We start from the raw sequence: 144179 nt of genomic DNA, 5'->3' as shown, positions 1-144179 counted from the left end.
ATTTTTTTAAATCAACGTCCATTCACATCATGCGCTTGTTACGTACTAAGATAAGATGTGCGTGCACGTCTTTAGGTAATATAATTGTATATAATATAATTATAATTTGCGTAATTACATAAAATTGTGCGTTCTTTAATATGGAGGGGCCCATCTAACGATTTATATCGATGCATGCACCTCCAACTTTTCAATGTGCATTATAACCTACCTCCTCCAAATTGGAGGCAAAGGTCAAATCCACTGGGCTACTATGTCTCAATGAAATTACTGAGTAGTAAATTACCATCAGTTAAATTGCCGTGTGCGGTTCGTAAGTCTCTGCAGGATAGCGCCGGGTTGGCTCGTGTGCCCCAGGGTCTTCTTGCTGTGTCCAGCGCTGTGTGCGCCGCTAACACACTCGAAAACACTTCGCGAAGCCATTCGTCTGTTGTATCTTCATCTGTAATATGAACACGTGTGATGGGTGTGTAGTTGTAGTAACCGATTTAAAAAAAAAGGAGGACTTCTCAATTCGACGCGTATGTTTTTCTTTTTTTTACCCATCTTATGTGCTACCGATCACTTTGACGGCGGTGCTAACACATTAACTTAAGTCGTTTAAATTATAAAGTTTTAGGATTTTCAGACGGTTCTTTCCCGTGGTTCTTTCAAATACGGTGCTTACACGAGGCTTAACAGTTAACACCTGTTTTTGACAGTGCACAGCTTACTAATACTGTCAGTATGGAGTTTTTATTTCCAATAAATTTTCAGTACAAATTCTCGGCTCGGAATGGAAAAGTTGGTGGCTAAAGCCCCGTGCCTCGGAGAGCATATCAAGCCGTCGATCTTGGTCATTATTATTAACATCTGTAGTCGTCACAAAAACCAAACCTTTTTACACAAGCATTATGTAGGTTTTAGTCCAAAGGTATCCCATCTTCAATAAGGCAATAAGTCTGGCTCTGTGGTGAACCGTTCAAATAGGTTGATAATGATGATGAAGAATTGTGGCTAACCTTCTTCCTCTAAGTCATCACTTGTGGCAGTTTCCATAGAATCAGTGTTGACGCTACGGCGTTTTCTATGAGACATAAATAATTCCGCAGGTATTTGTGGCGCTGGTGCAGGTGGTCCAGGGGGGCCTGGTGAGCCAGGTGGACCGGGCAGACCAGGTCGACCTTCTGGCCCAGATGACCCCTTGGGCCCCACGGGCCCTTCTGGACCTGGTAGGCCAGCTGGACCAGTATCTCCCTTCGGTCCCGCGGGTCCAATTGGTCCCTAAAGACGATAAATAAAATAATGGTTATTTACTCAATACACTGTACTAAAAGGTGTACTATGAAAAAAAAAACCCATAAATTAGGACACTAAAAGAACAGCAGCAGAACACAAAAAAGATTTTTTTTTATTTTCTAACTGTTTTCGCTCATCGAATTTTCATGTAGTTGTCGTAGTTTAGTAAAGTTTTGGCAACATATTATTATTATTTGAAGTAAAAAAGGGGTTTTTTTACCTACTTACCTCATTCATCAGTTTAGACAAAGAACTTTACTTTATAAAACTCACGCGGGTTGGTACGCGGCTATAAATTAGTATCCAATAAAAATCACTAATTAAAGACTTAAGCTGTAGATTATTTCAGATGATATTGATAGTACAATTACCGTATCTCCCTTCGGCCCCGCAGGTCCGACAAGTCCCTGTGGTCCTTGTTTACCAGTTTCCCCTTGATCACCTTTCAAACCCATTGGACCTGTTTCTCCAATATGACCCTTTGGACCTTTGTTGCCTTTATCTCCCCTTACTCCTTGTAATCCTGGAAGTCCAACAATTCCAGGTTGACCAGGTGGTCCCATAATGCCGGGTTGTCCTACATCACCCTGTAAAAAAAGTTATAAATATCTAATATACCTTTCAACATACTATTTGTTTAAAAATAATTGCAATAAACAAGGTTTAAATCTTACAATAGGTCCTGGTAGTCCTCTTAAGCCCCTTTGTCCTTCAGGTCCAATCGGTCCTGGTGGTCCAACTGGACCAATGTCTCCCGACATCCCTTTTGGCCCTTTATCTCCTTTCTCGCCTGGGATACCAGGACTACCTTGGACTCCTGCTGGACCCTCTGTACCCTAGAAACATGTGATTAGAAATTTTACTATCGAATATCTGTATTTTTTTAATCAAAAAAAAGTAATTCTTTCTTTTTAATTGATATAAAAATAAATGCTGTGTGTTAGTCACACTAAAATTCAAAATAGCATAATTAATTTCAGCCCTTGACGGTCTAAGCAAAGGAAATTAAAATCTAAAGGGATTGTTGGAAAAATCGTATTTATGTTTATATCGTATATATATTTGCCAATTTGAAAAATATAGTGACTACGATCTACTGGATCAGATAGATCAGATTAAACATCATTTTCTAAAAGCTACTTACGGGACTGCCCGGAACTCCCGTTTCCCCTGGCTTGCCCGGAGGTCCCACGATTCCAGGCAGACCAGGTGGTCCAGTGCTCCCCTCGGGACCGTCAGACCCTGGTTCACCTTTTATTCCTTGGGGACCAGGTTCCCCTCGATCGCCGGGGATACCTGCTGGCCCTGGATCTCCTTTTGGACCTTCTGGGCCAGGAAGGCCTTTGGGACCTGATTCCCCTTGTAAACCTGGAGCGCCATCTTCACCCTTGGGTCCCATAGAGCCTCTTGGTCCCTTTATACAAAAAATTACAATATTTCTTAGAATTATTTATTTATAGAAAATATTTTATTGCATGCAATACAAGAAAATAAATATTAAAAACAGAATACATATTATGTACAAGGTAAAAGGCCTTTAAGCCTTATCACTAAACTGTTCCAGTGTAATAAATAGTAAAGTACGGGTAAGTGCATAAAAAATCATGTATTTAATTTTTTTATTGACTAAATTTCATATACAGTTTACAATTCTTGAAAGCTATTTTTATAAGACACGTGTATTACTCACTAATTTGCCATCAGGGCCTTGAGGTCCAGCGGGACCCGGTACACCTGAACTTCCTATTTCTCCCCGATCCCCTTCAAGGCCTCTAGGTCCTGGCTCACCTGCGTTTCCTTTTGCACCTCGTCTTCCAGGGGGGCCAGTAAGGCCAGGTGGTCCAAGTGGGCCTAAAAGACAATCATAATTTTAAACATCGTTTTATTAAATTAGAACATAATTTTTATAAATATATACGTTCAATTGAATATTTTTACCAATAGGTCCAACATCTCCTCTGTCGCCTTTCGGACCTTGGTCACCTTTAGAGCCGTCTTGTCCAATTTTACCCATAGGCCCAGCTGGACCGCGGACTCCATCTGTTCCAGGCGGGCCTATTGGACCTGGATCGCCTGGTGGACCTTTATCTCCAGGTAAACCCACTGACCCTGGCTCCCCTCTTAATCCTTGAATTCCCGGTGAACCTGTAGGTCCCTGAAAATGTCGGTAAGTTCACTTACAGATTATAAAATTGGACATAATTAAATAGACCTTTTAAATCTTTCTTTTCCATGATTAATATTATTAATCGTTTTGAGTATTGTAAAGTATTAACTTACGGATTCACCCATTGCGCCTTTAAAACCTTTTTCGCCAGGTGGCCCTGCCTCTCCTTTATCACCGTCTTCGCCTGGTAAGCCCACTGGACCTGGAGCTCCAACTAAACCCCTAGGTCCAAGTAAACCATCTCGGCCGACAGGACCTATTGGGCCTGGTTCTCCTACTTCTCCTTTTTGTCCACCGGGTCCTGGTGATCCTCTAGGTCCTTCTCGACCGACAGATCCTTGTAAGCCTTCACGACCTGCTTCACCTTGTTCTCCTTTATCACCTCTTACACCTGGTGGTCCGGGTGGGCCTATGTCACCTTTTGAGCCTGGTGTTCCCTATAAGTATAATTACCAAATTCTATTTAACTTTGATGTTATATCAAGGTTCTTGGCCTTCGTTATGTGTGTACCGTAGAGGTCCTTTTAATGTTATATAATACCTATCAGCAAAGTTAATACCTAAATATTCGCAAAATTTCAAACCATTTAAGCATATAAACATGACATTTAAACGATAGTTTATTTCCGGTACATGTAGTAAAAATATAACCGTAAATACATAAATACTAAAAATAAATAATAATATAATAGGTAACTAATTTCGGTAAAATGATGGCCATTAAATAAGTATTACTAACTACAGTAAAATTAAATTATTCCTTACTGGCATTCCTGGCATGCCAGACTCTCCATTAGGGCCAGGCAAACCTGGAGGACCAACAGGACCCGACTTTCCCTCTGGGCCGGGAGGTCCAGGTGGACCCTCTTTCCCCATTTCTCCTGGAGTTCCCATTTCTCCAGGCGTCCCTGGTATGCCAGATGGTCCTTGCAGTCCAGGTGGTCCTTGGTCACCATTTTGTCCTTGGGGACCAATATTTCCCGGTGGTCCAGGTAGACCAGGAGATCCGGTGTTACCCTGTAACATATAATGATGAAACTCGAGTAAAGTGATCAATGATTTTAACAATTAAGAACATTTAAAACAGTCTGTTAACGTAGCGTAAATATTAAAAACAACAGTTTTTATGATATTAAAAAAAAATATTATAAAATGCTACCGTGGGTCCTCTTTCGCCCGGTGATCCAGGCATTCCCGGTTTGCCATCTACTCCTGGGGCTCCCATAGGACCAGGAAATCCTCGCGGCCCTTCTAAACCTTGTGGACCTCTTTCACCTACAGATCCCGGTGGTCCTGGTTGACCTGTGTCACCTTTTGGTCCTGGTGGCCCATCCGATCCTCGGCGACCTCGGGGTCCCCGATATCCCTGAAGAATGCATAATGTGAATATAATAATTATTACTTTCATTTGATATATAGGAATTATGAAAGCAAATTAAATATAATATTGCGTATTATACACATAAAAACAATCCCAATTTTAATAAATACCCAAATTTAAAATATTCCCTATTTTGTGAAATTATGGAAAAATAAAGAAAAAAAAATACAAAAATAAACAAAAAATTAAAGAATTAAAACTTTAACTAAGAATTAGCATGCAAAGAAGGCTTTATTCTACTATTGGTATAAACAACCTCTATCAGGCAACCCTTGACTAAAGGATTTGCGAAGCAAGAGCGGGAAGAAATTATTGACTTAATAGCTTATTCAATTTAAGTTTCTCATTATGATTTAATAAAATATATGTTTTCTAATTACCCTTGGACCGCTTTCTCCTCGGTCTCCTGGACTACCAATCATTCCCTAAAAATGTAAAAAAATTAGTTTCTTCAAAATATTACGCTATATCTACATATTATCTGTGACTTACCGCTACTCCCTTAGTGCCTCTTCTCCCTCTTCTACCGGAGGCACCTTTATCGCCTTTTTCACCCTGTATACCAGGATAGCCTGATGGCCCTTGTGGCCCAGTAGCACCCTTTTCCCCTGTAGGGCCAATAGATCCTGTCTCACCTCTTGGTCCTTCCGTTCCCTATAAATAAAGTTGTTATTTTAAAACGAATGATTATAGTAACTCATCTTTCATGTATCCATGTCATACTTAATGTACCTTTTGTCCTTCAGGTCCTTCAATACCAGGGGGTCCAGATTCACCCGGTAAACCACGTTCTCCTTTAGTTCCTATATCTCCTTTCTCGCCTTCTATTCCTGTAATTCATAGATGATATGTATCTGTAGTAGCTTTTTTCTGCACACAGGATCAGCTTGGATGTCCAGCGTAGAAATACAGCCAGTATTCTTGCCACCAATCCACGTGGTCATGATTTGTCTAGTTATTAGGATAGCATAAGCTCCTTATTGTATTCTTTCTCAATAAAAAAGTAGTAGCTTGAACTACAAAAAATACTTTTAATTTATTTATTTTCTTAAAATGTTTTACCTCTTATTCCTTTGTCCCCTTTATCACCCGACAGACCCCTGGGACCATCATCGCCTTTTAAACCTCGTGGTCCAGGAAAGCCTAACATGCCCTGAAACAATATAATATACCTTATGTATGTTTTGCTATATTAAACTGATTTTGATTTCCTTTTGGATACTTTGACAAGAGAGGCAATAGTTCTAAAAACTTACCTGTGGACCCGGTATCCCAACATCACCAGGTGAACCTTGTTGTCCTGGTGTACCTGGCGTACCTGGTGAACCTTCGGGGCCTGGTAACCCTGATATACCTTGTTTTCCTTGGGGTCCCTGCAATACAAATACAATAAGGACAATATTACATTGCACTAGCAGTATACACTAATTTAAAAAAAATTAACTTACTTGTATGCCTGGGACACCAATAGGTCCTTGAGGACCAGGAGATCCAGCTGGCCCCATAGGCCCTGGTTGTCCCGGGGTTCCAGGTGGCCCTGGTTGTCCTGCAGCACCCTTAGTGCCTTGTGGACCCTCGTTTCCAGGTATACCTGGATATCCAATAAGGCCAGGAAACCCTCTGGGACCTGTGAAACCTCTGGGACCCTGTTGTGGAAATCATATTAATATTATGTAGTCATATTTATTTTAAGGAAGATTTAAAGCAAAAATATTTACTAATTCTCCTAATAGTCCTGGTGGGCCGGTCGGTCCATCGTCACCTGGAGGACCATCGAGACCAGGTGCTCCTGCTTCTCCTTGCTGACCCGGTGTTCCTCTTTCACCTTTATCTCCGGGCATTCCTGTCTGACCTGGATAGCCCTGTTCACCTTTAGGACCAAGTGAACCTGGAGATCCTCTTTCCCCATCTCTTCCGGCATGTCCACGACGTCCTATTCTTCCTGGTGGACCTTGATTACCTCTCGGTCCTGGTGGTCCCTGAAAAGAGATGCATTTTCAATCATCTAAACATATGTATTAAATCAGGATATACGTATCTATAATAATTGTTAAATAGTAAAATTTATAAAAATCTAAAAGTAATCATACTGGTTCTCCTTGATCTCCTTGTTCCCCTTTTAGTCCTTCAGATCCGACTTCTCCCTCAGGGCCGGGTGGTCCATTAAGACCCATAGGACCTTCTACGCCTCTCATTGCAGCCTAAAAAGTGAAACACATTCAATGATTGTTGAACACTGAGGCTTCTTTATTTCACCAATTATAATTCATACCATATGTTGTGTAAGTATTTGTCGAAGTGCTTCTGACTGTGCATCGGGCCCCTTTTCGTTTCCTGGTTGCTGCAACTGTAAAATGTAAGTTTATTTCGCAGCGTATTAGTGCATGTACAAAGCTCTATTCTCTATGTACATGCAAGTTATTAATCTTATTATTATTTAGCTTATTTGTATGTATTTTAAGTGCACAATTAATGTTGAAATAGCTTCTGTAAAAAAAATAACGAAATCTTACTAAAACTTCCGACATCCCTCTCTAAAATATATAAAATGTTCGTGTCGCGGTTACCGAAGTCCTCCGAATCGGTTGGACCGATTTTTATGAAATTTTGTGTGCATATCGAATAGGTTTGAGAATCGACCAACATTTATTGTTTATACCTAAAGGATAAGGGTGACCCACCCCTAAATTTCAAAAGGCAAAATGACGTTTGCCGGGACCATTAGTTAATATTATATAGTGCTAAAAACAGAAATAGGTTCGATTTTCAATTATGGAAGATTTATTACCCAATAATCCTTATAAAACAGCTACTATTAAGAGAATATATTTACATAACAAACAATACAGTATAAACTTACAGGTACTACAAATACATGTCCTGGGGGTCCAGGGAATCCTTGCTGACCCTCTGTACCGGTTTTACCCGGTTCACCTTTAGGTCCTCTCGGCCCTGGTAGACCTGGCGGTCCGGGGTAACCGCGAGGTCCAAAATATGTTCCGGAGCTGCTATAATCATAATCGGTGTCTGGATCGTAAACTATGGATGTATTACCCTGAAACACAAATAAAAAATCCAAGGTTAAAACTAATCATCCGTATTTTAATGACCCTTGAGAGGACCTTGAAAGGGGATATAGAGCTTAGACCTACCACGCTTCTCCAATGTAGGCTAGGCTTAGGGTGACAATGTTAAATTCATTAACGACCACTATTACATGTTAATCATAATTACCGGGACCAACGGCTTAACGTGCTATCCAAGACACGGCATACAGGGGAGTAACACCACTCACCTCCCGACTCAGGCTAAGAATTCAACTGAAAATTTCTTAGAAGAAAGAAAACTTAGTATCTCATTTAGCGCGACCCAGGATTTCCATAACGGCTAACTAGACAAATGAGGCAGTCGTTAGGCTTCTCATCTGCTGACTGGTTGGCGCGTCGTCTGACTGACTAATATACCTTATTAAATTTCCAATTATCTTGCAATTTATTTTACCTTTTTTTTTCTCGTAGGGGGGAAATCCTCATAGACACCCGGGTAGTGCCGGACTCTTACAGGCTAAAGCCCCTCTTACCTTCTAGATGCTGGTGTCCCTGCCATAAAGCCTACCAGCAGCGTCTCGAGTCTTATTTACCTCCCATTCTCTCTTTCATCCTTCTCCTTGATCTTCATTATATTATCCATTTATTTTACCTGGCCAATATCAGGAGGGTGTGTGAGCCAATCTGTTGAATCTTCTGTTGTTGTGATAGGTAGGTAAGGATAGTCTGTGGTAGAGAGAGTTGATACTTCAGTATCTTCCTCGATTTGTCGTTTTGCCTGCAATATTAAGTATAGTTTATCCAACTAACGTTAACATAGGTTTACATAGTGCTTCAAGGTCGTTGGTTGTGACTAATTTCAAACATCAGAAGTTCAAGGGAAATAAATGCCAAAAATAGACTCTTACTCACCGGCAGGCTAGATATCTCTAAATATTCAGGTGGTGTTACTTCGATACTAGGAGGGGTTGACAAAAATTCTTCAGTGTCTGTAAATCTGCCAAAGATACTGTTTTCATCTGCAATAAAAAAAGAAACCTTTTATAGAATTTATAACAATTAGCAGTGAATTTATACTTGAAATTGTCATTAAGGAGTAATCCAATTATAGAATTTGATAATGCGTCCTTTAGATTAAAAATACCAGGTTATGTAGTAATTAATTCTCACCATTATCTGTAGCAGCGTAAGGCGACGTAAATCCAAAAGACTCTGGCACCTGCCAATACGGTTTCGCAGTGGTCAAGTCTCTGCTAGATACGGCCCATAGTTTCTCAGATTGATTTCTCTCATCTGTAAATCTATTCCGTCCAATACCATAATCGTCTTCTTCATTAAACCTGTGTTCGTTGGCATCATCTATATCATAATCAGGCTCTGTTATCTCATTTCTTGTTATCGTAGATGAGTAGTCGTGTGATCCGAGTATACCACAGTCTGGAGCGATGGCTGAGCACATATCGTATGCAAGGTCCGGTTGATTAGCAAACTGGAGCAATTCTATATCGCCCTGTGATAAACAATTGTTTGAGTTCAATTCAAGCTCGTTAATGGCGAATGGTTTCGTCATGTCTAAGGAATTTAAATTAACGCCAATAATTTTGATACTATTTCACGAAGTCATTTACATTCTGTGAATCATTGATGTAGATAAATCACTCTATGCGCGAGACCTATGACAATGCTTAAATTGATAAATTCTTCCGACAGCTGCTTGATTTAATTCAATTATTTCCACAAATAAACGCTTCAAATCACGTTAGTTTGTTCTTGTTAACGTGATTTGAAATGTTTTATTTATGAATCTTGTTCTTAGGGCAGAAAGTAAACTGCAGATGCTTTTGTTTTATGCATTACACGAATGACGATTAGATTTATAATTTGTCATTTTCGACAATTTGTTGTATATGCCTACTTGGCGGTTCAGTGTTTTAGCTATTTCATAATACTTATCGATAGTATGGAATGATTTTGATAACGGCGTTATAATATTAAGAAATACCGATATTATTTAAAGAAATTAAATACACGTCTTAAACGGTGAAGGAAAAAACGAAAGTCAAAGTCAAAGAAAACATCGTGAGGAAACCTGCATAACTGAAAATTTTCTCAAGTCTCTACGTATGTGAAGTCTGCCAATCCGCATTGAGCCAGCGTGGAGGACTATTGGCCTAACCCCTCTCATTCTGAAAGGAGACTCGTGCTCAATAGTGAGCCGAAAATGTGTTGCTAATGATGGTATTATTAAATTTTTCTTTACCTCATAATACTGATCGGGAGTAACTTGAGTACCAACAACGAGAACTCCAGCGAGATTGAACGTGCTGCCAGGATGTCTTCTCAACAGCAATGTGCCTTGTATTTCACAGTCAACCAGCAGAGTTACTGAGTCACCTTTGATGCTAACCGCTACTCTGTGCCATCTGAATTTTAATGTGAGATTTTGTTTTTAGTGTGTATGGCATTGTCGTACATAGTCTTATAATTTAATAATTCTGTATTAAGTCCAGAGTTAAGGGATGATGACAGTTTTTTAAATTGTATATAAATTAAGAGTATGCTAATAGTAAAGCAATTTTGTAAAAGGAACAGGGTATCTGCGATCATTAATTTCGGAGCTACAGGGATTTAAAGGGTCAGATTTTCGGCGCTGCCGCGGATCCCTGAAAAACGCCCCATACAAAATGGCACGAACTAATGACGTCGTAGGCAATGTAATGATCGTTAGATTTGTATGTGCGTACAAACAAAATTACTAATATCTTTGTTATTTGTGCGTTTATGTTTATAGTTCATATATTAAAAAATGTCACATTTAATGTAAGGAAGCCAAAATTGTATGAATTTTCATCTAATTACAATAAAAGATTTTTCATGGATTTTGAAATTTTATAATATCATTTATTTTGCAAATATCCAGACATTCTTTGCTTTTTATATATAAATAAGTTAACATTGACCTACTACTAACTATTGACAACACCCTATTTACCCGAATCTCTCTACTATATAAAAATAAGTCGGGTTTTCCTTCCTGACGCAATAACTCCAGAACGCACGAACCGATTTCCACGGTTTTGCATTCGTTGGAAAGGTTTTGGGCTCCGTGAGGCTTATAGCAAAGAAAATTCAGGAAAAGGTAGGGGTAGGGTAGGGGGTAGGGTAGGGGTAGAGTTTGGTAGGGGTAGTTGAAAGTTTACATCGAGTTTCACGCGGACTAAGTCGCGGGCGTCCGTTAGTGTATCATAAAAATCAATATATTCAAATCTATACTAAAGCCATACTAGAGGAGTACTGTTTACTAACAAACAAATTAGAAATGAGGGTAGAAAACGCATGTCATTTCATAACTTTTTTAATTTAAATTATATATTGTTGTTTTCTAAAATATTATTCAAAATATAGTAAAAATATGTAATTGTTTTAAGCTTATTAATCATATTTATTTTCATTATTTAAGAACAAGTTAATTATAATTATTATTAGGTGTGAAATGACTAAAGATTTATACCCTTATTTCTAATTTATTTGTTGGTAAAGAGTACTCATCAAGAAAGGCTGTAGTATAGTCATCATCCCCATTCTTTTAATCGCGGCGGGGAATGTTCGCGTCTGTACGAATGCATACTCATTCCGCAGCTAACTTCACAAACATAAAGCTCCGTGGCGAGCATCGTACTCGTACTTGTTATGTACCTTTCATCAGCAATGTTGACTCTGAAGGTAAGAAGCTCATTGTCGGCGGGGTCGCCCCTCGTGTCCTCGTAGTACATTGACCCTATTTACCCGAATGTATCATAAAAATCAATATATTCAAACCTAGTCATCATCCCCATTCTTTTAATCGCGGCGGGGAATGTTCGCGTCTGTCCGAATGCATACTCATTCCGCAGCTAACTTCACAAACATAAAGATACGGCGAGCGAGCAGCGTACTCGTACTTGTTATGTACCTTTCATCAGCAATGTTGACTCTGAAGGTAAGAAGCTCATTGTCGGCGGGGTCGCCCCTCGTGTCCTCGTAGTACAGCTCGATCAGCTCCCCCACCACCAGTTGCAGCTGTTCGTCGCCAGCGTCCGAGTATAACACGAACACTGGGTTCTGGTCCGTACCTACGAACATTATTAGCATATATAAACATACTACAGGGTTAGGGCTTTATAAGTAGGACAGCGGCCTCCGTGGAGCAGTCGTGTCCTGGGTTCGATCCCCGGCTGGGCCGATTGACGTTTTCTTAATTGGTCCAGGTCTGGCTGGTGGGAGGTAAGATGACATGTAGAAACCGAAAGGGGTGTGGATTTTCATCCTACGCCTTACAAGTTAGCCCGTTTCCATCTTAGATTGCATCATCACTTACCATCAGATGAGATTGTAGTCAAGGGCTAACTTGTGAAGAATAAAATGAAAATAAATGTCTTATCACCCTAACCCCGCCAAACCGCAGCAGCGTGGTGAAATATATACTTCTTCTATATACTCTTGTCAGCGTGGTCCTTTAGAACAGCGGTTCCCAAAACGTGTTCTGCGGAACCCTAAGGTTCCGTGAAAGTCCCTAAGGGGTTCCGCGAAAATTCAAGATTTCCATATTGTAAATCGTTTCAATTGTGATAATATTAATTGACGTAATTTGTTATTCATTTTCAATTAACTTGTTTTAAATATTGGATTCCAATATTCGAATTTCGAATTTGGAATTCGGTAACCGCTGCTTTAGAACATTCTTTGGCACACGATTTTCACCCTTATCCCCTCACTGTTTGACTACTTCTTGTTAACTTACCCGTAAGTCGAACTACAGCCAGAATAGAGAAGTCTTCAGGGAACGTGTTGTAGAACATTCCAGCGGCGAGGCGATGTAGAGTAGCATTCTCATTGAGGGAATATGCCGAGTACTCTTCACTGGTGTCAGGTGCCTGGCACCGGCCCGGCACACGAGACACTCCATCTGGTAGGTCACCGCTTTGCAAGATGGACAATACGTCGAATATTTCAAGTTTATCTAAAATCAATGAAAAGATTAATTCGTTACCAACCCATATTCGTCTTGTCTAGGATAAAAGATTTTTAATAGATTTTGAAATTTTATAATCTATTTTTTGTAAATAGTTAGTAATTAATATTGACCTTATTTACCCGAATGTATCACAAAAATCAATATATTCAAACCTAGTTATCATCCCTATTATGAAAATTCTTTGGTATGCAGGTTTCCTCACGATGTTTTGCTTCACCTCTCTTCAATCTTTAGCCCACATGGGCCAAAGATTAGTTAAAAAAGGGTGCCGTGATAGGCCCAGTGGATATGACCTCTGCCTCCCGATTCCGGAGGGTGTGGGTTCGAATCCGACCCAGAGCATGCATCTCCAACTTTTCAGTTGTGTGCATATTAAGAAATTAAATATCACGTGTATCAAACGGTAAAGGAAAAACATCGTGAGGTAATCTGCACACCAGGAAATTCCCTTAATTCTCTGCGTGTGTGAAGTCTGCCATTGGGCCAGCGTGGTGGGCTATTATATACCCTGAATAACAAGATAGATACAGATTGAGGTAGATAATGAATGACGAAAACGAAGGCAATCTGTCTGAGTTTATTTAGGATACCTCACTTTTCCATACCGTTACAGCTTTAATTTTAAGTTTATTTTACGAATGAAGAAAAGAATAACTATTGACGATAAATAATAAACCTATACTAAAGCCATACCCGAGGAGTACTGTTAAATAACAAACAAATTAGTAATGAGGGTAGAAAACGGATAACTTTTTTATTTAAAATTATGTATTGTTTTTTTACAAAATATTATTCAAAATGTATTAACTATATCTAACTGCTATAAGCATAATAATCAAATTTATTTTAATTAATTTAGGAACAATTAAATTATAATTATTAATAGGTGTGTAATGACTAGCGATTTATAGCCTCATTTTTAATTTATTTGTTGGTAAACAGTATTCCTCGAGTATGGCTCTAGTATAAATAGGTACATTATTGTCGTAATTAAACAGAATTTACCTTTGAAAGATATGGAGTATCTCTAAAGCAAAACAAGTAGGCAGATATAAAAAGGAAAACGTCCTAATTCAATCAACAAAAAAACTCACTCACCTTCCCCTTTTCCTTTGCCGACCACGCAAAACAATATGAGTAGGAATCCTTTCATCTGAAGAGCCATCGCGGCCCGAATAAACATGCCACCGGGATAATATTTGCAATGGCGCCCATCCCGGTAGTAAAGGGTTGGGAGTTACGTATCTCGTGGTCTGCCTACCCCACGGATGGGTGCCGGCTTACTGAGAGAAATGCGTGGACACTTGCCTATATTGTCATTAATATGTGGATTGCGTTTGTGTTGAAACAATAAATTTCAATTGGCTGTACTGGGATCAATGTTCGCTGGTGTATTCTACTAGTTTTACCGATGGATCCGCTTGTATTTTGTCATTACTTTTTTATAGTTACGATTAGAACACCCCCTGCGGTTTCACCCTTGTAGTCGTCATTCATCACCCAGATTACGAGGATATAATATAGCCTATATAGCCCAGTGGATATGACGTCTGCCTCCGATTCCAGAGGGTGTGGGTTCGAATACGAATTTTCTCAATTCTCTGCGTGTGTGAAGTCTGCCAGTCCGCATTGGGACAGCGTGGTGGATTATTAAACCGGCAACCATACTCTTTAGACTGTCCTATGTACTAACTTTGGTTTTGGCTTAATATAGTTAACATCAAATTAATTACAACCACCTTTTTCGTTATCCGTAAAGCCCGCTGTTAACGAAAATCACAGTATCAATCACACTGTTTAGTGATTTTTCGAACCCACACCCTCCGGACTCGGAGGTTATCTATCACGGCTCAGAAGTATTAGTATAGATGAATAATTAGCCGACACCCCGCGATTTCGCCCGCATATAGTTTTGGTACCTACTCGTGAGGATACAGGAATAAAATATTGCCTATGAAGCTCACAATTAACGTGACCTCCTATTGTTAAAAGAATTTTCAAAATCGGTTCAGTAGATCCAGACATTATTTCCTACAAAGTCACAAACTTTACCTCTTTATAATATTTACATAGAGACAGATAATGTCATTATAATAATGAAACCGATTTCACTGACGTATTTCAGTTATTTTGATTTTAACACAAAATTAATAACCCGATTTTCATGAAAATGAAATGGGACCAATCTGGAAGTATATACTTTTTAATAAGAAAAGAATTTTCAAAATTGATTAATAAATGACGAAGTTAACAAACATTTAAAAAAAAATACTCGTCGAATTTAGTACCTCCTCCTTTTTTGAAATTGGTTAATAATCGAAAATTAATAGATTTTAACTTTATACATACGAAATAAGATTAATTTGTTACAAATACCATTTCTGAACGTTTTCTTGAAATCGCTTGTTTTAGGAAAAGGTTATTGACGCCTGAAATAACATCGGATCAAATCCATTTGGAAGTTTTACGAGACAGCGCTGTTGTTAAGAGAGCAGACGACTTGCTTTGTTGAATAGATTGATATTTAATTTGTTTCTTTACAAATTAATTTGCAAATTTTAAAGTTAAGAATTCATAATAAATAAGGTTTAATACAAATATCTACTTATCTTTCTTTTATCATTAATCTAATACTAATATACTAATACTAATATTTTAAACGGGTATAGTTTTTGAGGTTGTAGTACAAGTGACTACAATCTCACCTAATGGTAAGTGATGATGCATCTTAGATGGAAGCGGGCTGACTTGTTAGAAGGAGGATGAAAATCCACACTCCTTTCGGTTTATAGGTACACGACATCATACCGGAACGCTAAATCGCTTGGCGGTAGGTCTTTGCCGGTAGGGTGGTAACCGAAGCTTCCCACCAGCCAGACCAGCCATGCCAATTAAGGAAACCTGAATCGCCCCAGCCGGGGATCGAACCCAGGAACACTGTCTTGAAAATCCACCGCGCATACGACTGCGCCACGGACACTGGGTTTGCTCAAAACCCGGTAACGCCGCTAAGCCATTAAGGAGCCTACGACACCATTAAAAGGGAAATCTCAATCATAATTATATAGATAAATTATAGGCTAAAATAAGCATTCTTAGTTTTAATATGTGTAAAATGTTTAACGCATATTGAGCCGGTAATAAAACTGATGCAGAAATACTTCTCAAAATGGAATGACTCATAAAAATAAAGTTATTTCTTAATAGCGCTAAGATATGCGCGATTCGCGGCTTAATTTGCGTGCGCGGAATACGGGCGGCGTATTATGAGGGTAGCCGGGTTGACTTAGGACATTTTATTATAGCTTCCTTAGACTAATAACCATATAGACCCGGAACACCTAACAATTTTTCACCCCAAAAGTAAGCCACTTCTGTGCGTAAGAACTAAGCTCTACCCTCACCGACACGCAAACAAGCGTACGTACTTATCATAATATAGCGATGAGTCAAGAGCTCCCATTTCGGGGCACGTAAAACGGCTTACAAATCCTGCGATTACACGCTACTTATCTATGTGCTATAATTCTATGATAGGTAAATATATCTACCTAAATAAAAATTAAATCGCCGGCAATTATATATATTCTATCAACAGTGTTCGTAAATATCTCGCCGTGATATCCCAGTGGATATGACCTCTGAGGGTGTAGGTTCGAATACGGTCATGCACCTCCAACTTTCAGTTGTGTATATTTTAAGAAATTAAATATCATGTATCTCATACGGTTAAGGAAAAACATCATGAGGAAACCTGCATACCGGAGAATTTTCTTAATTCTCTGCGTATGTGAAGTTTGCCAATCCGCATTGGGCCACCAGACTATTCGGCCTAACCCCTCTCATTCTGAGAGGAGACTCGAGCTAAGCGGTTAGCAAAGGAGATCATTAATTTTGGGCCCTTTTTGAAAATGCCGGCCAACGAAAAAAAATAGCACGAATCGTTAGAACTAGTCATTTGGAGTAATAGTTAATATGGCATGAAAGTTGTAGGAGGGCTCTGAACCAAGTTATACAGGTTCGACGATTCGTTATTTTCATACATTTAATCAATTTTCAAAAGTGCCCGCCAAGAAAAAAAACTGGTACGTATCGTTAGAACTGTCCATTTGGAGCAATAGTTACTAGGGCTCAAATGTTGTAGGACTGCACTGAACCAAGTTATACAGGTTCGATGACTCGTCACTTCTATACCTTTTACTGAGTTTTGTAAGTGCCCGCAAACAAAATAAATCATACGTATCGTTATAACTAGCCATTTGCAGTAATAGTTACTATGGCATAAACATTGTAGTATAGCTTTGTGTCGATTTATACAGTTTCGATGATTCGTCCAATCCATTTATTTTATTGATTTTTAAAGTACCGTTTAACAAAAATATGGTACTTATGGTTAAAACTGTTCATTTGGAGTAATAGTTAGTATGGCACAAATGTTGCAAGATTGTTCTGAACCAAGTTATACAGGTTCGATGTCTCGTCACTTCAATGTATTTGATGGAGTTTTGTAAGTTACAAAGTAAACGCTATTTATCGTTATAACTAGCCATTTTCAGTAATAGTTACTATGGCATAAATATATTTTACTGATTTTTTAAACCGTTCACCTAAAATATGGTACCTAACGTTAAAACTAGTCATTAGGAGCAATAGTTAGTAACACGTTGCACACGCTTCAAAAAAAATTCTAGTACTGAAACAAGTTATATAACTTTCATTCATTGATTTCCAAAAAAGTTGGAAAACATAAAAGCAATAATATAAAGTATAGAAATAATGATTCTAAGCAATTGCACAAATTCAACATTATGGTGCAAATGTAACTAAAAATTGTGTTACTGTGCATTGAGAGAAATAAAAACGTTTTATTAAGTTCTTCAAGTAATGGTAATTTCGGTTTACAAGCTTGAATAACATAACAAATACACGCACAACGGCGAATCACATGGCCAAGTGCAGAAACGGTTCAGAAGGAAGAACATAACAAATAATGATGACACAGCCACCATGATGACATTTATTTCATATTATTAGTTAAGTATTCATCATTATTACCTATTTATTGTTCCCCATTACATTCAGATATCAACAAAATCATAAGTGACGAATCATCGAACGCAAATAACTTGGATCAGAGCAATCATACAATGTTTCTGTCATACCTACCAACTAAATGTATTACTTAAATCGATAAAATGCATAGAAATTAAGAATCATTGAACTTGTATAACATGGCTCAGAGCAGGCCTACAACAGTTGTTGTACTATACTAACTATTACTGCCCGTTCCTATTACAGCCAGTTCTAATGATACGTACCATTTTAATGGTTGGCACTTAAAAATCAAGAAAATGTATGGATATTACAAATAGTCACACCTGTATAACTTAGATCAGAGCATTTATACAACGTGTCTGCCATACTAACTGACAAAGTATGTCTAAATAATCAGTTAAAATGATACCTGTAAGAATTTTATTTGCAGGCACTTTTTAAAATTAATAAAATGTATGGAGATGACATGCCATTTAACCTGTATAACTTGGTTTAGAGCAACCCTACAACATTCGTGTTATACTAACTATTGCCACAAATGACCAGTTAAAACGATACGTATCATTAATATTGTCGGTGGGCACTTACAAAACTCAATAAAATGCATATAAGTGACGAGATATCGAACCTTTATAACTTGGTTTAGACCAAACCTACAGCATTCGTGACATACTAAATATTACCAAATGGGCAGTTCTGATGATAAGTGCAGTGATAAGTGCATATTTTTGTAAAACGGCACTTTGAAAATCAATAAAACATATGGATTTGACGAATCATCGAAACTGCATAACTGGACACAGAGCTATACTAAAATGTTTATGCCATAGTAACTATTGCTGCAAATGCTAGTTATGTATAACCTGTATAACTTGATTCAGAGCAATCTTACAACATTTGTGCCATACTAACTATTGTTCCAAATGGGCAGTTCTAACGATACGTATCAGTTTTTTTTCGTAGCGGACACTTTTGAAAATTGACAAAATGTATGGAAATAACGAATCGTCGAACCTGTATAACTTGGTTCAGAGCCACCTGACAACTTTTATGTCATATTAACTATTGCTCCAAATAGCTAATTCTAGCGAGTCGTGCCATTTTTTTTTGTTGGCCGGCACTTTCAAAAAGAGCCCAAAAATGTATAGAGCCTGAATGATCTCCTTTAATCTAAACCTTAACCCCAACTCTTACACCACAAAGTAAAATTGGTAACTAAAGAAGTTTTTCGAGATTTGTTGCTCGTCTATAGGCCTCCCCCTAACTTCTGATACAGGACCCCTACAAGGCACGCTACGCCACTACTTATAAGTTCGTCAACCCGAACTGAAGCACAACAAAATGAAATGAATGAAAATGAATGAAATCAAAATACACTTTATTGTACACCACAAAGAAACATTCAATACAGAAAAATAATGGAAAAAAAGAAAATGCACAATAGGCGGCCTTATCGCTAAAAAGCGATCTCTTCCAGGCAACCTAACGAAGAAACTAATAATAAAAATTATAAAGATATAGGCTAGGGTGTACAGAAGTAATATATAAAAGAAAATAATGCATAAAAAAGAAAATAGTTAAATATGTAACAAAATACTAAGAAATATCAACATATATAACATACAATACGATACATATGCCATATAATACATATTGTATATTTACAAAATGTTCTTATCCTTAGCATAGATACCTACTTACTTTCTGGAGTTTTCTCTCGGAGGAGTAGGTACAAGTATGTCAACATCATCAGCATAAATACTCGTAACTCCACCGCTGAGCACGCCTTATCTTTTATACGATTTTATAGGACGGAGATAACAGAACCGAACGCTTTCGTTTATTTTGACCTATATTCACAGATTTGCATCCTTACAAGAGAGAGTAGCTGGTACTTACATAATCTGAAATATATTTAGGTAGTTGATTTTAATCAGCGGACTAGATTCGATTTCTGGTTGATGCCAATAAATAACAAATGTATATGGGTTATGTTAGCAAACAATTTTCGGCTCACTGTAGAGCATGAGTTTCCTCTCAGAATGTGAGGGGAGCTAATAATCCACGACGGCTCAATGCGGATTGGCAGATTTCACATGCGTAGACAATTAAGAAAATTATCAGGTATTAAGTATTCCTCATGATACTTTTCCTTCAACGTTTGAGATACGTGATGTTTAATTTCTTAAAATGCACATGACTGAAAAGTTGGAGATGCATGTCCCGGACCCGATTCGAACCTACGCTCTCCGAATCGAAGGTAGAGGTCATATCCACTGGGCTAAAATCTAATGTATTTATATTATTTTAACAAAAAGGCGATTTAACAGGTATGAGAGTTCTGAAAATAAATTGTAATTTCGCCATGCTGTTACATTTCTAACACTGCAACCTGTGCACGTCAATCTTTGTTAACCTTTCAGTGTTAATTGGTAAGTTAACTAGTTATATAAGTTGTCGTTCTAGTTTTACTCATCAGAGGCGAAACAAGGCGTCGATGACGTGGGATGCGTGGAGTATTGTTTCTCAAACATTTTTGCAACATGGTCCGGTAATCTTTCTTTTCACTTCTTACAGAACCAAAAATTATAAACCTAAGCCGCGTTCATCGTGGTAAATCTAAGTAGGTACTATACCTACGATAACCTACAAGAAAGGAGGCCTGTTGGACTACCGTGCGATGCAACCAAATGACGTATATATCTCGTGAAGAAAAATAGACAAATGGGTTCAACTCGGCTGGGCCGTTTGAGATTTTCTCAATTAATCCAGGTCTGGCTAGTTGAAGGCCTCGGCCGTGGCTAGTTACTACCCTACCGGCAAAGACGTCCCGCCAAGCGATTTAGCGTTCCGTTGCAATGTCGTGTAGAAACCGAAAGAGGTGTGGATTTCCTCCTCCTCCGAACCGTTCGCCCGCTTTCATCTTAGATTTCATCATCACTTACCATCAGATGAGATTGTGGTCAAGGGCTAACTTGTATAGAATAAAAGAAAAAACATGTTAATTGCATGCACGCATCTATAATATGGCTGTAGTGGCTGTTAAAATAGTCTAGTAATGATGATGATAAATCACTAAGGTAAATATAGTGATAACTAAGTAAATTCGTGCACTCAAACATAAAGCTACTAAGAAGCACAAACGTTACACAAAGAAGCTCACAACACATATTTGTGACTAGCTGATACAGCGCAGTTTCACCCGCGTAGTTCCTGTTCCCGTAGAAATACGGGGATAATATATAGCCTATAGCCTTCCTCGTTAAATGGGCTATCTAACACTGAAAGAATTTTTCAAATCGGACCAGTAGTTCCTGAGATTAACGCGTTCAATCAAACAAACAAACTCTTCAGCTTTATAATATTAGTATAGATAATGTTTAACTATGCGTGACTTGGTTTTGATTTGATGTCAACCACGATAATTAATTATCCTGCCATCTGTTCCTGTGACGTAGTTTAGGGTGGGTTTACTGCTACACGGTGTTTTACCGTGCGTAGTGGAAGGGTTGAAGTGTGGGGAAACTATTATTAATGAATGAGGATGAAAGTGTCTCTAACCATTTAGCTTTATTTTATTTCTTAACCGACTTCAAAAAAGGAGGAAGTTCTCAATTTGAGTGTATGTTTTTTTGTATGTATGTTACCTGATTACTCGAAGACGCCTGGACCGATTTGATTAATTCTTTTTTGTTCGAAAGGGTATACTCCTGAGGTGGTCCCATTTTCATCGTGTCAGGATCTGAAGATGGGATCCTAACCTTTTGAGTGGTGAACAGTAGCTATCTTGTGATTGGGCTTGATTAATTTGTATTGATGAGGACATTTCACCTAGATATAGGTTGTGACTGTTATTGGGGGTTTTAACAAGACTACACAGAGTAAAAACCTTGGAGGAATTTTTCTTGCCTACATCTACTCGTAGTATGATTACACTAAAAATTTAAAAATAAAAAAATTCAACCGATTTCAAAACGTTTTTAATTCTAACATACTACGATGCTATTTTTCCCTTTTTAGTTTAGTCGGTGCGTTTTATGTTTTTGAAGTCGGTTGCATTTTATTTTTAAAATTTTAATTTTCCTCCTTGATGAAGGAGAGTTCTGACTTTTAAGCATTTTATGTGGGCATGTAGGTAGGTATCAGCGGCGGAGAGTACATACAGGCCGATATCCGCCGGGTTGCCTTTGTTCCATACATACATACATATTAATTTCATTGTAATTCTGGCTGTCCAGCGCAGAAGTGCAGCCAGTATTCTAGCCACCATTCTACGTGGGCATGATTTGTATAGTTCCTTATTGTATTAATTCTCAATAGAAAAAAATTGTAATGAATATATGAATGTATAATCTGTATGCAGGTTTGAGAAACTAGAGTTTGTATCAAGCGGTATGAATTTCCTTTTCTTCGGGACGGCTTACTTTCGTCAAATCTCCATTCTTCGCCACTGTATGGTACTATATGGTACGGTATGTCATATTCTTTAGTGCGCTCTGCGATACCGATTTCCACATGATAGGTAAATGTATATATTCTTCTGCAGTCGATGCAAAAGGCTGGGTCACTAACCAACACGCGGCAGTCTAATCAATCTATAATGGTATAGCGTCTACTTTATCTTTAAATCGAATCCAACAATTTAATCTTTTAATACTAAACGGAAAAAAAACCCTATAACCTGATCACAATGTCTACTGGATCTAATTACATCCACATTGGTATACTTATGGACTTAATTGGATCTATACTACAGCCTTTTGTGATGATTACTGTTTACCAACAAACAGTTTAAAAATGAGGGTATAAATCACTAGTCATTTCACACCTAATAATAATTATAATTAACTTGTTCTTAAATTAATAAAAATAAATTTGATTTTTAAGCTTAGAACAATTAGATATGGTTAATATATTTTATATAACATATTATAAACAAACCATACATAATTTAAAATAAATAAGTTATGAAATGACATGCGTTATCTACCTTCATTTTAATTTGTTTGTTGGTAAACAGTACTCATTACAAATAAAAATCTGCTATTTATAGTGTCAAAATTAAGTTGTATATATTATAATATTCATTGATTCCCTCCCAGCTTACACCAATCAATCTCTCAAAAGTCCAAACCGATCAAAAGTCTTCCTTACCACATGATATTGGCGAAGTAAATTGTACACAGTTGTTACAGCAGCAAGCCATAAAAAATAGAATTGAAGAAAGGCTGGAGTCTAGTATTATACTCTCTGCATGGTTGCACAGACTATAATATTACAAAACAGTGATTTAGATTGTTGGGTCGTCCATCAAAATAGTGGCAATTAACGATGCCGTTTATTCAAATGTAGCTGTATCACACGACTTGGCTAGTGTGTCAAGGCTGACCTACATTAGGCACGTATTTCAAATGGGTCGAAAATTAATGTACTTAGCAATCGAGTATCTATCAGAAGAGAAAATCAGGAAAGGTTTTTTTTATTAGCAGAAAAAGCTGAAACCGGTAAGTGGCTCAAGTATGCCTCTCTGACAGAGAGTTACATATTTGTACCTTTTGCCGTGGAGACCCTTGGGCCATGGAGTCGTAGTGCCAAAAAATGTTACCGAATAATTTCACCGCGGCTGTTGCGTCGACTGGTGACAGAAGGGCGGGCTCATTTTTTGCGCAAAGGATCAGCCTGGCGGTCCAGCGCGGAAATGCAGCCAGTATTCTTTCCACCATTCCACGTGGGCATGATTTGTATAGTTATTAGGATAAGATAGTTAGCTTAAGTTCCATATTGTATTCTTTCTCAAAAATAATAAAAAAAGGAAAGCTTTATATAAACTATTTATAAAACAAGATACCCACCCAGCTATAGATAGTTTTATTGTTAACTTTTTTATTCTTTTCAAGTTAGCTAACTATGGGCCTTATTAGAAGGCTCAAAGTCACTCAGCGGGCGATAGAGCAAGCTATGCTTGGAGTTTCTCTGCGTGATCGAATCAGAAATGAGGAGATCTGCAGACGAACTAAAATCACTGATATAGCTCAGCGAGTCGCGAAGCTGAAGTGGAAAAGTCCATGCAAGAGGCCAAGTCCAGCAGTGGACGTCCATCGGCTGATAATGATGATGATGGTAAGAGATGATGCAATCTAAGATAGAAGTGGGCTAACTTGTTAGGAGGATGGAAAAACCGGAAGGGGTCTTTCGGTTTCTACTCGACATCGTACCGGAACGCTAAATTGCTTGGCGCCTTACGGTACGTCTTTGTTGGTATGGTGGTAACTAGCCTCCCAAAACCAGACCTGGACCAATTAAGAAAACCTCAACCGTCCCAGCCCGGGATCGAACCCAGGACCTCCGTCTAGTAAATCCACCGCGCATACCATTGCGCCACGGAGGCCGTAAAACTCAAGGTACTTATGAAGGTATCTAAAAGGGTATAATAAAATAAGATCTATGAGTAGGTATGATCGTAAGTAGAGATTTATTCAGTTACTTTCTTCAATCTAATTTTCTCCGGGTGGGTGTCGCTTAAACATTTTTCTTTTAACAGCGTCTCGTAAAGTTTCGAAACCGTCGTATACTCCTCCAGTTTTAATTGATGTCTGTGGAAACAAAATTAAAGTCTTTAAACCTTTGACAAAATGATACATTTGTCTGGAAACGAATTGGGAGTCTTTTATTTTTTTGTAATCTCAAAATAGTTTTACATGGCAGCAGTTCTGGAAGAAAGCGTTTTTTAGAAACCTTTTTTTTATAAAATAAGAGAAGGTATTTTTGAACATGATCAAAATTCCCGTTTTCTATTTAGGCGGCTTAAGGTTTTAAGCTTTAAGTTATCCGGCACCACAGTAAGCTCCTCAATCTGCATCACCTACAACTTGGTCCTTGGTCTGGTCTTTTTGCGCGTTTTCAAGTTATCATGTTAAAATACATACTAGCTGCTGTTAGCTGTCTGTCCCTGTTACTGTAAACTATCCCTGTATTCCTACGGAAACGGGAACCATGTGGGTAAAACCGCGCGGCGACAGCTAGTTCCAGATATAAGGCGGTTATCTTAAATTGACCCAAATTGTAAATCGATCAACTTCGCGGTTTCTTCAAATTCCTTTACTAAAGTGTTTTTCAGATAGCATGAGTACAGTGACAGTTGCCTTATGACGTTCATAATACATACTATTATCGAGAAACGCAGCCAACTTTCAAGACCGAAACGAACTGTCTCCGTACCCTTGCTATCTGAAAAACACTTTATCTATACTAATATTATAAAGCTGAAGAGTTTGTTTGTTTGTTTGATTGAACGCGCTAATCTCAGGAACTACTGGTCCGATTTGAAAAATTCTTTTAGTGTTAGATAGTCCATTTATCGAGGAAAGCTATAGGCTATATATTATCCTGGTATTCCCACGGGAACGGGAACCACGCGGGTGAAACCGCGCGGCATCAGCTAGTGTAAGTATATTTTCAGACTAACCAAGTGTGTGCTATTCTTAATTTTGTCGGTTATGTACATACTTCCAAAATAATCTGTACATTTCAATAAAACCGAGCCCCATAAAAATCAAGTTAAAAATGTATGTCAATTCCATCACAGATAATAAAACTCAGCGGCGTTCTAAATTTACCACCTATTTTGCCAGCAAATAAATTCATACGAAGAAAGCCAAAATAATAAATCATCCAATAAAGCCATGACAGGCGCTTAATTGAAAAGTAGGTCTCATTGAACCGCTCTACGAGGATTTGACGACGCTGTAAAGTACTTACTCAAGTAATTCCCCGCGAATGCACTCGTATATGATAAAATCCTGTTTATTTCAGACTAGCAGACGCCGCGCGAAAAAATTTTTTAAATCGGTTCATTATTTCCAGAGCCTATACAAAACATACACACAAACAATGAAATCGTTCCTCTTTATAATATTAGTAAAGATTGCAGACTCGTATTTTCGTTCCCGTGGGAATACGGGGATAAAATATCATAAAGTCTATGTTTATCAGGAATAATGGAAAATTCTAATGGTGAAAGAGTTTTTTAAATCTGTCCTGGGGCCTTAGCCATGTGACTTGTCGATTCTCTTTCTAAACGCTAACGCTTTGAAAATATACAAAATGTGAAGGAATGGCAGATACGATCGACAACTTGATCACGTGATCTGTCAGTGAATGTCATTTCCATACATTTTTAAATTTTCGAAGCGTTAGCGTTTGTAGAAAGAGAATCGACATGGCTAAAGGCCCAGTAGTTTTAAATCAAAGCAAACAAACAATTAAATGTAGTTTATTTACTTTATTTACTATAGTATTTATAAAGTATAAATACTATTATAGCAGACTCCTCGCAGTTTCACCTGCACAGTTCCCGTTCTTGTGGGAATAGGGGGGTAAATATAGCCAATGACACTCACAAATAACGTGGCTTTTCATTAGTAAAAGAACTTTAAAAATCAAATGAGTAATTCCAGGGATTACAATCTCACATACTATACCCCAAATATTTTCTACAAATATCTTTATAAATTGTTTCAAGTAGCGGACGCCCCGACTTCGTCCGCATCAGATTTTAAAAAATCCCACGGGAATAATGCATTTTTCCGGGATGAAACCTATATGTTAATATATATATATATATAATATATTATATAGCCTATGTGTTAATCCAAAGTGAAATCTATTTACATTCCAAATTTCAGCCAAATCGCTTCAGTAGCCGCAGCGTAAAGGAGGCACAAACATACACACACACAAACTTTCGCCTTTATAATATTAGTGTGATTAGTGTGACTAGTATCTATTACGATAGGTAGGTATATCGTAGGTCACTCAAAGGGCGCTAGTTCTTATCATAATAACAAGTAATGAAGCTGGTCCCTTAAATTTCCCAAAGGAGGGACCTAAATTCTATTCCATCTACTTGCAAGTGTCTACCCGTGTATTACGAATTTGTCAATTCTACTGGGGCTTGCAATAATTTATTTCAAAATAGCTTTATTAACATGACAGTTGGTAATAAATCAAGATTATTTGAAAAATAAAAATATAGTATTGATGGATAAAATTTAATCCACTTGTCTTATGTATCAGCATTATAAGTTTATCTTTGCAAGTCCTCTCGTCAGGGGTTGCCTGGTAGAGATTGTTCATAGCATAAGGCCGCCTTTACATACTAAGTTTAATCCCTCACAAATCCCTCGCGAATCATGGATTTTTCCGGTATGAAAAGTAGCTTAAGTGTTAATCCAGAGTAAAATCTATTTTCGTTCCAAATTTCAGCCAAATCGGTTCAGTAGTTGCGGCGTTAAAGAGTAACAAACATCCTAACAAACATCCAAACAAAATTTCGCGTTTATAATATTAGTAGGATTTTTCTATTTTCGTGGGCAATAAATTATTTCTTCTTCTATTTTACAGGGCTAAGTCTTCCTCCTGATAGGAGCCCCTCTCCTATAAGGAGGAAGACCTAGCCCTGTAAAATGTATATGTATATGGGACTTCAACCCACCATGCTGCTTTAATGTGGATCGGCAATGACTACTGATTCTTTTACCAGATCAGATGTTAATGATAACGTTATCATTAACATCTATCAGATGTTAATGATATTACGTTTACTAAAAATAAAGTTCACAATTTCACAGCTCGACCTCTATCTTTTTATTATAAAACTAACTTCGTCCGTTTTATAAAATGCACTTGACTTTTAAAAACCCCTATTATGCAATCGCTTCATAACCAAAACCATCTTCTATGCTAAAAAACGTTTACTGAAAAGCAAAGTTCACTATTTCACAGCTCAATCTCTAGTCCTCTTTATTATAAAACTAACTTCGTTCGTTTTATAAAATGCACTCCACTTATAAAAAATCCTATTATGCAACCGTAACCAAAACCATCTTCTTCTATGCTATATTATAGGTAATAGGATAGCATAACTTTTTAATGGAATTAAAATAAGTCAAAGGGGGTCACCCATACGGACGAAGTCGCGGTCGTTTAATTTTATTACCTTGTAACTGCGTTGTATAACTGTGGTACCAGGCAAAGATCAGCCATGCTCAATTGATCTCCGACACAGTAACTTCCAGATGTTTTTTGTAGCAAGTCTTCAAGTGTTTGTAATCCTCTTCGGGTCCAATACTTAGTAAATACTGAGTATTGTTCTTCAATGCTGAAATGGGGTTTCAGTCCAATATTTTGTAGCGGCTGAATCCCTGATACTATCGTCTGAAAGTAAGAAATGATAAGTAATGCTAGTCTCTCCGATAAATTATAATAATTATTATTGATTATAATCAATCGATGCAAAAATCAAATATTCAATATTAGCTGACGCCGCGCGGTTTCATCCGCGTGGTTCCCGTTCCCGTAGGAATACGGGGATAATATAAATGGGCTCTCTAACTCTTTAGCTTTATAATATTGGTACAGATGATGGTCAAATTTCTAAACAATTTCATACTTCCGTGTATGTCCAAATAAGAACTCGGCTGAAAATAAGGAAGTATAGGTATACCTTGCATGTTATTAAGTAAGTATAGTATACAATGTTTAGGCACATCATCGTCAACCCATATTCAGCTCATTGTTGAGCACCAGTCTCCTCTCAGAATGAGGGATTAGGCCTTAGTCCACCACGCTGGCCAAATGCGGATTGGTAGACGCAGAGAATTAAGAAAATTCTCAGGTATGCAGGTTTCTTCACGATGTTTTTCCTTAACCGTTTGAGACGTGTGATATTTAATTTCTTTCAATGCAGTGAAAAGTTGGAGGTGCATGCCCGGATCAAATTCGAACCAATTTTCGAATCGAAGGCAGAGGTCATGTCCACTAGGCTATCGCGTCTCTTATCCTTAATATTGGGGGTATTTGTAAGTTTAGGGCAACCCAAAAATAACCAATACACCTACTCAGCCAGTACGTACTCGTAAGTTTAAGGTAATCCGTTCGTTAGGTGTGCATTTAGAAAATTTTGAGCGTAACCTAAGGTAGTGGGAAGGCTATAGAGTTGCAAAATAAAACTATTTACTACGTATTTCTGTTCCTCGAGCCACGAGCGTGGCCATTTTTTATTTTAAAGGTAGTAAAAGGAGTAGGAGAAGGAAGAGTCATAAAAATAATATAAATTATCTTTAAAATCTGCAATTATGTTCCCGACTGCTGAAAGCGGAAATAATATTCCTGTAATTTCTAATCTACATTACTAAATCTAATAAGTCCTCGCGATGCTTGAGTAAATCCTAATCCGATACATCATGGGTTCCCTTTGATGGGTTCCCCTACCAAAAAGTTGCCGTTCAAATATTTGATTAACAATTTGTCGTTGATTAAAAGAAAACTTACCTCACAAATTTCTCTCATGCGGGCCCTTAGGAGCGGAGTGTTCGGCAGGAGGCTGGGAGTTCGCCGTGTTTCCTCTAAGTACTGAAGAATAGCCATCGATTCTACTAGAGTTGTGTCATCTGTAAGATTCTTATCATTAGCATTAGCTTTCTTAAAACTTTTGCAGTACTGTCTCCTTTATTGAGAAGATGTAGGTTCCAAAACGTAGCTCCAATGCGAGTCAGAGGGCTTTGATTTTGGGCTTGCAACGATCACTAATAATGCTTAATAATGTTTAATGGTAATGATTTGGAGGCGGTGCCAAACCAGTAGCGTATTATTTAAAGCCGTTTCTGAAAGAACCACGGGAAAGAACCGTCTGAAAACCCTAAAACTTCGTGATTTAAACGACTTGACTTGTTAAGTTTTGTATAAGTTGCGTCACTGTGCTGGCATCGCCTTCAAAGAAGGTAGCACATACGATCTTATTTTTCACGTTCTAGTTTATTTTTGAGATTTTTAACAAAAAAGATTTTTCAAAATTGGTTAAGAAATGACGAATTTGTGAGGTAACAAACATAAAATAGAAGAACATACGCGTCGAATTGAGAACCTCTTCCTTTTTTGAAGTCGGTTAAAAACGCACATAATCGAAAAGTTGCTTCCTTGGACCGGATTCGAACCTACGCCCTTCGAATCGAAGTTACGATTTAGTATTATTAATATACATATAGTAATGCGGGTAATCGAGTAAGTAGGTCACCTATTGTTACAGACGGGCTCGTAAGTGGTGCGAAATAAAAATATTATGGACTCCAGTTAATTGGATAAGATAACTGCAAAAATTTTCCTACATTTCCAAACAGCCTGTACTTATATGTTTATTCATTTTAATCTGTGGTTAACGGTGTAGGTTGACAATTTAGTTTTTATGTAAGTAATTGATTTATGAATTGTAATCTTATCGTCTACTGTTTGTTACCGAAATTAGAACGTAACAAACATTTCACCATTCTATAGGTATATTAAATAAAATCGAAGTGTTTGTCTTTGATTTCAAAATAACTGTGTTTTCTCGAATGCTTACAGTTATTTACACTTACATAAACTAAATTTTTTGACAGTCTGTCTGTCAGTTTGTCCTCTCTAAACTCATGGGACTTTCCCTGGAAGATTTTTTTTTTTAAAAAGAATATTTGCCATATTTTTTATAATATGACCAATATTCCCATACCCCTCCAACTAGTCAGAAAAGACTGTGCTAGGAGTGGGTACGATAATAGACCAACGGAGTGAGGATTGAACCACCACTCCTCGGTGATGAGTCCGACCGCTCTTACCGTTGAGCTATTGAGGCTTGTAAGGATGAGGCTATTAAGAACCTTAGTTGCTTTTTATTTCATAAAAGTCATTGGTTCCTGCAGGATTAGTGACAAACTGAATTTCACGAATCGAAATCGCGGCTTGTATTGAATAAAACTCATAATTAATCAGCTACTTTCTATGTGTTAAGACTTGTCCCTCTTCGTTGTAGGTAATTTTTCCCGTACTCTGATGAATAAAGCGTAAACCGCACTTCAAACCGCACTTCACTTCAAACCGTACATCAATTTGCATCGGCTCAAAAGCTATTCGTTCGCCTATTCATCTATTGCACGAATGCCTACAGTATCACTAATGGAACTATACGTACGTACCGTTCTAATCCTATTCGATTTGTTAAGCTTTCACGCCTTAACTACTCAACCAATCATCATGCAGCTTCGCATGCACGTTAACAGGGTTAATTTTAAATTTTAAAATTAATAAACGCAAGCTTTTTGGAAAGTCTTATTATAGTGTTAATGAGTATATAAATGGTAAAAAAGCTTGGTGTTAAACTGCATTATACGACTGTGTGCTTAGTTTTAAATAAGTTTGTAAAATGGTGGTAAACAAAAAAAATAAACCTTGGCTGAATCTCTTCTTGGACCAAGGCGCTTTTGGAGCCCTCGCAACTTTATTTTAAGTTTTCGACTATTATTACCACCATTAGATTAAATTAAATTATGACATAATCTTGACCTTTCAAAAGTGCTTGTAAACTAAGCCTAATTGAAATAAATTAATTTTGAATTTTTTGAATAAGGACACAGTGTACGTTTTGTCTTGTGTTGTTAAATATAACACTTCGTATTAAACTGTTAATTATAACAATACTGGCAGTGCTGCGGGCTCAGTGCGCTAAATTGCTTGGCGGTACGTCTTTGCCTAGGGTGGTAGCTAGCCACCGACAAAGCCTTCCACCACCCAGACCTAGACCAATTAAGGAAACCTCAATCGGCCCAGCCGGGGATCGAACTCAGGACTCGTAAATCCACCGCGCATACGACTCCGGCACGGAGGCCGTCAAATAAAATCAAGAATATTTTTGTAATGGAAATAAAATTCACTGATGCAAATACCCCCAAAACTGGTAGTCATGATCGAAGTAGTTTAACAACAAATATAAATGAAATAAGGAAAGTTTAGCGACATAAAACCTTAAGAAACCACACCCTCAGATGCGATTGAACTTCGATTTGAATGATCAAAGATGTTGTTTTTTTTTTAAAGAAATGAATATGAAATATTATGATCTCGGGACACAAAAGACACCCACAACAAAGCTGGGAAATATATCAGCAAACAATAGACAACAAAAAGATGTATAAAACTCATTACACAGGGTCCATAGTAATTAAAAGTGACATGTTGTCGCTGTGTATAAATTAATTAAAATTCCAGCGTTTAGATTATGACGTGCATTTCTATTGTCGAAAAATCTAGACATTTTGGAAATTAAATTATACATATTAATAGTACAGTCAATTTTACAATTTTATGAGGTCAGCGACTTTCTCACATTTTAGTATCTTGTTACTTTGACGATTCTGTACTTAATTTGGTATTATACGGACTATCACTCTGTCTGTCATGTGTGATTTTTATATGACTTTTTCTTCTACTCATTTTTTTTTTATTCTTTACAAGTTAGCCCTTGACTATAATCACACCTGATGGTAAGTGATGATGCAGTCTAAGATGGAAGCGGGCTAACTTGTTAGGAGGAGGATGAAAATCCACACTCCTTTCGGTTTCTACACGGAACCGGACCGTACCGGAATGCTAAATCGCTTGGCCGTACGTAGGCCGGTAGGGTGGTAACTAGCCACGGCCGACGCCTCCCACCAGCCAGACCTGGACAAATTAAGAAAATCTCAATCTGCCCAGCCGGGGATCGAACCCAGGTCTTGTAAGTCCACCGCGCATACCACTGCGCCACGGAGGCCGTCAAAAATCTCGTATCACATAGCTAATCTTCTTTTCTTAACACTAAAATAGGGAGCACATGAGTGTGTCACCTGATGTCAAGTGATTTTCACCTTTCATGGTTATTTGCGTTGCCGGGCGCACTGATAATTAGTTGGTCTTTAAAGAATTAGTTTTAAATTCATACTAGCAGACGGTACTCAGAGATAGTGTCACATTGGTTCCAGTACTTTCAGTGCTTATTCAATGCAAAAAAACAATCAATTCTTTATAATATTAGTATAGACTAGTCGTCATTTTGTTAAGCTCATCGCATAATTAAATCATTAGGGATGATGACAGTTTTTTAAATTGTGTATAGGTTAAGAGTATGCTAATAGTAAAGCAATTTTGTAAAAGTAACAGGGTATCTGCGACCATTACTTTCGGAGCTACAGGTATTTAAAGGGTCAGATTTGCGGCGCGGATCCCTGAAAAACGCCCAATGATAAATACCATAACCATAGATAGATACCAAAATGGTACGAATTAATGACGTCGTAGGTACATAAGGATCGTTAGATTTGTAGGGAATATCTTCGTTATTTGTGCGTTTATGTATAAAGTTCATTTATTAAAAAATGTCACATTTAATGTAATGAAGCTAAAACTGTATGAATTTCCATCTAATTACGATAAAAGATTTTTAATAGATTTTGAAATTTTATAATCTTGTTTATTTTGAAAATAACCAGTTAGTCTTTGCTTTATATGAATAAATTAGTTAACATTGACCTTATTTACCCGAACGTGTCATAAAAATCAATCAAATCCCAAGTCATCATCCCCATTTTGATGTGAGATTCACGCGTCTATATTTATTTTTGAACGTCAAAAAGTTTACATGTGTTCCTAGAAACAAGTTTTTTACTCCGGTTTTCTTTACGAGAAAAAAGATGCTTTTACGGGAATGTATAAAATATTGCCTATATTCAGGCAAGATATTAACCAGTTTGGTGTAGATTTTCAGTTAAAATCATTGTACAATTTGTCAAGCTCGCGTTGGGCAACCACAAACAAATCAATAACAGTCTAAATAGAAACCAATTGACGCGTTTTCTATTAGATTCGAGAAGAGTCATTCGTTAAATTGTAAAGTTATTGACCGCACTGTTTGACTGCTGGAAACAATTCGTTGCCCAAATCAACTATGATATTTATTTGTATTGATCAAAGAGTCTGGGCCTGTTTAATGTAACTGCCTCGTTGGTCCGGTGGATCACGAGTCCTGGGTTCGAGTCCCACGTCGGGCTATGTTATACTTACTGAGCTTTTTCTGCTTTTAAGAAATATTCAGAAAAAATGTTCGCCCGGAGATAGAATGTTGGTCCGTTCGTGGTGATACACCAATGTCTTACGAATTCGGCGCTGAGCGCACACATGCAGAATTTTTTGTTTACTTACATTATATATTTATGTATATACAGTTTTTAGCCTTAGCCATAGCCACACTAGCTTAATTTTCTAACAGCTGAAAAGTCAGCTAAGGTCCGCAATCGTTCAAATATAAAGCGTTTTAAGTTTAGGCCAAACCATTTTTGAAAATTAAACATGAAACCGTACTGCAATATGGATAATTTTCGGGAAATCCAATTTTTACTGCAAGTTCAGCTTGCGACATCGTAAAAATTTTATACTTTCGCAATATAAAAATAAGATATAAAGATATTCACATAAATCCATGAGTGGTTCTAATATTGAACGAAATCACATTTGTTTTTATAGATTACTAGCCCGAGTCGCGGGCAACTGCTTATTTTATCTTCTCTTTTATTCCCTATGTCAATCTGTTCATGCTATTGTCCAAAAACTCTGTTTGGTTATAATTTACTAGCTGACGCCGCGCGGTTTCACCCGCGTGGTTCTTATTCCCGTAAGAATACGGGGATAATATATAGCCTGTAGCCTTCCTCGATAAATGGGCTATCTAACACTGAAAGAATTTTTCAAATTGGACCAGTAGTTCCTGAGATTAGCGCGTTAAAACAAACAAACAAACTCTTCAGCTTTATATCTAATATATAAAATTCTCGTGTCGCGGTGTTCGACATTGAACTCCTCCGAAACGGCTCGACCGATTTTGATGAAATTTTTTGTGCATATTTAGTAGGTCTGAGAATCGGCCAACATCTATTTTTCAAACCCCTAAATCCTAGGATAGGGTAGTGGTAGGGTAGGGGTATGGTATAGGGATAGGGTAGGGGTAGGGTAGCGGTAGGGTAGGGGTAGGGTAGGGGTAGGGTAGGGGTAGGGTAGGGTAGTGGTAGGGTAGGTTTATGGTATAGGGATAGGGTAGGGGTAGGGTAGTGGTAGGGTAGTTGTAGGGTAGGGTAGGGTAAGGGTAGAGTAGAGGTAGGGTAGGGGTAGGGTAGGGGTAGGGGTAGGAGTATGGTAGTGTAAGGTAGGGATAGGGAAGAAGTGCAAATAATTAAATTAATAAGTCAAAGCGAAGCTTGAGCGAGTCCGCTAGTATTAGTATAGATTAGTATAGATACGGGGCCTCCGAACTACAGGGGCCCCTTACGTGTAAAAGCAAAAATTAAGCGAGCGCCCAAAACTTAGAAACATCTTACATAGGTTAAGTCACTATCATATTTCTTTTAAGCGAGCATTTTGTTTCTTTTGTGAGAAATCTTTACCCTTAATTTGGGCCCACCAACTAATTTGATACAGGGTCCCTCCAAGGCACGTTACGCCACTGATTCATGACGACTTGTACATTTTCATCTAGCACTGTATTTTATGTACTGTACATTAAATACAGTGTTAGAATTAAAATTAATAAAAAATTATAATATGTGTACTCTTGACATTATAGACCCGTTAAAGCGCTATCATTTACAGACAACCCTCTCATTATTAAAAGCTTTTTTTCCAATTGTAATTTAATGCTGATAGTAGAGATAATTAATCCTCGCGACAAACATTTATTATCATTTAAGTTGTACATAATGAGGTTATATGTTGATAGTTAAAATGTTGAAAGAAAAAAATATTTTCTTCTTTTTTTTTTTTTTATTTTTTTTTTTTTTATTTTTATTCTTTACAAGTTAGCCCTTGACTACAATCTCACCTGATGCTAAGTGATGATGCAGTCTAAGATGGAAGCGGGCTAACTTGTTAGGAGAAGGATGAAAATCCACACCCCTTTCGGTTTCTACACGGCATGGTACCGGAACGCTAAATCGCTTGGCGGTACGTCTTTGCCGGTAGGGTGGTAACTAGCCACGCCACGGAGGCCGTCAAAAACGTTTTAGAGCGTTTAAATAAAAGCTTTTTTTTAAAAAGTTTTTTTACTTATAATTTACTTTTTTATATGTAGCCTCAAGACTGCGTAGAATTTTGTTGACAAAAAAAATCACTTAATTACTATTGTGGTAGTGGTAAAATTTTGTTGTCATCAATTTTGTGAATTGCTTTTCACGCGATTGGAACAGGCTTTGATTAATAGAAGTAGTTGACTCATATCAAATACTAGCTGACGCTGCGCGGTTTCACCCGCGTGGTTCCCGTTCCCGTAGGAATACGGGGATATCTAATATATAACATATAGCCTTCCTCTATAAATGGGATATCTAACACTGAAAGAATTTTTCAAATCGGAGCAGTAGTTTCTGAGATTAGCGCGTTCAATCAAACAAACAAACTCTTCAGCTTTATAATATTAGTATAGATAAATGTGTTAATTTTGATGTATGCTATGTAACGTAATGTCAATAAAAACTCAATACACAATTGGGATTGGAGTTTAATTTACAACAGCTACCTAATGAATTTTTATTAATAACGAAGCCCCCGCGGAAGTACCTGTTCCCGTAAGAATACGGGGATAAAATACAGCCAATGCTACTCGCGGATGGTCAAGCTTTACTTTGGTGAAATAATATTCTACAATGAAAAGGGCCATACACGGCCCAAGCCTATCCTAACCACGCGGCAATTTACATAAACTAAAAAAATCTTGATAATTCTCCTTTAATAATGAAATTATTACTTTATCAAAAAAAGTTTGCTACGACGTTTTATGACATTTTTATTTTGTCCACAACGATCTTAGCTTGTCCCAGCTAACACCGTTGACCATACAGCCCGAGTTTTAAGATTTTTTTTTGAAGAATTGAATTGGTTTGTTTGTTCATTTTCTAGTTTGTTAAGTTGTTGGTAATAGAAAAAAATAATACAGCTTCAAATGTTACTTTGCCGCTTTGCTACACCGGCGAACATTTTGCCCTAGAAAAGTGATAAAAAATTTATTTTTCTCCTAGAAACATCCTTTTATTAAGCCAATTATTCAACCAGATCCTTTTATATAGACATCATATTATCATCTCCATATACTTTTATACGGGGGTATACCTGGATTCCCCAGGGCGACGTTGTATGGGCTGGTGGGTATTCCACTTTACATTGTTTTTCTCGAGGACGAAGGCGCGGACGTTTGGGGTTTGATGTTAGCGTTACTAGCGATGTAGTAAAAAAATGGAATGAATAAAAAAACCGATTTAATCGATATCATTAATATTGAAGTAAAATTATTCTTTTTGTTTTAAATTTTGGAAAATTCAAAATAATACATAGTTAGGTTTTTATCTATTTATATCAACAACAATTAGTTATTACGATTAATGATTCCTAGGTCTTTGTAATAAGTATCAATAAAATCAGAATAAAAGTTCGTGCTTCGTAAAGAGACCCATCAAAAATCCGATTTTTTATAATAATTGAAGGAGGTACAAAAATAAATATACTCGTACACATAAATTTATCCAGGTTTACGATGTTTAATTAATTAATCATATTTTTGAATTGTAGTTTTGATAAACAATTGTTTCACAGATAAATACAATTCACCGTACCCTTCCTATCTGAAAAACATTATAGTTAACATATATATATTCCCTCCCAATCACAAGTAGGTATCAATTAGTTACCATTTATGAGTATTGATCTGGTATTAGAGCTAATTCGTAATGTTGAGTACCTCTTGAACGATTAATTTCCTCATGACGCGTGATCTAAATCATCTCAGGATCAAATTAGCTGACAATGCGGTGTAATTGGGTCGATTAGAGGCGATACCGTGAGGACGATTGCTGCTTGTGTTGTGATATCAATAGCTTTAGCAGACTGTGTACTGAGCACATTTCGGACATTGTTTAGATCAGTACTTAGCCCTCATTCGCACGAGAGTTTTTTTAACGGACGTTAAAAAAGCGTTCAAATATAGTATGAAACTTTAGTCTTTATTAACAACATCAAAACAAATGCGAAATGTGGTACTGGTATCCACGACAGGTTGTCATCAGTAGGCACCAGTGGCCTAATTTACTATTTTGGTCTTTATTATTATCAACTTATTGTAGTGGACAACAAGGTGTCATTTACATACTATATGATATGCACCGTAAGTACCGGATGACATTTGTAATTTGTATCATAGTATGTGGATGATATTTTGTCAATTGATTTGTTTTTAATTTTGATGGGTTGATTATAAAAACCATAATAGGAAATAGGCCAGCTGGTGACAATTGTTAATTTTATTCTCAATTTCGTATAATGTCAACTGATATACGTCTAAGGGAGTTACATATTTTGTCAGCCTGACAAGTATATGGAACTTCGAGACATTGAACCAATTTAGACTTTAATATAGTAAGCGTGATATTAATATCTGATTTATGATTGTATAGTTTATACTTCTGCACATTGATATAAAAAATAAAAACATAATTGCTAAACACAGAACAGGACGAATCGTAGCATATTTCGGGAAGAGAGAATCATCAGTTTTGACAGCATTTTACATATTCAGCATAAAAGTCATTCATTCGTTGGAATAAATCGAACTGTCAACACCTTTTCCCTTCGCTACGACATGCGACGAAAAGCCTGAATTTCCCAAAACTCGGTGCTTTTTGTTACGTGGAAAACCATGAATTCACTAAAAACCCTACATAGTACATACATATTTATTTGCTATTGAATTGCTTATTTTTTTGATTTGAATTGATTATTTTTAATTTATTTTGTTTGTTTAATAGTTATTTTGTAATTTAATATTTATTCTGGTACTTAGATACTATTTATGATTGTTCGGGAAACGAATTGGGGAAACTGTAATGTTTCTCTGGGCATATTTCATGTAAATGAATGAATGAATGAATGAATAAATAAATAAATATCTGAAAACAGTAGTTTGATCGCATCTGGTTAGAAAAAGGTTAATTTTATTAACAAAAAAAAAAGCCAAAAACTTAGATGCCAAAGAGCTTCCCTTAAGCCCTTCAAACTCTTCCTCAGTAATAGAGTTATTAAATTGTGGAATAAATAGCCTGAGGGTATGATAACCGCAAAATAACTGAATGCGTTTAAGAACCGGCTGGATAGATATATGAAGCAATAAGGGCTCCCTCACACGGGCCACCGACTACAACGACATAACGCCGCTACCGGCATATTTCCTGTAATTTACATACATTTTATATGGACTCGTCGCACATGGATGACGCCGTTGGCCGCCACACGCTACAATCGTCGCTGCTCGCTTCTCGTGGCCCGAACCGGCCACTAAACGCCGACACAAAACGCCGCAACACGCCTCTCGCGCGATTATGATACTGCATGTATGGACTAAAAAAGTAGCAGCCACCGACCACAAGTGGCTGTCGCTTCAGCTACTTTTGTGGCCCCTTTTTGCTTTTTGTAGCGGCGTTTGTGGCTGTCGCGTGTGGCCCGTGTGCGGCTACACTAAGAAGCACAATGATATAGGCAGAGTAAAGATATTTACTGTGATATAGGCGCAGCGAAAGCTGCTTGGCCTATAATTAAAATAATAATAATAAAAAAACTGAGAGATTTTTCTAATAAAGTAAAAGCTCATTATTCGCGGGGGATACGTTCTCTAAATGTGTCGCGAATACAGAAACTGTGAATATGGAATGGTATTTTATGTGGGATTCTATGGGAAACGTTCTTGAGTGACAAAATAAAAAACAAATATATAAAGAAAAAAACAATTAATTGAAGTTATTGATTAACTATTATCTTCAGTCTTAGACAATGGTTTGAAGAATTTTGAATTTTTTTCTAGCTTTACATTTTTAAAAGCTTCTTCTATTCAGGGTGATTTTAAGCAGTGGCATTCTTAAACCTTAATTTCGGCAATAGGTATTTGCAAGTTAAAGTTTTGCAGATTTTAAGTCAGTTTCGTCAGTCAGATCCGCGAATAACGAAATATTTAGCAGCGAATATAGGAATTGGGACGTAATTTTTTAATCCGCGAATAGTGAAAACGTGAATATAGGAAGCGTGAATGGAAGGAGCTTTTACTGTACCTGAAAACAGTGGTTTGATCACATCTGGTGTGAAATGAGAAAGATTATAAATGAAACGAAATTTTAACAAAAGATCTTTTCAGCGTTTACTGAAATCGGAAAGATATTGAAGGCGCCTTTATGAGGGTGTGAAGGAATACATTTGGTGTTCAAAGCATTCACGAATATCCATGTTGAAATATCATATGTAAAAATTTTGGGACGATATCGGAATTTCATTTCGGCTCTCTTCCCACATAATAATCACGTTTTTATCGCGAACAGATTTTTTGCAAGAAGGAAGTTATTATGTTCCTTCCCTTTGGGAATTACCTCGGGGACTTTATTGTGTGACAGTTTTGTGTGTATCGATATCTAAACATCCAGTAGGATGGTTAACCTTACTCTGTACTACAGTAAATACTTGTTCCAATACCCGCGGGTATACTTATTTTGAAATCAATTTACCCACGTAGTTTCAAATCTCGTGGTAATTTTTAGTCTATATGTTACTTGCCGAATGGTATTGGTGAAAGAATTTTTAAAATCAGCCCATTGGTTTTGGGACCTATACGCGTATTAAAAAAAAAAATTCAATACTATAACTTTATAAAATTAGTTTTGATAAGAGAATTCATCTTATCTCATCAGGGTATAAGTGAGCGTAATAGTTTAATTATTGTTAGTCGTTGTAAGGTTATTGATCTTCAGCTCTTTATGAGTATTCAAACCAGGTCAATAATATTCTGTTTTAATGTAATATGTTTTTAAAATTTCTCTCATGGTAGGTAAGTTGCATTGTCGGCGCGAGTGAGTCATTCGATCGGTCGGAGATAGTGTTAAATGTTCCGTGAATTAAGTGGAGGAGTTGGTGACTGCTCGGGCGGCCTAGCCTAGCTCATTCTTGTTGTGACGTTCGATCCATCCACACCTCCTGCTGGATAATCCTTCAAAGATTATTTTAGGATAGGCGGGAAGAATGAATTGAGTGGAGAAGGGCAGTGTTAACTAATTTTAAAAGACGTCTTTAACCCTACATCCTTCGGTCACAGCTCCGGGACTTCACTCAAGGTCATTCTCTGTTATTCGAGGATTTATTGGTAACATACTTGGTGGAAATTATTAGACCTGACAGATTTTCATTCAATATTAGTGTTTTGCCCTTTTATTCCGCTTTTGATGTCAACCTGTTTCCGACACATTCATACTCGTAAAACGGATCTACCCAGAGGGTTTTGTTCTAATTCAGAATAAACTTTGACGTTGAAAATCTGTTGTTTGTTGTTACGTAAACATCACCTGTTTATGCACTAGTAAAATATACTTTAAGGGAGACTTAGAGGAGGAGGAAAGTAGATTGGCGCGAAATTCCCTTGTGAGTGATCAGTGATGCAACATAAACGATGTCATTTTTCGAATGTGTTGACTATTGCCTTTTCTACTGTTTTTTTTAGAAAATTACTAGACTAGTTAACCCTATCTCGTTAGACGTATAAACTGGGTGGATTCGATAGGTCCAACTTGTAGGGAATTGGACTGACGGTATTTTAACCATGGCTAACGCGCTTAGCTATTGAGGATTTTAGTCTAGTTTTTTTTTAATTTTTAAAAGCACTAATGAATTTCAAGACTGAATTGTTTGTCAACAATTTCAACTTGACACACACACAAATTAATTGTTCCGTAATTTACTTGTACGCTTAACTATCTTTGTCTACTTCATAATTTGTTATTCATACTCTACTTTGCGTAGTAACTTCGTCAATGTAAACGGAAAAACTTTCCGTAGGTATAACTTGCAAGTTATTATGAAAATGGTGTTTGTGTTGTAGTTGCTCAACTTCGAAATATTATGTAAATATAAATTCAGACCTTTACGAATATATTGGATGGAGTTTCAGCTTAATACGTTCATATTCGTAGAATACATAATGTCATTACTTAGGTACGCTTCTGTGAAAAGGCCTAGAAACTTTCTTATACTAGTTCAAATTCAGAAAAGACGTATTAGAGTTCATAAAGCTTTGTTGATTACGAAGGATTTTCGCTGATTATCCTTTTCCATGTTTCCTTGTTCTTCATCCATAAATTCATTCTGCAGATTAATTATATTTCTTCTTCTTCTACGAGATCCGGCATAAGAAATATAATACCATCATCTGTTATTTATTTGAGATAAATGGTAAAAAATATTGACATTGCAAATAGGTTGCCTAATTGCGACCAGATAGTATTAAATGATTTTAGAAAGATGTTTTTAGAATTTATTAATCTCCTTCCCTCATTAGTTAATTTAAAAAATCCCACAGTACTTATTGAATTGAATTATTGAATATACCCAGAAGCATTGAAAAAAGTAAAGGTTGCCTGATTTCACACTCCAACTGTGGGGTTGCTGGGTATAAGTTCAGTAATCAGTTATATAATCGTCTATTAAGTTAAATGAAAGCTTATTCTATGCTTATTTTTCTAACTGTATTAGGTTTCTTTGATATAGTTCATGGTTTCCTAGATTTTTAATTTAACAAGGCAATTTAACAAGCAATTTAACTAGGCAACCTATTTGCAATGTCAATATTATCTATGATTTATTTATTATCACTAATAAATAATTAACAGATGAGGGTATATATTTCTATTGTCGGATCTTAGACCACTACTACTAGCCTTCATAATAGTGTCGCCATGTGAATTTTTACGCCCTTAATATAGACGTAAATCATGTACTTACTTATACATCAATGGTCTTAATAAAGTTATGCATTACAGGGTACCTACTTTAGGGCGTAAAAAGTAATAAGAAAACAAACTCACACCCGCATTTAAAACAATGCATTAATTCCCATTAATTATATTTCTTTACAATAGGATTTGGCGTCTCCGTGGTGCAGTGGTATGCGCGGTGGATTTACAAAACGGAGGTCATGGGTTCGATCCCCGGCTGGGCCGACTGAGATTTTCTTAATTGGTCCAGGTCCGGCTGGTGAGAGGCTTCGGCCGTGGCTAGTTACCACCCTCCCGGCAAAGACGTACCGCCAAGCGATTTAGCGTTCTTGTACAATGCCGTGTAGAAACCGAAAAGGGTTTGTACAAGTTAGCCCGCTTCCATCTTAGACCGCATCATCACTTACCATACGGTGAGATTGTAGTCAAGGGCTTGTAAAGAATGAAAAAAAAATCCGATAAATAATATTAAAAGAGTCTTACCGATAATCAAAGCTGGGACTTTTTGCGACGGGTTCAGTTTCCGGTACTCGTCAGTCATTTGCGTGCGCTGTTTGACGATATCAATCGATTTCTCTTCGAATGGGATTTGTTTGTAAGCCAGCGTCGCGCGAACGCGCCATGAACAAGATGAGAGCCAGAATCCATAGAGTATTGCTCGAGTTTCACCCTATAAGAATTGTCCATAATTACGTTGGGGTCCTATGGTGCTGGAATGGCGACCCCGGACTAGAAAGAGCATTGTTGGTCGACCCCCCACCAGGTGGACTGACGACATCAAGCGAGTCGCAGGAATTCGCTGGATGATGTTCCAACAAAAGTCCTATGTCCTGCAGTGGACGTCCATCGGCTGATATAATGATGATGGTGATGATGATGATGATGATGATGATAAAATGTGCAGTAAAGTAAAGATAGTAATTATTATTTTGGCTAACTTTTATACTTACGATATGTTTTGTTAATGACCATTTTGGTGTAGTTGGTAAGTAATTTACAATAGTTGGGTCCTGGGTTCGATTCCCAGCTTAGGTGAATTTTATTTTTTTCTAAATCATGTCGGGTTTGGTGGTAGGCTTCGGATGTGGCTATTTACTTACCATAAATAATAAGGTAACCAGAGTGGGAGTTTCCAATGTTTTCATTCATTTTGACGGCCGGCGGTGGATTTACAAGGTTCTGGGTTCGATCCCTGGTTGGGCCGATTGAGGTTTTCTTAATTGGACTGGCTGGTGGGAGGCTTCAGCCGTGGCTAGTTACCACCTTACCGGCAAAGACGTACCGCTAAACGATTTAGCGTTCCGGTACAATGTCGTATAAAACCGAAAGGAGTGTGGATTTTCATCCTCATCTTTACAAGTTCGCTTCCATCTTAGATATCATCATCACTTACCATCAAGTGAGATTGTGGTCAAGGGCTAACTTGTAAAGAATAATAAAATGAAAAATTGCCACCGTACTACGGTACCTATAAACCTTAAGACTTCTAAGACTAACTCTTGGACTATAAAAAAAAGAAAAAAATATATACGGTCGAATTGAGAAACCTCCTCCTTTTTTTGAAGTCGGTTAGTAAAATATCACTTTTAATGTGTCTCTTCTTATCAACCCATTGCGTGTAATGTACCTACTTGAGTACAAGTTCTCTATTGTAACTATATTTATAATGATAAAGTGTGAAATAAATATTTAAGTTAAGATTTATATGTAGATAATTTAAGTTTTATTACATTAGGTTGATATGTATAGGCATATTTATATAAAAAACATTCTGTTATAGTTCAAGATTCTGTGTTATCGTTAATTAATTATAACTAAGATTCAATGGAAGTGCATTAGAATTCAATAAATTATCATTGTTAGAATCATAAAGATAACTTACTGCTAAAGCTGCCATTATAAATAGGTATATGATAGCTTCTTTTTTTGTAAAAGTAATAACTAACAATAAAAAAGGTTATATGAAGTTGTTTAACCTTAATTCTCCTTACATCTGAGTGACAGATATTTATTTTGATACGGGTGCCGATGTCAACTGTCAACGTCAAGTCAAGATGACAGTTGATAATATAGATCGCTCTTAAGAGTAGATCGCTAAAGTAATGTTTACAGAATGTATACATAGATGGTGGTAGTATCTATTAAATTGAATTGGGATTATGAGATAAATCATGGGTTTAAAACTTTAAATTTGGTCAACGCCGTTTCTAAATACTCGTAGTATGAAATAAATAAATAATTAATTGTAATAATTAAGTAAGTAATTGCATTTATTTTCTAGATGGAATGACGTTGCGAGTTGAAGGACGCGCTTGAATGGATCAATGGACGTCGTGCGGAAACTAGCGGAATAATTTATGGAAGGTGAAGATTTAACGTAAAAAAAAATAAAAATATAGGTACTGGCGAACGTAGAACCTTCTCCTTCTTGAAGTCGGCTAAAAATGGGAGCTCCGTTAAAATATCACCGTTTGTAAGTTGTGAATACAATAACTGAATTTAAAGTTGGATATTTATCTCGCTCACCGTTCTGCCATGGTGTGACGCATAATTTGTATTAAGTCGATCAGACCTCATAAGCATCTATCATATATATAATCATATCATACTTACTCACGATCAAGAAGATGGTAATTCTTCGTCATCCGAAGGTTGCGATCATCTCGATCATAAACATTATAAAAATTATTCTTTTCATATACTAATGTTAACCTGAATCCAGGTATTCCAGATTCATCATCATCATTATCATCACCTGCTCCATCATAAATTAGTCTACTTACTTTAAATGGCCCGTATCAGTGCCAAGCCTCTCTCCTTATAAGAGAGGGGATTTGGAGCTCAGGCCCACCACTTCGATCCAATACAGATTAAGCATAATATTTGACTCTGTAACGATCACTGTGACAGTAATTTTACAAATAAGGGGGTGTAACACCCCTAATTTCTCAATCTCGAGTGATTCCAGAGAATGGGGTTAGGCCAATAGTCCACTAACTACGCTGGCTCAATGCGGATTGGCAGACTTCACACACGCAGAGAATTAAGCAAATTCTCTGGTACGCAGGTTTCCTCACGATGTTTTTCCTTCAACGTTTGAGACACGTGATATTTAATTTCTTAAGATGCACATAACTGAAAAGTTAGAGGTGCATGCTTGCATGCTCCGGACTCTCGAACCCACACTCTCCGGAATCGGAGGCAGAGGTGATATCCACACATTAATAATAATCACAAGAACCTCAATCATTCTTATGATCAATATTTTAAATTTTTGCTAGAATCATGTTAATACAACCCAGCGTTTGAAATGAAAATCATGTCATGATATACATGGCCTTTATTTACATGTATTACGATGATCTCTAAGTTTGTTATACATTTTTATGACTATAAATGGATATAACACAATTTCACTAATCTTTATTGATGATAGTAATACATAGGAATATGCTTCTTGTTAATTCTATTTATTACTTTTCTTCAGCTGGCATTTATTATTCGTTATTGGCTATATATTAATAACACATTCTATTAACATCTACTTTGTCATTTATTGCTATAATTATATTAAACAAAGTCATATGAGCAGATACACAAAAACCTACCATGGACTTAACAACAGGATTAGTCAAAAAAATACCATCTTGCTGAAAAACAATATCGTTGACAAATCAATTTTTTTTTCATTGTTTTATAAAGACGACTTATTGCTACTTCTAGAGATTAATATAAGCTACGTTATATTGCTCCTTTATTTATATTTTAATCATATACATAGTCAATCGATGCGTAATTAAGTTTTAATATAGTAATAATGTTAACGTAAAAAATTGTAAATAAATACTTAAAAATATTGGTCACATTATTGTACTATTCAGCTTCTTAACGATGCCTACTTAACGCTGTAAAATTATATTTATTAAAGAAAATATAGAATAGTTGAAATAGTATTTATTTGCAAAATTTTAATATTTTAGTGTTACTGTGAAAGTGAAAGTACCTTTATGATTTGGTTCAAGGAATATATTATTATAGAGCAAAAGCCTTTAAGCCTTTGGTCATTGGAGCAACTGCTTTGATTAGGTACTTTATATATTGTATTTTGTACATATAACCTATTCTCAAACACACCGCGGACATTACAATTTTCTTGTACAAACTTTTAACATTGGTGTAAAAAGCACCTCTCTTTCCTTCGCATTACAATGGCACGTGGCAATCCTTAACGTAACAGGCCTAGAGAAGAGCATAAAGAAACAACAATTTAAACATTAATTATAAAACGAAATTTTCTGCCAGTTAATTGAATTGAAAGCAAATGTAGCTGTAATGCAGCGGTCATTTGTGGCATTTCTTATTGAATACAATAGGTACTTTTGTATTTATGACTCGAAAGGTAAAACTTGAAGCGCAGAGAAAATTCCCTTTGAGCTTTGGGCTCCTGGATAATGTTCCTCATTCGTTGTACAAATAATCTTTCAGAAACACAAAAGAATGCAGGAAATACTGTCTTAGTCGTTATAGCTTGTAGTATAAATAAAACCTATCTTGATTTTTGACTTAGGAATATATGTTTTAACCCCATCGTAATGGCGATCCAGGTGGTCTCATCATGGTGCCTCTAGTCTCCGCAGTCAGGGTTCCACCACCATCTTCTGGGAGTCCATAGAGTGCGTAGAGGTGCCTTCTGTGATGGAGTTCATGACCTCTGTGTGAGAGACTTTGTAGTCGACTCCATAAGGAAAATATACGCTTTCTAACGGCTTTTTTGTCATTCGTAGGACTTTCTGAAATGGCATATTATAACAACCGATTAATTCGCATGTTACGATTTTTTTTTATATTTATACTATGCTACACACATAAATTCAAACACGGAGTAATCCTTGTATCATTACATCATGAATTGCAACTTCGTGTCAAGTCTTAAAATTTAAAGTTACAAATTTCAAATGGTGGCTTAAAGGCTAAATGCAAAAAAACTCAACCCTGTTCTAGTTTTCATGAATCTGCCACATTTATTCAGCCGAGTGTGTCTACTACAGCCATTCTTGATGTGTACTGTTTACCAACAAAGAAATTTGAAATGAATATAGAAACGCATGCCATTTCATAACTTATTTATTTTAAATTATATATGGTTTGCATACAAAATGTTATATAAAACATATTAACTGTAACTAATTGTTCTAAGCTTATTTATCAAATTTATTTTGATTAATTTAAGAACAAGTTAATCATAATTATTATAAGGTTTGAAATGACTAGTGATTTATACCCTCATTCTTAATTTGTTTGTTGGTAAACAGTACTCATCAAGAAAGTTTGCAGTATAAGTTATGTTATCATGATATTGATTTTACGAATTTAAATAATCAGTATGAAATTTTAGTTTATTACATACCCAAAAACGTAATATCCTGACTATGACCCTTTCTTTTTACTTTTATGAGAGGTTCAATATCATTCGCATTCAAAACATTCTCTTCTCTTGTATTATCAGTTTTTGAGTTAAGGGGTACCAAATCCGAATACGTAAACTTATTTGTATCAACATTTTTAATATCATCTTTTAAATATGCTAGTCGTATCTTTAGGATTAGTAAAGGTCCATCAAAAGTATCATCACCATAAGTTCCTATTTCATCGTCAGTAAATGGTGGAGTATTATCATCGATCCCTTTTAATCTCTCTAGATCTTTAGTGTCCAGTAAGATTTTATCAAACTCTTCATTAACGTTTCTATTGAGACGGTCTAGTTGTCTGGGATAGTTATGCCATTGCTCTTTTCGAAACCCCTCGTCATCGCTGTCTTCATTATCTATTTTTCCATTCAATATCTTTGCATCCTGATTGTTGTCATTGTCCAAATACTTCGATCTTGATATTTGTGGCTTTTTTGGCGTATTATCTTTAGGTGTTTCGATAAAAACCTTATAAAATATATTCGGATTTACATTAGTATATTTGTTATTAAAAGTATTGTCAGTATCTTGGTCGTCTAGTAATGGTTCAGTATCTAGTTTGTTTATGGACAATATTGGAAGAACGTTGCTTGAACATAAAGTGATCGTAGTTACGAATACTATTGGAAGCAAAGTCCTCAGCATCTGTAACAAAGAATACAATATTAGTATTTAAATCGTATTCAAGACATTCTCAATAAAATATAGGTAAATAATGCCCTAAACCGTGTATTGCCGTGGGTAAAGGATTGACGAGATTTATATGAAGAAACTATTCTCCACTTGGCTACGATTCTTGTCTATAAAGACATGATCTCTGCCTACCCCTACGGGAATGAGACTATAAGATTTTTGTATTATTGATGACTAGCGGACGTCTGCGACTTCGTTCGCGTGAAATTTACTTTTTCACAAATCCCTCGGAAACCATGGATTTTTCCTGGATTAAAAGTCTATGTGTCAATTCTATTTCCATCCTAAATTTCAGCCACAGTTACAACTGTGGCTGAAATTTATGTTAAAGTTTGCACGTTTGTTTGTTTTGTTCCTCTTTAGAGGAACAAAACAAACAAACGTGCAAACTTTAACAAATCTTTAGGAAACAAACATCCGTACAAACTTTCGCGTTTATAATATTAGTAGGATAGGTAATACATACATACATGCAATATACGTACTTATTAGTTATCTATCAGTAATACAAAAATCTTTGATTAGTTTTCTTAATAAACAGCTTTTCTTAATTAATCTTCTACTCCGTAAGCGAATAATTCAAATAAATGTAAGACAATAGATTTTAATATATAAATACCTATCAATTAAATGTGTTTTTTATAACGGCTCAGTAATATTAATCAAAATAGCAAAGTTTTCGACACGTTTGTCTAAATGAGATTCTTATTACAAAGTTTTAATACAGTTCAAAACAAAACAAAATTAGTTAAACTTCCTCAATAAATCTTTTAAATTCACCGATTTATCTCAATCCACAGTGAATGTATTCTCATCAAAACTAGAAGAATAAATTAATATATAAAAATATTGGAAAACACAAGCTTTCATAATAAATGCTTATCATCTAGATTACGTATTTTATTACTTCTATATCAGAAATTCTTTCCATTAAAATAGAAAAACCCGGCCAAGTGCGTAACGGGCAACGCGCAGTGTAGGGTTCCGTAGATTAAATTAACACTTTAAACCGTTATCTATTGCATAAACATACACGATAACAACACGCCACATCATGGAATAGACAATGAAAAATTAATCCTCACTTTGAACGTACGAGGGGAACTCCAAAATAAATCGTTTTTCAAATTTTCTTTTTACTATCTTAAAATCCAGACGTAATTACTTTACATAGCCATACATACATACTGACAACTTTATCTCTCTTTTTAATTAACAACGGAATTGGTATGCAATTTCGTTTACCAATTACGTTTTTTAAGTTGGTCAAGTATAACTCTTTAAATAGCGACTGGTTCTTAGCTGTTATAGTTTTCCTTGTAATTTATTTATATTTCCTACTCTCGTGAATTTTTTCACGTATCTATAAATAACCGTTTAGCCGGTAGAGGGTGTGGACACTTGACTCTAACAAAAATTAGCTCTTAAAAGCCTAATATTTTACAAACGAATCCCTAAATCGAAATATGTTGGTAAAAGACCCTTTACAACTTTCAAAGACCTATCAAACCATGCTCACACCCCACACTATGGAATTAACGAGGAAAAAAAAAATTCATCCCCACTTTACATTTAGGGAAGGTAGCCTAAAAAAATATTTTTTTCTAGATTTTAATCTACGACTTTGTTTAAATTTTTAATACACATACTCATGCCAATTTTCAGTATTCTTTAGTAGTTCTCGTAGTAATAGTATCTGCGCTAAGCCGCGGACAGACGGACGGACGGACAGACGGACATGGCGAAACTATAAGAGTTCCTTTTGGACTACGGAACCCTAAAACGGATGGAGTAACGGCTTATCAGATCTTTATTAAATAGCTAGGAACAATTTCGATCACGTCCTTAAACACTTCTACCAACCCCTTTTACGGGGGTTAAAAAATGAATGTTGTTAATTAAAAGAGAGCAAATTAAAGTAAATGGTCACCACAACTTGACTAAGAATTAGCTGCATAAACGGCTCGGTAGAGAGAATATTGATGACTTGAAACGGTCGTAATTAGAACCGACGTTTGTCACTCGGAACTAGAACAAAAATAGTCAGCAATAAACTGTCCATTATCCGTTTTGATCGATCGTCATTATTTTTTTACACAAATAGCTGACTCGGTGAACTTAGTAAGTACCTACCAAACAAATTAACCAAATTACCAAACACCTAGGGTTTTTACAGGTTTTTTTCCAAATTACAGCCAATTCCAGTAGTTCCAGTGAAAGAGTTCATACCATCATTACAATCAGTTCGTCTGCTCGGAAATGTAGTTTTTACAAATCCCTCGGGAACCATGGATGTTTCCGGGATGAAAAGTAGTCTATGTGTTAATCCAGGCTATATCTTTATACCAAATTTCGGCTAATTCGGTTCAGTAGTTGAGGCGTGAAAGAGTAACAAACATTCATATCATCAAAATCATCAGTTTTCGCAAATCTCGGGAAACCATCGATTTTTTCGGGATAAAAAGTAGCTTATGTGTTAATCCAGAGTAAAATCTATTTCCATTCCAAATTTCAGCGAAATCGCTACAGTAGTAGCGGCGTTATAGAGTAACAAACATCCTAACATACATCCAAACATCCATACAAACTTTCGCGTTTATAATATTAATAGGACTATGAGTAGGATTTCTCATTAGCCAGACTTTATGGAAAAGCTGTTTTTTTCATTAAGTTCGTCAATTCTACCCGCTGTCCCTTTATCATGAGGCAAAGTTGTAAGCATTTCACCAAGTTTATCAAATGAAAGGGACCGAATTATGCTTACATTCAGACCTTTTGACAAACATTTTCCATAGAAATATTTTTGTGTTACGGACAGGTCCCTAAATGGGTTCAAGAAGTCTTTACGCCTGTAAATGGGTCCCTAAAATTTTATAATACATGGCGACACCGTTTAAATGTTTTTATTCTTTTCACGGTGTAAATATTTTGCGTTACCGGCACGTAAACGCCATTTTGGAATGAGATACTCGTACTTAGGACATCGTTAACAGGTAACGTCTTTTACGCTTCTGAATATATTTCAAAAAGCTTTTACGAATCCAACTGTCCTATTACAAGTATATATTAAAAAAAAACATTATTTTGATGGCATCCGTGGTGTAGTGGATATATAAGACGGGGATCCTGAGTTCGATCTGCGGCTGAGCCGATTGAGGTTTTTCTGGTCCAGTTCTGGCTGGCAGGAGGCTTCGATCGTGGCTAGTTACTACCCTACCGGCAAAGACGGACTGCTAGAAAACTGAAAGGGGTGCGGATTGTCATCCTACTCCTAACAAGTTAGCCCGCTTCCATCTTTGATTGCATCATTACTTTCCATCAGGTGAGATTGTAGTCAAGGGCTAACTTGTAAAAAATAAATAAAAAAATATATGTTAATAATATTTTTTAGTTGACGTCCCTGAAATCCTAATTTATCCGTTGTAGTTCTTATCTAGGATCACATATCCAAATAAAACTGAATTTCGGGTCAAGCTATTGTAGGTTAAGCTGTAGAATATAATAGACCTATTACTTATAGGCTAAAGTTTTAGTTGACCTAAAAATGTATGCAAACTGTTTAATTATTATTTAGGTTAGGCCAGTGTATGGTTTCACTTTTGGTTGACCAAAAGTGAAACCAAAGGCTAAAGCAATGTCAAGCTACGAGCACTTCATAGATGCAAAAAAATTTTTGATGGCCTCCGTAGATCCCCGTGACGGAGACCTTGGATTCGATTCCCGGCTTGGCCGATTGAGGTTTTCTTAATTGGCCCAGGTCTAGCTGGTGGGAGGCTTTTGCCGTGGCTAGTTACCACCCTACCGGCAAAGACATAGCGCTAAACGATTTAGCGTTCCGATACGATGTCGTGTAGAAACCGAAAGGGGTGTGGGTTTTCATGCTTCATAGCAAGTTAGCCCGCTTCAATCTTCGATTGATTGAGATCATCACTTACCTACCATCAGGTGAGATTGTAGTATAGATTAAAAAAGCTCTGCTTATAGTGCAGGGCTATTCCATAACGATGTTATAAGTAACTCACAGGGGTGAGTTTCGAATATATCTCTATCTCTCTAACCCGATATCGCTGTCTATAGAAAAAGACAGAGGTGAATATGAAAATCGGGTATGTGAGTTAAGTATATAAAGCATCGCCACAAAATAGCCCTCTGAGGAAACATTACGGGGCCTATAACATGAGCACATTACAAACAATACAAGCATAATTCGAGCCAAGTGTCAAGATAATCTGCACGAACTGTATGTTGAAGATAGAATTTTTCCATTTTGTTCAAGTCGTTCGTACCGTGCATACCCTAGTTAAAACTTTATGCACGTCACCGGGCTAAAGCTTTTATTCCATACAGCTGCTGGAGCACTGAGCTGGTAGTAAACCTTAACAACTGTCACTGACTATTAAATGTGGCTGTAAAACCACCAAATTTGTTTTCACACTGGGACCGTCATAAATATCGATTATGGTTTTATTTTTTCCTGTTTGGGTCTAATTTTGAATACGTAATACATAATACTTTTTCGTATTATGTATTACGTATTCCTTTGCTAAAATATGACAGAAATATATCAAATCTGAAATTACATAATTATTGATAAAGTACGTCTAAAAGATCTCTCCAAAAAAATTCTACAATCAATGTATGATACAATCTTTTTAACAAACAATTGAACCGACTTCAAAATCACAAAAGTTTTATGATGTATGATCAGAAGGTAGCAGTTTGTGATCACTTTCAAGGCGGTGCCAAGCCAGTGACGTATTAATAATAGCCGTTTCTGAAAGAACCACGGGAGAGAACTGTCTTTGAATCATAAAACTTTATGAATTATTCGGCTTAAGTTAATGTATCACTGTGTTGGCAACGCATTCAAAGTGATAAAAATCGGTTGAGCCGTTTAAATCTATTAATCGATTAATTTAAACGATTTTTATCAAAAATGTCTAAGAACACTCGCACATAGGTCATCTTTCATACAAAAAAATATATACGTACGAATTGAGAAACCTCCTCGGTCAAAAAAAACTTAATTGAAATCGCTTCTTTCGATCAAGAGCTATGGTGCCATATTATGTACAGACAAACAGACGGACGGAGAGACGGACGGGGATGGACGGACAGACAGACAAACAGTAATACCTCTCTTTTTTGCCTCGGGGATTAAAAATTACGATAATTATGTCATTTTGTTGAAAAAAACAATGTTAGATGATTGCAAAAACGGAAATTCGATGAAAAACGATGTAGTGACTCATTTGAATGGTACACCGAGATGCATAATAACTCTGCAGGTCTCTTTTTTTTATTCTTGACAAGTTAGCCCTTGACTACAATCTCACCTCATGGTAAGTGATGATGCAGTCTAAGATGGAAGCGAGCTAACTTGTTAGGAGGAGTATGAAAATCCACACCCCTTTCAGTTTCTACACGGCATCGTACCGGAACGCTAAATTGCTTAGCGGCACGTCTTTGCCGGTAGGGTGGTAACTAGCCACGGCCGAAGCCTCCCACCAGCCAGACCTGGACAAATTAAGAAAATCTCAATCTGCCCAGCCGGGGATCGAACCCAGGACCTCCGTTTTGTTAATCCACCGCGCATACCACTGCGCCACGGAGGCCGTCTCTCGCCATCATCCCGTCTTATTCCTGACGGTTTGAATAGCATAGGAATGTTTATGGTGGCAAGAGCCCTCCCGATTTTTGTATACTTTGAGTGTAAATACAGATTGTTTATTTTACGCGATCGTCGTTCGCATCTAATTCGATGTCTCTGCAAATATTTGTGTTAACGCGAAATTACGACATCTTGTCGCTGCCAATGTACGAGTAAACAATTTACATGGCAGAACATCCGTTTTATGGATACATTTTGCTTAATTATTAAATTAATTACATTATGGGAGGCAGTGGGAGGGGATAGGCTAATCACATGATGATGATGATGATGATGAAATTTTTTTTTTAATTTTCCATCTTACCCTCCAAAAGTGACCTTCATATTCAAAAATACCATACTTTCAAAATTTTCCAGAAATGTTCAAGTAAACAGCTTATTTCTGTTTTTTTTCTCATAAATTTATAAAAAATAGTTTCGGAGAAAAAGGTCTAGTCAATTTTCATCTATATGTTTAAATAACTTATAAGGTATTTTTTTTTAAATTTAAAAAAAAAAATATTTTTAAAATCTTATCAAGACCTTTCATTTGATGAACACAATGAAGTTTGTAAAAGTTTTTTTTTCAACTTTCCATCTTACCCTCCCCATATTACAGACATTAAAATGTGCGCAAATTAACAGACAGACATTAAAATGTGCGCAAGTGAGATTAAAAGGGTTCCGTTTTTGTACTACGTTCGGAACCCTAAAAATGTCTTTTGTAGACAATTGTATGTATTTAAATAAAACCTAAAATGACTGGACTATATCTCTAGTATAAAATATCCTTGGTACGTGTAAATGTGCGGTTCATGCACGAATAGCCCGGAGATGTCTACCGTTACGCATTGCTTATCGAACCTGAATAACTCGCTTCCATTGGATTTGTATACGGCTGGTTGTCCTTTATAGATAGCAAATCACCCATATAGGGATCCAGAGATGTATATAGAACATATAATTTACGTATGTGTTCCTAAACAATATATCTGTATGCTTTAAAATATCCAGTAACATTACCAGTTCAACTTTGTAAAAGACAAAGGTTACTTACAATAAAAAGCGAAAAATAACATCGTTTTTGTGTATGTAAAAGGCGGTTTTAATCGAAATGCTTTGCAAGTTTTCAATTAATTAAAATATTCCGCCATCTTGGGTGGTCTGCCATATTGTATTTAGAATAACGTCATATAATATATCGTGCATTGTCATCCAATCTGAACGGGTATACAAAATTTCAGCTCAAACGGTTGAAGATATCTACTTCAAAATTGAGCTCAAAGAATCCACCATAACATCCTTCATATATTGCAAGTTAAATAAAAGCTTTTAAAAAGAGAATTAGAGATTTTCTTAATTTAGATTGTAACCGTATATTTCTTTAAGTTTTGTTTTGATTTATTTATGAGTTACGTAGGTATTTTCCGCTATTTAGTCATCATCATCATTTTATTCATTGTGCCCCAAAAATCACTTTACTGTCAAGATGTCCCTATTATACGAAATTCATCTTGCGACAATATTTGGAATCCATGAAATATAACTGAAAAGTCACAAAAATGTAGTATAGGTACACAGTTTCTTTGGATGATATAATTTTTTCAGTCTAAACCTCATCGCTAAACTGTAGGTAATTTGAAGAATGCACCCTGTAGCTTATAGGACTGCATGTCAACAGCCTGTAGACTGTTGACATGACAAAATTCAGTGTTATTACCGGATGTTATCAATATTTTGACAGCCGGATGCAGTCTGTGTCACGTGACGAACACGATGTCAATATACCAATTATTGAAGTAACGGGTATATAAATACAAGCCTCTCGTGACGTTGGGGCTCATTCTAGTATTACAGCGATAGCAATAGGGTACTAAGTAGATACAGTATTCAATTAAGTGAAAGTAATTAATTGACTGATCAAATTAGTGCTTAAGTAAATCACTAGTGTGTGTGTACATTACACACCCCAAGCACAGTAGATATATTACAAGCAGTATAATAACTCGGCCATATTTTTGAAATAAATACCTACAGCCGCGCGCTCCGTAAACATGTGATAGGGCTGCCTGCCTCCAGCATTTTAATTACATTTGCCAACTTCGTGTTTCCATTTAGTTATGTGATTGTAAATATACTTTTTTTTAAATAAACATTTTTTTTTTAAACAAATAAAATACTTTGTAAATTGTAGTAAAATAGGAAGTGATCAATAAAATGCGTGTTGTTTTTTGATTGGTAGATTTAAATAAGGCTGATACTAATCAATGATCTTGAAGGACCTTCATATATTTATTTTGGTGATGCCATCTATCTATTACCACCACACTAGGTGACCAAATAATAAAAAATCGGTCAAGTGCGTGTCGGGCCACGCGCAGTGTAGGGTTCCGTAGATTATGTTAGCACTTTAACCCCTTATGTAATGTACAAAAATACCGATAACGATACCCCCACACTATAGAATAGACGATAAAAATTGACCCTGACTTGGCATGTAGGGAAGGAACTACAAAAAACAAATTGAGATTGACCGGGTTCGCTAGTAGTTTAATAAAAAAATCTGGATAGGTATATTGATATCAGCTGGCTCTTTACTTTTTTTATTCAAATACATTAAAGTATGAGCAACACAATAATGTTGTTAAATTCAGACAACTTCTTTACGTAACTTCTTTATTATCTTAAAATACAGGTATACAAAACATACATGTCATAAGATTTAAATCTATGTATTACATAATAATCAAAGAAAACAACCTAAATGAAGAAGTTAATAAATAATTATTTAATAATATTATATTAACGTTTACGTCATTTACCTATTTACACAATTTTATCATTTAAGCATTTATTTATTAAATTATGCCTTTAGAATACAAAATATTAATCAAACTTTATAAAAATAATAACTTTTTTCCTAGTCGTCATAATTAAAAAATCCAATACACTGCGTTCGTCACCGCGGCACAGTCGCAACGGTCTTCACCCCACGATCACCCCACGTACGAGCTGCGTAGGTATAGCTCGCGTTTCGACCTTTAGTATGAAGTCCAACTACTGCTTGTAATATATCTACTGTGCCCCAAGCATCTCTCTAAAGAGTCTACTGGTTGTATTAAATTCCCATCTAAATCAATTTTACGTCAAATCCTTAACTTGACCCAAAATACGTATAAATTAAAGAAATAATCAATAAGTGTTCAACTGTTCAATATGGTTTCTAACACATACAGAGTACTTATCTACCTTAATATTATAAAGCTGAAGAGTTCGTTTGTTTGTTTGTTTGTTTGATTGAACGCGCTAATCTCAGGAACTACTGGTCCGATTTAAAAAAATCTTTCTGTGTTAGATAGCCTATTTATCGAGGAAGGCTATAGGCTATATATTATCCCTGTATTCCTACGGGAACGGGAACCACGCACGCACACACGCGGGTAATACCGCGCGGCGTCAGCTAGTTGTCTTATAAGTGCACAAGTAAGTAATTTATTTAGATTACATTTATTATTTAGATAATCTCTGGATCTACTAAACCGATTTTAAAATTTCTTTTACCACTTTAAGCCACGTTATTTGTGAGTGTCATAGGTTAAATTTTATTTCCGCGAGGACAGGAACTACCCGGGTAAAACCGCAAGGCGTCGGCTAATTTATTAGTAAAGAAAGGTCTTTTGAAACGAAAAATAACTTAGCTCTGACCTACTTATACAAATGGCTCGCTCCCATAACGCTATGTGCCGAATCACGTATGCTTTCGCTTTTCAGAATAAGGGTTAAAATTGTGTGGTCTATTTGGAGATTCCGGCTTTATGCTTCAATGGCTTTCCGCCTCCGCTTCGCTGCGACGCTAGTGGAGTGGAATGGGTCACAATTCAAGTTTCCCTCAAACAACTCTATGTGGGACACTGTAGTTTTAAGCTTCTTACTAATAATGCGAAGTGGGCTTGTTTGTAAGTAGTACAATTCGTAAGGATATTGGATTTTTATTCAACTGCAATAGTTGACACTTTATTTAAAAAAAAACGTATTTTTATGAGACGTGATTACATGAAAATTTTAGTTTTTAAAAATGTTTTTCACAATACGAGCCAAAACGCCTGTCGGCCATGATGATCTATATTTCAACTATTTCAAGACGGTGACGTCGATTCGGAATCGTACAGGCTCCGATCCAGGGGCATGCGTGGCATTAGTCCAGAGCAAATCCTACCGACAACGACGTACTGCCAAGCGATTTAGCGTTCCGGTACGATGCCGTGTAGAAACTGAAAGGAGTGTAGATTTTCATCCTCCTCCTAAGGGCTCCTCTTAAGGGCTAAGTTGTAAAGAATAAAAAAAAAGCAGCAAAAATTAAATGTGGCAAAATTTATTTAATTTGTCCAGTAGATTCGGAGAAAATTAATTGGACAGACAGACATTCAAAAGATCTTACAAAGGTTCCATTTTTATACGTACGGTACATAATTTCGGTTGGTGTAAGTCTGGAAAGGTCGGCAAAATTTATATCTTTGCCCGGAGTAGGAAAATTGCTGGATCAGGCCCTGGAATCGTACTGGGAATACAATCGTCGATCTCCTACAGCCTACAAATCCCTTCAGACGCAAGATCTCTCAAAACTGACGTACGTGTTCTATTAATTTGGGAGTTGAGACGCTCATATAGAGACGTTAATTTTATGCATAGAAAGGCTTGCGCATGTGTGGCGACATACAAAACCTCCTGAAGGGTATATATACTACTTATTCTGTACAAATTAGAAATGTAGATGCAAAATGTGTTGTACTAATTGTCTGGATATTCACCACAGAAATTGCCTCCATTCGCGGTGTCTTGCTGTTCTGTGGCAGAATAGAGAAGGAGAATGATGGAGATCGTTCAGTCCATCTACATCTTCTAGCTTTTGAAAACTGCCAGACTGACAGTTTTTGCGCCCGCCCAAGCCTCTGGGTGTCCCAGCGGTTTTTTTTTATTCTTTACAAGTTAGCCCTTGACTACAATCTCACCTGATGGTTAGTGATGATGCAGTCTAAGATGGAAGCGGGCTAACTTGTTAGGAGGAGGATGAAAATCTTTCGGTTTCTACACGGCATCGTACCGGAACGCTAAATCGCTTGGCGGTACGTCTTTGCCGGTAGGGTGGTAACTAGCCACGGCCGAAGCCTCCCACCAGCCAGACCCGGACAAATTAAGAAAATCTCAATCTGCCCAGCCGGGGATCGAACCCAGGACCTCCGTCTTGTATATCCACCGCGCCACGGCGGCCGTCAAAACCGGTACGACCGGCCGGTACCATTGAGGAACATTTTGTTTTTTTTACTTGAAGATACCTACGTTGTTGTGGCAGGGAAAACGGAAGCTGAAAGGGTATACTTATATACCATACCGTACCATAACTTCACAGTACAACTCAGTAAACTAATATGATTAAGAAGGTAAAAGCAAGCCGTGATGACCCAGTGGATATGGCCTTTGCCTTCAACTTTTGTGCATTTTAAGAAATTAAATATCACGTGTCTCAAACGGTGAAGGAAAAACGTTGTGAGGAAACTTGCATACCAAACATTTTTTTTAATTCTTACGTGTGTGAAGTCTGCTAATCCGCATTGAGTCAGTGTGATGGACTACCTTTTTGCGTAAGCTCTTTCATTCTGACTCGAGCTCAGCAGTGAGTCGAATATGGGTTGATAATGAAGCAAATATCTGTCACTGTCTCCGTCACTAAAATACTTTTAATTTATTTAAAGACTCGTTTATTCCCGTCACGTTCGGTGTGAATAGCTGAATCCGTGCCGTGTATTTACTTGCACAATCATCATTGATCCCTAACCATTTACTGGATGTAATCTCTTTACATCGAATCAGGATTAGCAGCCATAGACATATAATAAAATCGTTTTTAGCTACTTTATTTTTCTGTCTGTGGTTCAGATGTACTACGTAGAGTATTTACTAAAATATAATTATGTTTTTTTTTTGTTTATAAATTTAACAAAAATATTGTGTTTATTTACCGAAAGAGATGTAGCGGTAAAAGTGAAAGGGTCGAAATTCAGAATTTTAAAATTCTTATTTATTTATTAAAAATTCTGTTTGCAAAGCATATATACAAAAAACAAACCCAAAAAAATACAAAAAAAAAAGAGAAACTTATAACAACGAATAGCTTGCAAAGGTGGCTTTATCGCTAAAGCGACCTCTCCCATCTAACCTTACCTACCAGAGAAAATGCTAATTTTTTATTTATAAATTATTTTTATATGATTTTCGTAATGTTATCAAAATCGTAATAAAATGTATGTGCACTACAATTGATTGATTTATAGATAAATAAATACCATAAAAAACAACACTTGTAAAATGTAACAATTCTCGCAATCAGTTATTCTACCGCAAAAAGTTGTGAGATCCATGTAATACCAAGTCGATAACCTTATTCTGTCCGTAATTAAGGGATCTTCTGTTTCAAGTTATTACGTAATTAGATAATAACCTAATAACATCTTATAGTGACCATATCAATATTAAAAATCTTTTATATTTTAAATAAATAGATTGACTTGGCCATCGCATGAATACACAATGTACTCGTATGTTACAATTAATCAATGAATATATATTATATTGAATAACATTGCTTAGAGCGCTTGCCAAGTCGATCTATTAATTTGAAGTATAAAAGATTATTCTAATTTCATTCACAACGAAGATACAGGAGGTCGAAAATGGCTTGAATTGCTTCGAGAAAAGTATAGTACGGCTGTGCCCCTTTTTTTTGTTTTGCCAGATTTTAAATATAAACCAATACAAAACAAAGTCAAAAAATTAAGATATAAATTAATTGGCTATTGTACTGCGCTACGAAATATCCTCAAGTTCGTAGCATTATTAGGTTAAGCGACCACATACTCGTAGCAGGTAGTCTACGGCTGCTAGCACGTAGCTCTACTTGTAGTGTTAGTGTAGCAAAAATAATTCATAAGCTCAATAAAGTTCATCAAATTAACATCTTATACTTTAATCTGTAGTATTTATAAATAGTTTATAAATAGTTGTACACCATTCCAATTCGAGTTAGTGTATGTTCTAAATTTTGCGCCGTAACAAGTCAATAATAGCCAAGTCACATGTACTTAGGATCAGTAAAATGCAAATAATACCTAAGAGCTCTCACCTCGTCTATAGTTGTACTAATTTATCTGTATTTCCTATTACGGGGCGTTTTAACCACATAGTTAAACAGTACAGGGTCAAAATATGACTAACTGCATTTCAATGATATGGCATAGGGCCTTCTTGAACCCGTAATTTAAATTCATCTTAAACTTATATTTTACTAGCTAACGCCGCGCGGTTTCACCCGCGTGGTTCCCGTTCCCGTAGGAATACGGGGATAATATATAGCTTATAACCTTCCTCGATAAATGGGCTATCTAACACTGAAAGAATTTTTCAAATCAGACCAGTAGTTCCTGAGATTAGCGCGTTCAATCAAACAAACAAACAAACAAACAAACAAACAAACTCTTCAGCTTTATAATTATAATATTAGTATAGAAAACATGATGGTAAGTGATGATGCAGTCTAAGATGGAAGCGGACTAACTTATTAGTAGGAGGATGAAAATCCACACCCCTTTCGGTTTCTACACGACATCGTACCGGAACGCTAAATTGCTTGGCGGTACGTCTTTGTCGGTAGGGTGGTAACTAGCCACGGCCGAAGCCTCCCACCACAAATTAAGAAAATCTCAATCTGCCCAGCCGGAGATCGAACCCAGGACCTCCGTCTTGTAAATCTACGCGCATACCACTGCGCCACGGAGGCCGTAAAATGTTGGAAGACACGTTCCATAATAGTTAGGTACGTGGATCATCTTGGAACTTACTCGTATTAAAAGTTAGTGTGCAAGAATTCATAATAATAACATTGTGAAACTCGTGCCGCGTAGTGAATCTAAGTAATACGAGAAACTTGTTTCCTACAATAATATACAACTAATGACATAATTATTCCTATAGGATCTATGAATTCTCAAATACCGAAGAAAGCGTCAGAGGTACAATAAATTTGTACCTCGTCCAAGTAAGTCATTTTCCATAATATGCTAGGCGTTCACAAATATGCATCGTATGCTCAGACCAATTATAGAAGGACCTGTTTCACACTCATAGTCACGAACAAAATTTTCTGTCATTTTCTAAGGAAAGCGAGCTTAGATTTTGTATACATCTTATACTAAACTAGAAGTTTTTGTCCGTTTTTTTCACAATTCAAATACACAAAAAGGTGTTTTTACGGAGCTCTTTAACCGACGAACACGATTACAACTATTTAACATCGATACTATAGAGACAGTTTTTATAATCGCATTAGATCGTTGATCATACACTTTGACAGAAAAGTAACGTCTAGCGAGGCAGGTCCTATACAATAATTGGTCTGAGATTGTCGTACTCACACTCCTAATATTGTCTTGTTGGAGATGAATGGAAAAAATAAGTACTTTATTGCACACAATAAAAAAATACAATAATAATTTAAAACATTCAACATAAGTAGTTTACACTTAGGCGGCCTTATTACTATAAGTAATCTATACCAGGCAACCCCTGACGAGAGGACTTGCGAAGAAAGCATATCTTTCTTATATAAACAATATTTTTTTATAAATAATAATATCAGGTGAGTACGCAGTCATTGAACAAAAAATAAGTAAATAAATGGATAACTACATTGATGGCGATTAGTCAACTACATAACTAAATAATTGAGCACGTACAGAACTGCTATGAAAAGTTATTTCGCGCACAAAAGAATTAACAAGTTATTAGATTTAGTAACAGTTGTAATTAGCGAAATTTGTTCACTGCAAGTTTGTTCCACTTGCTAACTCAGGCACATTGTATTTGCGGGGTTGAGGACAAATTGTTTACACGTCGCTACAATTAGTCTCAGAAGCAGTGCCATTTGCACCGCTAATTGTTTTTAAACTCTAGTTTTAATAGGGTTAAATTATTCTTTCTTATTCGTATAAGCGGAATTTGTTCTTTGCAAGTTTGCTCCACTTGTCAACACTTCAGACACATTCTACCTATATGTGGGGAACTGGATAAATAATGTTTACACATCGTTACAATTAGTTTCAGAAGCAGTGCCATTTGCAACGCTATTTGTTTTTAAACTCTAATTTCAACAGGGTTAAGATATTCTTTTTTATTCTTAAAAGCGAATTTGTTTTTTTTTCAAGTTTGCTCCACTTGCCACCTCTACAGACACATTCTACCTATATGTGGGGTACTGGATCAATAATGTTTACACATCGTTACAATTAGTTTCAGAAGTATTGCCATTTGCACCGCTAATTGTTTTTAAACTCTAGTTTTCAATAGGGTTATGATATTCTTTCTTATTCGTATAAGCGGAATTTGTTCTTTGCAAGTTTGCTCCACTTGCCAACTCTACACACATTCTACTTATATGTGTGGTACTGGATAAATAATGTTTTCACGTCGTCACAATTAGTTTCAGAAGCTGTGCCACTTACACCGCTATTTTTTTTAAACTCTAGTTTTCAATATGGTTAAGATATTTTTTCTTATACGTATAAGTGGAATTTGTTCTTTGCAAGTTTGTTCCACTTGTCAACACTTACTACACATAATTATTTAACCTATATGTGGAGTGGCTACTGGATAAATAATGTTTACACGTCATTACAATTAGTTTTAGAAACAGTGCATTTGCACTGCTAAATGGTTTTTTTCTTATTTGTCTGCACCTCTAAGTGAAGTCTGTTTTCTGCTTTTACTCCACTAGCAAAATCTATAGACAAATTGTTTATGTGGGGTACTGGTTATATCGTTTTTACGTCGCTCTCTCGCTCTCAGAAGCAGTGCAATTCAGATCCGCTAACTGTTTTTAGACGCTTGTTTTCAAAACCGTTTCGGGTTTCTTTCTTAATTGTGCGGAAACTGCTTTCTGCATCTTTGCTTCACTTACCAATGCCAACTCTATAGGCACGTTGTAATCAATCAATCAATCAAAATTTATTTGTTGCGAATTCAGGTTACAGTCAGATCTTATTGAAGTAAACACCAAATTCCGCCTTATAGCTTGCAATATCATTATTAACACACCTAACATTGTAATTAACAATAATCAATTCACACATATTAATAATTTGTACAGTTATTAATTAATTAGTAGTACATTTAATATTTTAGGGCATAAATGCAAAACAGTAATTCTAATGATGTATTCGTGGGAAAGAGTATAAATCGTTTATACGCCGCTACAATTGGTCTCAGAATCAGTGCAATTTGCACGGGAAATTGTTTTTAAACTCTAGTTATGAATAAACCATCGCTTAAACTAATTTAGACTTAACCTAAGCGACAATTGCACAATTTGTTAACAGAAATATCAAGAACTGCTTCCACATAGAAGAGGCGCTGATGAGCAAACTCACGCCAAGTTTGTTCCACGGCAAGTTCGTATTGAATTAGAGTGGGAACTTAAACAAATTGTTTCCACGCCTTCTCTAATAATTGCTACCTGTACGCGACAATTATAGGCCTACGCTTGTTAACTTATTACTAATTCCCTTTATAGCTCTCTACTCTACTATAATAACTTTCAATTTAGAAAATAGCTCTATGTTGTTTTACTTATTCGCGTCACGTAGAATAAATTGGCGTTGGGGAATAGAATGAGTTAGAAGATGAAACTATTAATAATTGTCTATGACTACTTTGATGGTTCAGTGGTTAACCTATTTTGTAGAGTTGGGAGTCGGAAGTCAAAATTTAGTTGATGTCAAGTTTACAAGCACTTTTGAAACGTTCAGTTTGACTACTTGTAGAGATTCTACCACTGGTTTAAAATTGTACTATAGTAGAAGTGAAATATTATTTCGATAGAAATAAAGTAAATTTGTAGATTTGTATAATCAAAAATAGTTAAAAAAATATTTTCTTTTATTTCCGCCAGGGTACAATGACTGATCCTGGGCTCCATACAATTTTGGACCATCTCCTTTCGATCTCTCAAAAAATAAGTTCATAGAAGACGAGTCTGATTGGAATAAATTTTTAGTAGCTGGAGTAACAAATTTGGTGGAGTTAATCCTCCTTGACCATGAGAGGATGTAAAGACTTGATCTCGGTTTTTTTATTCCTTACAAGTTAGCCCTTGACCGTGTTGATGCAATCTAAGATGGAAGCGGGCTAGTTTGTTAGGAGTAGGATGAAAATCCATACCCCTTTCGGTACAAAACATCGTACCGGAACGCTAAATCGCTTGACGGTACGTCTATGTCGGTAGGGCCAACTAGTCACAGACGAAGCCTCCCACCAGCTAGTTTTGGACCAATTAAGAAATCAATCGTACCCAGCCGGAGATCGAACCCGGAACCTCCGTCTTGTAAATCGACTGCCACGGATTCTTCGTTGGGGTCCCAAAGTGCTGGTATGACGACCCGCACTAGAAAGCGCAGTGTTGGTCGATCCCCCACCCCCCACCAGGTGGACTGACGACATCAAGCGAGTCGCAGAGATTCGCTGGATGCAGGTGGCTCAGTATCGTGATGTTTGGAAGTCCCTACAAAAAGCCTATGTCCTACTACTGCCTACGTCCATCGGCTGATATGATGATGAAACTGAAATAAGTACTCTAAATGGAATAAAGTTCAAATATGCTAATTTCTTCACCATTAGGTATCTGAACTCATTTCCGTTTATCTATGTCTAACATCGGTTTTGAAGCATCAATCACTCTATTTCAAACGTGATCAGATTTGCTCAGCACTCGAATACTCTATCACAAGGAAATGAAAATATTTTCTGCATGTAAGTATGCATCTACAGATAGTAATACATTATGAAAATGTTTTCATATTATCATTCTAATATTTTATAGGCAAATGTTTCTGTGTAAGTGTGTGTGTATATTTGTTTCTCCTTTACGCTGCGGCTACTGAAGCGATTTAGCTGAAATTTGGAATGGAAATAGATTTTACTCTGGATTAACACATAGGCTACTATTTTTCATCCCAGAAAAATCCATGGTTCCCGCGAGATTTGTAAAAAACCACATGAGATCACTACAAACCCTTATATGTATAGTAGAAATATGACATCGAAGATTTTTTTTTTTTAGAATCCCATCATGTTTTGTTTTGTGACATATGAAAGGAATCAAACAGCGTTTTTGATGAAAACTCACAGGCGGCTTGAACTTTAGACAATTCCAACAATTTTTGTCATATTTTATTAATGTTATAGTCAAGAATATGCGTGATAGCCCAGTGGGTATGACCTCTGCCTCCGATTCCGGAGGGTGAGGGTTCGAATCCGGTCCGGGGCATGCACCTCCAACTTTTCAATTGTGTGCATTTTAAGAAATTAAATATTACGTGTCTTAAACGGTGAAGGAAAACATCGTGAGGAAACCTGCATACCAGAGAATTTTCTTAATTTTCTGCGTGTGTGCAGTTTGCCAATCCGCATTGGGCCGGCGTGATGGACTATTGGCCTAACCCCTCTCATTTTGAGAGGAGACTCGAGCTCAGCGGTTAGCCGAGTATGGGTTAATAACGATAGTCAAGAATAGTAACACCAATGATCCGTAGTGAACAATAAAAGGTCAAGTAAATAAATATCTCTATGTGACTGTGTGAGATAAATCGAGATAGCCTTATCATACATCAAACGTCGCGTTGGTACCTCTCAAAGCTCTCATCTCGTAGAACTATCGTGTGTAGAGCTTCCAGTGGGTCAAAACCTTTTAGTTACAGTAATTCAATATACCGACCACCACTTCCAATTTCTCACCCAATATAATTCAATAGAGATCTTTCTAACGTATAACAGTGTAATGTATCTCACTGGTGAAAGTGGGTTTTCTAAATTACCTACATCTATGGGAGTATTTGATTTAAGATTTTACGACATTTAAAGTTTTTAGTCGTACGTGTTGATTTTATGGATGTACCTAAGATACAAGACGGAGAGCCTGTGAACCCCAGACCTCCGTCATTTTATAAGACCTAAAAGTTTATCAGCTCATGCTCCTACCTTATGTAAGTATGTAACCAATTATGGAGTCTGGATCGTGGTGGCTTTGATAGGCTTAAGGATTCAGACTCCCAAACGTCTAAGTAAAAAGTATAATTTCATGTTTTTCTTGGCATAATATGAGAAATTATATTCCCAGTCTAGCAGTTCAGAAAGTATAGTCCACCACGCTGACCCAATGTGGATTGGCGGACTTCAAACACGCAGATAATTAAGAAAATTCTCAGGTATGCAGGTTTCCTCACGATGTTTTTCCTTAACCGTTTGAGACACGTTTTATTAAATTTCTTTATATTATTTTTTATTATTATGTCTTTATAAAATAAAAAATATTATAAACAAACTCATCTACCTTGTGAAGCCGTAATCTTTATTTGTTTATTGCTTGTAAATTAGGCTTTGAAGTAAACGTCTTTATTACCGAATGTTAGGCGCTGCCCCTCGCTACCCTATTAAAGATAAGGCACACCGGGTCGTCTCGATTTATCTGCGGTTTAGATTAAATAATTTATAAATTCAATTTAGGCGAACCAATTTATTATTGTACCTCAGAGATGATATTTTATTTGCTGCAAATGTGTTTATTTTGCCTCCTTCTTCGTCTTATATAGGTAGATATTATTCTTGTTCGTTAGCCTAGTTAAAAATATTTTATTTTTATTTTTAATATTTTATTTGTAACGAACAAACGTGACCGATTTAAATTGTCTATAATACCTGTGTAAGTGTGCAATTTTTTTTGTTTTATTTCAAAATCCAAAAGTGCAGGTACCTCATGTTACTCATTATACTTCTTATATTAAAAAAGAATTGTTAACTATGTAAAAAAATAAAAAAAGGAAAGATTGGTAAAAGTAATGAATGCAAATGTGAGGACCTTAGTTGTAGAGCTGAGAGTAACAAAAGTATTGAATTAGCTACTGTTTTTATATTTCAACGGAGAACCGATTTATTTAAAAAAAATATTAGGGGTGGAGAGAAAAGAAACTCGAGGTTCACAAACACACCACTTTAATAACACAACTCTTCGATTATAATCACAAAAACTGAGCCCGCCTCATCCATGAAGCCACGTTTTTATACCTTTCCAACGGAATAAACAACAAGAACAAAATATAGTCAAACATCAATCTTTTATCTATACGGATATTGACATAACTTCATTTATGAATTATGTCAATATACGTTTTTAAATCTATTTATTTATTTTAGTTTAGTTTCGTATATTTTAGTTTAATTTTAAGAACAAAGAATTACTCGTCATTATACGTCATGGTACCTACGTATATTGACAACACTACAGTTATAACCAGATTGTTTGTAACATATAATGTAGCATATCCGTTAATACAAATGTCTTCTTATTTAATTTTCTAATATTCGGCCTTCCTGACAATTAGTTTGTCCTCAAACTATTAGCTTTTCAACCAAATTTACACAAACAAACTATCATTTTGTGTTTTGCCTGGAACCTCTTTAGACAATAGCCACACCTATCGTGTACCCTGCCCGGTAACATATTCGGTCAATAGGCACACCTATCTCGTACCCTTCCCGAAACCATCGTCGGTCAATAGGTACCCGTATCTCGTACCCTTCCCGAGACCATCGTCGGTCAATAGGTACCCGTATCTCGTACCCTTCCCGAAACCATCGTCGGTCAATAGGTACCCGTATCTCGTACCCTTCCCGAAACCATCGTCGGTCAATAGGTACCCGTATCTCGTACCCTTCCCGAAACCATCGTCGGTCAATAGGTACCCGTATCTCGTACCCTTCCCGAAACCATCGTCGGTCAATAGGTACCCGTATCTCGTACCCTTCCCGAAACTATAGTCGGTCAATAGGCACCTCTATCTTTTACCCTGCCCGATAACATCGTCGGTCAATAGGCACCTCTATCTTTTACCCTGCCTGATAACATCTTCGGTCAATTGGCACTCACATCTCGCAATTACTCAATTCAAAATATTGAAATTATTATAATTCAATAATAAACAAACAATAAAAAAAATCCAAATAATAATCCAATAATATTAGTCTCAATAATATATGATGATAATTATCCATATAATTAATTATTCACAAGAATATTTATGGCGAATAATCAATAATTTTATCTACTATTAGTTTCTAATCACTATTTTCACTAATTTACATTACAATCCAAACAATAGTACCTACTTTATTCAAACAAATCAACTATTTCTAGTTTTGTCTATTATCATGTTCAGTCAAAGAACAGACCTATTTAGCACCCTGTCCGATAACATCTTCGGTCAATAGGCACTCTTAACATCTGCAGTCAAAAAAACAGACCTATCTAGCACCCTGCCCGATAACATCTTCGGTCAATAGGCACTCTTATCATCTTCAGTCAAAGAACAGACCTATCTAGTACCCTGCCCGGTAACATCTTCGGTCAATAGGCACTCTTATCATCTTCAGTCAAAGAACAGACCTATCTAGTACCCTGCCCGGTAACATCTTCGGTCAATAGGCACTCGTATCTCTCAATTGTTATATTCAATTCAAAATATTTAAATTATAATCCATCACATCCACATGATAATTATCCATATACTAAAAATAATTCATCCACAACAATACTACTACTTTTAATTCATTATTTTTACTATCGCCATCATTGATAATGAGTGTACTAATATCCATGGTTTTATCTGATCAACCGTCCATAAATTACAAGACTTCTCAAGCGCTGTGCTGCTTATTTGGCACCGCCTCTTATGCATATAATAAATTTATCTTTTCTGGAAGGTGTGTTTCCAGAAAAGCATAAGTTGTCAATTGTAAAGCCAGTATACAAAACAGGCAATAAAAGTGATAAAAACTACCGTCGTAATTCGTCCTATAACTCTAATACCAGTTCTCTCGTTTTTTTTTTTTTTTTAAATATTGCACAATGAACTATTTAGTTTTATTTCACACTGAAATATACTAATAGATGATCAATTTGGCTTTAGGAAGAATTGTTGTACTACACTAGCCTGCTATAATCTTAACAAAGTTATTACAGAGAACCTTAATGCAAAATTGTCTGTAGTATGTATCTTTCTTGATACTAGATTATTTGATCTAGTTTCTCATAAAACACTTCTAGATAATTTGAAAAGTATGGAATTAGAAGAAAATGTTTACAGTGAGTTTAGAAAGGTAATTTTCTGTTAACTAAACTCCCTGTTAGCCATAAGAATGAAATGTGTTGAAATTTTAAATTGTAATTGTCGTTGTAATACATATCGATCAAATTTTAAAATTCAAAATCCATATGGTGTCCTTTAAGGTAGCTAGGTCCTTTATTATTTATTTTGTATATAAATGACCTCCCGAATGGAATCAAGCTCAAATGCATTATGTATGCCGATGATACAACTATTGTCATTACTGGCAAGGATAGATCAACTGTTGAGTATGGATGTAACGACGCTTTATCTAAAGTTATCAAGCAGATATCGAAATTTATTTAATATATGCCATATAACCATATATTCTCAAATTTCAAAATTCGTTATAAATGGTCTTCTTTAAATGAAGTAGAAACTACAACTTTCTTAGGGATAATAACTGACAAATATTGCAATTGGAAATCCCACACAGAACAATTATGCGCCAAGTTGGATAGGTTTGTATTTGTTCTTAGATGATTATATCAAACCAACAGTTATAAAACAGTATTGTTGGCATATAATGGATATGTTTCTTCATTACTAAGGTATGGAATCGTCCTATGGGGAAACTTCGTACTTATAAACACTATGTCCGTTAAGCAACAGGCTTATTTGAGGACCTTATGTGGCTTGCATACGCCTGACTCATGTAGACCTTTGTTAAAAAGGTTCAAAGTTCTTCCTCTACCTTTATTAAATTTAGTAGTTAAAAAAATGTTCTAAATATTTTAAAACTTACAATGAGTTAAGTGATGCCAGGCGCAGAAGAAAAGATAAGCTAATAATGCCACCAAAAAGGCTCTATATGTTCGCTAAGAGTGTACATTGTAGTGTAATTTCAATATATAACAAACTACCAGATATCTATAAGATTGACAATATGAATAGTTTGAATATGGTTTCTAAAATGCTTATGGATACTTTTGATAATTATTCTTTCATATTTAACAGTTAATATGTTCATAATTTGAACGCATTTTAACATATTATTGGTAATGAATATTTGACATTGCACTAAATTTGACTTTAATATTATTTTATTTTATTAGTCACAGTAATTTTAATTTAGATTAGTATTGGTCACAGAATCATAAAATGACAAATTGTATGAGCTATTAAGTTTTCTTTTTTTTTCGTTTGAATAAAAATTAGGATTAGGACGACGACTATACGAAATAGTATAGACTGCATGGACGTTTTATAAAAATGGTGCACGAAATTTCTTCCCAATGCTTATTTGGGAGGAACCGTTCAATCAAAAAGAATAGGTTGTGTCACAGCGCTTCAAATTAAACAATTGCCGGGTTGTATTTTTTTTTTTTTTTAAATGCCTCAATAACACGCGAAATTTTAATAAGGCAGATGGAATTACGTATCTCATTTAGTACATGCTGTATTTAATTAATTGTTCATAAATAAATTTCTTAAAATTTCGCTATAAATATCAATTCTATTTCGCCTAAAATATCTATTCAAAGAACCAGGGCCGTATTAAGAATATATTTCTATACTGAGTTTTCCTTACATTGTATTTTATTTCATAAAAAAAACATTTATATAAAACCTCTATGAAAAGGAAACTTAGATGCGTTTTTGATGTGTAAAATATATATTAACAATATGGCATTACAACTTGTAAGGTCAAAATATCCAGCAGTGATTATAATAATATTTAGAGTATTTAATTTCTTCGACTGTCAGTTGCTTTGATATATTTACGACATTTTGCGTATTTCGTATGGTATTTTTTGATACAAATAGGTAATTAAATTAATGGTTTACACTTAACAAACATATTCTCATTTTACGATTGCCAAATTAAATAATTACAAGAGAAAAGTGGATACGCCTTGTTCAATTAGAATGAAATGTTGCACCGAATGATGCAATAAAAACCCCATTAAAGCTCTAAAGTTTGCTCCGCACACTTTGTCAATGACACATATTTAACAACAAAAGGTATATGCTTTTTTTTTTAAAACAAGGATTTTATTTTTGTAAAATATCAAAGACCGGCCCTGGTCTCATGTATCACGCCGAGACGAAATCTACCACCCTCGGGTTAAGTCGTATATTTTCGCGTAATCTTCCGTGGGTCGAGCGACTGACCATCGAGTCGGGTACAAAGTCTATTTAAAATTTTCATACGTCGAATCACTATTGGCAGAAAGTATCAGCGTCTTAATTATATCATATGCTATCTTTGTAAACCTACTTTCTGATGAATAAATAAATTATCATTATTATTATATTTGACCTTGGTATACTAGATGAAGATTATCATTTCTCATGATTTAGTTATTTTACCCAGCCCTTAATAAGCTGGCATTAGTTTCCTGCTTTTTTTCCTTTACTAGAACTAGTTTGCTTTTTAGTTTTTTTTTTTTTTTACTAAATTCTCTACAGAGTGATTAGTGGGTAAAATGTTATTTGGTGAAGGCTTCAAGAAATCTTGGATGTAAAAGTTGTCCCTCTGTATTTACAAATTTAATAATTGCTGTATTTTTTTTATTTTATTATTATGTATTTTGGTGTTAGCAAACAAATAACATCAAAAACAACCACTAAATTCTCTTTGAAGTAGTGATTATTACCAACATGAAGGAAAAACACTCGTTTTTATTTTTTATTTTCTTTTTTTTTTAAATCGGTACATCTTTGCCCGGTTTATCCAAAACGATTTTATATAAGCTATTTTAGATATTTAGATTTTATATAGCTAAAAAAATCACCATGTTTTAAAAGGTACGATTTTTCACTTATTCCCGATTATATCCATACTCAGCCATGTTTTTCAACATAATTAAATTTTTAATATCTCGTTGGATAGCTAATAAGCCACACTTGTTTTTAAACTGCTATGCAGATAAAGTTGCTAGGTATTTTTTAAAATAAACTTGCATTTAGTCATGGGATAAATACGTAAGTTTCATTTTTAAATCCTGTTTAAAGTAGAGTAATTAATTCGGTTATTTTTTTTTTGCTCCATATAATCTAATTCAATTTGATAGCTAATGATTTCTACTATCGTCCCTTAAAGGGCTCGCTATAAGTTTCCAGTGACCCTGTATATTAGCACACTCATTTACTTTATATATATCCGCATTTCGATTTTACGACTTATTTGTTGGATCAAATTCCATTATAATATTTTGTCATAATGTAATGTAAATATTAACACTTGCCGCGTCGTTTTTCGCTATGGCTGTCTGGCTCGTAGTTGCATTTCTTTTGATTAACCGGCTGCAACTTTGGCTGGGCGCCCGGCTGCGATGCTGTTTGAACACTCGGCTGTGACGCCGGCTGAGATGCCGGCTGCCCGCCCGGCTGTGATGCCAGCTGGGACGCCGGCTGAACGCCCGGCTGAACGCCCGGCTGAACGCCCGGCTGAACGCCCGGCTGAACGCCCGGCTGTGTCGCCGGCTGCGACGCCGGCTGGGACGCCGGCTGAACTCCCGGCTGCGACGCCGGCTGAACGCCTGACTGTGTCGCCGGCTGCGACGCCGGCTGGGACGCCGGCTGAACGCCCGGCTGCGATGCCGGCTGAACGCCCGGCTGCGATGCCGGCTGAACGCCCGGCTGCGATGCCGGCTGAACGCCCGGCTGAACGCGCGGCTAAACGCCCGGCTTCGACGCCGGCTGAACGCGCGGCTAAACGCCCGGCTTCGACGCCGGCTGAACGCCCGGCTTCGACGCCGGCTGAACGCCCGGCTTCGACGCCGGCTGAACGCCCGGCTTCGACGCCGGCCGAACGCCTGGCTGTGTCGCCGGCTGGACGCCGGCTGAACGCCCGGCTGCGACGCCGGCTAGGCTCCTGTTGAGCTCTCGGCTGCGGCGCCAGCAGAGCGCCCGGCTGGACGGAGCTACATCCTCGCTTGCGCGTTGAGTTGTTAGTCCAACTTTGTTTGGTTTACCGAGTGCCTCAATTTTTAAAGCTAAAAATAGAAAATGTGGAGGGCAGAAAAAGTATTCATCGAATAAAGAATCATTTCAGATCATACTGTTTTGTTGATTATTGATTACGATTACAAAAATTAATTATCAAGCGTAACAGATTTAATCCAATATTATTAAGTACACATTTATAATAAGATAAGAGACACATTTATAAAAAGGTGTGGGTAAGTATAAAAACCAAATCGTTAAACTAACAACACTTTTGTTGGTAAACCACTCCTAGAAATTGTATTCTAACGTAAATAAGTCACGAATTTAAAAAAAAAAATTAAATGAAAGCCATTTCACAAATATACAAATATAAAAACCAGATGTCACCTGCGGTCAATTTACAGCGTTCAGCGTACCCCGCTTCTGATATTAGGGGTGGAGAGAAAAGAAACTCGAGGTTCACAAACACACCACTTTAATAACACAACTCTTCGATTATAATCACAAAAACTGAGCCCGCCTCATCCATGAAGCCACGTTTTTATACCTTTCCAACGGAATAAACAACAAGAACAAAATATAGTCAAACATCAATCTTTTATCTATACGGATATTGACATAACTTCATTTATGAATTATGTCAATATACGTTTTTAAATCTATTTATTTATTTTAGTTTAGTTTCGTATATTTTAGTTTAATTTTAAGAACAAAGAATTACTCGTCATTATACGTCATGGTACCTACGTATATTGACAACACTACAGTTATAACCAGATTGTTTGTAACATATAATGTAGCATATCCGTTAATACAAATGTCTTCTTATTTAATTTTCTAATAAAAAACTGAATTCAATCCATTTTTCAACATGGCGGAAAATGCACATTAAGAAATCTTGGTAAATTTTGGAAATTTGAATTTATGCTTTTCTAGGCTCCCTACGTCATGTCCGAAAATCAGCTTTCTCGGTTTTTTACATTTCCAAATTTATATAGTAAATATTTTACATAAATACATATAACATTCGCTGTGTAATTTTAGAAGGGATTTTATTTAGTAAAACTCGCATGAATAGCAAGGATTTGAGATTTGAATACTTAATTACGAATATATTAATCAAGAAAATTATTAACTTTGTATGTAAATCTTTGTAAAGATATTTTATAATATTTAAATTATATGTGTTATAATCTTTTGATTATTAAACATATTACAAATCTTTAGGTAGTTAGTTGAAATATCCTGCTATGGTGCAGCTCCTCAACCTTCAGTATATTAAACATCAAGTGCTTTTAACATTACTCGTAACTAGTATTGCCAGGTCGCCGAAATTAAAAGCCGGACAGTCCAGCCCCCCTAGCTAAGTGGCACGTCGATTCTCTTTCTACGATCGCTAACGCTTCGAAAACTAGAAAAGTGCATCGGAATGACATTTACTATCGACAGGTCACGTGATCAAGACCTGTCATTCCCATACATCTTTCTAGTTTTTGAAGCGTTAGCGATCGTAGAAAGAGAATCGACGTGCCAATTGGCTAGAGGGGCAGGGCCGACTGAAAAATCCAACAAATTTCAATATATTGAAATATTTTTTTCAACGGTCTTCATTTTACATCTTGAAAATCAATAATAATAAGCTAACACTACCAGTGCTTCTGAAGAAGCTAACAATTATATCTATGAGAATAAATGCTAATCATCAAATGCTGCAGGCTTTGAAGAGATATGTTAGTGCTAGTTTTATGAGGCGTGCAAAGGATTTTCCATTTTTTTAACTGGCAAAATAGTTGTGCTTGCCACCCCCTTCTGTCTGCCGCGGGGTGCAATTACTCCCTTTGCCCCCATATCGCTTCGGCACTATGTGGCATCTATGTCCTTTGATAAAGTTTCACGATATCACCCCTAAGAAGCTAGTACCATACAAAACTTGTTGGTTTTAATATCCAAAGTTTACGGAGTTAAATATGCATATACTGTGTATAACAATAGGAATTAGGAGGCTCTTATACACCAAGCCCTCTCAATCCGGAAATGTTTATGATCACAGACTGAACAATAGTGAATCCGTCTCTCTGACAGAACGCCTATTGTTGTGACTTTGAGCAAGTCATTAGAGAGTTGATTTCCTCTAATCTAAAGCATCAAAAGTTTTAAACAATCCTACGTAGAATGATAGATGATAGATACCTCATTTTAATCCTTAGTCCTTGGCTATGTCATCTGATTGTAAGTGATGATGCAATCTAAGATGGAATAGGGCTAACTTGTTAGGAGGACGAAAAACCACACCCCTTTCGGTTTCTACAGGACATCGTACTGGAAAGCTAAATCGCTTGGCGGTATATGTTTGCCAGAGGTTGGTAACTTGACACGACCGAAGTGTCTCACCGGCCGAAAATGAAAGTTTGTTTGTCCATACTTCTACCATAGAAAGAAAGAAAAAAAAATATCTTTATTGCTATATTCTGCCACACATCACACTCATTTAAGAATATAAATATATTTGCGGTATGTGGCATATCCTAGAAAAAGGTCCTAGCTCAGCATATTGTTATATGCTCCCCGTATGCAAGAGCATACAGTGCTGATTTTCAGCTAGGACCCCGTTCAAAGTGCCACCACGAAAACAGGCAATAGCTGTAGCTTACTGCGGTATAGCTAGACCGTAGCTAGTTTAGTTAGTGGTGGTTAGACCGTAGTGGTGGTGACATAGCTTAGCGGCAATCCTTCTCTAAAGACCTTTTAATTTTGACCTTTAACAGTATATTTCGAAAAGTTACCCGGAAGTTACGGGACTGGCGACTGAGGACATGATATATTTTGCCGAGGATAATGTTAAAAAAGTGTATTTCATACTTGAATCTAAATGGTCTAGAAATCTGCTACCTCAAGCTGCTAGAAGTTTCATCGGTAACGAGGCGTAAACTAGTGCTAATCGCAATCGTTGGAGCATCGCCGAAAGGTTGCCTGTCTAATTTTCTACAGGATTTATTTCCGAGAGTGCGTCTAGGCATTTTTCCATCTAGTTCCTTCCTCACCTTTAGCCTAACCATAAAACAGGCATCGCTGAGGTCTGCATTCAAACATAGTTGATGTCCTTTGGACTTGTTCGAAGCGTTACGGCTTTTCGTTCCTGATCTGCACTGCGAAGTTATGGAATGCCCTTTCAGCTTCCGTTTTCCCTACCACCTACAACATGATCGGTGTATTCAAGTAAGAAATAAATAGGCATCTTCTAGGCAAGCGTGTTCCACCATAGGCTGCATCATCGCTTACTGTCCAGGCTCTCAGCCTAGCCTATATAATGTAACTCTATATTTGTCTACAGCTTACTTATGGTATCATAGTCTGGCAAGTTCGTTGATGACACTCCCATGATATGCGGGCGAAAGGGGCGAAAAACTGAGCGGGTGTGAAATGGTGCGTGCGGAAGTGAGGTGCATCAGTCGTGGGTTTTCATTCATCGCTACACGCCCCACGGCCCGCGCGGCCCATCGGGAGTGTTGTAAACGAAGATGCCAAGCTATAGCATTGGCTGACGAACTTTCAGCTACCATAAAATGAAGTATGTCTGACTATCACACGCTCTCAGTCTATCAGAAAAGTTCAAACAAAGTTTAGTTTTAAAACCTTATTTCTATCACGGCGAACAAAATAAAATTAGTCCATGTTGATTTCTCGCTCTCCAAGTTTGTTTCGATTTTAAACTTTAAACAATTTAATTAGAGTTGTTAGCTATGTTTTAGTTTTAGAACTGCAAAACTACCAAGTTGGACGGACAGCTGTTGTCATCGGAAGTTATGCATTGTAGGTAGGTACTATTGAAACAGTACGAGTAGGTAGGTATGTCCACACACAAATAATAAAAGAAACAAACAGAAAATACATAAATACTAGTGTATATGGTCGTGGACAAAAAAGGTATCCACCTCAGCACGATGCCACAGCGAGCTGTGGCGCTGGTTTTCAGGTGAAACCTTGTATGTTCACGGACGTGTCTACGACTATGGTTAACTTAAAACAATATTTATTAAAATAAAGTTGTAACTATAAAGTAACTGACTGACATATATGATTTATACTAAATAAGATACAAATAAAGAAACAAAAAGGATATCTATAGGATCTATAGGTAAAAGGATATATATTGCACACTTCACACTATTATGACGTAACGGGTAGCAGTGACAGTGATTGTACCATTATTATGTGGCAGAGGAAACACCTCCAGCAGGTCCCAGGACTTGTGACCTTGGGAGAAGGTTTAAGGGATCCCTTTAGAATACATCAAAACTCACCTTCCCTGCCCTATTATGTTCTCCATGCCCACACTAAACAATTTATGATAAGCAATAATTACAACACAAAAAATTTTGGTACAAAATCACTAACGCGGTTAGGCAGCGTGACGGTGTCTACGCTGCCTAACAAAAAACTGAGCTCAAGTCATCTAGATAAATTATACCAACACTGATACCTCCCCTCTACGATAACATAAATAATGAATGTTAATAGCATCTGTAACCGAAACTTGTAACACTAAGGTACGAGATGAGAGTGTATAAATATATAGACAGACAAAAATATTGTCATTGAATAATTGTGTTAACCTCTGTAAAATTCTTTGATCGCAATTAATTGACGCTCTGTAATTACTGGAGATTACAACCAATTCGTATCTACTCTAATTAATGAGATTAATTAAATATGAACTTCCTAATTTATTAAATGATTCAAGATTATAATAAGTACCTAATTTTTTAAAAGTAATAATTGATCACTAACTAACTTTATTGCATATAATTACCTAATTGACTATTTAGTTGAATTTATTACTCTTTTTATAGAATAAAAAGCCTACTGAAGTAAGACTTTGAAAATAATTTAGAAATTCGAAAATTTTAACAAAATGTATATATAATAGGTATTCGATGAGTATGAATGGGTTTTAAAACTCTGTTGTTATTACGTAAGTACGAGAGAACATAGACGAATATACTTAAACATAGAGAATAGACTTTACAGAGAAATTTTGGTGATCGATTGAAATAAATGTCTATTTACTAGAGTTAGTTTCTTGTCTCGTTTACTGGGCGATATTTAAAAAATAATAAGGTTCGGTCTAACGAGTAGCTTAAGGCCGACGTTGATGTGGGTTAGATCTACAGTCCGGAATAATCAAGTGGGTATACGTAGAGGAAATGGACGAATACCAAACTTTCGTTAGAAACCACCCGAGGGAACGTTTAACGTGAGTTTTTCTTGCCGACAGAAAGCTAGGAACTACTAAGGGCTGGTTTCACCATCTATCTTATCTGATAGCTTTTTTACAAATTTTGTCTTTGTCATCTATACTAATATTATAAAGAGGAAATATTTGATTGTTTGTTTGCATAGAATAGGCTCTGAAACTACTGAACCGATTTGCAAAATCCTTTCACAGTTGGGAAGCTACACTATCCCCGGGCGGGGGCATCTAGATATAACGGAATAATCAAATGGGTACATAGAGGAAATGGACGAATACCAAACTTTCGTTAGAAACCACCCGTGGGAACGTAAATATCTGATAGCTTTCTTACAATTTTTGTAAGAAATATATTGATTGTTTGTTTGCATGTATGCATAGAATAGGCTCTGAAACTATTGAGGCGATTTGTAAAATTCTTTCACTGTTTGGAAGCTACACTATATGATCCATAATTAGTTTTCAAATATTCGTATAAGTACCTACATCCATATAATTTTCATGTTTTAAATTAGTAGGGTTGTTTAAGTTTAATTTATTATGAAACACGGCTAAAACTCATGTGTTACATGTTTCGAGTCCACACGGGGCCCTTAGTCATGAGCTGGTTCTTGCGACGCAACACGGTCCAAACAGAGCTTGGATAATCATGCCGCGTGTCGGCATACTCCGACGTTGTACCAAGTGAGTTTTAACCGTGTTTATCTATACTGATATATAAAGCTGAAGAGTTTGCTTGTTTGTTTGGTTGAGCGCGCTAATCTCAGGAACTACTGGTCAGATTTGAAAAATTCTTTCAGTGTTAGATAGTTAATTTATCGAACAAGGCTATACATTATCCCAGAATTATGGGAATGGGAACCACGCAAGTAAAACCGCGTGGCGTCAGCTAGTAAATAATAAAGTTAACGATATTATAAATTCCGTTTTAGGTTTTTTCTGAACCAATGAAACGGACAAATTGTCGCCTGTTCTTGTTAATAAATTCTTAGTTTCGTCTATCTTGTCTCGTAAACTGAAGCTCAAACGTTGATAGTGACCAAGCCTGGGCTTACAATAATAAAATTAACGACACTACTTAACTACAAAAGTATGATAGCGTAGCTAAACTAAACTTTTACAAACTTGTACAATGTCGTGCGGTACATTGTAGCGGGGAAAATGTATTCAACCTTATCTAGCCCGTCTATGTGATAGTCTAGTAACACATAGTTATTTAGTTTACTACGCAACTTCCAGATACTTTGTCTGCCTATAATATACTAGCTGACGCTGCGCGGTTTTACCCGCGTGGTTTCCGTTCCTGTAGGAAAACGGGGATAATATATAGCCTATAGCCTTCCTCGATAAATGGGTTACACTGAAATATTTTTCAAATCGGACCAGTAGTTCCTGAGATTAGCGCGTTTAATTAAACAAACAAACTCTTCAGCTTTATATATTAGTATAGATGTGTTGATTTAATATGATCCCCGGTTGATGCGTTCCGGTACGATGTCGTGTAGAAACCGAAAGGGGTGTGGATTTTCATCCTCCTCCTAACAAGTTAGCCCGCTTCCATCTTAGACTGCATCATTACTTACCACCAGGTGACATTGTAGTCAAGGGCTAATTTGTAAAGAATAAAAAAATATGATTGGATTTTCACCATCATCAATATTATCATCATCATACCACACAAAACACTAAAGAATTAGTCATCTACTTATATGACAGTGGATTTGGATGTTTGGAACAACCTTGATCCAAAGTGAGTTAGCGGACAGGTAGGTAGATAAGACCCTAGCCTTCTTCTGTGAGATTGTAATGTCACAGAAGGAGGCGGCGGAAGGGTTAAGAGAGGTTGACTTGGAGTGTCATCCTATCCGCAGTTGAAAAGCAGGACGAAGGCGGCTCGCTCATGACCGCCATTTGCGTCCTTGACGAGGACGTCCGAGTGACAGATACGGGGAATAAATCCTCGAATTGTTGACGTTTTTAGTGTTAGTCATCAGGTCAGGGTATCTACGAGAATTGCCCCACGTAAAAAGGACGTTAGATAAGTCACTACAATGCTCACTATCGTTGTTAATGATAATAATTTTTTTTCTTAAAAGGTACGCGGTGTAATGCCACCAAAAAACTTAAAAAAAAATAATTAGATATTTTATACGAATCGAACCCACGTCCCCTTGATCCTAAAGCGCATAGGCTCACCACTGGCAGTTTTGGAGGTATTTACATATTCCTAATTTGATCCAAGATCTAATAATTGAAATAAATACCTTCTAGATAAAAACCAGCACTAACGGAGGTCTCCTGTTATATCCATACGGCGCTATTCTGTAATTATGTTTTTATAACTCGACAGTGATGAGCAATCTATCTCTATCTACAGTATTGTGTTAGACCGAGAGAGATAGAGACACATTCGAAATTCAAACTGTCGAGTTTAAACATCGTATAGAATAGCGCTGCTGTACTACAAAGGGTGTAGATCGATGGTCTATTGGCGCATTAAATTTTTACAGCCCGACGCTCATCGCTCACACGCTGTATTGATTTGATGTTAAACACCTTAAAACTTAACAATGTTATTCAATAACTAGCATGTTATACAATAATAATAGATATTGTTCACGATTTTATCGGCGTGGATTATATTATTAATCTGTACTTATAATAAATCTGTAGAGAGGTGAATTCTGTACATAAAATTTATTTCCAAAATAACTATAGGAGGTGATAAGTGATCGATACTGATGCTAAAAATGCAATCAGTAAAATTTTCATCTGTCTGTCTGTATGTTCGTTATAGAAGCAAAAACTACTCGACGGATTTTAACGAAACTTGGTACAATTATTCTTCATACTCCCGGGCAGGTTATAGTAAACTTTTAATTACGCTACGATCAATAGGAGCAGAGCAGTGAAGGGAAATGTTGGGAAAACGGGAGAAGTTACTTCATTTTTACAGCGATACTACTGTAAGGGCTGAATTAAAAAGGTCTAAGGGCGGACTAAAACGCGGGCGTCTGCTAGTTATTAATATTGGGTTGGAGAAAGTATTATTATTAATGTGTAAAGTATTAGTAGTTACATATTTTATTCATTAATTAATAATTTTAACTTAAAATCACCAGTGTATAAAAGAAAAACATTTTTTTGTACTCAAGAAAGAGGGTGGGAGAATTTAAATCTGGTACCAATCTAAGATTAATACATTAATTTCAATAAATATACATAGAATAATAAACGTAAGAAACGACGAACACTATGCACTAAATAGAACTAGTCGTCCACATACCTACAATATTACAGACAGTTTTTTGAATTATATAAAAATTAAGAGTATGCTAATAGTAAAGCGATTTTGTAAAAGGAACAGGGTATCTGCGCTCAATACTTTCGGATCTACAGGGATTTAAAGGGTCAGATTTGCGGCGCTGTCACGGATCCCTGAAAAACGTACAAAATGGCACGAACTAATGACGTCGTAGGTAATGTAATGATCGTTAGATTTGTATATGCGTTCAAACAAAATTACTAATATCTTTGTTATTTGTGCGTTTATGTTTATAGATCACATATTTAAAAAAATCACATTTTATGTAAGGAAGCTAAAACTGTATGAATTTTCATCTAATTACGATAAAAGATATTTAATAGATTTTGGAATTTTATAATCTTATTTATTTTGCAAATATCCAGACAATCTTTGCTTTTTATGTATAAATTAGTTAACATTGCCCCTATTAACCCGAATGTATCATAAAAATCAATATATTCAAACCTAGTCATCATCCCCATTTCTTCCGCATAAGCTTCGATGTAAATATAAGTAGGTATAGAAATGGGATTTATGTGGATTAACATATTCATCACTCAAGTAGTAGTGAGTCCGTCTTGCAAAGTGGGGTCATTTGTAATGTTTGATGGACCACGAAATTAGATCTACACATGTCTGTGGCAGGGCGTGTGGTTTGTATACGGAATATATCCGCCACATTAGAAGACATTAGCTAGATATATATAAGATACTAGCGGACACCCGCGACTTCGTCCGCGTGAAACTGGATGAAAATTTCAACTACCCCTACCCTACCCTTACCCTATCCTACCCTACCCCTACCCTACCCCACCCCTAAACTATTTGTATAGGAAAAAGAAAAGGGCTATTTTTATGGTTTTTCCGGCAATTATTCTAATTTTTCTCACCTTTTAAACCTTCCCTATACCTCCACGAACATTTGAAGACCAAGATAAGATAAATCCGTTCAGCCGTTCTCGAGTTTTAGCGAGACTAACGAACAGCAATTCATTTATATATATATAGATTATTACGTAATATATAAGATATATAAGATATTATTACGTGGTTATACATAAACATATATCATTTATCATGTATTTTCATAGAAGTTTTCGCGGTTGGCGTAAAATTCAAAGAAATTGGGAAGTAGGTGATGTTATTATCATTAATATTTGATTGAATATAATCGGTAAAGAACCAACTTAGTTATAAGCCCGCTAATATTGACATCTAAGTTTAATTCCTTCGAACGATTTTTCATACACGGTTCTTATACTACTCTGCTTCGCCACTTAGCATCAGTTCAGATTGCTATCACTTGTGGAAAAAAATAATAATTAATTAGACGACGACGATATTTTATTGCTTGTAAGAGAAGGAAGGCCGCATTGCTGACTGACATTCTGTTTTGAAGGATTTACCAGCATCCCTTATTGACCAACATCAGAAGAAAACGCAATATTTTTTCGAATTTTTACTCAAGACAGTATTTTATATTATTTTATTTAAAAAGATGTATTGGCTTCTTGGTAGTTGTTCCTCACTGTCAATACACAACAAGGTACTGACAAACAGACAAGTCCTTATGCCCGCTTGGACCTATGGAACACAGCTGGGGCTGTACCAAAAAGAGCAACATCCAAATTATATAAAGATTCCAGAACAAGGTACTCAGGAACATTGTAAATGCACTTTGGTACATTCGAAATGACGTTAATCATCAGGACCTTAAAATTGAAAACATCGACAAAATACTTAATTCAAAAGTTGTCTCTTGCTCTTGAACAAAAACTTCACCATCACGTAAAAATCGAGGCAATCCAGCTACTCGATGTTACGAATACAGTGAGAAGACTTAAACGGACCAAACCGTATGAGTTAGTGTTTAGTGACTAGTGATAGTGTAGTGTAAAGTGCTACATGGAAGATCACGTGCACAAAGTGACCTAAAGACGTAATAATAAGTGAAAGACTAAGATTAGGTTAATGGACAATATCTTACTATAATATATTATACTAAGAAAAGGAAAATGTATCAAAATTCTTGGACCTCGCTCACGTGATTACCGCCATGTGGAATGTTGAGTCAACAATTATTGTTCCGATAGTTTTTTTAGTCAATGGTCTTATAGCGAAAAGCTTCGACCAACACCCTAAGAAGCTTTCGCTGAGCTGTTGGATCAATAGTCGGATACAGAAGGCAGTGATTCTTGACGGCGCGTATTGTGAGGTGGTTCCTCACTCTGGAGCCCTGACCACTGGTTGCTTGGGCACTCAAATTTCCGCAGCGGGAGGGTTGATTTTTTTCTTATAAATTTTTAATAGTGTTGTGTTTTTTATATTTATATTGACATTGTTAAAAATTAAAAAAAAGAACTAATAAATAAATGAAAGATTAATATACCTATTATAAGTTTAGGTTAAAGCTAAATTACCAGTTAGTCACATAAGTAGGCTAGATCGTAATTTAATGAAGTATCAAATTGGTACTTTACAAAAGAGAAAAAAAAAGAAAGTATTTTATACGCAGTAAATTAAATTAGCTTAAAAGCAAAGCTTCGTACATCCCAACGCCTGATGTTAGATTACGACATGAATCCGTATGAGATAGGTTAGGTACTGATAGCTGATAAGCACTCAATCCGACCCTTCGGCAATTTCGTCTGAGTGTTAGGTCGGTACCTGTCCCATTGAAAGAGATCTCAACCAGGGGGTGTCTTAAATGAGGTTATTTCGGTTATATCAGATAAAAAAAATGTCGTGACCTTTTAAAAAGTAATTTGAATAAGTTATATTTTCCTTTCGTAGATTACCAATAAGACCGTTTTTTTTTAATCTGAAAATTTCTGAATATACGACTACGCAATTAAGATTATCTACATAATATATATATAATGGATGGGATATTATAGCCCAGTGGATAAGACCTGTGCCTCCGATTCCGGAGGGTGTGGGTAGAGAAAACCTGCATACCAGAGATTTTTTTTAATTCTCTGCGTGTGTGAAGTCTGCCAATCCGCAATGATTTGCAGACTTTGACGAGTCTCTCATTCTGAGAGGAGACTCGAGTTCAGCAGTGAGCTGAATATGGGATGATAATGATGAATGAAATACCTACATATTTCGTCTCTTAAATGCCAACACAAAAAAAATAACTGCTATTTGTTGTTCTCAGTGAAACTCAAAAAAGCTTGACCTATTTGCCAAAAAACTAACCTGCCGATATTTCATCATCATCATCATCATCATTAACAACCGATGGACGTCCACTGCTGGGCACAGGCCTCTTGCATGGACTTCCAAACAAAACGGTCTCGAGCCGCGAGCATCCAGCAACCCGCTTAATGTCTTCGGTCCTAGTGGGGGTCGACCAACACTGTGCATTCCAGCACCTTGGGACCTCAACGTCCATCGACTCTTCGAACTATGTGGCCTGCCCTTTGCGGATATTTACTGATTTATAATTTTGTATGGGAATGTGCATTTTATTGTATAGATGGTACCTGCGAACTACTCAGTTTATCGGCTCATTTAGTCTAGTTTGTACATTATTAGATAACTAGCGGACGCCCGCGACTTTTTCACAAATCCCGCGGGAACCATGCATTTTTCCGGGATGAAAAGTAGCCTTTGTGTTAATCCAGATTAAACATTCATTTCCAATCCAAATTTCAGCCAAATCGCTTCAGTAGCTGCAGCGTAAAAGAGGAACAAACATACTTACACATTTACACACTTTCACACAAACTTACGCCTTTATAATATTAGTGTGATTACTTTTAACTTCAGCTTGAATTTAATAAGGGCATAAATAAGAATAAGTAAAAGTCGCGGACGATGCTACTTCCATCATAGCCTAAACGCATTTAGACGCAATTTGTGCAACGCAATCCGAACGCAAATCAGATTGTGTCGCACTTATTTATACTTACCCCTCCGCCGGGTTAGATGCTAGATGCTACGGCTATACTAATATTCAAATGACCCTGTTTTTATGGGATATCGGATTCCTTTGGAATCTAATTGACTTACTTTGTTATTCATGCTATGTAGGGCAATAGAAAATAGACGCGGTTTTACTACTCTGTGGACGGTTTTTTGTACTTTTACTGCAAATGTTGGATCGGATTGATTTACAACTTGGAAAGAAATGTTTTTGTACAGTAAAGTTGACTTTTTTATTATTTTTTACAAGTTATCCCTTGACTACAATCTCACCTAATGGTAAGTGATGATGTAATCTAAGATGGAAGCGGGCTAACTTGTTAGGAGGAGGATGAAAATCCATACCCTTTTCGGTTTCTACATGACATCGTACCGGAACGCTAAATCGCTTGGCGGTACGTCTTTGCCGGTCTTTGCCGAAGCCTCCCACCAACCAGATCTGGACCAATCAAGAAAACCTCAATCGGCCCAGCTGAGCGATCGAACCCAGGACGTCCGTCTTGTAAATCCACCGCGCATACGACTGAGCCACGGAGGCCATCAAAAAAAGAATGTGCCTATATTATATTATTTTTACCCGACTACGGTATCGAATTCCTCTAGTAAACCCTATTTAATTCTAGGTTCTGCACCTGATTGGACTTTGTTAATGGACACGTATGAAAAACATCAAATCCTACAGGAAGTCGCTGTTTTAAGATCTAGACCAGACATTTTCCTTTTTTCCAAACAAACTAAGCGTATTGTATTCTTGAGCTTACTGTTCCGTTGGAGACTAACATTCCGAAGGACCACAGTGTAAAAGTGAATAAACATTATGAACTAACTAAATTTGGCTATGTAGTTAGTCTGTACGCCGTAGAAGTAGGTGCGAGAGAATAATCAGCAAAATCTCTCTATAACTTGCATTAAGACCTTGGCCTTTCTAGAACTGCAGCTAGTTCTATATTAGAACGAGTATCCAAAGCTGCTCTAATAGGAGCTTACAGCTAGGCAGGGAGAACACGAGCGGAGGAAGGGAATGCTAATCTATTGTCAAGGAATTCCTTAACCCTACATCCATTGGTCACAAGTCCTGGAATTTTACTCGAAGTTTTTCTCTCTACCACGCGATGGACCCGGCACCCGCACGGTGAATCCATTAATTGCTAAGATGTAAGGGTAATGATTTTGGCATATATGTACATACTACAGAAATGCATAGGTACCTACAATAACATAAAATTAAAACATTTTCAGAAACCCCCGAAGGCCATGAGATAATTACACTCTCGATCACGTCATCAATATTCTCTTTCAGTGTGCTTTCGTTTGAGACCCCACTCGAGTATATTTGCAGACATTCGATTATTATTCCCCATTTACACCTACCAGAACTTTTAACGGCTCAACCGATTTTCATTAAACATGTCTAAAAAAACTCGCACAATCAAAATCGCTTCATCCGTTCGGAGCTATGGTGCCACAGACAGATAGACACGTCAAACTTATAACACCCCTTTTTGCGTAGAGGGTTAAAAATGGTCACAGTAAAGCCGGGGTCGCACCTATAATAGGTTTATGTGATTATGCCAGGACCATTTCTAACATATGACACATATACTAACAATTTATAAAATTAGTATCCTGCTAAATCATTCTGAATCAGTCTGAATTATCGATCTGGTTGACCGACTTTTAGTCTAAAGGAGGTCAATTCGATTGTGTTTTGTGTGAATGTATCTTCAATAATTCGAAGCGTTAATGGTTCTATTGTTTGAGGAAAAGGTTACCTTAGTGCTAGCTTAATGCATTATTTTCGAAGACAATCTTTGAGTTAGAGGAAAGGAATAAGTAGAAATATTAGATCACTTTGAAAAATAATAACTATACTACAGCCTTTCTTGATGAGTACTGTTTACCAACAAAGAAATTAGAAGTGAAGGTAGAAAACGCATAAAATTTCATAACTTATTTATTTTAAACCATGTATTGTTTGTTTAAAAAAAAGTTTATTTAAAATATATTAACCATATCTAATTGTTCTAAGCTTATTAATCTAATTTATTTTCATGAATTTAAGAACAAGCTACATAAAATTATTATTAGTTGTGAAATGACTAGTGATTTACCCTACCCTCTCCCTCATTTTTAACTTGTTTGTTGGTAAACAGTACTCATCAAGAAAGGCTTTAGTATAATCCAGTTCATTCGAAAAAAAAATAGAAATAGAATAGAAGCAAAGTGTCACGACATTTTGATATACAATTATGATCATAATTTTTGAAGCGTACGCGATTGTAGAAAAAGAATCGTCGCGCCACATGGCTACAGGCTCAGGATCGTTAAGTATGCGAGTCACTACAAAAGCCCCATGTTTTGTTGTGGACGTACATCGGCTGATATGATGATGATGATGAAGTACCTTGCAAAACCGCCGCCGTCCAATTCCATAGAGGCCTACCGTGCTTTCCTATGTAGGCCCATGAATTGTTTGTTTTTTTTTAAATAAGGAATGCCTGGCTACCACAAGCTATACAGTATATTCCATTACGTGTTTTGAAACATATCGCAAAGTTTCTTTTAATTCTGCGCCAATGTAAACAGGGCTTTACAACTATACTACACGAAACGCCTCAGTCACAGTAATATCAGTATACGCTATATAAAGCTTAACAGCAATAAATCATGCGTTGACATTATTATCACTCGTTCCGAAACTCAATTATGTCTATTGTTAACCTTAAGTTAATTATGCAGATTGTGTTGGCATTTGGAACACGCTTAATTCCAACTATACTATATACTAATTGATATTAGTGGATCATTGCAGTCGTTAGGAATGTTTTATACATTTATATATGTACCTACATTATTTATATCTATACTTATAATAAATCTGTAGAGAGGTCAATTCTGTACATATAGTATATTTCCAAAATAACTATCAGGGGGTGATTAGTAATCGATACTGATACCAAAAATGCAATCAGTAAAATTTTTATCTGTCTGTCCACGGATTTTAACGAAACTTGGTACAATTATTCTTCATACTCCTGGGCAGGTTATAGTATACTTTTCATCACGCTACGATCAACAGGAGCAGAGCAGTGAAGGGAAATGTTGGGAAAACGGGATAAGTTACTCCATTTTTTAAGTACAAAATAACATTATTTATAATAAATCAATCTCAAACTCAAATTATTCGAAAACAGTTTTCAGCTAAATAAATTTCAAGACAACTTTATTCTATTTCTGTTTTATAAAGTTTTGGACTACGTTATTGATAACTGGAAATATTTCGGTGTTTTACTGTTTGTGGTTAGTTTTCAATTTAGAACGCAGGTAGGTAAAGACAACAACAACACAAAAACATAACTTCAAAAACTTTATAGCTAAATATAACTTATAAAGTTTTTCTTTTGCGCGTCAAACCACGGTCAGTATAAATCGGTGGACGACCACTGACCACTTTGGTTTATTGAAGATATTTTAAAGGTCTTTGATCTTGTATAGAGGGTGTTCCCAAATTGAGCGTGATGTCCCAAATAAACTCCATCAAGTTTATTCGAAGCTTATTTACTAAGCGACTATATTTCACTCGTAGCGCATGTGTAGGTACCAGCGGCGAAGTGTTCATGCAAGCCAATTCCCGCCGGGCTACCTTTAAAAATCTATACATATTCATTGTTGTACTGTAATTAGAGCCGTGATAGCCCAGTGGATATGACCTCTGCCTCCGATTCCGGAGGGTGTGGGTTCGAATCCGGTCCGGTGCATGCACCTCCAACTTTTCAGTTGTGTGCATTTTAAGAAATTAAATATCACGTGTCTCAAACGGTGAAGGAAAACATCGTGAGGAAACCTGCATACCAGAGAATTTTCTTAATTCTCTGCGTGTGTGAAGTCTGCCAATCCGCATTGGGCCAGCGTGGTAGACTATTGGCCTAACCCCTCTCATTCTGAGAGGAGACTCAAGCTCAGCAGTGAGCCGAATATGGGTTGAAATGATGATGATGATGACTGTAATTAGATATATGACAAACCAGTGTTTGTATCACGGTATATGAATTTCGTTTTCTTTGGGACGGCCTACCTTTACCTAAATTCCATTCTTCGCCACTGATAGGTAGCCTAATTATAGATATATAATACAAATATAGAATAGTTAGGCATTAACTATATAATAGCCTTTCATCGAGAAAAGTGGGTTTAGACATTAGAATCACGGATGACAGGTTAATAATCGGGACAGTTTTCAAGTTACAAAACAACACAATTTTGCTAAATTCTAAATTGTGACTTTTACGAAGTGCCGGAAAATTATTTTCCTCTCCTACATAAGAAAATGCTCAATTTCAGTGAGTTAGTGAGTTGCGCTGGGAATGCTGGAAAAGCAAATTGGATTTTCGGATTGCAAATTGGAATTGCAAAGTTCATCTCGGATTTTTGTCTACAAAAAATATAATTAAGGTCACGTAAGTAATTATAAAGTCTTCTACAGTATTTTTTAAACAACTTCATTACTGGAACATCATCATAAGCCGCTTCATACATCCATCTAGAAACCATCCATCAAAATGGTTGTTTTTAATAATATTTTTATTTATTGACCTAATTATTCACCCATTAATAATAGTTATTGTAAATTTGTTTTAAGAATTGTTAAATATCACGTGTTTCAAACGCGGAAGGAAAACATCGAGAGGAAAAATGCATACCTGCGAGAATAATTGTAAAGTCTGCCAATCCGCATTGGGATAGTTATTAAGCCTTACAACTCTCATTCAGAGAGTTAACCTGAGACTCATGCTTATCAGTGAATGATTATAGGTCTTATTGAATAAATTTTGTAAAAACGAAAATTAAAAATTCTTAGAAATTTGATTTTTTTATTATTGTTTCACGAACACCATCTTAGTGAATATTAAATATTGATTAAACTAGTTTTTTTAATTTAAAACATAGCTTTATGCGTAATTTAATTTAGCACGCATGAAAATCCGTTCAATAGATTTGAGCAAGTGAACACATACAGACAAAAAGTAATAGTTACGAATTTCAAACTAGTTTTTGTATGTATTTGACGACAATGAAGAGCTGTTGATCCGATAAGGTTAGATCAGAACCGAACTAATTAAAAAAAAAAACGATAGGAATCCATTACCTGGGCATTGCTAGCATAGAGGTCATAATAGATATTTTCATCATTATCAACCCATATTCAGCTCACTGCTGAGCTAGAGTCTCCTCTAAGAATGAGAGTGGTTAGGCCAATAGTCCACCACGCTGGCCCAATGCGGATTGGCAGACTTCACACACGCAGAGAATTAAGAAAATTTTCTGATATGCAGGTTTTTTCACGCTGTTTCACCGTTTGAGACACGTGATATTTAATTTGTTAAAATGCACACAACTGATAAGTTGGAGGAGGCTCTCCGGAATCGGAGGCAGAGGTCATGTCCACGGGGCTAGAACGACTATATTAGATACTAGCTGACGCCGCGCGGTTTCACTCGCGTGATTCTCGGGAATACGGGGATAATACATAGCCTATAGCCTTCCTCGATATATGGGCTATCTAACACTAAAATAATTTTTCAAATTGGACCAGTAGTTCCTGAGAGTAGCGCGTTCAATTTAACAAACGAACAAACTCTTCAGCTTATATATAGCTTCAGCATATATTAGTATAAATTTTATAAATATAAAAAAGCGCAAAATGTGAAAATTCCAAGCAACACGACGGAAACCTAAAAGCCTCAATGATAATGCAAGTTAACGGTAACACGAAGGTCGACACGACGTAGGCGGATAAAAGAAAATGTCCACCCATATTGTCTTTTACGCCGGCCTTTGAGTGATTTACTCCTCAGAATTGGATGACAAACCGACAATTGGGTCATGATTACGCGCCCTATACGTGATGTTATACAGTGATCCCTTCTCAAAGTAATTGTGTTGTCAAACTTGCGGGAATTGAGAAATTCGATACATTTATAAAGTTGTTATTTTTTTTGCGCGTGCCTAAAATTGTATAGTGGGTAAAATAAATACATTTATGAATCTAGTATGTAATGTGAGCCGTGATAGACCTCTGCCTTCGATTCATGCACCTCCAAATTTTCATTAATGTGCATTTTAAATAAAATATCACGTGGCTCAAACGGTGAAGGAAAAACATCGTGAGGAAATATATACCTAAGAATTTTCTTAATTCGTTAAGTGCGTGAAGTTTGCCAATCCGCATTGGGTCAGCGGGTGGACTATTCGCCTTACCCTTCTCATTCTTAGAAGAGGGAGAACAACATGCTACAGGGTCACTCTCCAAGGAGAGGAGTTATAGGACTTAAACCCACACCGCTCTAATGCGGGTTGGCTTTGGCTATTAATGTTTAGCTCTTTAACATTTAACCGTAGTCGTTATCATTATCGTTAACATTAATTGTTAATTATAACGGCTGGGACCGACGGCTTACCATGTTCACTAGAAGATGTATAGGTAATTTAAAGTCCTGAAAAAAGTCAGGGGTTGCTTGGTGGATATTGTTTGTACCCGAATTTGCACGATAATTCTAAGTTTAAATTATTAATTGTTAAAGATTTTTATTTACTTTTGTATTTTTTGTGTGTAATAATGTATTTCTTCTTCATCTTTTTCTTCAGTATAGCATTTATTACAATTGCAATTTGCTGTATTACCTATTTACTAAACATTTGACGAAGTTATTAAAGAAACAAATATAAGCTTATCGTGTATAAACACTGGAAACAAACGTGGATTTAAATATATTTTAACTCAACTTGACAACTCTACAGAGGTAGAGCGTGGTCGCTTACGATGTCAAGGGAGGATTATAATGGGATATTATACAATATAATTGCAAACGATACATAAATTAATTGAGCATAATAATTTAAAAGATAAATTCGGATAATCCTTTACCTTATGCCATGAAAATGATTGATGAATTAAATTGTCGGTTTCGCATCGTTCATAATATTTTCGACGATACCAATACTACGATAAAAATATACAATGAATAAATTTTCCAGAAATTGAGATGAGGGATACCTAATAGAATAGGTAGCTAGTAGCTACGTAACAAAAAAATGTTTTTATTAAAAGTAAGTCTGTTATACTTCTTATAACAGACTCAAATGAATCAATCAATGAACTTTATCAACGTATTTTTTTTATTATTATTATTTACAAATTAGCCCTTGACTACAATCTCACCTGATGGTAAGTGATGATGCAGTCTAAGATGGAAGCGGGCTAACTTATTAGGAGGAGGATGAAAATCCACACCCCTTTCGGTTTTCACACGGCATCGTGCCGGAACGCTAAATCGCTTGGCAGTCGACTCGACGTCTTTACCGGTAGGGTGGTAACTAGCCACCTAGCTAGTTTTAGATAGTCAATAGAAGTAGAAATTTTTATTATTATTTTAAAATCTATACTCTATACTAATATTATAAAGAGGTAAAGTTTGTAAGTTTGTAAGCTTGTCACATTTTTTAAATGGGGTAATCTTCGGCACTACTGGTCCGATTTCAAAAATTCTTTCACCAGTAGAATGCTACATCATCGGGGAGTGCTATAGGCTATATTTTATATTAGTATGATATATATTCGCCGAGTTAACACAGTTCTTGTCATACAGGTCGGACCGAAAATCCTCTTAAGCAGATTATTCGAATGCGCTGCCTTAACCATTGTGTAAAATTGAAATTAATGTATGGAGGCTTTATGTATCTTTAAAAGTTCTACAAAAAAGTCCGCGCCACCATATATCTACCTTCTATATATTAGCAGATGTAGTACCTTTTGTGTTTTAAAAATTATAAATTTTATATACTTAGGTTTACGTCATTATTTATGCTACTTAACTTAAATCCTTATGAAAATAAATTATTTAATAATCACAAGGATATTATGGAGATAAGATTTGCCTTTAATAGTATATTAGAGATAATAGAAAATTTCCAAAAGACGCAGAAATTCCGCTACATGACGCCCCGCGCTTACAATTACGTAGTTCCCGTTCCTGTGTGAATATGGGAATCAAACATAGCCTATGACACTCGCAAATAACGTAGCTTTCTATTGGTAAAACAATCTTTCAAATCGGTCCAGTAGATCCAAAGATTATAATTTTAGCATAGAAGTCTCTATTTTCCTTTGTCATCGCACCACGCTCATAGGGCTGAACCGATTTTGCTAAAGGTAAGGTATAGGGTAAGGTAGGGAAAGTATAGGGTAGGGTAGGGTAGGGTAGGGTACAGGTAGGGTAGGGGTAAAGGTAGGGTAGGGGTAGGGTGGGGTAGGGCAGGGTAGGGGAGTGTATGCCTAGGTTAGGGGTAGGGTAGGGGTAGGGAAAGGGAAGATTACGGGTAGGGTAGGGTACGGGTAGGGTAGGGGTAGGATACAGTTAGGGTACGGGTAGGGTAGGAGTAGGGCAGAGGTAGAAGATCGATACTGAAGCCTATTTTCTATTTTTTGTCTGTCTGTTTGCCTTTTTTTGACCGGACATCACGCTGAAACTACAGAATGAATTCAAATGATACTTAAGACGATTTGAGACCATAATACGTAGAAGGATAATAGGATACTTTTTGTCGCTAAAACAAAATCAGAAATGGGTGAAGTAGGGGTAGAAAGTTTGTACGGAAAGTCCTTAATTTTTCTAGGTACATTTGTAAATGTAAAATGATAAGTGGACTATTAGGTATATAAGTTATAAAACTTGCAAAATAGAATGTGAAATAGGGGTGTGAAAGTTGACATCGATTTTTACGCGGTCGAAGTCGCGGGCGTCCGCTAGTAAACTTATATATTAATAAAAAAATTAAAGTGTAATGCAAGCATAAGACCCTACCCAACCGGTGGTCAGACTCCAGAGAATCCTCCTCACTATACTCGCCGTCTTATGAACTTCTGCCTTCTTAACCCGACCCTTAATCCAACCAAGCAAAAGCTTGTTAAGTTTTTCGACAGTTAATGAAACTGCTTTCAGAACAATAGCAGCTGATTTAATATTAATTTGTTATTAACGTTAATTCAATCTATTTTCTAATGAAGCTATAATGTCTTAATGAAAAGCAATATCATATTTCAGAAAATGGACGCGTTAGCAAAATAATTGGTAGCCTCCTAATAAATCACATTTCGGCCCATTCCTTTATAATTTATCACCAGTCATTAGCGTTTGTTAATTGCCAATCGGGGAATTTCTTTGAAAATTCTTCTCTTTTTTCACTTCCAACGAATTTAATTTATTATTTATCGATTCCGGTGAAAATTTCATTAGTGAGATCCGCTGCATTTATTAAAATATGAGTCAATGCAAATTGATCTGTTAAGCCCACTTAAAAATTACCCAATAAATTATCATTTTATATTTTACTGTGACTAACATTCCGAAGAACCACAGTATAAAAGTGAATAAATATTCTGACCTAACAAATGAAGTAACTAAAAAAAATTTAATAAAAAAAATTCAACCGATTCAACTCAAAAAATAACTTTAACTAAAAAGCAAAAAATAACATCCTACCAATGTGCTACCTTCTGATCAGTTTGAAACCGGTGCCTTAATACAATCACAACCCATATAGGTGGAAAGTACTCATCAATACAAATTAATCAAGCCCAAACATAAGGTGACTGCTGTAAATCCTTGACGAGTTCCATCGTCTGTGTTTTTGGCTCCATCATCAGACCAACTCCAAACCTTCATAAAATTGTAGTGGTTTAAAATACCTTATGGAAACACTAACAAACGCACTAGCCATCTGTACAACTTTTGAAAGTTCCCCTCAATTTCTCCAGGATGCCATCATCAGATCCTGACATGAAAAAAATGGGACCACCCTGGAAGTAAACCCTTCAAAACAAAAAAAGAATTTTCAAAATCGGTCCATAATTGACGGAATTATCGCTGGACATACATAAAAAAAAACATACATACAGCCGAACGTAGAACCTCCTCCTTTTTGGAAGTCGGTTAAAAATGGCTATGTAGTTAGTCTGTACGCCGCGGAAGTAGGTGCGAGAGGATTACCAGCAAAATCTCTCTATAACTTGCTTAAAGACCTTGGACTCTCTAGAAGTGTATTCTGTGTCTAGTTCTATTGCTTGTTCATCTAGTGCATCGGGTATAGTGAAGTGCATCTAGTTCTATATTGCTATAGTGCTTGATTTTGCTTAGATGACCGGCTATGCCTGGTTTTACTCTACTTTTACTATCATATTTTTTCGAAGATACAAGTTTATTGTGAACGTGTCTACTCGTATGTATCAGACATACATACATACAATTTATTAATAAAACAGTACAATTGTTAATTTGTTATTATTAAATAGTTAAAGGGACATCTGTAGGTACCTGCCAGTGGGGTGCACAAGGTTTTTAAATAATGTAAGCACTATAGTTATAAAATAGAAAATTCCTTTTTCAATCTAGATTTGACTGTATCTATTAAATATATATCCTACTGGTAGATAGATTTTACCAAACTGATAAAGCCTAAAATAGAGTTGACAATTTTGGACGAAAGTTATTCAACGGATCACCGCCCTACAATCGAGTACATTATGGCGTTAATCTAGAAATTCCCATTTAGCCAGTTAACTGCACTATTTTAATAGTAACACTATGGCAATTTTCGTTGGCCTATTTAATGTTCCCCTTTTGTTTCTATAGGATTTGGAGGTTCAACTCATAATGCTGCTGAAAGATCCCCAGGACTGTGATGGACCTGCCAATGCACAGCTTTAAGCAATGTGTTAAAAAACATTTACTCAGTAGAGGTTACTACACCATTGATGAGTACCTTAATGATAAAGATGCTTGGAGGCCGTTGGATCAGCTTCCACCTTCAAACAGGTAGTAAAACTATAAGAAATTGTAATGTTGTCATCAATTGTAAATTATAATTTTGTATGATTTTTTAAAAGAGCAACTGTTGAGTTTCTTGCCGGTGTTATCTCAGCAGAACCCGCCTTCCGAACCTTTGGTAGAATCTTTACAAATAGTCAACTGACGTGTCAAAAGTGCTTGTAAACTGAGCCTACTTTAAATAAATTAATTTTGAATTTGCTTCAATAGAAGCTTTCGGATATGATTTAAAATTTTTATACTTATTTAAATTTACAATATGATGTTTGTGTCGTTAAGAAGGTCAATTTATTAGTAGGTTTGTGTGGTCAATTTTTAGCCTATTTTTTACAGCCTCCGTGGCGCAGTGGTATGCGCGGTGGATATACAAGACGGAGGTCATTCTTCTAACCCTCCACCCTCGACTATAGATTAGAACATCTGTCACTCCCTCAAACCCCCGTTGCAGTCGTCCTATTAAGAAGCCTAAAGTAAAACATTAGAAAAAATAAATAAACATATCCTTGTTTTTAAAGGGATCAGTGGTGGTATCAGTAAAGTACTGATTCCAGTAATGCTCTGTAAGTAAAACAGCATGGAAATGTAATATACTATATAACTTGCTACTTAATTATTGTAAAATGGTGATAAACAAAAATACCTGTCTGAGTTTATTGTGGGCTCTTCTCGGACCAAGGTCCATTTGGAACCCTCGTAATTTTCATTTTAAGTTTTCGACTAATTATCACTATTATCTACATAACCTGACTTTTCAAAAATGTTAGTAAACTAAGCATATCTATATCTATATCTATACTAATATTATAAAGCTGAAGAGTTTGTTTGTTTATTTGTTTGATTGAACGCGCTAATCTCAGGAACTGGTCCGATTTGAAAAGTTCTTTCAGTGTTAGATAGACAATTTATCGAGGAAGGCTATAGGCTATGTATTATTATATCCCATTAGGCTATAGGCTATGTATTATTATAACCACGCGGGTGTCAGCTAGTGAATATTATAAAGCTGAAGACTTTGTTTGTTTTTTGATTGAACGCGCTAATCTCAGGAACTACTGGTCCGATTTGAAAAGTTCTTTCAGTGTTACATAGCCCATTTATCGAGGAATTTATGTATTATCCCTGTATTCCTACGGGAACGGGAACCACGCGGGTAAAACCGCGCGGCGTCAGCTAGTTACAAATAAATGAAATTTGATTTTATAACATAGAGCATATGTAACCAGTCAATACCTAAGTCTGGAATCGAATTTGGGGAAAAAAGTAATCTGATAACCACCGAATTTATGCGAAGTCGCTGGCATCTAATGTAGCCATTACACGCATTAAATTAATAACGCCTGATACCATGAAAAGCGTTTTGTACGTACAGAAATGATTGTATTGATCCACCCGAATTCCATCGAAAATGTTGACGTTTTAAGTAATTCTAGGAAACCTGTCTTGGTAGAAAGCTATTTACTTTCCCCTACAATAGTGCGTTGCGTGTATATTGCGAATAGAATCAATCAAACGTATTAGTAAGCCGTGACTAAGAATTACTTTGTACTAGGTACTACAAGGCTCATAAATAAATACACAAAGTATACTTTGTCTGTCCGTGTAGTTAAATAACACTTGTTTGGAATTCTCTCCATAGTAGTTAGTGTTAAATTGAAATGATTAGGTAATCATTTTATATTAGTTTAGAGTAATTCGTTGATACAATCACACCTGACTTAGAAACGCGAAAGCGAGGTTGGTTTTTGTTACCGATAAAAAAAAAATCACCAATGAAAAGTTACATTATCAGCGAGAGGCATATTAACTCCGTACTCTCACGAGCACGGGAACTACGAAGGTTGAACGTGACAACGTCTTACGAAGATACTGATGGAATGGTTGCATTTTTCAAAAGAAAAATGTTCGTTTTTCTTTAATAATCTTCATAGACCAGAATATACTTTATTTCTTGTAAAAAAGGTTGGCAACCCTAGAGCGAGGGAACGATGCATGACGTCATCTTTTTTCGAGTGTGCAGCCGACTCCATCGAATTATAAGACGTTGTCACGTCAAAAACGTTCAAATACAATAAATGCTTTCCCAAGTATACTTAACACGATTGCGTTTTTAATACACGACGCTTTTTTTCGAGCAGTTTGCATTTCCAATTTTAAACGTTGTAAATATTTGAAAGCTTTTTTAACGTCCGTTAATAAAACTCCCGTGCGAATGACGGCTTATGCCTATGAGCTTGGAACTTTTAATGCTATACGTACGAGTAATAAATTGGCCTGCAAACTACATTATGCTAATCTTGTTTTTGTTAATTTCGTTCAGTTTGACAGTGTTTTCATGCATAAACACATTGCCGAAGTTTTGTTGCATGGTATTATGAAGTAGAGTATGCGTAAACCTTTAGCTCTCCTGAAATATTGTTCTTTTTGGTTAATATACGTTCAAGTTATTATGAAACCGTTTTAATCTAATATTTTTTCGATTTTGATTTGAAGGAACTTCATATTAACTCTAAAGAAGGCAATTATGTCTCTACTAGCGGACGCCCGCGACTTCGACCGCGTGGAAATCAATAAACTTTAAAGCTCTATTTCATCACTTTCGAGGTTGAAATTTAAAAAATTTCGCATTTTTTCATGATTTATGAACAAATTTTTAAAACTGTAACTCCAAAAATGAAGGACTTTCCATACAAACTTTCAACCCCTATTTCACCCCCTTCTCATTTTATTTTCGCAATAAAAAGTATCCTATAACCTTCTCCGTATTATGTTCTTAGACCGTGGCAAGCTTCATTTGAATTCATTCAGTAGTTTCAACGTGATGCCCGAAAAACAAAAAAACACGGACAGACATACAGACAGACGAAAAATCGAAAAAAATATATTTTTAGCTTCAGTATCGATTATATAATGCTCCCCAACAAAAATTTTTGTAATGTACAAAATGTACAGAATTCGTATTATAACTATAGATTCTAGATGACGCTGGCGTTAAGCCACGGTTTGGTGTTACAAATGTTATAAGTAAAATTTCAAATTGCGAATAAATGTAAAGAATTCGACCAGTTTTATTAGAAGTATAGATAGATAGATTACAGAAGTTGTTATTTGGAATATTTAATACGTTCGCTGCGGCTTAATTTTTTTTGTACTTTCCTACGGTGCGGTACGAGGTTTTTTGACCTCGTACTAAAACTTTGTAGTGCCGTACCAGGTCCATCGACCCCATAACTCTTGAAGCCGCTAGACGTACAAAGGTCAATTGACCTCGTACCGCAGCGAACGTGTTAAAATCCAACTAAAGTTAAACAATACTATAAATTTTAATCATCTCTCATAGATATACAGTGACATTAAAATCATACAAGCATACTTAAAGTAACACAAACCCCGTAGGTGCGCTAACATTTAAGTCTAGGGCCGATTTAATCCAATCTGGCCTTTGATATCGTTTAAGCCTAGATCAAACAGTATACAGGTGATATAATCGTCTATGTTTTTATTGTGAACCCCTTCATAATTCACTGGAGCGATGTATTCCAAATTCGACTCAATTGGCATTTACGAGCATTGATGTAAGTGGATAACTAGTTGAGGTAAACGGTGTAAAATTAATGTCTTTGTTCTATTTATGATCAAATGAACTTGCTTCAATGTGTATTTTGGATTGAATTATATGAGGTGGAGCGCAGGGCTCAGTTAACATGGAATAAGTACTGGAGCTTTAAAGGAATATTTAAGAGCAACATGCCAACCAAGCTGAAGACTAAGGTCATGAATTCTTGCCTTATACCATGCCTAACCTATGCTTGTCAGACATGGAAGTTTAATAAAAACATCATAAATAAAATTATAACATGCCAACGAGGAATGAAACGGAGCATGCTAAACATAAAAAGAATAAATAAAATAAGACATACTAAAATACGCAACCTCACAAAAGCAACAGACGGCCTAGCTGAAGCTCTAGCATTAAAATGGAAGTGGGCAGGACAAAAAGAGTGACAGAGTGGAGGGGGCCAGTGGGCAAAAGAAAGAGAGGGAGACCTTGCATCAGATAGGAGGATGAAATAAAACGCGCAACGGGTCCAAACTGGATACAAATAGCGCAATCCAGAGAAAACTGGCACAATTTGGAGGAGGTCTTTACCCGCAGAGGGGTTCCTACAGAATAGTTGCAATATAATATTAACATACCTAACTAAAAAAAAAAAAAAAACTTAAAAGCACTAACTATTAAATAATAATCATCTACTGTTTGATACTAACACAATTAAACTAAACTCAACTTAACCAAACCTTGTAAACTCTGTCTTTCTGTAAGAAATAAATGTTTTTTTTTATTTTATTTATTTATATGAGCAAGCTTCATTGAAACGATATACAATTTATTTATTTATTATCTTCTCACAAAGTGGCGAACGCCGAAGTTCTGCGACGCGTCAATCACGTCTTGACGATCTCCAAAAGCGTAAACTTTTGGAGATCGTCAAGACGAGAAAAGTCGCGTATCTAGGGCACGTGCTACGACACGAGAGATACGAGCTTCTACAGCTCATCTTGATGGGAAATGTTGCTGGTAGAAGAGGCGTTGGTAGAAGTCTTGGCTGAGAAATATCAGAGAGTGGACCGGGATCGCGAGCGCCGCATAATTATTTCGCCTCGCGAAGGATAGAGACGGTTTTTTTTTTATATTTTACAAGTTAGCCCTTGACTACAATCTCACCTGATTGAGTGATGATGCAGTCTAAGATGGAAGCGGGTTAACTTGTTAGGAGGAGGATGAAAATCCACACCCCTTACGGTTTCTACACGGCATCGTACCGGAAGGCTAACGAATTCAAAAAACTGACTGCCAACCTTCGCTAATCGGAGAGGCACCCTAAGAAGAAGATTATCTACTACCTAATGAATTTGTGGTATATTATTGCGTATAGGTATATCCTAATGTGTAATACCTAGAGCTCATAGACAAAACTGAAATTAAAAATTAATTAGTAATAAGCAATCAGTAATAGTAATAATTTTAAATAATATATATTTTAAAAATATGTTTGTACGTCTGATAAAAACAGAAAATGAAATTCGGTATTCGATTACTTTATTATTATTTGATTTAATTTGTGTAGATTACGATCTACACAAATTACATAATGATTTATGTAATTTGTGTAGAAGCACAAGAATTTTCTAAACAACGAAAAATAGATCGTTATTTTTAGTTCTCTTTTATGTCAAAGAAAGTTTTAGTAGGTATAGGAAGTTATAGAAAAAATTTCCCTGACAAAAATCTTAATTTTTTTGCAAATCTCGGGAAACCATAGATTTTTATGGGACAAAGAGTAGCCTATATAGTAGTGTTAATTCAGAGTAAATGCTATTTCCATTCTAAATTTCAGCCAAATCGGTTCAGTAGTTGTGGCGTTAAAGAGTAACAAACATACAAACTTTCGCATTTATAATACTAGTAGGAATTAAATATTAGTATTAAATATGTAGTAAATATACATAATTACAGAAACTGCATTCCTGAAAATTATAGTTAGATAAATCAATTAGTTTGAGTATTAATTAATTAGAATTCATGCAGCTGAATGAGGTCAGCTATTTGGTTAATCGATTTTATTGGTTAAACCCTTAATAAAACTAAATTAACCACAATCGTTATCTTAATCGCAAATGTATTATTTAATTAAATTATAATATAGACAGAGATTATAGATAGAATAAAATATAGACAGAGATATATAGACGTGCGATAGCCAGACAAACCTTATTTTAGCAATGTTGTAAAGTCCTTTTTTATTTATTTTTTGGTATTTACAAGTTAGCCCTTGACCACAATCTCGCTAACAACTGGCGACTGGGACATGTAAATTTTTTGCTACTTATACGACGTTGCTGAAGAGTTTATTTCGTGATACTTATCTAAAAGTTAATAAGGATATTTTCAAATGCCAAGAGTCAGTAGGATGATCGATGAAATAAAAACATCGATCAAAATAGGACGCAATCTAAAGTATGGGCCAGAAAAAACGGCGGCTTTTTAAAATTAACTGAATTTTTGATGCATTGATTTGATGTATATATTAATAATAACTCGTAATTCACATCATATTTTAGCAATTTTAGTAGTTTTTTTTTAAGATAAGCTCGCGTTTGACTACAATTATGATGGATAGCAAAAATGCGGTCTAAGGTGCAGCGTCCTTACCTAGAAGAAGCAGTATTCACTCTTGTTTACTATTAGGACAGTAGGTAATATTAATAATAATCTTTTTAATGTTGATTCAACTATTATTGTTCCGATAGTTGTTTCAGTCAATGGTCTTATAGCGAAAAGCTTCGACCAACACCTTAAGAAGCTTTCGCTTAACTGCTGGATCAAGAGTATTGTATTGTATTTATACTTATATAAACATTGTTAAAAATTTTAAAAACAGAAGTAATAAATAAATGAGAGAAAAATCTTTTTAACATAAAAATGGAATCGACTTCAAAGACGTATTTCAGTTATTTTGATTTTAACACAAAAGTACTAAGCCGATTTTTATGAAAAATAAATGGGTCCAATCTGGATATATACTCTTTCAAATAAAAAAAGAATTTTCAAAATTGGTTAATAAATCACGAAGTTATGAGGTAACAAAGCATAAAAAAATACATACGCGTCGAATTGAGAACCTTCTCTTTTTTTGAAGTCGGTTATAAATCCAACTATACCAAACTATTCAAAGATACCCATATAAACCCATTATATTATTCTTAACGTATTCAAGACAACATTTTAAATCATCATATTAAATCAGAACTCACAACCGCTGATTTAAAAAGAGGCAAAAGGTTTTTGCCCTTATTTATTTTGCCCTTAGAATATTTTACCCTTCTGGCTACTGAATACGACTTTATTGAAATGTAACCAATAATGTTTTCTATTTTATTTACTTAAGAGGAAAATCATAGGGTTTTTAGAATCCCAGTACGTTTACGGTTCACGGCACATTCGTAATACGCTACAAGATCTAATGCATATCATCTACGCTACGTGTGTCGAGTCTACAGCCCTGATAGTCCAATGGTTAGTTGTATGGCTAGGGTCACGAGGTTCTAGGTTCGATTTCGAAACCTACGAAATATTTAGTTTTTTGTGTGTGCATCATCATCATCATTGCCAATGCAATAGATTGCATTGGCAATGATGATGATGATGATGATGATGATGATGATGATGATGATGATGATGATGATGATGATGATGATGGTGATGATGATGATGATGATGATGATGATGATGATGATGATGATGATGATGATGATGATGATGACGATGACGATGACGATGATGATGATGATGATGATGATGATGATAATGACTAATATAATATAAGGTTGTGATAAACTAAACTTATATAACGAACTTAATTTATAGGTGCATGTGAACTGAAAAAGCTGTCGATTCTCTTTCGGATGGTTCACGGTTTAATTGGGTCAATAGCGTGTGCTAAATCCTAACATTTTGAAAGCTTTCATTTTCAAGTTCTAGTAGTCTAGGAGAGTATGACCAGATGTTGGGGTCTAAAGTTACAGTTGATGTTAAGTTAAAAATCTTGCCTTTAGAAAAGCAAAGTGTTGAGTTAAGCCGGCCTGCATTCATAAGTACTAGCTTATGCGGCGTAATTCTTTATTGGTTACTTGGGATAGGCGGGGAGAGTGACTTGAGTGGAAAAAGGGGAGTGTTTGTTAATAGTCAAAGGATCATTTAATCCTACACACAACGTTCTCAAGTGCGTGACTTCACTCAAGGTCATTCTCTGCCATTCTAGGGTCTTATTTTGTTTACAGTTTGATTTGTTAATTAAGTTGTGCTGACAAATGTTGTGAATCATATTTTTTGTAATCATTTTTGAGTCCGCTAAAAGTTGCTTAAATAGGGTTTTTAGAAAACGAAGAAATTGATTTGTATAATAAAGACAAGAAAGTCTTAAAACCAAGGTAGGTACCACCTATGTACCTTTAGCTACCTCAATACCTCATACCTCTATACCTCAATTCTGTGGTAGACCACAGAATTGAGGTATGATTGTAGTCAAGGGCTAACTTGTAAAGAATAAAAAATTTAAAAAAGAAAGAAAAGAAATACATACCTACTCTACGAGTACTTTATCTTATCTACCTAAATTAAACAAATAAAATAATCATGTAATAAAATAAAGTCGTGCGAACATAGAACATAACATAATATTATAGACTTCTTATAACTAGAATTTAAAAAATATATGAAAATTCTTAAAAAATGTGGCAAAAAATATTTTTTTATAAAAAAGATCTTGATTGTGCAATATTTTTTTTTTTAAATATGCACGTTAGTTTTTTATTTCATCTGTCAGATTATTCTTAAAGTCCCAGAGGATTTTTCGCAACAGTCTCTAGGCCTATACGGAATTGATTCACAAAATTCCGTAGCGGCATCGTTCGTGTTAACGTTGAAAGTTAGTGGCAGGCAATTACTACAACCCTAATCTCTATCTATCGTTTAACTTTTAACGGACGGATTTAACTACGGATTAAAGTAATTTAACATCAGTATATTATGGCATACAAAGTTCATTTTGAAATTACTCGTATTTAGTTGACACAGGCCATTATTATCAGTACAAATCGCATATAAATATCCAGAGTTTAATGTGAATCTACAGATAGACAGAGACCCAAAAATTTGGTTTTGAATTTTTTACTAACGCATCGCATCGCATCGCAGTTTTATGGTTCTGGTTCACAAGGAGCCACGGACGGACACACAGATTGACATTGGCGAAACTGTACGTCATCAACATGTCCGTCTGTACGTCCGTCCGTCCGTCTGTATGCGATTTAGCGCAAAGACTATTTATTACTACAAGGAAGCTGTAATTTAGCATGAGTAATTGAGTATGTACGTTAAAAGTGTGATCTGATTTTGAAAATTTTGCAAGTGCAATTAAGTTATTATAAATAAAAAATAAAAAAAGGCAATTTTCATGTTTTAAAAACCGTATGAAAATCAATCCAGTAGATATTCAGCTTCATTACATGTAGTTGAGCAACAATTTCCCTTTTTTTATTTTTTCTAAAATACTTAATTAAACGTTAACGTAGGCTATGTGTTAATCCATTAACTTATGTTAGGATTTCAGTATCCTACTGTGTTTTTATAAATGGACTAAGGGTTTGTGATGTCTAGGCTTTCATCATTTTGTAGAAGTTGAAACTTCTTTACCTCATGCATGCAGCATTAGGTAACGACTCCATGCAAGTATACGTAAGGAAGGCTTCTATGGACAGTGGTGGTTTTTTGAGTTAACAGGTTACAAGGATCCAGACCCTCACTTGCCCAAAGAGAACTCATAAGCTACCATAAAGCTATGATAGAAGCATTTCTTCTAGAACTTTCAACTAATCACAAAAGTCTGACTAATAATTATGCTCTCTATCGCGGTTTCACCCACGTGGTTCGGGTTCCCGTAACAGTACGGGGATAAAAAATAGCCTATAATAACCGGAGATAGTTTAGCTTCCTAACAGTGAAATAATTTTTCAAATCGGTTCAGTATAGTTTCAGAGCCTATTCAATGCAAACAAACAATCAAATCTTTCCTCTATAAAATATTAGTAAAGATAACTTTTATCAGATCTCATCAAGTAATTCTACCTTGCATTAACTCTGCACAGAATAATTATTTGTAACACAAAAATATTATAAAAAGAAGTCTTATTTTTGTTATTAAAAATTAAACTTTCATTATGTAGAGACTTCTGAAGTTAAGTGTTGTTCTGAAGAGTAATTTGCCGAGAAAAGAAACTTTGTAGTCGACTGCCAAGTGGAGATGTCATATAAAGGTTCAATATGACTGACATTTTAATAATTTCAACCACGCGAATTCGAGGAGAAAGGGAGAAAATTAGTATATGCTATTATTGTCAAGACAAAAACAAAAAGTAATGAACTTTTTTTCTTTTTATTCCTGATAACTATTTACGAGGTCGTCTATAAAATATGCGCGATATTTTGTAATCCTACTAATATTATAAACCCGAAAGTTTGTATGAATGTTTGGATGTTTGTTACTCTTTAACACCGCTACTACTGAAGCGATTTGGCTGAAATTTGGAATGGAAATAGATTTTACTCTTGATTAACACATAGGCTACTTTTATCCCGAAAAAATCCATTATCTGGATCCATTTCCCGAGATTTGAGAAAAGTGATGATTTTGATAATATGAATGTTTGTTACTCTTTCACGCCTCGACTACTGAACCGAATTAGCTGAATTTTGGTATTGAGATATACTATAGCATGGATTAACACATAGGCTACTTTTTATCGCGGAAAAATCCATGGTTCCCGCGGGATTTGTGAAAAACTAAATTCCACGCGGACGAAGTTGCGGGCTTTCGCTAGTAAAGTAAGTAATCACTTATCGAAATTGCCAGGTAGTATGCAAATGCCATGATAACATGTCCTGAAATTTGACAAGGTTTCAGCTCTCAAAGATTATAATTATTATCAGAAGTCTAAAAACCATGTAGGTAAAAACACTCAACCATAAATACCCTCACTATCTCTTTTTCTCATATTTCATCTAATGAAATGGTAAATGTAAAGACTGAAGTGAATAATAATATTGTGTCGGTTAAAAATGTTTTGTATTTATTCGTTACTAGTAGACGTCCCGCGGTTCCCGCGTAGTTCCCGTTCATGTGAGAATAGGTACGAGGATAAAATATAACCATAATACACTCAGAAATAACGTGGCTATTTTTTGGAAAAAAAAAATATAATTGGTTCAGTAAATCCAGGATTACGCCCCACAAACTTTACCTCTTTATAGATTATTTATTATTTAAAAAGTAAATAAATGCTATTTAATAAAAGTTAAACTGTTATATATAGGATAGTATTTTGGGATAAGATAATGTTGATATGTTAAAAATACTTTGAAAATGCGTAGTAATTTTTAAATTTATTTTAAATTTTTTCATTGAAAATTATCTCACTATTTTACGATTATCTTACAATTAGTTTTCTACTGTTTCTTCAAAAATCTGATTATGTTCTGATTTTCAAAGTTTATGTTACTTTATTACAAAAATCTACAACTTACCTTAAACATATTCGACGAAAGCAGGAACAACTAAGTACATTATTTTAAGTTTGTAAACAATTATATTATAATAAATTATATAATGAGGGGATTATTGAATATATTGCTTTATTTCTCTCGTAAGTTGAATAGTTTCGAGTTAGTATCGAGTTATCTTCGTCGCGAGTCGCATGGTGCCTGTGCTCTGGGCGGCGACGCGGCGCGGTCTGCGGGAGTTCGCGCCGCCCGCCCAAGGCCCGCGACTTGCACTTTGTATGCCTTACGAAAATTTCCCATCCTACAACGCTTTTTGCGTGTTAGTTAGTTTTAAGCTTTTGTTTGATATCTAGTGTTTTGTCACGTAATATATAACAGACTAGCGGACGCTAGTGACTTCGTCCGCATGATATTCAGTTTTTCACAAATCCCGCGGGGACCATGGATTTTGCTGGGATATAAAGTAGCTTATATGTTAATCCAGAGTAAAATCTATTTCCATTCCACATTTCATCCAAATCGCTTCAGTTGTAGCGGCGTTAAAGACTAATAAACATCGATACAAACTTTCACGTTTACAATACTAGTAGGAGTAGGTTAGGATACACTATCTGCCGTATTTAGTGCTATAGTGTAGTACAATCTAGAAGTCGAATGTAAAATAATATTCGAGATATAACAATAAAATTATATATACTTAGATAACAACTTATACATGTCTAGAACAAAAATGGTCCCAAGGGTTGTAGAGGTCTTTTTAATTATGATTCCTTATGAGGCAGACCAACTGAGGACTCTAAAAAATAATATTATAATAAAATAAAATAAATTAAAGAATAATATAGTAGCAGAAAAAATATTTCTATTATATATACACGTATATACATTTTTAAATATCATAACGTACATACATTTTGAAATATCCTGAATAGATTTTTTGTTGCAATGATTGCTTATAAAATGACGTCTCAAAGCTTGCATTTAATAAAACTTATAAAAATAAACTATTATTGTAAAAGAAAATCCACAAAATTTCAATAATACAAAAGTTTTACCAAAGTTCTTTTTCATCCACGTTTTATCAAAGTTCTTGTTCATTCTCTCTCCATTGCTGTTTCTAAACTTTGAAGGTCTTAGTAGTCTGTTGTTATTAGGCCCTATAAAAGTTTGATCTAATGCCACATAGTTCCAATGTACCTAATTTGAAAAGTCTAACACCACGTATATTAAACAGAAACAGGGGTTATTTTATGGAATACCTATCATGTACGATGAATAATAAGTATTTGCTTGGAGGCCATTGGATCAGCTTCCACCATCACACAGGAAGTAAAAACTATAAGAAATTGTAATTGTTATCAATTGTAAATTATAATACTGTATGACTTTTTCATTTCAAAAGAGCAACTGCTGAGTTTTTTGCCGGTATCTTCTTCTTTTCTTCTAAATTGAGCCTACTTGAAATAAATGAATTTTGATTTTGATTTTGGAAGAATCCTTGCAGTAATGCCACGAAAGAAGCTATTCGTACGTAAACCGTACGAATTAAAATAAACCAATTCGTACGGTTTACAGTATATACGTACGATATGGTACCAAACTCTCATTATTTTTTTTAATATCATTTTATAGAATACTGAAAATTATTTTATAATTGATTAAGGTAAAATAAAAGTTGATTATCCTAAAAATCTTGTTTTTATTGAAAATCTATACTAATTTTATGAAGATGAAGAGTTTGTTTGTTTGGTTGAACGCGTTAATCTCAGGAACTACTGGTCCGATTTGAAAAAATCTTTCAGTGTTAGATAGCCTGTTTCTCGAGGAAGGCTATAGGCTATATATAATCCCCGTATTCCTACGGGAACGGGAACCACGCGGGTGAAACCGCGCGGCATTAGCTAGTAATAATATAAAACTGAACAGCCCCCTAGGCAAATGGCACGTCGATTATCTTTCTACGATCGCTAACACTTCGAAAACTAAAAAGATGTATGGGAATGACATTTGCTAGCGACAGGTCACGTGATCAAGATCTATCATTTCCATACATTTCCATCTAGTTTTCGAAGCGTTAGCGATCGTAGAAAAAGAATCGACGTGACACTTGGGTAGGGGGGCCGCTCTTATCGATAATTTAAGGCGTATACAGCCGCAAATTAACGCTCGCTATATCTATATCAACAATTTTGGAAGTGGTTTTAGCAATATTATTGTGTACTGTCGAGTAAACAAAAACATTGGCATCTTTTGGTTAATTGAATTCCTGTATCGTTCACAACATTTAATTACTATGTCTCGAGCAGTCTCCTTTTAATGTAAAATCCGGATTTTGGCTTTCGTTGTACAAAGTTCATGATATTTATGACGTACTCGTAGCTATTGTAGTCGCCTACATTTTCGGGAGAGAACAGCCCCCCTAGCCAATTGGCACGTCGATTCTCTTTCTACGAACGCTAACGCTTCGAAAACTTGAAAGATGTATGGGAATGACATTTGCTATCGACAGGTCACGTGATTAAGATCTGTCATTCCCATACATTTTTCTAGTTATCGAAGCGTTAGCGATCGTAGAAAGAGAATGGACATGCCACTCTTGGCTAGGGGGACAGTGTTGGATAAACCAGATATAATTTCGTGGGCGCAAAAGGCTTGCGTGCTTTATTAAATTTTACCCGACTGCAAGAAGGGTTATGTTTTTCGCGCGTATCTTCTATGTTTGTATGTATGTAATATTATTTATTGCCTCATATCTTCCAAACCGCTGACCGGATTTACGCAATTAAGATATCGTTAGATTTGTCTTGATAGCCCAAATGTTCTTAGATAAGTGAAGTTAAAAAAAATAACACAACGGCTGTGAGACGCTATAGACTCGAGGTAAATTTTTTTTCAAAAATTTCTTTTGAATATTGCGATATGGGTATCAAATTCAAGGTCTCATCAAGAGGATTTCAATATGGCCAAATTAAAAAAAATAGAAAAAGGTTACTTATTAATTGCCATACAAATTACTCGAGGCGGATGACTAGGTGCGAGCAGGTTATGCAGTCGGGTTTTTTTAATTAATTATTTACTAGCGACTATCTACTTAAGTGCAAAAACAATATAAGAAAGAAAGAAAGAAATATCTTTATTTTTAGGCAGGTACCAGATAATATGAAGGTACCTTTAAGGATTTTTGCGAATAAATCGTAGGAACCACGTTTTATTTTCGTTGGTTTGCTACATTTTCGAATGTTAATTCAAAAATTCAAAATTCATTTATTTCAAGTAGGCTCAGTTTACAAGCACTTTTGACACGTCAGTTGACTATTTGTAAAGATTCTACCACCGGTTCGGAAGGCAGGTTCTGCTGATAAGAAACCGGCAAGAAACTCAACAGTTGCTCTTTAAAAAAAATATTATAATTTACAATTGATGACAACATTACAATTTCTTATAATTTTACTACCTGTGTGAAGGTGGAAGCTGGTCCAACGGCCTCCAAGCATCTTTATCATTAAGGAATCTTAATGTATTATATTGTTAATATTAAAGTAGTGTTTTATTATTTATAGTTCTGTAAAAGTGCACAAGTGAAGTTAAACAAGAGTGTTTAAGTGATTAATTCGATTTTGTATTATTTTTATTTATTTTTTTATGAATTGAATGTCAGAATTAGTTATCACAAAACAATACATAAATTAAGTAATCAACCCTCGTCCTAATTAGATCTTATCATTAATCCTTTAGTAAAAAGAAAAGTTCTGAATTCAATGACTTGGATATAAGATGCGCAAACTCTTTTAGATAATATCCCATTAGCGGGGCGGATTCCTGGTGGCTAATTGCGTAAAAACCGCCCCTGACGGCCAGACAATGGACCTTTTGTCATCGTTTTGTCATAAAAACCGAGGATTTAGAATGTTTTATACCCATTAAGTTTGATTACATTAAAACAGAGAGATGTTAATACTTCTAGACAGGCCAATATAATATTTAGGTATTATATACGTAAAAGTTCGGATTGAGTGGGTAAAGACTACAAAATATGTCCACCATGTTACGACAATTTACATACATCAAATCTCGTCGTTTTATCGTGGTATGTACCCGTTTAAATAATATTATATAAATAATATTCATAATTCACATACATTCCAAGCTAGGACTAGGACTAACAACACTTACCCTAAAACCTATCGTCTCTGTACTGTAAGTCGAACAAACGCCCTTGAATGCACGTTTCGTCGTCTCTTTACCTCCTCGTCTAACCACTTACACCACAGTGACGTTGTTTCGGTCCAATCCTGACCTACAGCAAAATACGTATTAAAAAAATATTACATACTTACTGCTCATAAAAAATCCTACTAGAATCGTCATAGTCGGTACTTCTTGCCTTCCACCAACCAATAACAAGTTAAATTCAAAAAAATTACAAATCCTACGTATAGTTATTTAAATTAATGGTTTTTAATTATTGTTACGTAAGATTTAGAAACAAATTATACATAATATAATATTACTTTGTATATTTAAAACTTTGTTCAGCTAGGAATCTAAAACCTATACGAATAGATATACTGCCGAGACCGGACGGCGAGACGTTACTCAACCTCTAGTGGATGTAACAGCTCACTGCTTTACTTTGTCTACAAAATAGAGCTTTTTGTAATAAGTTTACAAAGTTATTTTAATTAGTACGTATATAAAAGATTTTTGTCCAGTAGCTAAATGTCATAGTAATAAAGACAGTCTTGTAATTGTAGGAATATACTCTTAATACAGCAATATCTAAGTAGCTTATGGGGTTCACCGTTCAAACTAATCCTTTTTCCTTTAACGATGGATACCTGGCCCTGGCCCTGGCTGATGATGATACATAGATAAAAAGGTCACGGATATTCGATTCCAATTTAGAATCTTTATAATTTCCTATTGATTGTACACCTCCTGTTTTTGACGGCCTCCGTGGCGCAGTGGTATGCGCGGTGGATTTACAAGACGGAGGTCCTGGGTTCGATCCCCGGCTGGGCAGATTGAGATTTTCTTAATTTGTCCAGGTCTGGCTGGTGGGAGGCTTCGGCCGTGGCTAGTTACCACCCTACCGGCAAAGGCGTACCGCCAAGCGATTTAGCGTTCCGGTACGATGCCGTGTAGAAACCGAAAGGGGTGTGGATTTTCATCCTCCTCCTTGACATGTTAGCCCGCTTCCATCTTAGACTGCATCATCACTTACCATCAGGTGAGATTGTAGTCAAGGGCTAACTTGTAAAGAATAAAAAAAAAAAAAAAAACCTCCGATTCTGACTTCGGTTTCAATAATATTACGAGTAAATAGAAGCTCAATTATTATACCCGCCAGCCATCTGAACCGATCAAGATGAATTTTGGTATAATGGTAAATGGGACCTTGAAGAAAAACACATGGTACTTTTTGACCCTGAAATAAAAATAGAAGGAGGTTAAATATGGGTTGAAAGTTTACATTGATTTACACGCGGACAAAGTCGCGAGCGTCCGCTAGTTTGACTATATTTTTTTAAGCTCTAAGGGGGCAGCTAACCTTCTTACCTCCCCTCGGCTTCCCCCTTGCATACATATCATAATAAATGTTTATTATCTTCTATACTCTCTTGAGTATATTATATAAAGAGGAAAAGTTTGTGAGAATGTAGAGGTCAGGTAATCTCTGGATCTACTAAAATTATTTTGTTTTTTTTTCTCTTTCTATATATTTTACCCCTTAATCCCTTAGTAACGGGAACTATGCGGTGGAACCGGGCGTCTGCTAGCAGTGTTATAAATATGGGTTTGTAAGAAATTAAACGAAAAAGTATTATTTATTTCTTTATTAAAAAAATTATATTAATTATAATATTCCTTAGATCCTTTAATATTGCAGTATCTTTAGATAATTATATACCTGAGTATATACTAAACACGATCATGCTGTAAATGATCCAAGAGCTGATGCTTATTATGCATAGTACTTAAAAAACTAAAAATGCTCAGTTATCTTACATTAATTTCTTAACATTAAATTAAATTAAATTACAGGCACTTGAGGCTTAACATCTAGGGCTCAAAACTCAGAGAGTTTGGAGTCAAAGTGAGTTATATGAGATAGGTACCTATATGCGATGTTTTTGTGCTTTCGGTTTTAGGTGGACCAACTCTCTGTTTCGGTAACTATGTACTTCTATTTCTTACTTTCCCATCAATTCAACAATACATACTAGATTAGAACCACCTTTGTGGTCTTAGAGCCTATCTTGGCTAGACCTTCGTCATTTTATAAATGCTGGAACATTGTCAGCCCATGCTCCTACCATTAATGTAGGCAACTGTAAAGCTTGGATCGTGTTTGGAAGCTGGCACTTTCCAAGGTCTATCTTAATTTTTGTTTTATAAGTTTTTTCTACGGGATAGTACTATAATATGTCTTTTGGATATCTTTAAAGATTGATAGGATTTGAAAGGATTGCCAGTGGCAACAGTTACTTGCCAGTAGCAAACGTAACGAGTACGAGTCACTGGCAACTGAGGATATATTTTTCATATTATGCTGAAGAATTTTAAGATTTTCATTTTGACGGTTGAAGGTCTGGGACTTTGATACCTGCCCTGCCACCACTGTCGCCTAACGTCCACCAATGGTAGAAGCATGGCCTATATTTTTAGCATTTATAAAATGCCGACCTCCGTGGCGCAGTGGTATGCGCGGTGGATTTACAAGACGGAGGTCCTGGGTTCGATCCCCGGCTGGGCAGATTGAGATTTTCTTATTTTGTCCAGGTCTGGCTGGTGGGAGGCTTCGGCCGTGGCTAGTTACCACCCAACCGACAAAGACGTACCGCCAAACGATTTAGCGTTCCAGTACGATGTCGTGCAGAAACCAAAAAGGGGTGTGGATTTTCATCCTCCTCCTAACAAGTTAGCCCGCTTCCATCTTAGACTGCATCATCACTTACCATCAGGTGAGATTGTAGTCAAGGGCTAACTTGTAAAGAATTAAAAAAAAATGACAAAGAATTGGCTATTACAGGCTCGCAAGATAATACAATATTAAGTAGCTAGTAAAAGTACCTAAGTAAAATCACCGAAGTTATTCATCCATACATGTTATTCGTATATTTACTCGTGTTTTTCTCAACACATATATATTATTGTAATTGCGTAGCAACCAAAACATGGTATCTATACTAATATTATAAAGCTGAAGAGTTTGTTTGTTTGTTTGTTTGATTCAACGCGCTAATCTCAGGAACTACTGGTCCGATTTGAAAAATTCTATCAGTATTAGATAGCCCATTTATCGAGGAAGGCTATAGGCTATATATTATCCCCGTATTCCTACGGAAACGGGAACCACGCGGGTGAAACCGCGCGGCGTTAGCTAGTAGGTAATAAAATGGCTGATATATTATTGTACTTGTACTTAAAATGCGAAGTAGGTATCAAGTGATGTATTATTATGCCAACATAACTACGGCATTAAGGTCATACGAACAATAAAATATAGACAGAGAGCCTTCTGTATCCATTTCAGCTGGCCTATTCACTACAAAGCCGTGATAGCCCAGTGGATATGACCTCTGCCTCCGATTCCAGAGGGTGTGGGTTCGAATCCGGTCCGGGACATGCACCTCCAACTTTTCAGTTGTGTGCATTTTAAGAATTTAAATATCACGTGTCTCAAACGGTAAAGGATAAACCTGCATACCAGAGAATTTTCTCAATTATCTGCGTGTGTGAAGTTTGCCAATCCGCATTGGGCCAGCGTGGTGGACTATTGGCCTAACCCCTCTCATTCTGAGAGGAGACTCGAGCTCAGCAGTGAGCTGAATATGGGTTGATAATGATGATGAACTTGGTCTATATTATCAACCTAGTAATCTAGACTAATATTATAAAGAGGAAAGATTTGATTGTATGTTTATTTGCATTGAATAAGCTCTGAAATTACTGAACCGATTTAAAAAAATCTTACAATGTTGAGAAGCTACAAAGAACCACGCGTGTAAAACCGAGCGACCGACGTTTGCTAATTAGAATTTAAAATTAATAACAACCTCATTTTTCGTATTCTGTAATGCCCATTCCTAACAAAAATGACGTCATCATAACGACGACGGGCAATATTCACTCAGCTGACATTGTGATGACGTCATTTTCATTCTTCCTAAAATGAAGTAGATATATGGCTATCGCAGGCTGGATGTCCACTATCAAGCAGTAATAATAAGAAGAATATATAAAGTACTATAACATCTGCCTAGTAAAACCTTTATGCCAGCCACTGACGATCAAATAATCTCACATGTCTGCAGCGCGGCGCTAACGACTTGACAGCAAATAAAAATCACATGTTGGTCGCGATGTGTATTGTGCATGTCATCATGCCGATCGTACCCAACACACGATCAATTTTATCCGACGTCAAGCCAATAGCGCAGCAGGCATGTGAGATTATTTGATTGTTAGTGGCCGACATTAAATAACTTGCATTCTATACACAACTTATATAGTACAATATAAGTTTAAAGTATTTAGGCAAGCTGCATAGTATCGTCATTAAAGTAGGGAAAGGTTGCCTAAAGTCTTACCACGAGGTAAGTTAGTACCCTAAAAAAATTACAGTATTATATTCTTAGTGGGTTCGATTTGCCTTACCCTACTTTATTGACAACAATTTATTATTTTATGTATGCGGGGCACCTTTCTATAACTTGTAAAGTATGCACCAAACTTCTAATCCTCTCTGACATTGCAATACGCCGATCCACGCAGCTATTACAACTCTGTATACTACCTACGCATTGTATTCAGAGCGGTCTCGAAGTTCGGTGCATAGTACTTAGGTATAGATACATTGTATTTACTCATACAACAGTCATCAATTTATAAAAACGCAACAAAAACATATAACTTAAAGATGCTTACGAATATCGTGCACCAATAATTTCCTAAGGTAATTGTCATCTTGGGCAAAACACTCCACGATGTCAAAATGGTCAAAATTATCTTTGATTTCCAAGTACATGTTCTGCATCAAGCAGGTATTGTGCAAGAGTTCGTAGAACTCTCTCGATTGCTTCTTGAACGTCGGGCTATCATACTGTCCCGCTAAAATGTATACACGCACTCGTCTTGCTTGCAGATGCGTGAAGCAGTCAAACTGAGGAGATAGAGGCACTGCCCATTCGACGGGCAACTGCACTGCAAGGTTCACAGATGTATGGATGACTTCTCTTAAGTCGAAGATTCCTGAGATCAGGAAGGCACCTTGCAGACGATGCGACCCTTCTGTACTGTCGAGGAAATCTGAATTGGACAGCAACTTCGCTACTAGATGAGCTCCCGCTGAGTGGCCGGCGAAGTAGACGCCTCTGTGAATGAGATAAACATTTAATTAAATGGCAGTCGCTATTTGTTACAAGCTTCTAATTAGCGTCGATAGTTGACTGTCCCATTGTCGTTCTGTCGTCAAATCTTGCAAGTTGTATTGTGAAAGTTTCCAGTTTCAGATTGAGCTGAAATTGCATTCATAAATAAGTCGGATGACAATGCAATATTATTATGACATAGAGCTGATCTGATGATGGAACTGGAAGGTGGCCATAGGAACTCCGTAATTAAACGACGCAAGCCTATCGAGTTTGGACTCATTTGATTCGTCTTGACAAGTAATTTGATACTATATGGTAACCAGGGTCTGATGATGCCAAGTGATTTAACATTCGGGTTGGATGCCGCGTAGAAACTGTCAGATGTATGGATAAAATGAATTAAGTAAGCCCGCTTCCATCTAAGACTGTATCGTCACTGAACATCAAGTGAGATCTCAGTCAAGCTAATTTGTCATTTTTTTTTTGTTTTGATCATTGAATAAAAAACAGAGCTGATATTTCATTTATTACCTCGTATAAATATTTATAAGCTCGTATTAGGTAATAAATGAAATATCATGTGAAAATTGGTTTATCATCAATGTGATATCGGGATTATGACAACCTTGTTTGGAAAAATCGTGACCTTTTTAAATCATTGGTTTTCAATAACAAAGCAATTAATTATATCACGATAGCTTCATCAAGGTGTTAACAATGTTGCGGTGGTAATAGGCCGGTGCCTTTGTCAAGACAACTAATTAGTGATAATTACTTTCGACGTTGGGACGAATAAGATAATTGAACCGCGTTACGAATTGTCTCTGACTCTACATCATTGTAAAGGTTTTGTGTTCAGTGTTGCCTGACTTCCAATTAAAATGGGCCTCAAAAATTGCTGAATAAAATTAATTTATACCTTGCTTTTGGAGTTTATCTTTGTATTGCTTTACCTCTTTTATATTTACTAGCTGGCTTCGCAGATTCGCCCGCGTAGTTCCCGTGCCGGTGAGAATATATAGCCTAAGATACTGACAAGTAACATACATGGTTTTCTAAAATTGTAAAAGAATTTTGAAAATCGGTTCAGTAAATCCAGATACCCAGTACAGTACCACAAACTGTCATGATTAACAACCAATATTCGGCTTACTATTGAGCACGAGTCTCCTCTCGTAATAAGAGAGGTTAGGCCAATAGTCGACCACGCTGGCCCAATGCGGATTGGCAGACTTCACATACGTAGTGAATTACGAAAATTCTCTGGTATGCAGGTTTCCTTGCGATGTTTTTCCTTCACCTTTTTCATACACCATATGCATGCGTAATTAAATAATGAGGAAACAGTTGAACATTAAATTTAATGGTAGAATATTGATACAGAAAAACCATAATAAAAATCCTATGTACCTAGTGATAATAATTAATAAAGATATTTCAATTAACATAAAGCAATGTCTATAATTAGAAGACTCATTTTTAATTGATACATCGTATTGCAATCATTTTCCCATGCTGCCAATGTGAGCGGAAAACGAGAAAATAATTCCTGCTGAGTGTTGTCATTTTCCATGCCTGCAATGTATTGTGATAAAATAGATTTTTTTTTGTTTTATGAAAGCTTGCAAATTACATATTACGCTTGAACTTTGAAACTTCGGAAGCTCTAAGTTCAAGGACTTGGACTAAAATCTGAAAGCATCCAGAGGCAATCGGTAATCGGTACGATGTCGTGTAGAAACCGAATGGAGTGCAAATTTTCATCCTTCTCCTAAGAAGTTAGCCCGCTTCCTTTTAAGATTGCATCGTCACTCCATAATTACATCAGGTGATAATGTAGTCAAGGGCTAACTTGTCTTGTTGTAAAAAAAATCGGCATTTATGTTTACACGGGAACGGGAAGTACAATTAATTATTACCTAATAAAAAAAGAGACTTGATAGATAGCCTATGGATATGACCCTTTGGTTCGGAGGGCGTAGGTTCGATTTGTGAAAAACTGAATTCCACGCGGACGAAATCGCGGGCGTCCGCTAGTGGAAGATAATTATGACATAATACATTGTACTGCTGTGGTTCAAGGTAAGTAGGTAAGTGTAAGTGATATAGATACGCGTAATTAAACTCTACATTCGGCGGTAGCGACAGAAAATTTTATTTTCCGGGTGGTCTTATCTGCAACGTATCAATTTAATCGAGCCAGTTATTAGGTTTTTTACAGCAGTAAATGAGGAAGTCGACTTTGAAATGACTTATGTCTGTTTCCAGAGTTTAATTTACCTCTGCCTCCGATTCAGGAGGGCGTAGGTTCGAATCCAGTCCGGGGCATCTCCAACATCTCAGTTGTGTGCATTTTAAGAAATTAAATATCACGTGTCTCAAACGGTGAAGGAAAACATCGCGAGGAAACCTACACACCAGAGAATTTTCTTAATTCCCTGCGTGTGTGACGCCTGCCAATCCGCATTGGGCCAGCGTGGTGGACTATTGGCCTAACCCCTCTCATTCTGAGAGGAGACTCGAGCTCAGCAGTGAGCCGAATATGGGTTGATAATGATGAAATATTGTTTATATTTTTGTCAAGATTGGGTCAGTGGTTAAGCCACTTGAAATATATGCATCACAATCATTATCAGCTATCGAAAAAACGGAGAGAAGGAAGAATTTGATGCGTATATTTTTTATGTATGAACACGCGTAACTTTTTACAGAGTGTCCTTCAGACTGATCAGTAGGTAAAAATTTTTATATTATTTCGTGGGTACGTTTATATTTTAAAGTCGGTTGTGTTTAAAAAAAATTATTTATAACGAAACGCTTCAGGTCTAGGCTTAATGCGCTCTCCAAGGCACGGAATTGTAATACCATTAACATCCAAATTAAGGCTGAGAATTTTCACTTTCTTGAATGTCTTGGAAGAACAAAAGTTAAATATTTAGCCTGAGCCAGGAGTCGAACACTCAACCACGCGATCCGATGCCATATAGGCTGACCACTAGACCAAAGGCATCTTATGCCACAGCCACAAAATTCTTCTCGCATTGCAGCAACGTTACCTTGTCTGAACACTCTCTTCTCGCGCAAATCGCGACGTCATGTACTAGTCTTTTAACTGGAGCTTATGTGGACAGGACGAGCGGTATGATATGCGGCAGGACGAGTAACGTAGCCAAACAACATCTCCGCCTACTTTCCTTGCTTTCCATGTATGATTTTGGCTGGTGGGAGGCTTCGCCCGTGTACTACCCTACCGACAGACGTACCGCCAAGCGATTTAACGTTCCGGTACGATGTCGTGTAGACATCGAAAGAGGTGTGGATTTTCATCCTACTCCTAACGAGTTAGCCCACTTCCATCTTAGATTGCTTCATCACTTACCATCAAGTGAGATTGTGGTCAAGGGTTAACTTAAGTATACCATAAAAAAAAAATAGTGAAATTACCTCGAGCCCATCTTCTCTGCGTACTCGAATACGAATTTGGCAGCGTTCTGTATTTGGTTGACTATTTCCGGCAGCGTGGCAACTGGACAAAGGTCGTAGCCCACTACAATGGTCTTGATGCGGAACCGGTGCAGCGGCTGGGCGAGGTACCGCGACGCTTCCCGCGAGAGCATCTGCCAATAGCCGCCGTGGATGTACACTAAGATGGGTGAATCTGAAATAGATCGTGATGAACATTGAAACTATCTGACATGTGTGGGACGCCGCCATTTTGATTTTTTCGAATTTGGAACGCATGATGATGATGTTATGTGCGAAGTAGTTTAAACCTTCACACATCTGTTTAATAGCTGGACAGTTTTTTATATCTCAGTTAGGATGTATATAAAATATATGTTAATCATAGTGCCAGGAAACTTTTACGCAATTTACTTGCAAAATATTTTTTAATATCCTAACATTGATATGAAAAACTTTAAGAGCCGTGATAGCCCAGTGGATATGACCTGTGCCTACGATTCCGGAGGGTGTTGGTTCTAAAAATATAATGGTGAATAATGAGACTATAATAAAAAAAAATTTAAAACATAGACATTCTTAAAACCAGCTTCATAAAGACATTTTATACTGTTATACATATGTTACACATGTTATATAATAAATAAATGAGGGTAAAAACTTAAATTTTATTTTGCCTGGTGGAAGGCTTTGGCTGTAGCTTGTTTAGTGGCCAAGTGAGTTAGCGTTCCGGTACAATGTCGTGTAGAAACCGAAAGGTTTGAAAGGGTTTGATTTTCATCCTCCTCCCAACAAACAAGTTAACCCGTTTCCATCTTAGATTGCATCATCACTTACCATCAGATGAGATTGTAGTCAAGAGCTAACTAGTAAAGAATGAAAAAGATATATAATACTTAGTTTTAGAAAACTTACAAGGGACAAATTTAACTAAAAAATCAAACGTTTTCTTCGAAATTTTTACTCCTGCTTCTTATCTACATACACCTTTCAATTTAGCCATATAAATTAGTCGTTGTTCTGTTCCCAGGTGAATTGTATCTCTATAATATAACTTATCTAAATATACGGCTTGGCTGTGAAATGTTGACAAAAAGACAGACAGACGCTTGTCTGTCTGTCTTTTTCTCCCGCATTAGTATTTTTTTTATTTTTTTATTTTTTTAATAGTATGGACTATGAATATATTTTACCCGTAGGATAAATATTTTATTGTTAAATTAATTACTCAAATTGGTAGTAGTGGTGTACTCTCAGAGACTAGGCTAATAGGTAAGAATTGGTCAGTTACATATTCAATTATTCTTTGCTCGATACGCCCGTCTGTCGAATTCAACAAATTTTGTTCGAAACTACAACCACAACTCTATATATATATATATATATATATATATTATATATTTCCTCTGTGACTTTTATTTTAATTTTATTACGTAGGTACATATGGCTGGCCACTTGGACCAGACAAAACTTATTTTTAATTTTACAATAAGGAAAAATACACAATAAGTAGTGGATGCAAGAGGTTAGGTAACTTTTTCACTACGTAAACATGTTTTGTAGGATTGTGGCTATGTTATACTAATGTAATTTTAAATTAAAATTGTATCTGAGTTATATAACTTGCAAGGTTTTCCCGAACGCTGGGCATGCGTTCGGGAAAATTTTGCGACATCTTAAGAGGCCTATGCCCAGCCTTATCTTAGTCTTATCAGCCGATAGACTAGGTAAGGGGTAAGGGTAAGGACTTTACTTCTTCTTAATAATCTGTTGTGACGGTCACCGGAACATGAAGTCCAGGGTTCTAGGTCTGAGCAAGATTGAAAAATTCATTTTCTTTTAAGAAAATTCTGAATTTTTTGATATTTTCTAGTACATCTTGAGGGTTCCTGTCTCCAGTCAATTCTTGATAATCATTCTATATAGACCCTTATTGATCTTTAACGTGTTTTTCGAAGAGTTGCCGAGAAGCTTAGTGAAAATTATAATAAAAATATGTATAAAAGTTGTATATTTGGACGGTTAAGTTGAAAGTTGAGGTGAATAAGGTTCTATTTGAGGTCTTGGGACCCTTGAAACCTTTTGAAGCCACCACAGTCCTATCTTATAATTGGTTAACGTAATTATCTATGGTTTGATCATTATCAACCCATATTCGGCTCACTGCTGAGCTCGAGTCTCCTCTCAGAAAGAGAAGGGGTAATGAAAATAGTCCACCACACTGGCCCAATGCGGATTGACAGACTTCACATACGCAGAGAATTAAGAAAATTCTCTGGTATGCAGGTTTCCTCATGATGTTTTCCTTCACCGTTGGAGACACGTGATATTTAATTTCTTAAAATGCACACAACTGAAAATTTGGAGGTGCATGCCCCGGACCGGATCCGAATCCACGCATTCCGGAATTGGAGGCATGGGTCATATCCACTGAGCTATCACGGCTTCGTGATCTATCTATGGTTTACCATCTTAATAAGTACATTGGATTCAATATATGTTGCCATAGCAACTTGGCCTCAAACCGGTTATTATTATACTAGTAATTACTACATTCTGTACTACCTGTTCTATACTATTACCTACATATTATTTTCATAATTTCCAGTGACGACTCCAGTCTAGAGTCTAGAACTAGACCATGTTGCATGTAAGTGCAATAATTAGAACCCTGACACCTATACGCCCGACTAAAATAAAACAGTATAGCCGTACATAAATGGTACCAGTAAATAATTGACGAAATCTGACCAAATCCAGGACATTCTCAATTAAATATCAAATTATTTTTTATCATTTATATAATAATTAACACTATAATAATTCCTAGAAGCTTGTGTTTTTGGTAACACAACACATTGATGACTTAAAACTAATACACGTCTTGATTCTTTTAACTATTATTTATAGAATTAAATGTGTTGTGCCAATAAAATGGATCCGACTCAGTTAGAATGTTGCGGGTACATCAGTACCTAAAACGCTGATATTCTGTCGAATTCTATTCAGGGAAGGACAGAACATAGAAACTAAGAAGAAGCTTATAAACCTAATTTGAAAGTGAATAGTAAATTGAAAAAACAAATGGCTTTGTGTGTGTAAATGTCAGCGCAGCAAAATATTATTTAGAGTGATTAGGCGCGTGACATTGAAATCAGTTTACCAAAACATATTTCTTATCAACCTCTCACAGACAGATGATAAATAAAATTGCGAAAGTAAGTCTGTCTTTCTGATACCTTTCAAGGGTAGATCCTTAAAGGTAACAGAAAGATGAAACGATTTGAATGAAGTTTGTAAAGAGATAAATAGGAACTTGGAGAAGAAATTAGGCTACTTTTTATCCTGGAAAAGTCCATGGTTCTTGCAGGATTTGTGGAACAGAATTTCGCGGGCGTCCTCTAAATTAATTACACAATAAAGGTAACCACTTACCATCAGGGAGGTCTGTGCCTATTATGTCCAACTTCTGTCCCGGAGTACAACCATATTCTATCTCTAGTTTATAAGGCAAGGTGTTGATTACTGCTTCGCTTGCTGCAACAAAATCATTCAACATCATTCGTTATCAACCCATATTCGGCTCACTGCTGAGCTCGAGTCTCCTCTCACAATGAGAGGGGTTAGGCCAATAGTCCACCACGCTGGCCCAATGCGGATTAGCAGACTTCACACACGCATGAATTGAGAAAATTCTCCGGTATGCAGGTTTGCTCACGATGTTTTCCATCACCGTTTGAGACACGTGATATTTAATTTCTTAAAATGCACACAACTGAAAAGTTGGAGTTGCATGCCCCGGACCGGGGCATTCGAACCCACACTCTCCGGAATCGGAGGCAGAGGTCATATCCACTGGGCTATCACGACATCATTATCAGTCTATTTCAACTTCATTATCAGCCTATTTTAACGGCCCATTACAGGGCCAGCCCTCCCTCCTTATAGGACAGGGAGGAGTTCAAACCCGCCACGCCGCTCTAATGTAGATTGGCGGGTAAAAATAAATTCACTAACGACCACTATCAGATGTTAGGATAGTGAGAGTTATCGTGCTCTCCGAGACACGGGGGTGTAATTCCCAATTTCCGAAGAATTTCCAGGCTGAGAATACTGAAAAATTCTTAGAAGAAAGAAAAATTTAGTATCTTAAAGCCCGACCCAGAGTTCGAACCCAGGCCCTCGTGATCCGAAACCACATGGGCTAACCACTGGACCAACGAGGCAGTTAGAGACAGAGAGCAGGCTGCAACATATAAAAAATTTATAAAACTGGAATCAATCACTTAGGAAAGATACATGTTGATCGATTCTCTGATCTACCTGATATGCGCACTAAAAGGGAATGGCCTAGGCTTACTCTAACCACCCGGCAATTTACTTATATCTACAAAAATCTTGGTAAGTTGGATTTTTTTGTTCGTTTTCTTGTTTTTGGTAGTGAAAAATTAATACAGCTTTAAATGTTACTTCCCCGCTTTAGTACACCAGCGATCATTTTGCCCTAGAAGATTGATGAGAAATGTATTTGTTTTTAAAGAAAATTTTTCCCAATTATTTAACCAGAGCCTTATTTATACATCATATTATCATCTCCATATACTTTTATACGGGAGTATACCTGGGTTCTCTGAGCCGACGTTATATAGGCCTGTGGGCATTCCCCTTTAATAAAAATGGGTCCAGCGGTTTTGGAGGAGTCTGGTGAAAATTTTAGATATTAGATTTGCGAACCTGCAGTGACGACGTTTACATGATGCTTTGTAACTTCTTGAGGACTAGAGAACCTCTGCGACCACATGCTGGGCGAATATTCCCTCTCTAGATCGATCCCTTCGGTTATCAGCGCCATTTCACTGCTTTTTGCCTGAAAAAGAAACAGTGGGAGTCAAATTCAAAATGCACACCGAAATATTGAAGTGATAATTATTATACATATTAACATCACTATTTATTTTTTAAAGCCTGCATTCTTTGTAAAGGCATGATAAACAGACACGTTTTTTTATAAGTATATGTATTTAAACGTATTTGATGATAAAAAAGTGCTTAATTAAGTAATTAGTTAAGTAATCCCTACTAAAAGTCGATAAGCGTTTCCTATCAAGAGCCTATAAAGGTAAGATTTTGAAATACCTAAAATCTTTCTACTTGATATATTTTGGTTTATTAAGCATTAAAATCAAATAGTTTCGATTTTCGCCCAAAATTTTATTATTATTCATTACTCGAAAACTCATGCATATTTGTATATACTATAGTATATAGGTACAAATGCATAATATATGTATCTGTATATACTATAGTATAATAAGATACTATCTATAGTAGGTAATGTAATAGTAGATAGATAGGTAATATAATTTGAAACAAAAACAACAGTTATTTAAAGATGCCTCTTAATGAAATAAAAATATGTGAATAAAGAGAAAACTATTTTTACATAATATCAATTTCATTTAAATCAAGGCAATCACCTTTCCCCCTAATTATTTTATAGTTTTAAGAAAACACGCTCAAAAAGTTTCATGAAGTATACCTTATTATCGTCAATCACACAAGCTCTTGCAGAATATTTTTTTCTTTTCAATAACAATTGTTTTATACATTTTAATAAATATATAAGTAAATTATTTTTCAACACTTTTTTTTCCACTAGCATTTTGGACAGGTTTCAAGGTGTGATAGACCGGCACGTAAAACAGTTGGAATGCAAGTATGCCCATATCACAAGGTCGTTAACATATTTGTAACGTCCTAATAGTGAGGAGTCGTCGAAAACTAATTCGAGTATCGATAAAGCTTAATTACTTCATTAGATACAATTAGGTCGCATAAACCGCTTTATCTTATCTCTAGGATAATAAATTATACAAATAACGTAATAATACAATAATATTTACTTAATTTAATCTAACGTTATTTGCATTTAAATAAATCTACATACTTGCATGTTGTAAATCTTCCAGGAATTTAATTATTTAATTTTAATTAAATTCTGGTCCTCCGAAATCCGGAGCTTTGGTCAGATCCAGTTACAAAAGTGAGATATGGTTTTTTTTCTAAGGTCTACTTATGGCAAAAACTATGATGAGTTTCAAAACTGAAACCTTAGAGTCGAATAAAGTTATAATATTCTCAGGTATAGGTAAGTAGGTATAGGGTATACCCTAATATAGAGTAAATATATACATAGTACTCATGAATGATATTTTATACTAGAGATAGGGCCCTAGGTAACTTAATTTCATTTAGTCGCTTAGGAATGTTGATAAAAAATATATATACCGTTCAAATTGAGAACCTCCTCCTGTTTGAAGTCGGTTAAAAATTACACACTACGCTGACATTAGTTAGATGTATACAGCATGTAAAATTTTACTGACGAAATACGTGTATAATCCGCTAACTAGTGCTAAATTAAAAAATATTAACAATTAAGGGAAAATGAAAATGATGCATTACAATGAAAAAAAAAATAATATTAAGGGTACCACATTTGAATCTTTATTAAAATACAAGTATCTATAAATAATTATTTAATATCATGATTTTTCCTTTTACAAATCTTTACAAGTCTCTACTGCAAAGTACACTTTTATGACTTAGTGTAGTATAAATTGCTGGTGTCGATTTTATTGCTAGTGTTTTTTCACAGATAGAGATATGGAATCTTCGCAATATTCACTTAAACATAGAACTAACGGTGAGAACAGTTTTCACAACACTATCTAATACGTTCTTTTATCTTTATGTGGGCAAACCTGCTTCATTTTTAAATAAAATCATATCACTTAAGACTCTTCCACACTTTGTAGTGGTAATCAATATAAGCCGTTGATTGCCTAAGTTTCAACAAATTACAAAAATCAATTAAAATTTTATAACAGGTTTGTTTTCAGTAGATTATTGTTTTTATCTCGTTCCTTGCAAAAAAGTGTTCCATGAAGAAATATATAAACGTTCATGTGTAGTTTTACTGTTATCTAATCGTGAACCATTAATATACGCATATCTTTATTATGATTGTTAACATTTTATAATGCTTAGGTATCTGTGTTGTTTATACTATATTTTAGGAGTTTATCATTACACGTTACACTGCTCTATATATGATACATATTTATATGTCTTAGGTATATTTTTAAAATAAGTAATTATTGCGACATTTGTCACCAATTTCATCCGAAATCTCTAAGTGTAAATATGAATAATTAAGTGTACATATTTTTAGATATAATGCCTAATAGTTGACGCATCTGATGGTACCGAACGCCACTTACTCGTACGATTAAGTTTACCGTCAAATCACCAGCACGTTTAGGGATGTGAACAGGGAAAAAATATCGTTACCATAATATCTATAACTACGTTTCGATATTTATCCCCTGCCTACATCCCTAGGCGTTCTACAGACTTGACGGTAAAGATCGCGAGTGGCTAGTGTAAGTGGAAATTTGGAAAACCATCGCCTGTAAACAGAGTAGGAGTTTTGCGGGAAAATTTATTACGATTTTTTATTTTCATTTATCTCTCAATTTATTTTAATTTATTTGCTGCATTTGAGAGTTTTATTGCTTAAAGAGAGTGCACAGAATTCGATATTCTCGGTGGACTCACAGACAGAAATACAAACAGAAGTATTGGTAAGGTTACCTTCGCCTTAATAGAGACGACATACATACATGCGTACATATGACTTCATTTGTAAGTAGGCGTATGACATTTGTTATATATTCTAATTTCGTGTATGTCGACTAACATACGTCAAAGTTAGTGAATTAGCCTGCAGAGTTTCTAGCTCAGCTAAGCATCACGCTGGTATTTTCCCGACGAGCTCTATCATCAAAAAGCTCTACTACTAAAGTACTCATAATAATATGTAAGTACTTTATTACGAAAGCCTAAACCATTTATTGTCACAGATATTCATAATCAGTGATTCCCAAAGTGGGTTACGGAATCTAGAGGTTCGTATAAGTTATCATTGTTTCGCGAAATTAATGAATACCTAACCCAGATTGGATGTAATAATTAACTTTAAAGTCATTTAGATTCTATACAATATTCCGCTTACAATAGGTGGCTTTGTTTTAAAAGTAGCATATCACCCATTTTCCAAGTGATGTATTTGAAAATTGGTAAATTATATATTTTTCATTTATAATACTAATACTTAAATAAAATATTGGTTGAGTAAAAATCATAATATTACCTTTAATTTTAGTTTAGAATATTTAATTTAAATTTAATTTTAATTATTGTGTAGAAAATACATTGAGTATCTATAAATTATAAGATGTAACGGGTTAAAAAAGGGATAAAAGCTTACCTTGTTATTCTCGCGAATATCTTGTTTTTAGTCTTGAACGCTCGCTAGTAGGTACTTATTTAAAAGAAAATTATGACAAATCCCACTGTGCAACTAGAGTTGACTCATCACAAAGGGCAGTTCTTGTCAAGCACGCATTGTGATAAATATAAACAATATATATACATACATAACACGTAACATGGCAGGCAACATTGCAAAACGAGATCGATGACCTGCTTTTATTAATATCGCAAGTGCAAGTGAAACAATACAAGAATGATTACAGTTAGTCAGCATTTCGAATTTTTTGTTTGCAATATTTTTGTTTACGATTACCTCCAACAATTTCAAAATTAGGTACGTAGCCAACAAACAGTTTATGAGTTCAATAGGTATAAATGTTTTTTTCGATCACGCAGAGAAATACCAAGCATAGCTCGCTCCATCGCCCGCTGAGTGATTTTGAGCCTTATAGCGACCAAGTCTCGGATCCGTAGGTCATCACTGACAACACGATCTGGCGTGATCGAATCAGAAATGAGGAGATCCGCAGACGAACCGTCACTGACACAGCTCAGCGAGTCGCGAAGCTGAAGTGGCAATGGGCAGGTTAGATAGTTCGAAGAGCCGACGGACGTTGGTGGTGAAACAAGATCGTTGTGCTTGAAAGTTCATGCAAGAGGCCTATGTCCAGTAGTGGACGTCTTTTGGCTGATAATGATGATGATGATGATGATTTTTTTTTATTAAAAAAAATGCCAATATCTTTCACATTTAAGACAAATATTCCCATTATCGTCCAATGTCAATTAGAATGTCGTCGGAAAGTCAGTGTTACGACAATGGTCCCGCGGGTGGGAATCGAACCCATTACCTCTCGATGTAGAGTCTGGCCCTGGTTTACCATCGAATTATGGCTATGTACTACATGTCTGTCCGTAATTTTGTACGTTCCGATTAGCTTTTACATTAAAATCAACCAAAACTGTGATATTTATAACCGTATCGTGAAAGTATTAGGTGAGGTACATTTACTAGGATAGTACCTACCTATTTAAAAAAATAACTTAATGAGTAAGTCATAACAGAATATGAAAGAAATTAAGTACAACTTACGAAGAGTAGGGAAATAAGAAAATATTGTTGTAAGAGAAAGCTAACATTACAATTTTGATATTTTGTTAAAATACAAAGAAACATTAACAGAAGTAGGTACAAAGTATAGATATAGACCGCATATAAATATAAAATTATCACGACAATCGTGGTTCAAAATACCCGTTAAACTAGAAACATATAAATAATTGACCAAGATACTAATACATTGTTGCTATCAAAGATATCTCTATATCCAATTCCAATTTAGTTTATGCTATCAGAACAATATTACGTTCATTCGTTAATAGGTCAAATAAATAAAATAGAAGTGTTTGTTTGTAATTTTAAATTAACAGATTTTAATTTATTTATTGTAAATCACAGCGGACGATGGAACGAGCTATGCTCGGAGTATCTCTGCGTGATCGAATCAGAAATGAGGAGATCCGCAGAAGAACCAAATATAAAACGAGTCACGAAGCTAAAGTACCAATGGGCGGGGCACATAGTTCGAACAGCCGATAGAAGTTGGAAGGTGCTTGAATTGTTTAGTATTTTGTTTTGAATGTAGGCATTTACATCTAAGTTACCAAGGAAAAGTTAAGATTTCAGTATAATTTAGGATATCACCCACGACATCTTAGTCTGTTATTAGTGTCATAACTTCAATACATACGGCCTATGTAACTGCTCCTGCTTCATTATCTTTATCCAAATAAATACGACACCTTATTCGGCTTTTCAGACGAAGAAGAAGAAGAAGACAAAAACTATAGTGTTTCAGTATTTTTTTCCTTTATTGATCACGGAACCATTACGTCTGTTCTTACGTGCGCTTGACCAATAAGGTACCTTGGTATATATTTTGTAAGTACATACTTATTAGATACGTACCACGCTGTGTAACTAAATACCGAATCAGATACTAGATATCTGAGATCATGTAATGCATTAGACCAGGCGCTGTAATGTATTGAGTGTGCATAATTCGTAGACCGCATATTGTTTACAGTTTTGAACTCACGAAATCATGCAGATTACGATTCTGCATGTTGCCAGAATATCGAGTATGGACTAATCAAATGATTTGTATCAGTTTTAATTGCTTGTTGTAATAGGAATAGCTAATTGTTTATCACGACATTATCACATTAACAGCCAATCCATTAAAAAACCAAGTAAGTTAAAACTAAACATTTTTCAAATGTGTCACTACAAAACTACTTCATGAATTAAAATGCAACTTAGCACAATTTGAGAAAATACAACAATCACGGTTATAAGATACTTCATGTCGTGAAAATAATACACTGTAGACAAGACAAGAGACTAGAGAGTCTATAGTCTAGTCTACAGTCGAGTTTGGCAATCCTATATTTTGTAAATGTTTCCTATTCTACTATTTTATCTCTCAGCACTCTTACAGCACATTGTACACTGTAAATTTTTCACTATCAGGCATATTATTTACCCATTTGACAGCGTAAATTACGTAGCACTAAGTTTAAGCCTTAAACAAACTTACGAGTATTACGCAGTAGATAATAGATATTTTATTTATTAACCGACTTCCAAAAAGGTGGAGGTTCTACGTTCGGCTGTATGTATGTTTTTTTTTAAATTCTTTATTGCACGCAATGACAATGTTTATTGTACATAACAACGAACATAAAAATAAATCAACCGGCTTCCAACACAAAAATTCACCTAAACTAATAAGCAAAAATAACATCGCAACACAAAAATTCACCTAAACTAATAAGCAAAAATAACATCGTACCTATTTGCTACCTTCTGATCAGTTTGAAGGCGGTGCCAAGTGATGTTTTATTCAAGACGTTTAAATTGCAAAATTTCTGTGGTTCATTCAGAAACGGCTTTAATTAAAACACGACACTTGATTGAAAGGAATAGATACTATTAATAGTGTAGGTATTAATAGATACTTTTAATACTATTAATGCAATATTATGACTTACATTTTCTTTTGTCCTATATAGGTAGTCAATAAATATATCCAATTTGTTTATTTCAAACAGAACACTTTTCATAAGCGTTTGTAAAATGATTACAGACGCTTCTGAAAAGAGTTCTATAAATGACTCTACTTTTCTATACTGCGATTGGGTAACAACCTATATTATTAGTATTACCTACCACCCTACCAGCTATTATGCTAGCCACTGACGATCAAGTATACCCACGTTTCTGCAGCGCTGCCTGCAGCGTGTTGCGTCGCAACGCACCGTCTGCGGTCTGGCATATCATTGATTTTTACTCGCGAAAGTTTGTATGGATGTTTGGATGTATGTTTGGATGTTTGTTACTCTATAACGCCGCTACTACTCAAACGATTTAGCTCAAATTTGGAATGGAAATAGATTTTACTCTGGATTAACACATAGGCTACTTTTTATACCGAAAAAATCCATGGTTTCCCAAGATTTGCGAAAACTGATGATTTTGATGATATGAATGTTTGTTACTCTTTCACGCCTCAACTACTGAACCGAATTAGCTGAAATTTGGTATTAAGATATATTATAGCCTGGATTAACACATATACTACTTTTTATCCCGGAAAAATTCATGGTTCCCGAGGGATTTGTGAAAAACTAAATTCCACGCGGACGACGTCGCGGGCGTCCGCTAGTCATTGATATTTATTTATGTGGAGGCGCCGCAGCGACACCGCACCGTGTGGTTTCTCCCTTATTGGATGGTGAGTTGCTAACATAATATAATACTAAGTATACTTATATATAACTTAACGGTAATTATAAGCATACATAATTATAATATGAATGGGTCCCCGGTGATTAATGAAGTCATTCAAATGATATGTAAATATTTACTTACTTTAGTTTTATTAATTATATAATTATATTAGATATCACTTCAAGGTTATCTCTCATTAGTGTGTAATTTTATATAAACAGACAAATAGGCCATTATTTATTTATAGAAATATGTGGGAATTATACCGTGGGTTAAAAATGAGATAACATCGGACGTTTTTAGGATTATTGTTTTAATCCGTAAAACCTATTATGAATTTAAAATAATACAATTTTGTACAAGCGAATGTCCGCGACTTCATCCGCGAGTAAATCTGTGTAAGCTTCTATTCCTTTTTTACCACATTACGTCAGTAGAAAGCCGTGATAGCCCAGTGGATGTGACCTCTGCCTACGTTTCCGGAGGGTGTGGGTTCGAATTCAGTTGTGTGCATTTTAATTCGCGGAATTGTCATTGGTTTCGCGCATTGAGTACGTCATCACTCGTAACACATTTCTCTTATTGTGGCTTGTGTTTTTACACTTTCAAAATAAACACGAAGACATAATTAAGGGATTAAAATAAAAAAAAAACAATAAATATTTTTTTTAAGTCCACGTCCACTCACAGCATGTTCTTGTTACGTACGTACGATAAGATGTGCGTGCACGTCTATGAGTAATGACAAAATTGTGCGTTCTTTAGTATGGGGGGGCCCATCTAATGATTTATATCGATGACTTCCTTCAGCAATGGTAATGATGATGACTAGGTTGGAATATATTGATTTTTATAATAAATTCGAATAAATAAGGTCAATGTTAACTAATTTATACATAAAAAGCAAAGATTGACTGGATATTTGCAAAATAAATAAGATTATAAAATTTCAAAATGTAATAAAAATCTTTTATCGTAATTAGATAAAAATTCATACAGTTTTAGCTTCCTTACATTAAATGTGACATTTTCAATAAATGAACTATTAACATAAACGCACAAATAACAAAGATATTAGTAATTACGCCCATACAAATCTAACGATCAGCGAGCCAACGACGTCACTAACTCGTGCCATTTTGTATGGAGCGTTTTTAAGGGATCCGCGGCATCGCCGCAAATCTGATCCTTTAAATCCCTGTAGCTCCGAAAGTAATGATCGCAGATACCCTGTTACTTTGACAAAATTGCTTTACTATTAGCATACTCTTAATTTATATACAATTTAAAAAACTGTCATCTGTCATCATCCCTATTCCTCAGAATTTAGTAATTTTATTAAATCGTGATTTATCTACCTACTTGACTACATCCGTTTACGATACGAGTACATTTTAGGTATCAAAACTAAAACATCCTTTGCAAACCCTCTGGGGCATTGGTCCCTTGTTTGAAGTAATTACAGTACAGCTTTATAAAGGCAGTGTAGTTCAAATATTATACAAATCATTAATTACTGAAACACAATGGGCGTCTTGTATTACGAATCCAGCCAGAAGTTACAAAGTTAATTAAAACATTTCACTTGAACGTAAGACTGGTGGAATTTATAAAGGCATATATGTACGTGTATTACAGACTAGCTGACTCCCGCGACTTTGTCCGCGTTAAGAGCGCGTAGCGTGTCGGTACGATATGGATAAAATTCGAAGCGCAAACGAGACGCCGAATTATGACTTTCACGTGAGTGAAAAGCACGGAGCGATTGACGCGCGACGCAAATTTTATGACGTGAGCGCTAAAACCATTTTTAACTAATTGCAAGTAAATTAAACAACATAACGAAAAACAAAATGGCCATATTCAAGATTTATACCTAATTTTCTATACAAAACAAAAATTTAAAAAAATAAGTTTGCTTTTCCGGAGATTGAAAGCAAAATGTGAGCAAAACATGTATTTTTCAAAAAAATAAACTATCGAGAAAAGTTTTACAAATAGTGTATTTTGTATAGTCATAACGAAGCTAACACTTTGAAATATCATTTACCCAAATATCAGGCTCCTAACTTTTCCAGAATCTGAGATCCAGAACCATTTGTAACCACCAAATTACATATTGCACACTCTTAAACTCGATGTAAACTTTCAACTACCCCTATCCTACCCCTACCCTATCCCTACCCTATGCCTACCCTACCCCTACCCTACTCCTACCTACCTAATAATTTATTTTGATAAGATTAATAACATGAGTAAAATAAATGCGTTTAAATATAGTAAAAAATAAATTATTAACTAAGAAAATGATTGTTGTGCCTAAATCGACATAGATTGGTATAGATTGGTATAGTTTGTGGACTTTTTTGTAGGTATTTATAAGATCTACAATTAATAAGAACATTTTATGGTTCTATCTTTTATAGTTTAGGCAGCGTAAGCAAAATAAGTAACTTTTCTGGTTGATTTTTTACATCTTGTGTTCAAAAACCCCAAATATTTAACGGAACCCTATTTTTTTCAAAATAAAATTAAGCCTATGTTACTTGTGGATAATGCAGCTTTCGAATGGTGAAAGATTTTTTAAAATCGGTCCAGTAGTTTTTGAGCCTATTTATTACAATCAAACAGACATACAAACAAAGTTTTCCTCTTTATAATATTAGTATAGATATGTGTATTCTGGGAACAGGTGTTCTAACGTTTCAATTTATCTCGCAAATAGGTACACCATGTGTCACCTCATACAAATACTTAGCATGACAATCTATTTGATACGCAGTACACTGCGGTGCCTATTGCTGAATCCGTTTAATATACCTGTGATCGGTTTCTAAATAGGGATGATGACAGTTTTTTTAATTGTATATAAATTAAGAGTACGATAATAGTAAAGCAATTTTGTAAAAGTAACAGGGTATCTGCGATCATTACTTTCGGAGCTACAGGGATTTAAAGGGTCAGATTTGCGGCGCTGCCGCGGATCCCTGAAAAACGCCCCATACAAAATGGTACGATTTAATGACGTGGTAGGTACATAATGATCGTGTCCATAATGATGTTTATGATTCATATATTGAAAAATGTCACATTTAATGTAAGGAAGCTAAAACTGTATGAATTTTTATCTAATTACGATAAAGTAATCTTTATAATCTTATTTATTTTGCAAATATCCAGTCAATCTTTACCATTACCATTATCAACCCATATTCGGCTCACTGCTGAGCTCGAGTCTCCTCTCAGAATGAGAGGGGTTAGGCCAATAGTCCACCACGCTGGCCCAATGCGGATTGGCAGACTTCACACACGCAGAGAATTAAGATAATTCTCTGGTATGCAGGTTTCCTCACGATGTTTTCCTTCACCGATTGAGTGAGTGATATTTCATTTCTTAAAATGCACACAACTGAAAAGTTGGAGGTGCATGTCCCGGACCGGATTCGAACCCACACCCTCCGGAATCGGAGGCAGAGGTCATATCCACTGGGCTATCACGGCTATTCTTATTTATACATCATATTATCCTTTCCATATACTTTATACGGGGGTTACCTGGGCCGACGTTGTATGGGCCAGTGGGCAGTCCCCTTTTCATGTCAAAGAGAAGTATGATTTAGATCCAAATTAAGAGTATTTATGTAAAAATTAAAGAAAGAAAGAAACACATTGAAATAGGTACCCCGAGCATGGATGGTATTTCTTCGGACTTTATTTATACATAGATCGTTAGCCTTATCTCTACCCTCTATAATAGGTATTATGTATAATTAATTACTTTATGTTTTGATAATAAATGTTGTAAAGAATGATTATTATAAACAGCTGTTGAGTTTATTAACCGACTTCAAAAAGGAGGAGGTTCTCAATTCGGTCGGTATTTTTTTTTTTTTTTTTTTTTTATGTATGTACACCGATTACTCAAAGACGCCTGGACCAATTTCAAAAATTCTTTTTTTGTTTGAAACGGTATAGTCCCCATTTGGTCCCATTGCCATCATGTCAAGATCTGATGATGGAATCCTGGAGAAAATGAGGGGAACTTTCGAAAATTATATGGGTGTCTAGTATGTTCGTAAACTTTTCCATTTAGTACCTTTAAGAAATACAAAATTATGAAGGTTTGAAATCGATCTGATGATGGAGTCATAAAACAGACGAGGGAACTCCTTGGCGATTTACAGCAGTTACCTTGTGTTTGGGCTTGATTAATTTGTATTAATGAGAACTTTCCACATAGATAGGTTGTGACTGTCATTTAGGGGTTTGGTGATGAAGACCAAGGACAATTAAGGGAACTCTTTAACAGTTTACAGTAACTACCTTGTGTTTGGCCTTGATTAGTTCGTATTGCTGAGAACTTTCTACCTAGATGAGTTGTGTCTGTTATTATGGGTCTGATGATGAAGACCAAGGTCAATGAAGGGAACCCCTTGACGGTTTACGGTAGCTACCTTGTGCTTGGGCTTGATTAATTTGTATTGCTGAGAATTTTGTACCAAGATGGGTTGTGACTGTCATTAGGGGTCTGATGTATTCGTTTGAGATGAAATTTTACACTAAAAATTGAAAAATAATAAAATTTTTAATAAAAAAAATACAACCGACTTCAAAACCTAAAAACGTACCCACTAAACTAAAAAGCGAAAAATAACATCATAATATGTTCTACCTGCTGATCAGTATGAAGTCGGTGCTTAGCCGGTGTTGTCTTAATTTAAGCCATTTCTGACAGGACCACATGAAACAACACTGTCTGCAAAATCTAAATCTATAAGATATTCTCACATGGCTTGAATTAATACATCACCGGCTTAGCACCGACTTCATACTGATCAGCAGGTAGAACATATTATGATGTTATTTTTCGCTTTTTAGTTTAGTGGGTACGTTTTTAGGTTTTGAAGTCGGTTGTATTTTTTTTATTAAAAATTTTTTGCAAGCTCTTCTCAGCAAAACCTGCCTGCCGAACCATAATTTTTTTTTATTTTATCGCTTGCTGCTCTAACTACCGACTGGGTACAATTTACTCTACCAATTTCATGTGGTAAGGAAGACACACCTTACATTTAATCGGTGATAGTATCTACAAATAGTCAAACTTGACGTTTATACCTACATACACGGATTTCGATCGTCTTAACTTGATACTAAATTACAGATCCGAGACTTGGTCGCTAACAGACTGTGACCTCCTGAATATTACCCCTATTAGTGTTGCATTTCTTGGGAGAGAATGAATTCGTAGATTTGTATAATCGAAAATATAATCTTTTATTTCCGCCAGGGTACAATGATCCTGGGGCTAATTTTGGACCATCTCCTTTGTCGTGATTTTGGTGAAATAACGTTAAGTTAAAGAAAACCACTTATTCGATAAAGTAAACAGCACAAATCCAGACAACAAATTGTCAATTACGTTGTTCTATAAGGTGAATTCGGTTACGCAATATTGCTCTTTGTGAATGTTACAATGGTATCTACCAAATTATCAGCCTTGACATTGATTTAATTGTAACAGTGTCCGCAAAAACTTCGGTTAAGATACAAAGGTAAGAGGTAAGATACAGAGGTTTAAGATACCTTGGACTTCTGTATCTATTCGTCATATCATATCTACGTAACTTTTCGACTTATAAGAACTAAGAAGTAGGTATACTTGAAAGATGAAAGATTTGTTCTTGCACATTATTTAGATCCACTATCGTTGTTGTCTTATCTTCTTCGTCTTCAACCGACAGTTTGAATAGATTCTACAACTACAATCCCACTTGATGGTAAGTGATGATGCAATCTAAGATGGAAGCGGGCTAACTTGTTAAGAGTAGGATGAAATCCACACTTTCGGTTTCTACAAGTTATCGTACCGGAACGCTAAATCGCTTAGCGGTATGTATTTTTCGATAGGGTGGCGCAAGCACAGGCAGCGGCTTGATAGTCGACAAAACTGACCGTGTGTTGGTTGTCATGCATATCGCAACCAACATAAGTTTTATCTGCTGCAGGCATTAGCTATTAGTGTGTTAATGTAATGATGAAAAAATAGATATTCTAAATAATAAGCATTTGTTCGCTCCATAAACTCGACATCAAAGGGGGGTATACCAAAATAATGGACCTGGCATCATGCAGAATCGTAATCTGAATGCTTTTCTGAGTTCAAAACTGTAAACAGAATGCGGTCCTCAGATTATGTATACCCACATCCTCACAGCTCCTGGTCTATGCCTCAATCAATTTGTGATTGACATTACATCCAGGATTTGTGCTTTCATAACACGCTTCGATGAATTCGAAATTCGAATGTCACAATTTCACCGCGTGTCACTTGTCAGATCATTTGGCACTCATTTGTTCCTTATTTCTCATTCCCGTGATGTGAATGCCAAATCCTCAGATTCCGGATCAATGGCCCCACCCCACAGTTTGAAAATTCGTAGGTAGGTAGGTACGTTCGTTATTATTATTTCCTCTTTATACCGGTTATTGCTATATATAGACTTGGATTTTAATGTGCAACATGTCTTGTATAACCTGATTCATTAGGGTTTGCGACATTTAAAGAAATATGTTGGTGTTTGTACCCATATAGGTATTTAGTAGGTATGTATATTGTACTCACAGAAAAATGATAATACAGAAAGAGTCTTTACATGCAGCTTGGTAAAGCCGGTAATATTGAAGATTACTGATGCAAGACTTCGTGTCGTACTGACTTGAGAATATATTTGTGTAGGAATTTTGCATTATTCTTTAATCTTTGATTGTACCTATATTCAAATAAGTAGGTAACCTACTTATTAGCTACAGTTAGCTACCTATTTTCTAAAATGTTTGAAGTTAAATATTTATTTATAGTGATAACTATTTATATTTACCTAGGTAGGTAAAAGTACCTATGTGACTACGTATTATCTTAAACACTAGTAGATGCCGCACGGTTTCACCCGCGTGGTTCTCGTTCCCGTAGGAATGCGGGGATAAAATAGCCTATAGCCCTCCTTGATAAATGGGCTATCTAATACTGAAAGAATTTTTTAAATCGGACCAGTTGTTCCTGAGATTAGCGCGTTCAAACAAACAAACTCTTCAGCTATATAATGTAACTATAGATTACTATAGATTCAACGTCCACTACTTACTGAACATAGTCTGCTGAGGTAGGTACCTATATCTACAATCTACATTAGTTTTTTATCAGTGTTGCCAGAAGGTTACTTTTGTAACCTTTTAGGTTATTTTTTGACTGCATTGGTAACTTTTAGGTTACATTAATAAAAAGGTTACTTTTACGTGATATTTCGGAATTTTTAGAATTAACTTACAATTTCGTATATCTAAAACAGAACGGTCGTTAAATCAAGAAATGCGGACAAATGCTCAAGAACTCATCGATGTTTCTGTGTCAATCTCAGTATAAATGAAGACGTTACAATTGACGTTGCGAAATAAGCAAGTTGCAGTCACATTGAATTTCTTAAAAAAATCAAGTATGAATTTAAGAAATCTATTGTTTTTTAAATCCTTGCTCTTTAATTGTATTTTTCTTATCCCATAAGTAAAAGGCAAACAATCAGGGCCTTACTGAAGATGATTCTATTTACGAGTAAAATCTCCTTCGGTTTGTAGTAATTTAGTACTTGGCTAGTATTCATAACAGACAGATATTAAAAAAAAAAAAACAAAATTACTTTAGCCCCCAGAGGCTTAGCCATGCTGTGGAACGCAAAAAGCAAGAGTAGTAGTAGTCAAAAGGTTACTTTTTACACAAAAAGGTTACTTTTTTTAATATTTCGGGTAACTTCTCATAAGATCCAACTGGCAACACTGTTTTTTATTGACTTTTATTGCATTACTGGTTTGGAATGTTTCTGAATCACAATAAAGTTGTAGGTAGACATCTTATCTAGGCATCAACACTATTATTCTGAGCGTGTATTAGAGGTATAGTATAGTCATCATAGTCTAAAAATGGAACACGTTAACCTATAAAACAGGACGTTGAGGCTTGAGCTGCTGCCGTAGCCAGGTGGCACGTCGATTCTTTTTCTACGATCGCAAACGCTTTGAAAACTAGAAAATATAGCTTATGTTGGTAGACATAACAAAGGCTATAAATAGCTACAGTCTACAGTCAGTCTAAAACTTGTCAAATCTAGTACCTAGTACTTTGTTTACCACCATAGAAAAAATTTGTGACACACGACAATGTGAGTTTTCAATTCATCTCTATCTCTCTCTTGACATGTAGGCCTAGGATTCGCGACACTTGAAATCTCGTGAAAATTGAGAAAGATATGAATTCGGACCTCAGACTGTCGAATTTTAAAACATCGTGACAAAATTACGCTTTGGGTTTCTGAAAAAAAATCTAGATTTTATGAGTAGCCACAGTTTTTTGTGGATATTTTATTTTCGGGTGAATATCTTGCTATGGTTTGAAAAACACGCCACCTTGACCTACATCTGCCTATAACAGAGTATTGTCTGGAAGGGTAAACTGATATTTTTTTGGCAGTACCTAATAGTTGATGGTATGTTAAGTAGTTTTACAATTTAAATACCTCTAGACAAGAGGCATCCTAAGTAAGCGCTCTCCAAATTAGACCGCATTACTACTTTCCATCAGATATAATTATTATAGTAGTAGTCAACATATAGCTAGCTATATGTTTTATTAAAAAAAAGTGAAAAAGATTGCCGATACTTAATACATCAACATGTTACAAGGCATGCAATGTGTTATTCTGGATAATCTATCAATAAACAATTAAATGCTAAGAACCTATCAATAATAAACTCAAATAGGTACTTACTCCACATATCGCCAGAAAACAAATTAAAATTAAAAACATGTCTTAATATAGGTAGGTAGGTACTCAACTACACAAACCATCTGAGTAGTTGAGTACCTACCTACCTATATTACTTCGATATCAGTTAACAATATGAAAGTTCTCAAAAGTTACGAAAAGAAAGTTAAGAAAAGCAAAGTTAACCAACAATATATACTAGGTATACGACAAAACAGATAAATCATTTTCTCAACCAAACACCATCGTCAATACTTAATACAGATAGATTTATTAAAAATATTCGTAATTAACGAGATTCCATAATAAAACAATCAATCAAAGTGGTAAACAACATCAAAACAAACCTTGTGAATCTTAAGACATGCACCACATATTAATTAACATTTATAATGTTAAACTGCGTAATAAAATAAAGTTTAACGCACTACTTACCTCTAAAAGTCTGTGTCCAGTGACAAATTTGGTGAACGGTTGATAAAACACGAGGGTCAGAGATAATTTATTGTTTGTAAACAAAGAGTGCTGTGTTGCGCACAGCAAACGCACGCGCAAGCACTTCGCCGGTCGGCGTCAGACTCACTGATCAGTTGCTCACTCTGACAGTCTAGGGTCAGACCAGACCAAACTCGTCAATCGTCATACGTCGGATACAGATCGTTGATCGTAAGCGCAGCTGCGTGCTACGTGCGTTTAGTCACAACGGCTTGTTGATTTAGGGCAAACACAAACCATAGACTATTCTATTCTATTCAAATTGATAAAGGTAGTAAAGGTAGTAGTAAACAGGTGATTTGAAAAGTCAATTCTATTAGTAACTCTGCCGTTAATTTGAAAAGCTGTTTCTAGTGAGAAGCTCCGTCAACAAAACAGTACCTTTTTGTTCCTGTATTTCAATAATTATGCCTAAGTAGGTACTACCAACCTAATTTATCTCATTCTATTTTGTGTGCAATAAAAGGGCCGATTTTCAGTCATTTTAGGGATGTCAGTGAGTTTGTAGTTGGTAGGTATACTTTTAAATACTGTTTTGAATTTTACAGACAACCGCTATGTACCTGTAACTTATACCTATCTAAGTAATAAGAAGCCCAGCATTCGATATACAAGAACTTTGATGGTTGGTTGGTTGGAATATTAAATATGATATTCTTTAGTTTATTTATTTTTGTTTTCTTTTTATTTTTAACAACAACAAAATACTATTAAATGAAATATTTTCGCACTCCAAAGACTCGAGGGTCCAAGCAACAGGTTATTACACAATACACATATACTCGTAAATAGGGGAACTTCTCACAATATGGAATATAATTGGACG

The 144179-nt window shown here is 35.9% G+C and overlaps 4 protein-coding genes across 7 annotated transcripts in view; all 4 read right to left on the bottom strand.

The window, feature by feature from the left end:
• The window catches only part of LOC112055743 (collagen alpha-1(I) chain), a 17097-nt gene extending 2941 nt beyond the window's left edge, over positions 1-14156 (bottom strand). Inside the window, exons 1-27 of one of the 2 annotated variants that reach the window (XM_052891520.1) lie at positions 13986-14156; positions 12654-12872; positions 11826-11985; positions 10134-10296; positions 9044-9383; positions 8786-8892; positions 8526-8651; positions 7687-7881; positions 7099-7173; positions 6917-7027; positions 6545-6805; positions 6275-6472; positions 6083-6199; positions 5889-5979; positions 5559-5656; positions 5319-5480; positions 5207-5251; positions 4605-4811; positions 4211-4462; positions 3559-3882; positions 3217-3433; positions 2969-3129; positions 2423-2692; positions 1953-2114; positions 1650-1865; positions 1002-1263; positions 287-442 (exon numbers count right to left, since the gene is read on the bottom strand). In XM_052891520.1, coding sequence (XP_052747480.1) covers positions 287-442; positions 1002-1263; positions 1650-1865; positions 1953-2114; positions 2423-2692; positions 2969-3129; positions 3217-3433; positions 3559-3882; positions 4211-4462; positions 4605-4811; positions 5207-5251; positions 5319-5480; positions 5559-5656; positions 5889-5979; positions 6083-6199; positions 6275-6472; positions 6545-6805; positions 6917-7027; positions 7099-7173; positions 7687-7881; positions 8526-8651; positions 8786-8892; positions 9044-9383; positions 10134-10296; positions 11826-11985; positions 12654-12872; positions 13986-14070 — 4780 coding nt within the window. In that variant the 5' untranslated portion in view covers positions 14071-14156. Of the gene's footprint in view, positions 1-286; positions 443-1001; positions 1264-1649; positions 1866-1952; positions 2115-2422; positions 2693-2968; positions 3130-3216; positions 3434-3558; positions 3883-4210; positions 4463-4604; positions 4812-5206; positions 5252-5318; positions 5481-5558; positions 5657-5888; positions 5980-6082; positions 6200-6274; positions 6473-6544; positions 6806-6916; positions 7028-7098; positions 7174-7686; positions 7882-8525; positions 8652-8785; positions 8893-9043; positions 9384-10133; positions 10297-11569; positions 11640-11825; positions 11986-12653; positions 12873-13985 lie in introns of those variants that run through there. The other variant, XM_052891521.1, reaches the window with a different exon arrangement.
• Positions 14157-24391: 10235 nt separating this feature from the next.
• LOC112055744 (probable maleylacetoacetate isomerase 1) lies at positions 24392-44647 on the bottom strand. Its single transcript, XM_052881206.1, has 5 exons — positions 44505-44647; positions 43106-43292; positions 29274-29392; positions 27940-28157; positions 24392-24535 (listed from the first exon to the last, which is right to left on the bottom strand). Exons 1-5 carry the CDS (start codon positions 44517-44519, stop codon positions 24415-24417), a joined length of 660 nt encoding a protein of 219 aa, XP_052737166.1. The 5' UTR covers positions 44520-44647; the 3' UTR covers positions 24392-24414.
• Positions 44648-45849: 1202 nt separating this feature from the next.
• Positions 45850-109288, bottom strand: LOC112055309 (uncharacterized). The gene is made up of 3 exons (XM_024095367.2): positions 109101-109288; positions 48030-48735; positions 45850-47412 (listed from the first exon to the last, which is right to left on the bottom strand). The coding sequence occupies exons 1-3, from the start codon at positions 109107-109109 to the stop codon at positions 47201-47203; spliced, it is 927 nt and encodes a 308-aa protein (XP_023951135.2). The 5' UTR covers positions 109110-109288; the 3' UTR covers positions 45850-47200.
• Positions 109289-114898: 5610 nt separating this feature from the next.
• Positions 114899-143452, bottom strand: LOC112055308 (kynurenine formamidase). Of its 3 annotated transcripts, none has more exons than XM_024095364.2 (5): positions 143294-143452; positions 126650-126782; positions 125351-125452; positions 121898-122111; positions 114899-118453 (listed from the first exon to the last, which is right to left on the bottom strand). In XM_024095364.2, exons 2-5 carry the CDS (start codon positions 126765-126767, stop codon positions 117994-117996), a joined length of 894 nt encoding a protein of 297 aa, XP_023951132.2. In that variant the 5' UTR covers positions 126768-126782; positions 143294-143452; the 3' UTR covers positions 114899-117993. The 3 variants fall into 3 exon arrangements, with proteins under 3 accessions (XP_023951132.2, XP_023951133.2, XP_023951131.2); XM_024095365.2 differs by lacking the exon at positions 143294-143452 and adding an exon at positions 130248-130371; XM_024095363.2 differs by lacking the exon at positions 143294-143452 and adding an exon at positions 127455-127601.
• Between the last annotated feature and the right edge of the window lie 727 nt (positions 143453-144179).

The sequence above is a fragment of the Bicyclus anynana genome, chromosome 4, assembly GCF_947172395.1.
Source record: "Bicyclus anynana chromosome 4, ilBicAnyn1.1, whole genome shotgun sequence".
Taxonomy (NCBI): Eukaryota; Metazoa; Arthropoda; class Insecta; order Lepidoptera; family Nymphalidae; genus Bicyclus; species Bicyclus anynana.
The sequence above is the reverse complement of the archived record's forward strand: the minus strand, read 5'-3'. Positions and strand labels throughout refer to the sequence as shown.

Bases quoted from the DNA above. Each gene is read 5' to 3' on its own strand.
- LOC112055744 (XM_052881206.1), bottom strand. The intron at 28,158-29,273 runs GTAAGTTTTCTT...TCTTACTTTCAG, and splicing joins GCATGAGAGAAATTTGTGAG to ACGATAGTATCAGGGATTCA. The intron at 24,536-27,939 runs GTAATAAAATTA...TTGTTTCCACAG, and splicing joins TTATACAACGCAGTTACAAG to ACATCAATTAAAACTGGAGG.
- LOC112055309 (XM_024095367.2), bottom strand. The intron at 47,413-48,029 runs GTATGTAATAAA...ATGCCATTTCAG, and splicing joins TCAGGATATTACGTTTTTGG to AAAGTCCTACGAATGACAAA.
- LOC112055308 (XM_024095363.2), bottom strand. From the start codon at position 127,577: ATGCTAGTGGAAAAAAAAGTGTTGAAAAATAATTTACTTATATATTTA. The intron at 125,453-126,649 runs GTTCGCAAATCT...ATTTTGTTGCAG, and splicing joins TGTAAACGTCGTCACTGCAG to CAAGCGAAGCAGTAATCAAC. The intron at 118,454-121,897 runs GTAATTTCACTA...TCTCATTCACAG, and splicing joins GCAGAGAAGATGGGCTCGAG to AGGCGTCTACTTCGCCGGCC.